General features: G+C 40.0%; 6 protein-coding genes across 11 annotated transcripts; all 6 read left to right on the plus strand.

Moving 5' to 3' along the window:
• The first annotated feature begins 20,692 nt into the window (after window positions 1-20,692).
• LOC114440152 (nuclear GTPase SLIP-GC-like) lies at window positions 20,693-29,925 on the plus strand. Of its 4 annotated transcripts, none has more exons than XM_028412447.1 (20): window positions 20,693-21,110; window positions 21,181-21,317; window positions 21,531-21,747; window positions 21,829-22,113; window positions 22,263-22,475; window positions 22,561-22,736; window positions 22,920-23,007; window positions 23,082-23,169; window positions 23,264-23,388; window positions 23,509-23,682; window positions 23,751-23,905; window positions 24,020-24,143; window positions 24,696-24,804; window positions 24,953-25,086; window positions 26,235-26,316; window positions 26,422-26,502; window positions 27,214-27,527; window positions 27,644-27,725; window positions 28,116-28,225; window positions 28,712-29,925. In XM_028412447.1, exons 2-17 carry the CDS (start codon window positions 21,193-21,195, stop codon window positions 27,255-27,257), a joined length of 2,220 nt encoding a protein of 739 aa, XP_028268248.1. In that variant the 5' UTR covers window positions 20,693-21,110; window positions 21,181-21,192; the 3' UTR covers window positions 27,258-27,527; window positions 27,644-27,725; window positions 28,116-28,225; window positions 28,712-29,925. The 4 variants fall into 4 exon arrangements, with proteins under 4 accessions (XP_028268248.1, XP_028268249.1, XP_028268252.1 ...); XM_028412448.1 differs by having other exon boundaries at window positions 21,829-22,095; XM_028412451.1 differs by lacking the exons at window positions 27,644-27,725; window positions 28,116-28,225; window positions 28,712-29,925 and having other exon boundaries at window positions 27,185-27,229.
• Window positions 29,926-30,356: 431 nt separating this feature from the next.
• LOC114440149 (nuclear GTPase SLIP-GC-like) lies at window positions 30,357-41,303 on the plus strand. The gene is made up of 21 exons (XM_028412444.1): window positions 30,357-30,456; window positions 30,578-30,659; window positions 31,355-31,467; window positions 31,600-31,650; window positions 31,738-31,762; window positions 31,878-31,955; window positions 32,466-32,559; window positions 32,794-33,010; window positions 33,098-33,349; window positions 34,860-35,069; window positions 35,162-35,337; window positions 35,576-35,645; window positions 35,723-35,810; window positions 35,912-36,033; window positions 37,235-37,408; window positions 39,421-39,575; window positions 39,689-39,812; window positions 39,954-40,062; window positions 40,151-40,284; window positions 40,413-40,494; window positions 40,626-41,303. Exons 2-21 carry the CDS (start codon window positions 30,593-30,595, stop codon window positions 40,709-40,711), a joined length of 2,427 nt encoding a protein of 808 aa, XP_028268245.1. The 5' UTR covers window positions 30,357-30,456; window positions 30,578-30,592; the 3' UTR covers window positions 40,712-41,303.
• Window positions 41,304-42,623: 1,320 nt separating this feature from the next.
• On the plus strand, window positions 42,624-92,982 carry LOC114440148 (nuclear GTPase SLIP-GC-like). 2 transcript variants are annotated; one of them, XM_028412443.1, is made up of 21 exons: window positions 42,624-42,731; window positions 86,459-86,540; window positions 86,796-86,911; window positions 87,052-87,084; window positions 87,276-87,300; window positions 87,425-87,517; window positions 87,787-87,883; window positions 88,131-88,347; window positions 88,426-88,671; window positions 89,556-89,759; window positions 89,849-90,024; window positions 90,181-90,274; window positions 90,353-90,440; window positions 90,545-90,666; window positions 90,818-90,991; window positions 91,058-91,212; window positions 91,401-91,524; window positions 91,669-91,777; window positions 91,865-91,998; window positions 92,127-92,208; window positions 92,306-92,982. In XM_028412443.1, exons 2-21 carry the CDS (start codon window positions 86,474-86,476, stop codon window positions 92,377-92,379), a joined length of 2,430 nt encoding a protein of 809 aa, XP_028268244.1. In that variant the 5' UTR covers window positions 42,624-42,731; window positions 86,459-86,473; the 3' UTR covers window positions 92,380-92,982. The 2 variants fall into 2 exon arrangements, with proteins under 2 accessions (XP_028268244.1, XP_028268243.1); XM_028412442.1 differs by lacking the exon at window positions 42,624-42,731 and adding an exon at window positions 86,214-86,338.
• LOC114440151 (nuclear GTPase SLIP-GC-like) lies at window positions 43,331-52,713 on the plus strand. Its single transcript, XM_028412446.1, has 20 exons — window positions 43,331-43,346; window positions 43,574-43,686; window positions 43,819-43,869; window positions 43,957-43,981; window positions 44,097-44,174; window positions 45,416-45,509; window positions 45,749-45,965; window positions 46,053-46,346; window positions 49,154-49,363; window positions 49,484-49,659; window positions 49,829-49,913; window positions 49,989-50,076; window positions 50,181-50,302; window positions 50,465-50,638; window positions 50,709-50,863; window positions 50,996-51,119; window positions 51,361-51,469; window positions 51,543-51,676; window positions 51,817-51,898; window positions 52,026-52,713. The coding sequence occupies exons 4-20, from the start codon at window positions 43,957-43,959 to the stop codon at window positions 52,109-52,111; spliced, it is 2,253 nt and encodes a 750-aa protein (XP_028268247.1). The 5' UTR covers window positions 43,331-43,346; window positions 43,574-43,686; window positions 43,819-43,869; the 3' UTR covers window positions 52,112-52,713.
• LOC114439923 (nuclear GTPase SLIP-GC-like) lies at window positions 73,844-82,601 on the plus strand. Its single transcript, XM_028412122.1, has 8 exons — window positions 73,844-74,095; window positions 79,829-80,032; window positions 80,126-80,301; window positions 81,709-81,832; window positions 81,929-82,037; window positions 82,126-82,259; window positions 82,388-82,469; window positions 82,567-82,601. Exons 1-8 carry the CDS (start codon window positions 73,844-73,846, stop codon window positions 82,599-82,601), a joined length of 1,116 nt encoding a protein of 371 aa, XP_028267923.1.
• A 2,949-nt stretch (window positions 92,983-95,931) lies between the features above and the next one.
• On the plus strand, window positions 95,932-104,726 carry LOC114440147 (nuclear GTPase SLIP-GC-like). 2 transcript variants are annotated; one of them, XM_028412440.1, is made up of 22 exons: window positions 95,932-96,079; window positions 97,359-97,446; window positions 97,563-97,639; window positions 98,528-98,643; window positions 98,848-98,872; window positions 99,000-99,089; window positions 99,335-99,424; window positions 100,085-100,178; window positions 100,334-100,550; window positions 100,626-100,907; window positions 101,035-101,241; window positions 101,349-101,524; window positions 101,706-101,790; window positions 101,873-101,960; window positions 102,038-102,159; window positions 102,324-102,497; window positions 102,567-102,733; window positions 102,825-102,954; window positions 103,201-103,309; window positions 103,488-103,621; window positions 103,765-103,846; window positions 103,934-104,726. In XM_028412440.1, exons 3-22 carry the CDS (start codon window positions 97,573-97,575, stop codon window positions 104,002-104,004), a joined length of 2,526 nt encoding a protein of 841 aa, XP_028268241.1. In that variant the 5' UTR covers window positions 95,932-96,079; window positions 97,359-97,446; window positions 97,563-97,572; the 3' UTR covers window positions 104,005-104,726. The 2 variants fall into 2 exon arrangements, with proteins under 2 accessions (XP_028268241.1, XP_028268242.1); XM_028412441.1 differs by having other exon boundaries at window positions 101,361-101,524.
• Window positions 104,727-105,910: the final 1,184 nt, after the last annotated feature.

Genomic DNA, 105,910 nt, shown 5'->3' on the forward strand with positions numbered 1-105,910 from the left:
AAACAAGTGCAAATGGAGTTTGGCTTGGCATGTATCATTATTGACACACAGTTTACTGAAATATCTTCCTGCGTAGTTTTCCCCTCACCTAAATTTGGCCGTGGTGGATGTCAGCAAAGATGATGGGAGGAGTGAGTGTTATGTGCCCAAACAGGGAGGCTTTAGTCCCGGGCACAGAGACCATCTTCTGCCCCCTTCTCACTCCACCTCCTCTTCCAGCTGATCCAGAAATAAAACCCAAAGAGAGGGGGCAGGAGAACATGTTTCACCTCGGGCCATCTGCTCCATGCAGGCTATTAGATGTTCAATTAACATGGTAAGCTGATAGTTTGCCATGTCAACAGAGCAGTGTATCGCCAAACATCACCTGCATTTGAAACCCCTTCTTTAAACCACAAAGTAGGCCAACTTTTACTGTCAAAGCCAAGTGTTTATTCACAAGCTTTTATTTTCTGCCAAAGTTTATTTGATCATGAGAATGCTGTGTATGTAAGGGTCTAATAATACAGTTTCCAAAAAACTTTAAGTGACTTGGTCATAGATTTGAATGTGGAAGAACAGCTGGCATATTCTCTCTTCATATATTTCCCTTTATTCAGTGGGCATCATCCCTGGTCCTCTAAAAGTCAATCCTGATCTGGCATAAGATGTGTGTGTGACAGCCTGTTTTATTTGTCTGTTTTTCATTTTGTATTATCGGGCACCGAGTCGTATGTGCAGGAGTGTCTGTAAATGTTTGTTGTTAAAGCAAACCAGACACCTCTGCCCTACTAGATTGGAGCTCCAGCATCACACCCACTCCCTGGAATCTGAAACTTGATGCTGGAAGTTGGGCAGCCAGAGTGATTAGGGGGACCCACCACGCTGGTGGTGTTACAGTTTGGCTTAGGTGTCCCATTCGTCACACCACAGAGTAGCCCCAGCCCACACTGCCCTGGTCTGACACAGTGGTCGCAGTACTGTCTTGGGGGCGAAGTCAGGTGGCCAGGGACCTCACTATAGAAGCCTGTATGGCTCCCATGGGTCCAACTTATCTATCCTTCTGCAGAGGCTCCTCTAACTCGTTAAAAAGCACAGACCTGCAGTGCTAAATCATCGGGATGTCACACACATCACACACACCTGGTCCAACTTGTTCCCCTGCAGAACAATAACTGTCACATACTGGATCTTGTGTGAACACTGAGAAGTGGAGTAAACATTTTAGGCTAGTGAACACAGAGAGAGATTAAGTCAGATGTACCACTCAATGCCAGATTCACACATGTACACACACTCCATCTTGGTCTGACAGCTGAGGTAGTTATGGCTTTAAACCACAGTGAGTGGCTCCACATAAAGGCAGCTTTGTCAAAATGCACTATGCTCCAAATACCATCCAGCTCACCCACAAAACTTTAGAGGCGAGAGTATGCCTGGTGAGAAAGGGGCAGGGCTTAAGTGTGATCGCAGCTGCAAAGGTGGGACTGCTACCGCTGTGTACCTGGGAGGGAAGTTTAAATGAATCCAAAGAGCTGCATTTGGACACATTATGCTGACACACAGCAGATTGCAGATAAAATAACTCATACTGTAATTTTTTTTTAATCTAACCAAGTATTTTTGATGCTTACACTAGAACAAAACTTCAAAAAGGTACAATGATCGTATCACATGGGTGACACATTGAATCCTTCAAGGCTGTTTTAGAAACCTTTGTATCTTATTTGTAAATAGTTTGTGTTTTTAATGACTGATCATTCACTTGTAAGTCATTCAGGGTATTTGTCTGGCTGCTGCCGGTAAAATAAATGTATATTTTTATGAGAATGACAGTTAAAACAATAATAATTTATTTTTCTGTGAAACTCTTCTGGGTCAAGAAGTAAACAAATGACTTTGTCTCTACAGAAGGTGACCTTTAACCTGCTCACACCCTCCCGTCACGGTTGTGCCTTGAGGCGACATATTAATGGCTCTGTTCGCTGGTATGCACAAAGCATGAGCAGAGCAGAGAGGATCTTGCCAACACAGCGTGAAAAAAATTCTTGTGTGCATTAGGCCTCACAAACACCAAGGTGGTCCTGCAAAAGATGGGGAGAGATGAAGACAGACAGACACAGGAGTGCATGGGAGGACAGGAGTCATGTGGGAGGGGGCGGTTGTCTGTGTCAACAATAAGGAAATAATTGGCCTCTGTAGCCTGTAGGCCTCATTGTGGCAACCTTAGGGCCTAGTTGGGTTGGGTGGGGCATGGCCCTGGCATTACACACAATTAGGGCAACAAGGGGGTCAACTGGGGAGGCACAGGAGGTCTAGCCTTGTCATTCTTGAAGGGGATGTCTTTGTGCCCCAGGCTAAGCCAAGGCATGGCTGGGGTCACAGAGAAAGGCCCTGAACTAAAGCTCTGTCTGGAGATGAAGGCTTTAAGACCAGCCTGATACTGAAAATTACAGAAGAGAGGTTAGTAGGTGAGTTAATGGTGGTGTGAGGATATGAACAGGTGGGAGTGAAGCGGGGACTGAAAAACACGCTCACTACTGGAAATTTAACAAGCTTCTCGCTTATTTTCTTCATCAGTACTGACCTTGCAGTTTCAGTTCTGATTTTTTTTTGCAAACATTCTCTTTCTATAACTGTGAATTCCACTAAATCCTGCTCAACAGGTTTTTGTGTCTGTTGACAAGCTCTGGACAGTATCATTAGCTAGACTGCAGGGTGGCAGCTCACTAGCCCCTTTTTGACTTGACCTCCTCCTTGACCTCTCCCTAATGTGATAAACATTCCCAATCAATGGAGGAAACAGAGTGGAAGTGGCTGGGGATGTGAACATGACCTCCTAGTTGGCTTCAAACGGCCATGATTCTCTGTTTACACCTAGTCTTTACCTTTATTCTCCCAATTGGCTGAGCTGAGCCATAGGTGGAGGCAGGTCAGCTGGTTCAAATGTGAGAGTGCTGCAAAATGTGCATCTCTCATTAAATCTTTTCCCTTTTTTTCTCTCATAGTTGGAACTTTTAGAAATGTTAAATTCTCATAAAATTCTGGGTTCTAAGTCGGAGCTCAGTTTTTTTTCGAGTGGGCATAATCTTGTTACATGTACGTTACATAATACTGTAATAACTACATAGCCAGACCTGACGTCTCTTCACTGGCTTCCATTCATATCATCAGGTTTGCACATGGAAAGATGAAACTTTACAACTTTGTACATGTCTGCAAACAGTATACATATACCCTGCATCTCACTTTCTCTCAACAGAGAATAGCAGAGGGCTCTTACGTTCCATGTGAATGACTTCATGTAATGAGAGACGAAAGAGAAGGGTAGAGTTAAAGATATGCATTTACAGAAGGGGTCTATGTTACATGTTCTGTTCTCCCAGTTGACTCATTTCTACAAGGGAAGTGTTAGAATGATCTAACCTTACAACAAAGCATCTACTCTTTACTTTTTTAAAAGTCCTGGTTCTCTCACTGAGCCAGCCTTTGAAACAGCCATTTATGAATTTAATTGCCTGTGTTGGTCTAAGGAATTGGTCATCTGTGTAACTCTATATGTGACAGTTCATGCTGCATTACTTTACTTCTGTAATGCCTACAATCTCTAGACCCATCCTATCTCCTCCCAGTAACCCCATGCTCTCCTGTATAGACACACATAGAGTAATAGCACATGCGCCCCTGCAGGAATTCACGGCTAGATGTAACAAAATATATGTCAGAGCTCTCCTTTTACTTGGGCCTTTTGCTGATTACTCTTACAGTTAAGAACATGATCAAACAAGAAGAGCCATGAAAGTGGGGTAGTATTTAGATATATATGTGAGTTGAGGCAGTCAAAGTGTGTATCTCAGGGGATGAAAAGGGGAAGGGGGAATATCTCTGCTCCCTCTCTGGGGAGCAGGCAGAGCTGCTGCTGAGACTGAGTGAGGCTCAGGTTTTGTCAACGGGCATCAATCTGTCTTGTCTGTCAACCCTATAACTCCCAACCTTTGACCTTGCCCCACCCTCTAATGGCCTAGGTTACAAGGCTTCCTGGATGGGGATTGGTTGTCAGGGAGGTCCAGCTGGGAGACAGTGGAGACAGTAATCTGGCCCATGATGCCACTGTGTCTCAACAGGATAGAGCTCATATTGCTGTGGTCTGAGCTTAAGAAATCCACATTTATATTGAGTTGCCTTGTCTCTCATGCTCCTCTAATAGCACATTGTACAATCTCCTATCTCTTAGTATCTCGTCTGCCTCTTACTTAAAGATACAAAGTGTCTTCATCAATCTCTCTTCTAACCACAGAGCAGTCTGTCAGTTACTTACCTTTGGAGTGAAGATGGTGTTATCACTGAACAAAGAGCATTTCTTGTTCCCTACTCATACACCAAGTCTACTCTAAGTGCCCAGATTCCTGGAGCTGAGACTGTGATGTAATGTTATGTGTGTATGATGTGAGATATTGTGGCTATGCTGAAACAAACTGGAGAGAATATGACTAATCACTTGCTGCGTGGTCGTGTCATTGCACGTTGCTGAACAACTAATCCTCAATTGGCTGCTGTCCTCTCTCAGAAGCCTCTCTGTCACTTAACACTCCACGGAGCATCCCCATTTTCCTGCACTGCTGCATTCATCTTTTTCTTTCAGCCAATACATTTTTGGGGTCTTAGTGAGACAGTGACATTTCTTTTCTCGGGGGTGGGGTGTGAGGCCAAACAGAAGGCAAGCAGGGGTTAGTGGGGTGATTGGTGGGAGGCATTGAGGTACTCCAGCTGTAGTGCTGCTCAAGCTTATCCCCTTTGTCTTTGTTACTCTCTGCCCCCCCTCTCACCATCTTCCTCCATCATTCACTTGTCCCTTGTCTATCAGCATCCTGCAGAGTTCTGATTAAGGGGAATATTCCTTTAATGCCCCTCTCATGTTCTCTTCCCTTCTTACTCCATCTTCTTCTGTCTTCTCTTTCATTTCTCCTCCCCTCCCATGTGAGGGGGCCTGGCTCAGTTCCATCAGCTTGTCTTTGGAATCTGTGAACTGAGCCACGGTATGCACTCGGCATGCTCAAACTAAATGCTTTTCCATTCTTCTTTATTTCTCTTCTCTCTTTATCCCTTCTTGGATTTGTGTACTCTTGAACATTGCTTTCTCACGAAACAGGTGGCAGGCTGGGATATTCATGTGAGCCATGACTGAATTGAGTGTTCACTTAATAAAATAAAAAAAATAACATAAGTAAAAGACTATTTTCATTCAGGTTTTTATCTAAAGCTCTTCTGTTCTTCAGTAAAATTTAAACTTAGTCAGCTCTTGTTTGGCATTAAGATCGAGACAATACACCTGGTTAACCCAGCTCTTTGTCACTCCTGGCCAATGATCAGTAAGATGCAGCTGACATCGGCACCACTATAACACTTAACAGAAGACTCAAATCAAAGGCAGAGTGAACCTGTATGATAGTTCTTTTCACTCACAGACTGCCCTGTGAAGCAGGAGGCCCTACCCTTATGCAGGGACCCTCAACCATCATCAAATCATCAGTGGCAGCTTTGATGCTCCATTCAGTTGATGGCCCATTGTCATAGCTCTGTATACACCAGCACCTGGGCAGGTCAACTGAGTTTAAACGTTTCTGCTTTTTTATCAAAGCAAATGTATGACCTTATTCAGAGGGCTGGAGATTATGGGTGAGTTAAATGTGCCAAGGATACAGGTAAAGTGCACAGAGAAGCCTCTTTTCTCTGGAAGATCAGTTCAGAAAGCAGGCCATCTGTGCCATAAAAGCAACTGCAAGAATTCTGTTTCTACGGTGTTCCTTGGTTGTTTGCATGTACTACAAAAGAACTGCAGTTCCTGTGGAACCAGGTTTGAGTCTGAGGCTTGAGGCTGGTTTCAAAAAGAGTCCAAAAGCTAGTGGTGACTTTGGAATATTTTTTATTCCATATATACCAACATGAAGTGACTGATTACATGTTTTTAATACCCAAACTTACAAATCCAAAGAGCAAATGTTTTAACATCAGTCGTTTTCTAAATCTAAACTACACTGTAAACTCTGTTTTCAGTTGATATACTTCCTTCTAAAATAAAGATTTGCATGGCATGCAGCCATTCAATGAAGAGATGAAGATGGGAAGTGCTGACTTGGTTGTACTGTAGTGGAGGAACACTTAACAGCTGAGCAGGGCAGCTGTGGGCAGTAGTGGGTAAGACATGCTGGCACCTTTACCCTGAGACCAGCCAAGCCCGGTCTTGTCAGCTGGGTGAATGTATCCTCAGACGCCAGCCAGCATGTCCCCTGGGTGCCTCCTCACCTCTGTAACCATGGTTGAGGGAGGGGTTGCTGGGGACAGAGTCCTCCTTCATCACCTCAGTGCGGGGATGGGATCAGCGCCCAGAGTGGGCCATGCCCAGCCAAGTCTATCTGTAGCTGAGCCACAGCACTGGGCAGAGCGGCTAGGGGGCTCTGGACCTGCTGGCTACAGTAAAACTGACAGAAAATTACTCTCCATAAGCTAAACCTGCACGGGTAAACAAATGGAGATCTAAGAAAACGTGTGCTTCTTGCCCTCACATGTACTTGCATACACATCATAAAGCAACTAAATTAGTGCCCCCTAGAAAATTGGTGTTTGGAAATGATAACACAATAATGGAGGCTTTTTGCTGTTTGCCCTCATGTTGGTGTTTCTGAAAATAGAGCACCAGTGTGAGAGGAGTGGGGACAAGGTTGGTGGTTCATCCTGATGTCTTTGATGCACCGTTGTTCCGCTAGCCGCCCTCTCTTCTCTGTGCAGCCCTGTGGTTTGGCCTTGGCTCCACGACCCTCTTCACAGTCCTCCGGTCCAACTCTACAACCACAGGTGAACTTCTTTAGCACGTGTCAATATTAGTTTAGGATTATTTCTAGAAGTCTAGAAGGGTAAAATCCCTACAGAGATTACAGCACTGACACAAAATAATGAGGAAGAATCTGAGGAACTGTGGAAGAACCATTAATGAATATTTATTATTTGCATAACAAACACAGATGATTTAACTCAGGCACACTGTGGGCAGCTAATTTTGGGAGTAGCCACACGGTGTCCTGGGAAACCTCAGCCCAGAATAGCTTGCGATGAAGACAGGAGTCACAGTGGTGTGCTAGACTCCTATGCTTACACATGATGATGGGTGTGACAAAAACAGAGTGTATAGAATTAAGGAATTAAGGCCTTTAAAACAAGGATGAGCCTTGGTAAAAGGCATAACATCTGGCTCAGCAGTAATAGCCAAATGTCCTTTCTTAAGACGAATGAGAAACCTTGGTACTGACTAGGTGGTCAGATCATTCACACATGCAAGAAACATTTTACTCATTCTTTTCTTGCCATTTAATGGGAAACAACTTAAATGTTAGATTGTGCTGTGTAGGGATGAGCTGTGTTTCCATGATTCATGAATGGTTCCCAGGTGGGATGTCCTCCGCTTATCTGAGCGTTTCTGATTCCTTTTTTTTTTTATCAGTGAGTGATTAGTCACTTAGATCGTAATATAGTGGATGCATTACAGGCATGTAGTTTTTGGGGATAAGAATTGTGTGTTTTATTTTACTTGAGTAGATGAGGTTATTCACTTTTCTGCCAGTCTGTATTGGATCAGAGTAGGCTAGAAAGCTGCCCAAATAATAAAGGTTAAACGATGTCCTGTTAGCCACAGAATTACTTCAGCTCAAAGATATGTGATCTTCCTTGAGTATTGTTGTTTCTGCAGTTTCAAAAGAAACGCTCTTCCCCTGGAGTGATGGGGACCCCCCCTCCCCCCATTAGTGTATGTGTTCCAGCAATGACTCTAATGTTCATGAATGATACTTCTAGTTGGTTAAAATGCATACTTACACAACACAAAAGAGTTTAATGCTTCTTTGCATGCTGATGGAAAATTGAATAACTTGTCTTGCAAACATAAACTGAGGAATGGACAACTTCACTAACAAAGCCCAACATCAAACAATCTTGTGACAAAGCAGCCCTGTCCCTGACAGTGGAGCCACAAACATGTTACTTACACACACATTTATCTATGTTACTCACTCATTTGCCTTACACACACAGATTCCCTGTTTTCCCGACATCTCCCTCCATTTATGCACGTTTGTATCTAATGCATTCTGAATCACCTTCGTACGTATGTACTCTCACCGAGCAGGTCTGTAAGTCTTTTAATGAGAGGTTTCCAGTCCTAATCAGGTGTCTGACCCACCTGGGGAAAAAAAAACCTCACACTAAGCATGGATTTAAGAAAATGTTCAGCTGATTGCTATGGTTGATGTTGGAGCATATAGCTGTCCAACCTATGGAAAAAAAGAAGAAGGGATTCATTGTTGAGCATGCATATCACAGTTTAAGCATTAAGGTTAGGCTGGGGATATTGAACAGTTAAAGAAGCTGTTCTGTTTGTCAAGCTAGTAGTGAATGATGCAGTATAATAAGCGTTTCTGGACACATTGCAGGTAAGAATCACTATCCAACTGACTGAGTACTTTGGATTTTTCCTCTGAGTCTGATAAGAGGCACTTTTTGTGCATGTGTTAGTTTATGTATGTGTCATTTAAAAAAAAAACGGTGGTTGCCCCCCCTCTCCTTTTACTCCCCTTGTCTGCTGCTCAAGAGAAGAGTGGAAAGTCCATAAGCCAAAGTTGGAAACACACAACTAGCTATTGCACAGGACACTTATTCATAGACTCTCACACACATACACTTTCACACTCACTTGGGGTGGGGAACAAGAACAGCAGCAGTGGCAGTAGCAGTAAATTGGTACAGGCATCCGTCAGAAGCCCCATGACTCACCCTCTGGAAAACGCACAGCTCTCCTAAGCCAGAGTAGATATCCATCAAAAGTGATTGCGGCCAGCGTGAGCTCCTGCAAAAACACTGTTAGATATATACACACACAATTCTGCTCACATACACACAGGCGCATGGCAGCACATACTAAATACATACCCATGCACACATACACAGAACAAAGATTTTTGTGGTGTGGATGGTAAGGCGGTTAGAGGGATAACGAGGGTAGGTTGTCCAAAGGAGAGACGGCAAGGCTGGAAGAGCCATGTGTAACCACGGCAGAGCCTTCACAAGACTTTTAAGTGCAACCACCATTACTTGTGAGGTCACCTGGCAGCATAAACACCGACTTGAGTCAACCTCAAATCAGTCTCCTCTTATTTGATACTTTTTTGTGAGCGCAGAATTGAGAAGCCAGACACCGCCACCTGTAGAAACCACATAAAGAGTAACACAAATAGATACAATCGATCCAACAGATTACCACTGATGTAATCTACTACAAAATACTGCCCCAAAAAGAGACAACTGTCTTGACACACACAGGATATTAAAAGCAACAATTAGACCTGTTGATGGTTTGATTTGAGAGCCAGAAAAGTTTTAATACTTAATAATTAAAAAAAACAAACAATAATTGAATTTAGAACTACATACCAGATGTTGCATATGGCTGCTATGCTAACACATGGACCCAAATAAGCATGTCAGAACACTACCAGAGAACCATGGTGAGTTGTATAATGAAGGATCTAATTAATGAGGTGGAGTGACACTGCTCGCTGTCCATGAATTTGGTAGATTTTTTTTCTCATGCGATAATTTATGCTTCTCCTGCCACCCAGCCTGCTGTGATGAGCTCTGAACCTCCAACCAACTTTATTAGCTTTATATAGCGTACCACAATTGTACATGATCAGCTATAATAGGACTTCCTCAAATCATCTTGTTTTGTTGTCCCCATAGACTCCTGGTCACCCTTTGAGAGCTCAAGTGCTATGTAGAGCTCTGTCTTGTGCTATGCAGTCAGATAAAGATTCCTGAGACGTCAGGCATTCTGGTTAAAGCGGGGCTGAGCTGCTGCCTTCGCCTCACACATGACCTCCTCAAGGTCAGCAGGTCAGATCCTGTGATAATCCTGGCCTCAGCTGCATGTGTTTGTGCACACGTTTTTCCTTCCCTTTATTCCAGAGAGGTTAAAGTGAGGATGTTTTTTGCCCCCTGTGTGCGTGTGTATGTGTGTTTTAAGACTTTTTTCTGTATGGAACGTTGCTTTCTTACTGAACACTGGTGTTTTCAAACCAACATCTCCTCACACAGATGTGGTGGGTGGATGGTGGATTTAACGTTATTCCTAACATTCTGAAAATGTTTGTTTTAGCCATTAGAACTGATGCCACATTAAGCAATATGGTCGATTTTAGAACTCAGCACAGCTGATGCTGCTTTTTTGGATGATATGACTGGCTCAATTATTCTTGGAAGATGACCAAATTGGAATAACTAAAACATAGTTGGTCAATCCAGTACGCATTTTGTGTCTGTCTTAAGTCTGAAGGTAGTGGCACTTGAGTGGCACGGTGATTCCGTTGTACTTGGCTCAGTGAAATGGTGCCATCAGGATTAGGTGTTCTGCCCTGCACATTACCTTAGAGAAGAGTAAATTCGGTTATTAGTGAAGCAGTGGACAAACACTAATATTGCCTTTAAGAATTCAGCCCCCAAGCTCATTACCTGGTTTTGGTACCCACTCCTACATGTAAGCTACAGCTGGTTAAAGGCTTGCAGTTCTTACTGGTACATGGTTTTTCATACTGAGTCTGCCAGTGAATTATTAAAATTGACCAATATTTGGCCCGATTAATGTGCCAACTGATTAATTAATAAACTCCCAGTCACAACAGACCTTTTGATAACATTCAACGTTTTATGTGAGGCAAAGTTGTGACACCTGCAACAAGTTTCTTAATAAGTTTCTTGGCTTTTGTTGTGCCGCAGTCTGCCCAAACACACAGTATATTCATATGACCACAGGAGGGCGCTACATTGCCTTTACTACAGCCGGTATTTGAATATACGTGAGTCTCTGCGTAGATGTACACATATTTAGACTCACATCTTCACGTGTGCGTGTATATGCACATAGGGGTATGTGTGCAGTTTGTTTCGGGGGGGGTCAAAAGGTCCACACCTGCAGGAGATCTGTAGAGAGCATCACTGTCATGTGGAGAAGTGAAGAAGAAAGCAAGAAAGGAGATGAAACGGAGAACAGAGGTCCCACTCCACCCCCAGACATTGTTATTTCAAGCTTTTCTCATCATATTTAGGAAGAAGGGAACAATGCATAACACACATGCTTTTCTGAAGCAACACAGTCAGCTCTTTCAGCAATTTGAAGAAAAGGGAAAATCAAAGCGAAGGGAGGCGCAGAGAAGAAGAGATGTGAAAGATAGAAACGGGAGATTTTAAAAAATTGCCTAATGCCCACTGAGACTTTACACTTCACTCTTCCTCTACTGCTTTTAGACTAGTGAGATGCAAAACATGCATCAACACGATACAAGCTAGAGGCAGCTGTACTTTACTGTCTTTTTTTTCTTTTTTCATTGCTATAAATACACATAGTGTGAAAGGAGTAAAATGAAATGAGGAAAATGGATGGCAACTGAAGGAACTTTGGTTAAAGTAAAAATATATTCTTTTTTTAGGACACACATGCACACACACCACCCCCTTTTCCATTTGTTAGTAAGGAATGCCTCCCGTACCCCTTACAGCATTTGGAATGATTGATCAGGTGGCGAAGAGACTTGACTCATGATAGGGTCTGCATTCTGTGCAAGCTTGTCCACATTTGTGCAGTAAGCATGTCACAGGCATACAGTACATGTGCCGTTGGCATGTGTGTCTGTGTGTGCTATCTAGTTGTGCATGTAAATTCCTCATACGTACATGTGTGTTAGTGTGGCTTTGCAGCAATGGAGACACTGGGACACTTGGCACCACACTGACATGACCCAACACTCGACCCCACATGACGCCAGTGACAGTCTGACATGAAAGATGAAACACAGAAGACATGAACATCCACTGGGAGCAAGAACAGCCCACTTCTGCTTGTTGTAGCAATGGTTTCCTTCAAGCTTTTTTTCTGTACAGTCTCCAAGGTCTATGTTATAAATGTGTTTCCTCTTCAAAAATCTGACCTGTTTGAACTTTAACAACTTTTATAGAGAGGAGTGAAATGATGGAAAAGAACGTGAGGCCTTTGTGTAGGTATCTACAAGAAGAAACATATCTGCGTATGTTTCCCTCTTGGGAAAAATCCAATGCTGAGGCATTTTGATGCTTCTGCTCTTGCTGCAGTACACTCCTGTGTACAGAGTGTTTCTCCATTGGCAAGCCCTTGCTTTCCCTTTTCATCTTTCTCCTTCTTTTCCTACCAGTTTTTTTTCTCAAATATTTGTTGGCAGGGTTGAATTAGAGCTTGAATAAACTTCAGTAGACTTGGGATTTTGGAACAAAGCCAGTGTGCTCATCTAGCTTCGGCATTTAACCCACTCTTAGAGCGCAACACAACCATAGACTTTCATTCTGATGTTATCGGTCCAACATACACATGACAGGATTATGTTTGAGTTACAACAGCTAGAGCACAGTGAGTACTTTACTCAGAAACTATTTTTTCCCTCCTTTTCTACATGGATAGTCAGTCACTAATGTCATATGATGTCCTAAAGACTAAGTAATCATTATGAATAAATAAACCTTGATGCATGACCTGCTGTCACTTTCCCCTTCCTTCTTTCTTTCATTTATAATATTATCATTCAGACTGTTATTTCTCACCGTTGGGTTGGATTGCCAAATGAACAGATGTGACAAACCTAGCTGGCAATGGGCTTGTGTTGAGCATTTTGTTTTTGTTTTTTGGCTGGTTGAGCATGCTGAATCGACGGTAAACCTGTCATCAAGAAAGGTCCTACTCATGGGTTGTTGAGTTTAGCTATCCACAAGAACAGATGCAGGCATGTAACCAGCAAAGAAAGCCCTATTGAAGGGCTGGTGGTCAAAAGCTTTATAATTCAGGTGAATTCCATCTGATGGGAGCCCATGGCGCTTTGGGAGGACCGTTTTTGTGTCAGGAGATCATGACAGACCGGCAGTCAATCCTTACAGCCGGTCATCCCTTCCTCTCTCTGTGTCCTGCCAAGCTTTCCTATCATATACACAAAGATGTCTGGGAAACCTATGCCAATAAGAGAAAGAGTAGGACCTTGGGGAAAGGCAATTTGTGTGAACTAAATAAGTGTGAAATACCGTAGCCAAAGAAAGTAGGATTTATTGGGCAAAAACCCTGATGCAGACACATGGAAACCTTCAAAGCAGTTAAAATGAGGAAATGGCAAAACAAACTTGCCATTTGTTTCTGTCAAAAATTGACATGATGCAGGTCAGTATTCCTGTGTGGCATGCTCACCTGTCTCCATGTGCCTCATGTTAGCCAATATCCATCAAGTTTTTAAGATAAAATGGCTTGGCAAGAAAGTGGAGTACAGGGAGGCAGCTCGCCCACACTGTACAATATGCAGGGAAACCTGCACTGGTACAGCAAATATTGATACTGTCCTTGTGGGCGTTCTGGTGTGTTTTTTTGGGATGTTGATGGTGATCTTAGGGCATTGAGCATTGTAAAAAGCTCACCTTCCTCTGGCGCTATCATGTTTAGTTTTCCATCGTGACTTCCCCAGACTCCCTCTACAGCACGTTGCAGTGTGGAAACTGAATCAATCAGCTCCTCTTCCTCTAGGTTCAACTTATGTTTGTGGAGGAGCCTTGTAGGAGGATCCCACAGCAAAGCCAACCATGCCTTCGCTAACAGTGCTGCTCTGAGTCAAATAGTCAGAGAGGAGCTCCTACAGTCAGATATAGCTTTTATATGTTTACACTGGATAGATAAAAATCCTTTGGCAACCATCAAAGGCTGCATGTATTTTAGAGCAGTTGCTCCAGTTTTCTGTTCTTAACCTTAAATTTAACAAGGCTACAGGTACCAAAATATAGATTTTTAGCATTGTTTGTGCTAAAAAATGCAGTTTCCCACAACATTAATACATACTGTTAGTTTGATCTGTCTTTTCTTAAATTCTTTATATTATATAAAGTCTACGTACATCATGAGTCTGAACATGGTTGTTGAACTGATTCTGATATTGTCATGAAGATGAATAACTTCATGTATACAGAGGGGTATATGTGCCAGAAGAAATATGATTGATGTTTTCTCTCTTTTAGTCAACTTTATAAAGGGATGCTGTAGCCTTAGCAACACACCTCACATATGCATTTTTTAACATATGCTGGAATTTTAATGGATAACTGTTTCTACGTGTCTCTGTGTGTAAATGACATGGTCTTCCCATACTATGTGATTTTATGTGTCAATTTGTCTCTTTTTTTGTGAATCTTCACAATGACAATAATGAGTCTAATGAAATCTGAAATCACACATTCGGTCCTTATCAGATATAAACAGACAGAGAAGAACTACTTCATGACTGGTTATATTACGCCATCTATGGGTTGCGCCTTTTTTCTCCTTTTTTACTTGTTAAAAATGAATTAATTTCCAGTTCGCTGTCTTTTTCTGTGTGTACTGTATGTGTCTCTGTCTGTGTCTGACACTTTTTGTGTCAATATTTTGTGTGAAAAAGAGAGACGGCATTCACAGTTGGTCTTCCTGACCTTTACATCACTACCCCCATCAAATGTTTACCGCAAGATTTAATTTTTTCCTAAAACATTAACTGGGCAGTTCGGAAGGTTTTAAATAAATGAGTACAAACACAGTCTTGCCAATTAAACAAGGATTTCTCTGAGAAGGCTGAAGCCAACACTTTGTCTTTTCTCTGCTCCATTCAGCAGTAAAGTTCCACATGTGTTTAATGTTTTCCTACTTTGAATAACATTGGATATGTTTTCTGTGTTAATGACAGGGAGGAGGAAACGACAAGAGAGGGAGGAGAGATGGTCAGGCCAGGTTTCTTAAATATTTTGCTTTGCTAATATTAAGATATGTTGTTTGTTTTTACAATGATGTATTAGCCTTTTTATTAGCCCATAATAATATATTCACTCTCTCACTCTCTCTGTTGCAAACAAGAAGCCTAAAAAAGCTATCACTCATGAGGACTCACTGAGGCTGCAAGCAGCTTGGCAAATGTTCATTATTGTTGATATAGGCAACATCGCGTGAAGCTGTTTTTTTATTGCAGTTAAAGAAAAAACAAACTGCATTCTTTATGAATAAACCAGGAAAAATCTAGTCTGATCTGGCAGCACTGTCAATCATGTCTGTTGCCAAAGCTGGGAGGAAGGCACTCTACCCCCACTGCACCTGTTTTCCTATCGCACCTCCACACATTTGGCTATATATATATATATATATAATTCTCAGAAAAGTTATCAAACTTCAAGATTGGTTCATTTACCAAACCTGCCAGGGGATCATTTTCATTTCTACCATGGCCCTAATCTTCTCCCATATGAAATAATGAAGGACTATATAAGTGATCTAGCAGGACATTGGAAACCAGTAGAATTAGTAGACCTTTTGTTTGTTAAATGTAAACTCCATTGCCTAAGTTCTCACGGTGTGGTGACACGGCCACAAACCACAAGCCACATTGAAACACAGAATGTATCGTTATTAGGAATACTGTTGATTGGGGGTGAGGGTTGAGGGTTTTGTGCTGGTAGGCGTCTGATTTCCAGTGAGATTACCTTACCTTTTATTTTTATTCTGTTTGCTATTACTTAAATATATAACTAATATAAAATGTCATAAAACATATGGAAAAAAAACTGTCGTTATTCATGATGATATTAAAGCAACCAACTGTGATGGGATGTTAGTTAAAAAGGAAAAAACAACGGATGTAGGAAAAGAGGGAGGGAATGGAAGAAGAGTTTAAAGCAAAGAAGACATTGTTAACTTTCCTAGAATCCCACAGAGTTGTGAGACACCCTCAGCTCCATCAACATTCGTAAGTGTGTGTATGTGGATGGCCTTGTTCTGTGTGTACAGCGCTAGCTTTTCCATTCAGTGAAACAGACGGTGTCAACAGCAGCTCTCACCTCGTGCTGCAGTCAGATTTATTGGACTGAAAAGGTGTTGACGCTGTATAGAATATAAAGGAGGTCCAGGATCGTTATTTTCTGTGTGTATTCAGTTGAAACTTTTGGTCTCTTGTGAAGAATGAGACTGATTTTTAGATCCACCATTAAGTGAGATGGGTCTCCGGGTGCCTTTAGGCTGGTTGTTAAGGAGCAGTTTGTCAAACACCATGAAAATACAGCTATGTTACTAGGTCTGCCAGCGAGGGGAGTGGGGAGGCAGGCAGGATGTGGTGTTTTTGCTCAGTAGGAGTGGGGGGTTTCCCCTCATGCTGTCATCTGTGAATGGGACTGAATAGAGAAACTGCAGGGACTCCGTAGAGTGGCACCACAGCTCCCTGTTCAGTCAGGGGCTCCACTGCCATCCATCACCCAGCATCCTTGCCTTTTATGGTCTGGAGCGGTGAGAGAAGAAAGAAGGAAAGTGCTTTGCAAACATATCCATAGCATGTTACAGGTTATGTTTGGTTACCAGGTGACAGGCCTTTTTACTTTAACAGGCGGAAATGCTTGGAGCCTCCTAAATCAAAACGATCCCCTTTGTGGAAGCATCGTTCCACAGATGCTTCACTCTCTCACACTGGTATCCTCTGTAATATTTATGTAGAAGAAACCCTCTGAGACTGTGCCAGTCCACTTGGCTCTTTTGAACTTATACACACTGAGTTAACCCAACCACTTTACATTGGGCAGATGCTTGTCTTCCCTCTAGTTAACATGCAAAACATCACCACCACCATTGCTTTTCCTGGCCAGAGGCAGTGTTTACACATGCACACACTCAGTCATGTAACCTTTCATTTTTCTGATGACATTCTAATCTTAAGATATTCACATTCAAATGAAATGATTGGCATTATGGAGACGTTCTGCTCCAAAGACACATTCCCAGAATGAATGAATGACATGACAGAGTGACTGTTGTAACAGATGTATGTCACATTCAAGATGAGGAATGCAGCTTCTTGACCAATGAACATACAACATTGTCATGTACCATTTCTTCATCTCTCTTGCATGTATTCTCTCTACCTCCAGTTGTCAAGATAATAAATGTTAAAGGGTATGAAAATAAGACCAAAAGTCACCTCAGTCATCCTAGGATAAGAAGGGCTTTGAGCCCAATGCTAGTGTAAGCATGCTTTCACAAAATATTACAAAATAACAAGCTGTTAAATGGGTTAATATTTGCTATGTTCAGTCATAATGTTTTCTAAGCAGTACAGCTAATGAGGCTTATGGGCACTTCACTGGTTTTGTTTATATTTACTCAAAACCAAAGTACATTATTGGACACATTTTTTTCAGATTTAACCTGGTTCTAGTTAAGTATTGCAGTTGTGTCACCAGATAATACAGCAATTCACATGCATCATTAGACCTATTGAGTATTACATCTTTGTGAAGGTTTGAAGATTATCAATAAAGCCAGGTTTGTTTTCTTGGTGCCCACTGGATTTTTGATATCCATGCATGCAAACATGGGTGCTCTGACCATTTGCATTTTAATGACCGGAATCCACAGGAATATCAACCTTTGTTTATTTGCCCAACTCACCTTTGTGGCACGCCCTTATTCTACTTAGATGTTAGTCTCTAATGACCTCCTCCACAAGGTCAAGATGCCCACTAATGTGTTTTTCAGGTGTTCGAGAATAAATCTGACAACAGAAAGGACCCCTACTGCTCAGCATGACTACAAATATAGACCGGGGAAATGAGGTAAAGTGAGGTAAACAAGCGATAAATAGATGGGTTGTTGAGTCGAGGCGAGCAGGGCACACCTGGGTGGCTGAGGCCGAGTCATGCTGAAAACCTGGTCTGACTGCCTGTTTGTCTTGAGGAACCTTGTCTTGAAGGAACCGTTGTTTGGCTGGTGCTGGTGATGGTGTGCTGTTCCACGGAGACTGGGTGCAGCTGTCACCACTGAGCAAGGTCATGGAAAGGTCTGGTCAGCTGGGCTTGGCACTGAATGCAGGTGAAGAGAGTCACTCAAACATACACTGAACAGTTACCCTGTCGTTACAAACTTATTAGCAAAGTTTAATATTAAGCCCTATACAACATCAGTAAGCTATACAACCTTGCGTTAAAAGAAAGTTGCTGGTCATGCTGAGTGCAATTCAGACTTTGTGATATCTGCTCTCTTCATGCTTGCTTACTTGATGAATTTTATTTCTGCAGCTTAGTATTTTAAATTGAGTTCTCCTAGTACTATACATGCATGCTGTGGGGATAATTTGACACATGGACTACTACTGCCCTCTAGTGCACATGTAAGTGCATGAACTACAACTGACTTGGTGCATAATTTTATTTCTGTCTTCAAAGTAAAATATTGTATGCTTCCTGAACAATTATGTTTGGAAAGGTGCTAATTTTCTTTGCTCAACAGAATGTGAAAAATATCAACATTACATTTGCATGGTTTGCATGCAATTCTAGACAGAAATAAATGTGACATTGCATAAGGTTATATGTGCTGTAGTCATAGTTAAAGGCATTCATTCAAAATATTAGTGTGTTGGCTTGCCACTGTATAATTCAACAATAACAAAACATTTGAACAGAATTCACCATTAAGGCTATTTATTAACGTTTCTTCATCTTGGAAAGGATTTGGCAGTCTGAATTTAAAAATCAACCCTTGAAGGCTGGAGTGTTTTCCTTCATGTAAACCTTTGCCAGGTAGTCCACCAGCATCACCCCCTTTAAAACCCAGAAGAATGATGCCCATCATCACCTTGCCTGCAGACCTCACTGACATGTTGTCATGCTTAGAAATTGGTGGAGAAGTCTTTTCAGATCTACCAGACCTGCCTTTTGATGATGGGCTTTATATTACATGAAAAAGTGAAGTTATTGCCTGAAAACATCTCAATTTAACTTAGGCCACACACTTCTGTATGCCCACCTGTAGAAAGCTGGTTCTCTACTATTTTTGTTGTATTTATAGTTTAAATTCAATATATTAATACAGTTTTTTTTACATTAAATAATTTGTAATTTGTAAATCAGCCACATTGAAGAACATGCATTACACTTTGGAGAATCATATATATGTGATTTAAAGGACCCCAAGTTTGAGCTGGCCAACATACTATGTTGAAGAAGTTGAATGACTTGTCCTTTGATCATGTGAAGACAGAAAAATGTGCGTAGCCATCGATTTCTTCCACAATATTTGATAAAGAATTGTGAAGTTGATAATAGGAGTACATCCTGGAGACACTGGAGAAAACGACGAGGGAGTAAAGTGAACTTTCTCTCAAGGCAGATGACCACTCCCAGGTAACATGAACATGTCAGAGTAAAATCATTCATTCGAGCACTAACAAATCTGAAAATATTGTTCTCATTAATCATTAAATTAACATGTTTCAACAGAGCTTGAGATGATGGAAAATGCAACAATCAACGGTGCAAAAGCCAAGGAGAGCAGTCACTGAGTGGGTAATCCTTGTGTCAGCTGTTGTTGTTCTAAATAATTTTTACAATGTTTTTGTTCAGCGTTTGTGTCCTTGTGTAGGACATAAGGCCTCTGAGGGTTGAACCTGCCTTGCCCTTGCCTTTGTGTCCTATGCCAAGTATACACTGCGATTTTGGTCTGTCCCAGATGAAAGATGACCATCCTGGACAAACGTGGAGATATCTTTGGTCGTGGCTCTAAAACGCTGGTCTTATGTTACATTGTTTGACAGGTTCACTGCTAGCATTCACCACCCAGCATCCACATCCTCCTCTTTGCAAATTGACATATGTCATAACCTGCGATCACCTGCGATTCAGTAAATGGTCATCCTACTATCTGTACGCATCAAACTTGACGTAGCAAAGTTTATTAGATTCATTTTGCATAGTGTTTCATGCAATGATCTTAAAATATTGCTCACACAGTGTATAGAGACCATTAGGGTTAGTTTTCCTTCTGGATAAACAGGGTCGAAGTCTATTTGAATTAATTTTGTACTTTGCCCTTTGATATCTTGGTATAAATAAAACCTTTGCCTTGCGATTTCCTTGTGTGTGTAAATGAGACCTTTAAAAAGCCATGATAAATTATTTGTCAATATCCCAATCCTTGATAAAGTAAATATTATATAAAATGTATTTTTTCCCAGTTTTAAAATAATGAATTCAATGATCAGTGTTGTAGCCTGATCCGATTTAAGACTGTATTTTACATCTTTTGTTACATCCCAAGGCCACAGTGATAACCAAATACCTGCATGTGTATCTCTTTCAGGTGGTTTAATTTACTTCTTAACATCAGCCAACATTTGCTGTTCATAGTACAGACATTAGCCCATATTACTAAAGAACAACTCTAATAACAAATAACAACTGCTAGGAAAATAATTTCCAAGAGTTTAAATCGATTTAAAATCGGTTAAAAATTAAAAAATACAATAATGTCAAGATGTTTATAGAGAAACTATTATGTATGCATTTATTTTTATTTTTTACTCACAGTCTGAAGAGCCTCTTTCCTTAGCTAAACTGAATGCCTCTTCATTCGCTCACATTTATCATTGCTGGCTGTTTTCACCATCTAAAAGGAGACTAAGTCGTTTTCCGTAAAGACAGCATCGTTTCAATAAATGTGTCTGTCCACCGTAGACCCTATGTCCGCACGTATCCACAGAAAACCACCGAAAACGCTGTAGTACAGATTCCAGGCCTTTGAGTGGCGCTGTAATGCTCCAACAGAAACACACCATAAACGGAAAAGAAGACATGATTCATGCACACACCGCGATTTAAACATAATAACATGGATCTAAAAACTTAATAGTTCTTGTGGTAGTAGAGAAGCAAAAGGTTTAGCTGTAAAAGCAACAACGCGTTAAGTAGTTTGTTGTTGTCGGAGTGAGTCCATGGAGTCTAAGGCAGAGGTGGGTCTGGGGGCGTCATCGTTTCGTAGCGTATTGAACGTAAACACGGAAAACGGAATCGGCGTTTTGAAATTTCATCACTCTGGAGCCCGTTTTCAAAAGTTATCGATAATTTGTTTCCGTGTGGACAGGGCCTTAAAAACCTACTACCCTCACTGAGCCACTCCTGTCTGCTGTTCCTGATCCGCTGATTTCCCTTGTGCCATTCTAATTTACCTGCTCTTCGACCTACAATAACAGGTAAACTGTTATGGTTTATAAGTAATTGACATATTGAGCTGTGATGGATTATTTCCAATGTGTTTTTCAGCTGATTTGAGCCATGGAGGAGGATTTTGATCGCTGGCTGACAGAAGCCACCATACTTTCTGATGTGAAAATCATAATGGGAAGAGTTCTTGTAAGATTACGGAGGCATGAACCAACGAAGTTCAAACATTTGCTGAAGTGAGTATTACTGTTCGTTTGCTGGATTGTGTTACTCCACTTCAGACATTGTGCCAGTTTCACAAAGTCCTACATTCAGTTAGAATATATTTGGTGATTAGATACCACAGTGATGTCATTGTGTTTGAGTGGGAGGGGCATCTGTGTGTAGTATATGACCTATACTTTGTGTTTGATTCAAAATTAATTAATGTCAATGTTCTTTTTTAAAAGAACTAAAATTGAGGAAATGAAGGTAGAGAAGAGGGAGCTGGTCGGTGTGTTTGGCAAAACTGGAGCAGGAAAGAGCTCTTTGATAAATGCTGTACTTGGAGAGAAGCATCTTTTACCCTCTGGGAGTATCAGTGCATGTACCTCAGTCATGATTAAAGTGGAAGCTAACATGGACAACTCAAAGTATGAGGCAGACATAGAGTTCATCACCAGAAAGGTAAAATGACTGCTTATAAGTTCATTCTAACTGAAAGTGAAAGTGACTGAGAAGTGATAATGTAGCTGTAATTGTCTTTAGGAGTGGGGTGACGAATTGTGGTCCATGGGGCAGTTTATTTGGAATGCAGATCAGAAAAAGTATGCTGCCGCCGCTGATGGTGATGATGATGATGATGATGATGAGGATGAGGATGAGTATCGTGACATTGAAGAAAAGCTGTCAGCACTGTACGGAGAAGAGTGGAAACAGAAAATACAATCCAATGAAGAGCTGATGGACGACAAATACTTCAGAGAAATCCCAGAATTTCTCCAATCCCAGACAAAGACATTGAAAGCCAAAACGGCAAGTAGAAAAGTACCGGTAGGCTAATTTATAGCTCCAAAACGCTTCTGACTTGGTAGTTTCTGATGCCTCCTGACTTACACAAAAGGGGGCAATTTATAAAGCATTTAAAATGAGCTTAAAATTAAAAAAAGTTCTTGCATTCTCTCTCATTCTGTTTATCGTAGGCCAAAGAGCTATCAGCAAAGATAGTCAAGTACACAAGAAGTGACTTGAACGAGAGACTCAAAAGAAGTAAAGCAGTAAAGAGGTGGTATTGGCCACTAGTGAAGAGTGTGACTGTCAAAGTGCCAAACAATGATCTTCTCCAACATGTCACACTTGTGGACCTTCCTGGAAATGGTGACCGCAACAAGAGCAGAGATGAGATGTGGAAAGAGGTAATATATTCGTATTTAACTGTGTTTTGGTGTGATGATCATTCATTCATTCATTCATTCATTCATAGCCAACATGTTGTTTCAGATTGTTGGAGATTGTTCTGCTGTCTGGATCGTGACTGACATCAATCGAGCAGCATCAGAAAAAGAGCCATGGGAGATCCTGAAAGGTGCCGCTAGCCTGATTAAAAATGGTGGCCAGTGTCAGTACATTCACTTTATCTGCACCAAGTCTGACTGTATTGAGGAGGAAGATGACCAGTAAGTGAGTTAATATATCAAAAGGGGATGTAAAAATAAAATGGTGGGACAACTTCCTAGGAAATCATAGGTAGATTCATATATATTTGGCAGCGTCTCAAGGTACATGACTTAAAAGTACATTCTGACTCTTATATTTCCAGTAAGAAACATTTTCTTAACACTGTATTTATTATTTTATAGTTCAGCGAGTGACATTCGTGCTGAAATACTGAAAAGAAACAGACGTGCCAACGAAGCAGTGAACGCTGAATTCACAAACCACATTAAGGTGAGTTTTAAACAGACAGAAAATCTAACTCAACAATCACATACAAGTAACTGTAATATAACTATAATCCACAGAAACACTTCAGTGATGTCGCTTTTGAAGTGTCCACAGTGAGCTGCAACGAGTTTCTTCAAGGAAAATATCTGCAACCAGAAGACACTGGTGGGTGAAGTTTCACAATTCCTAATGAATAAAGAGTAAATGTGCAGCATCACTGCACGTTTCCTTTAAAATCAGACGTTCTTTCTTTTTGCAGAAATACCCAAACTGCAGGGTTTTTTGCAAAACCTGAATGACAGACACTCTGGGATGTGTGTGGAGTATGTGTCCGGGGCATATGGGATTCTGTCTTTGATTCAAGGCGCCAGCTGCAGAGATGGAGTAAGATAAAGTCATTTAGAATAGTTGTGAAAAATTCTGAAGTCGAATCAGTTTTTTGGTGGTTCTAATCTTCTTCTGTTGTATAAGTAAAATAATGAATGTGTTCCTTTTTTATTTCAGGCCAACAAAAACACAGCAGTGTGTGCAGAGCTTGAACATAACTTGAACCTCCAGATCTGTAAAGTCAAAACCGTGATGGCAGAGACATACAAGGCTTTTCAAAAATGTCTTGATGCAGGGGTAGAAAGATCCAGACGCTCATGTGAAAAAGAACTGAAGTCCTTCTTATACCCTGTATGTACTTACAGACAAGTTCATTCAGGTTTGTGGTGGATATTCTAGTAAAATGTATTTTTTAAAAGTCAGCTGGTGGCAGTGGATTTCATGCGACACTGAAAAGTGTGATAAGGAATGGAGGCACCTTCAGACCTAAAAAGGGGGATCCTATAAACCTCAACATGAAGTTATCTTCTCACCTCACCGAGAGCATTGTTGAGGAATTCAGGAGGACCTTCCCGTAAGACTTCAGTAAAAATCTGTTAGACCATTTTTAAACAATGGAAAAAAAAATAGATTCAGGTTTAACAGTATTATAAATATTACTGTCATCTAACATTTGAATGTGTTTTAGACAAAAAACTGAAGGAAAACGTGGGCCATTCAAAGGAGTCATCAACTCATTTTCACTTGCCACAGAGAGGCTCCTTCAGAGACACAAAGATGTGGAACGACAGCTGATATTTCTCAAGTCAGAGGTACAAAGATAAAAAAAAAGCAACACCCTAAATCCATCCATCCATCCATCATCTGAACCTGCTTCGTCCTACAGTGCAGGGTCACGGGGGGCTGGAGCCTATCCCCTCTAAATATGGGGTATACCCTGGACAGGTCACCGGTCCATCACAGGGCAACATACACAGACAAACAACCATTCACACACACACATACGGACAATTGACCTAACAAGCAGGTCTTTAGAATGTGGGAGGAAGCCGGAGTACCCGGAGAAAACCCACGCAGAACAGAATCCAACCACCCTCTAAATCATTTCTTTATTTCTCTAATTTAGTTTCTGGGTAAATGAAGGGGTGCTTCATTTACCCAGAAACTAAATACCAGAATAGGTAGACTGAAAACAACAAGCTCAGGCCTGAACTGACGGAAGACTTAGAGAAAGTAGTGAATGGGAAAATATATGCATCTGCAGAAAGTAGGTGGTATATGTCTGATAATGTTTAGTAAATATAAATAGTAAATAATGTTAAGTAAATAAGTATGTTTAATAAGTATGCTTTCATATCTCCCAGGAAGAGATGATAAAAATGAAAGTGAACCGAATCATCCAGGACAGAAAGAAAATGATCTACAACAGTCTGACGGAGACAGTTGAGCAAACTATGCAAAGAGGCTATGAGAGTAAGTCATCATATGAAAACACTTGTGTTCACTATAAAATCAGATTAATGCATGCAGTTTAATTACAGCTTACTTCTGCATCAAAAATATAAAAGTGTGTGAGTGAGTGTGTAAATTTCATACAACAATTTTCTGTTATTTGATGCAGGCGCACTGGCATTTAAAGGGAAGGACACACTGAAGAAAATGCGGTGCACATTAGTAAAGCATGTATGTGATTCAAAGAACACCATGTTTGAGCTGGCCAAAAATACTATGTTGTGCAAGTTGGAAAAGATGCAGGTTGGTCCAATGTTCATGCAAAGACACAAAAATACAGTTCTGTGGAGAAGTCTTAGCAAAGTTGTAATGACCCTTCCTATGTATTTTTCGGTCTGTTTAAGATAAAAACATCTTGAACTCCTTTGGGGAGACTGCCGTGAAGTTATATTTGACCAGACTTCTTTCAGCACTTCCCAGAGTTCTTTTTGTTTTAGATCCCATGCTGCCTCTATAATATTCAGGTCTGGACTAAAAGACGGCCAGTCCATGGTTAGCAGTCAGCTTTTTTGCACTGCATGCAAAACGGAGGTGAGACAGGTCACTGTGACAGTGCACAATCAATTATTATTAAGAATCATAAAAGAAGGTCAAATCACAGCTACTTTTTGCAACATTCTCTTGTCCTGCAATTTCATCACAACAAGCATCTAAAAACACTGCAACTTTCATCGCAATCTTTAAAAAAGCTTCTGTAGCATCAGACATGTCAGGCTGCAGAAATCTCTAAACAGGCCTGCGAAATCCTGGAGGAACTGATAAATTAAAACCTCTCAGCATTCATAATTCCATCAATTCTGACCTGGCAAAAATCCAGGCCCGAACCAGTTCCGACCCTTAATCTGAAGGCCACAAGCACTCATTCTTCTATGTCCTCTTCAACTCTTCTTCCCCCAGAGTGCCATGCACCGGACCCAATCAATTCAAACTTGGATTCATCACTTCTTAACACTCTTTCTCTGATCTTCATTCAAATCTTTGTGATCTTTCATCCTGTTTCTTTTTCTGAAAACGTAGTTTCTTGGCTGCTACCCTTCCACAAAGACCATTCCTGGTCAAGCATCCAAGGACTATGGAAGGGTAAACTTCCAATCCATCCATCCATCCAGCTATAGGTGAGAGGCAGGGTACACCCTGGACAGGTCACCAGTTTATCGCAGGGCAACACACAGACAAACAACCTGGTTCACACTCACACCTATGGGCAATTTAGTGTCTGGCATCTAATCCATCTTTTCCAATATCTCAAAGAAGAGACATTATAACCTTGCTACTCAATGCCTAAGACTCCTGCACAGTACTGTATGTAGCTAATTGAGAGCCTCTGGAGACACAATTAAACAGTAAATTTGTGTGGTCTTAAGTAATTTAACTCACTGATGTTGAATTAGGAGGAAATCCTGGAGACACTGGAGAAAACCACAAGGGAATCAATTGAACTTTCCCTCAAGACAGTTGACCACTCATTACCAGGTAACAGGAACACATTGAAGTAAAATCATCATTTAGAGCATTAGGAAATTTGTATATATTTTTTTAAACATAAATCAAAAAATGTAAATTCATTGTTTCTATTAGATGTTTCAAAAGATCTTGAAGAGGTGAAGAATCACTACAATAAACTGTGCTGCAGCCCAGATGAAGAGCAGTCACTAAGTGGTAATGCTTTTTGAATCAACAAAGACCTGATCATGGACTGTTGCTCTAAATAATGTTACCATGTTTTTAATAATGAGAGTTTGTGCTCCTGTGTGATTTGGGGGACAAATGTTAAGCCCCTGAAAGACAGACTTTAAAGACATTGAATGTGATGAGATAAAAAGGACCCTGGTTTTAGGCCCACACGGTTCTTAACATTTTTAGCATGAACAGGAGCACTGTAGAATTGTGGACATTTACATACCGACATACTGTAAGTTTAAGGTGACGCTGCATGTGATGGTGAATGCAGTTTGCCTTTTTTCAGGTTTTTACAATGCACACTTACCTTTGTCTTTGAATAACGTTCTCATTTAAATAAGTAGAATTGAAATTTGCATTAGTTTTGAGGTTTGTACCTTGTACATGCTTTTGTCAGCCTTGTGACTTGTGTGTAAACACGAATTCACTTTAGACAACCAACTGCGAATATTTATTTACTTAACTGAATCAGGCAGGCCTGCCCCCTGCTCTTACTGCTCTTATTGTTTTGTATGTGCACATATGCTGGAACTGGTACACAAACATTTCATTATGCATTGTACTATACACAACTGTGCATGTGACACATAAAGTTGATTTGATTGGAAATATAATGTTATACAAATAACAGCACTGCCTCTTTTTTCTTTAATTCAAAAAGATACATTTTGACACATTTTGTATTTCAAGTGTTCGAAGAGGTGCAGCTTGACGCTATTAAAGTAAGTGTATAGTTTTACATCTTCTGCTACAGCCCTCTGTCCCTGTACTGACTTGGCAGTTTCCATTTCCAATAAGTCTGCTGTCTCTTTTCTGAGCCACTCCCATCTGCAGTAACCAAAGTCCCTTCTTGATCACATGATTCCCTTCACCCAATCACTGCTTAACTGCTCCCTGTTTCCTTACAAAACCGTCACTGTGTTTCCTGTTAGTACCAGCCCGTGTCTCCCTGCTGACTTCGTGTCTCCCTGTACACTTTCCCGGTCTTGTATCTTCAACAACAGGTAAACTGCTTAAACTTTCAATATGAATCTGCTCACCTCTTCATACCCTCCACACACTTAAACAGCAGTTGTTATGTTGAGCTGTGGTCATTGATTATTTCCTGTGTGTTTTTCAGTTTCTGTTCTTGGTCATGGATGATTTTGTTTGTAGCAAACTAACTGAATGGGGTCTGAAGGATTGGATCGACAGATTTAAAGGTAAAGATCAGCATGCATCCTTGTTAGACAGAAGATTTTATTGATCCCTGGAGGGAAATTAAGTCATTAAATAACAAGACCGTGTACAACATGTTACTAGAGTAGAAAAAAGAGGTAAAAGAACACAGCAGGAGTCTTATACAGATACTATACATTCTAACCACGGTTGGGACTAGATGTCACGATTGATGAAAGATACTTTCTATTAATCCAGCATAGAGCGTAAAGAGGAAGTCATTCTTTCTCTTGTGTGTGGTAACATTTTTTAGAAAGCTTCCTTTCTAAAAAATGTTACAACACACAAGGGAAAGAATGACTCACTTGGGTTTCTGTAACAAGTTCAACATGCACATATTCATGCAAAATTTAAATAAATATGTTTCATTACAGAACAATGCATTGACAAGGAAAGTCTTTATTGTCTTGATGACGACAAAGACATTGAAACATTGATCCCAGTGGTTGGACCGAGGTCAAAACTCAAGAAGAGGCTCCAGCAGGTAGTGTACTGATCTGTACATTTTTACATTTGAGTTCTGAAAACTCATTTAACATACAAACTGTAACAAGACACTCCTTTCAAGAGGTTATAACATCACTGACAGTAAAAGCATTAACTAGTCATGGATTTGCATCTGTTCCCTGGTCAATAGGAATAACTCAAAACACTGTAAGGGGGACACAGCCGATGGTTCTGCTGAGATAAATTAAACAGTGTTATGGGGACTGCTTTATCATTTAATGTATATTTCAGGTGGTAATATGTTCAATGAATAATTATCTGAGAAAACTGGAGCTTAGTGAGCCCAATAACTAATAAAAAATATAATACAAAAACCAGAAAGCAGCAGTCAGTGTTTGTCTGGTGCCTCTTTGAATTGAATTCTTCATTCAAGTTGAATGCTGTTACCAAGTTTGTAAAAGTCTAACCGTGGTCTCTGTCCCTTTTCCCTTTGTGTCTAAATGCATCACCTATCAACCACCAGATGAAGCTTCAGAACGAGGTTCTTCACCACCAGCTCCCGACAATCATCATGGCCAATGTTCAGTCTCTTAAGAAGAAGGTTTATAGTTTGAAATCCACATTGTGTTTACAAAATGATTACAAGGATGTTTGCATCTTGGCACTTACAGAGACGTGGCTAAAAGACAATGACACTGGCAACTGTCTTTCCATTGATGGGTTCGGAGTTCCGTTACGCACCGATCGTGATCCCACTGTTACAGGGAAAAAGCAAGGAGGCGGTGTTTGTCTTTACGTAAGGCCTGAATTGTACAACTGTACAAAGACAGAGAGTGTGTGTACTAAAGACATTGAACTGCTCACTGTATGTCTTCGGCCTGTATGCCTGCATCCTTGTGACTACCCACAGCTATTTGTCACTGTTGTTTATATACGTCCAAATGCAGTTAGAAAAAATGCAACAGAGACTCTTGAGAAAACTGTAGACAAACTACAGTCTGATTTCCCAGATGCCCCAAAGCTAATCCTGGGTGACTTCAACACCTGTGACCTCAGACACATACTGCAAGATTTCCATCAGTATGTGTCCGGACCGACTCGTCAAAATAAGACCCTTGATCTTTGTTACGGATCAATCAAAGATGCGTATAAGTCTATTGAGTTGCCTCCTGTGGGCTCATCAGATCACAGTGCTGTTCTCCTGATCCCCGTCAACCAAGAGCAACAAATCAAGACGATTGAATCTAAGGCATCTCGGCAAAAATGCTCTGAGGTTTTCAGCAACTCTGCGTAAGATGAGCTGACAAATGGTTCACTGTAAAACTAAATCTGTTTGTACTGTGTACTCTGTGTACCCTGTGTGTGTGAGTGTGTATGTATGCACACATTAATAGGTAAATGCTCCTGTGCTTGGCTACTTGAAGACCTTTGTCTGCAGGATTGGTCTGTGGGTACTCCAATGGTAGTGCAGCTTCAACCGGACTCCACTTCATGTGTTGGAGGCTGCTTGGTTTACTGGATGTTTTGTGCAGACCTCACCTTGTTTGCTGTGAAAGACTGATCAGACGTGGTCTAGTCATGGTAATATTAATAGTAGCTGGCTCGTTGATGGCCCTGTGTATCTCTGTTTGTTATATACTTATTGTATCGTATACTTATTTTATTGAACAGTTTTTTTACAGGAAAAAAATCACTATGAATAAATTTCTACTTTGCATATAAAATATTTTTAAGTGATCACAGTTGATGTTGATTATCCAGCTATCAATACCTCCTTACTGTGAGACTAAACAATAATTAACTTTATAAGAACAAACAGGAACAAAGGTCGCTCTGCCCTGTTTCTATGCATATACACACGGCCCTCCCACTACAGCGCACACACACACACACAGCGGTTGTAAGGACGTTTTGCTGCTATACCCTTGTGTCTGCTGCTTATACTGTCAGCAGACAGAATGCTCTGATTTGTGCCTGGTTCCTCTGGTTTAAATGCTCAGTTCTCCCCACGCTTGAGGTCTTTCTTGACCTTTCTTTGCAAAGAAATAAAACCTTGCTGCCTGCCGAAGTATCTATTTTATCTTCACCATCTGCAGTAACTGCAGCCCCTTTCTGATCACATGATTTCCTTCCTCCAACCACTGCCTATCTACTCTCTATTTCCTGATCAAACTCAGCCTCACTGTTTCCTGTTAGTACCAGCCCACGTCTCCCTGCTGACTTTGTGTCTCCCTGTACACTTTCCCGCTCTCGTATCTTCCAGAACAGGTAAACTGCTTAAACTTTTAATAATAATTTAATCTGCTCACCTCTTCATACTCTCCATACTCTTAAACAGCAGTTGTTATGTCGAGCTGTGTGATTGATTATTTCCTGTGTGTTTTTTCAGTTTCTGTTCTTGGTCATGGATGATTTTGTTTGTAACAAACTAACTGAATGGGGCCTGGAGGATTGGATCGACAGATTTAAAGGTAAAGATCAGAATGCATCCTTATTAGATAAAATAAGATTTATAGACTTTATTGATCCCTGGAGTCGTTACAGTAGCAGAACAAATAACCGTGCACAGTGTGTTGCTAGAATAGAAAAAGAGCTAAAAGAACACAGCAGGAGTCTTATCTTATGTGGTACTATACAGTCTGACCACTGTTGGGGCTGGATGTCACTAATAATGTAATGTAATATTGATGAAAGCTTACTTTTATTAATCCAGCATAGTCCGTAAGGAGGAAGTCATTCTTCCCCTTGTGACTTATGTCGTAACATCATTTTAAACAAACTGAATGGGGTCTGGAGGATTTGATTGACAGATTTAAAGGTAAAGTATCACCATGCATCCTTGTCAGCACTGATTTTATGATGTAACCTCCTGTGATGCTGCATAGAGCACAAACAGGACATGTTTCCTTGCTGTGTGGCTTATGTTGTAACATCATTATTTAGAATATATATGTCGAACAGTGCAGTATTTTCACCTACTTTATTGCACAATAAGTCAGTATTGTTACTTTCAGAATTATATCTTAACTTTAACAGGACCCAGAGCAGAGAAATGTGTTTTGTGCAGCATGTTGTGAAACATGAAGAAAACATAGTGATAACAGTTGTCTCTGGTTCCTGCATACATATATTCCTGCAAGGTTTAACAAAATATTTTTTATTTTAGAACAAGACATCGACGAGGAAAGTCTTTATTGTCTCGATAGTGAAGAAATTGAGAAGTTGATCTCAAAAGTGGGACCAAGGTCAAAATTCAAGAAGAACCTCAAGCTGTTACAGGTACTGTTCTGAGATCTCTTCTTACACATGTTATTATAAGAGATGTATCTGCAAAGATCATAATATGTCATTGGCATGAAAAGCATTTACTAGAATGAACTTCATAGATTGTATTTATTTTCTTGTCATTAGAAAAAACAAAACGCTGATAAAGCTGATGAAGAATCAGAGGATTTGGCTCAGGTGAGTAAGATACTGAAATTTGCACATGGACAGTGAACCTTTGGTCTTTACAGTTTAGTAATATAATTTTGTGATGTTCATTCTTAGGTGCAGCCATCCACAAGTGATACAGGTTAGTTGAACACGTCTAATACTAATCTGTGTTTGGCCTTTAAAACTATGTTGAGAGTGTGTTTTAATATTAAGGTGAGAGTGCAACAAACCATCTCACTTTTGTTTTTAATAAGCAAAGAGAAAGCTGTCACTTCAAGCTGGGCCACCAGCTGGTAAACGACAATGTGACACCAGCCCAGGATCAAACTCAGGTATTCATGTTTCTAAAAAATATGAGTTGTTGTTATGACTGTGGGACATATTGGATGTGTGTTTTGGAAAAATGTGTTTTTCCTTGTCTCTTGCCGTAGTAGACCAATAATTGTTTGGCAAACAATAAAACAAACACGAACGGGCCATGCTACATTCGTTAAAGGCTGTTCCATACTCCATGAGAACAAAGAGCTTTCTTCAAGAACAAGAAAAAAGTTCGTTTCACCAGAGACTTTTTACACTTCACGAAAAGCGTGTGTGCAGAACTCTATAAAGTGCTGATTGTCATTGTACTTCTTTGACTCAAGTCTGTGTAGGTTGTCTTCTGCACACCTGAAGAATCTCATGTGTTTCTCCACATTCGCCATGCCACCTAAATTCCAACCAATCACACAGTTGTTCACGCACACCACCGAGAAAACTTCTCCGACTTGGACCTTATTCGTTTGGACTCGTTCGTTTACAGGTCTAATTCAGTGCATGAACTTTATTAATTTGTATTTTTCAAGATACCATCGTACTATCTGATGTAAAAAGCATCATGGGACGTGTCCGTGCAAAACTGCAGACTCATCATCCAACAAAGCTCAATGATTTCCTGAAGTGAGTATTAATGTATGTTTATCCTGTAAGCCTGGGTCAAATCCTGACTTAGTACCTGTTGAAGTAAGAATTTTTCAGAGAGCATGATAATCAGACACCAAAGTGATGTCATTGTGTTTGAGTGGGAGGAGGTGTGTTTGAGCTAATCTATGACCTGCAGGATGTTTACTGACAGATGTTTGACATTGATCAATATTGCATCAATTAACCTGCATTTAAACTCCTTGTCAACAGAAATAAAATCAGGAAATTGGAGACAGACAAGAGGGAGCTGGTCGGTGTGTTTGGTAAAACTGGAGCAGGAAAGAGCTATTTGATAAATGCTGTACTTGGAGTGGAGGATCTTTTACCATCTGGAAGTATCAGTGCATGTACCTCAGTCATGATTAAAGTGGAAGCTAATGTGCAGAACTCAAAGTATGTGGCAGAGATCGAGTTCATCACAGTAGAGGTACAATGAGCGCCTAATGTTTGTTCTGAAGTAAAGCTAACAAATGAGTTGCAGTGTAGCCGTAATTGTCTTTGATTGCCTTGTCAGGAGTGGAAAAATGAATTGTGGTCCATGGGCCTGTTTCTACGGAATACAGACCAGGAGAACGATGAAGATGGTGGTGACGATGATGATTATGATGATGATGAGTGTCACGACATTGAAGAAAAGCTGTCAGCACTGTACGGAGAAGAGTGGAAACAGAAAATACAATCCAATGACGAGCTGATGGACCCCAGATATTTCAGAGAAATTCCAGAATTTCTCCTTTCACAGATGAAGACATTGACATGTGAAACGGTAAGAATAAAAAATTCAGAATTCCACATCTTTGCAGTTGGTAGAGTTGGTAGTTTTAAGACCTCCTAGCAAAGATGTTTATTTCCGTTTTGAATGTAGACATTTTAACATGGAAGTAGGTGAAGATTCAGTCACTTTTGAAGCCTGCCTCAAGTGGTCATTTGAGGAACTTAGCTCTTTTGGCACTCTAATTTTCAGCCCCAATATTTAACACTTGATTTTTAAACTACAGTGCATCCGGAAAATATTCAGTGCTTCACTTTTTCCACATTTTGTCATGTTACAGCCTTATTCCAAATTGTATTAAATGAATCTCTTACCTCAAAATTCTACACACAATACCCCATTATGACAATGTGGAAAAAGTCTTTTTTACATTTTTTTTGAATTTATTAAAAATAGAAAACTAGGAAATCACACTTACATAAGTATTCACAGCCTTTGCAATGAAGCTGAAATTGAGCTCAGTTGCATTCTTTTTTCCACTGATCATCCTTGAGATGTTTCTACAGCTTAATTGGAGTCCACCTGTGGTAAATTAAGTTGATGGGACATGATTTGGAAAGGCACACACCTGTCTATATAAGGTCCCACAGTCGACCGTGCATGTCAGAGCACAAGCACCAAGCATGAAGTCAAAGGAACTGTCTGTAGTCCTCTGAGACAGGATTGTCTTGAGGCACAAATCTGGAGAAGGATACAGAAACTTTCTGGTGCTTGAAGGTCCCAATGAGCACAGTGGCCTCCATTATTCATAAATGGAAGACGTTTGAGTGAAGGAAAGGAAATGAAGGAAACTTCGAAGGAAATGAGTTTCCTTCGAAGGGTGGCTGGGCGCTCCCTTAGAGATAGGGTGAGAAGCTCAGTCACCCGAGAGGAGCTCGGAGTAGAGCCGCTGCTCCTCCACATCAAGAGGAGCCAGCTGATCTGGTTCGGATGCCTCCTGGACGCCTCCCTGGGGAGGTGTTCCGGGCATGTCCCACTGGGAGGAGGCGGTGGTGAGACTATGTCTCTCGGCTGGCCTGGGAACGCCTCGGGATTCCCCCAGAGGAGCTGGAGGAAGTGTCTGGTGAGAGGGAAGTCTGGGTGTCCCTGCTTAGACTGCTGCCCCTGCGACCCGGCCCCGGATAAGCGGTGGATGGATGGATGGATGGATGGGCTGTAAAATGACAAAGTGTGGAAAAAGTAAAGCGCTGTGAATACTTTGTGGATGCACTGTATATTATGAAGACCAGTTATTATTTTGATTATTTATTATGTAGTCAATATTCACTAAATATGTCTGACAAAAACAGTACATGAAAACTAAGCTAAGAATGAGGTGGCTGAATGGATCCGTGGTACAATATCACATTTACTCATATCCTACTTTGGTCACAATGCTGGATGTCTGAGAATGAGGATATTATTGTATACTTTATTGCTGCTTTAACACTGCATATAATGCAATTTACAAAACATTTAAAATGAGCATCAAATAAAAACCTTCTGTTCTCGTTGTTTATCGTAGGCCAAAGAGCTATCAGCAAGATTTGTCAAATACACAAGAAGTGAGTCAAAACGGGGAGAAGGAAGAGAAGAAAGCAGGAGGTGGTATTGGCCACTAGTGAAGAGTGTGACTGTCAAAGTGCCAAAGAAAGGTATTCTCCAACATGTCACACTTGTGGACCTTCCTGGAAATGGTGACCGCAACAAAAGCAGAGATGAGATGTGGAAAGAGGTAATATATTGTTATTTTCACTGTTTTGGTGTGATGATCATTCATTCATTCATTCATTCATTCATTCATTCATAGCCAACATGCTGTTTCAGATTGTTGGAGATTGTTCTGCTGTCTGGATTGTGACTGACATCAATCGAGCAGCATCAGAAAAAGAGCCATGGGAGATCCTGAAAGGTGCTGCTAGCCTGATTGGAAATGGTGGACAGTGTCAGTACATTCACTTTATCTGCACCAAGTCTGACTGTATTGGCAAGGCCGATGACGAGTGAGTTAAGACTGTATAAAAAAACTGTATAAAAATTAAAGGTCTGCTTTCATGTTCATTTGTGATGGGAAACTTTCCCACTAAATCAAAGGTGAGGTGCCTTTGAATGTAATTGGCTGTGTCTAGAACTGGGTACAGAGTTTAAAAGACATGAAGACTTTGATGAGGTTTGTTGCTGAAACTGTTCTGGACTTTCAGGTTTCACTGTTTCATACACTGTATTTATCTTTTCTAAAAGTATACTGGAAGGAAACAGACATGCCAAAGGAGCAGTGAACACAGAATTCAGAAAGCAAAAGCACATTAAGGTGAGTTTTATTGAGACAAAAATCAAATTTAAACACTGTTTATAATTAACTGTAATACTATAACTTTTTTCTCTAAGAAACACTTCAGTGATGACACTTTTAAAGTGTTCACAGTGAGCTCTAAAGAGTTTCTTCATCCGAATCGTCTAAAACTAGAAGACACTGGTGGGTGATTTTCAGCCATTCTTAGTGGATAAATGTGCAACTTGAACCAGTTTAATTCAGTCAGACCTGACTCTGTAGTAATGAACTGCTCTGTTTTGCAGAAATACCTGAACTGCAGAAGTTTTTGCAAACTCTGAATGACAGTCACTCTGAGACAGTGAACTATGTGTCCGGAGCACATGGGATTCTGTCTTTGATTCAAGGGGCCAGATGCAGAGATGTGGTAAGTTCTGTAAAGCCTGAGGAACTGAATGACTCAGAGACGACATCATAAAGGCTGAATAGAAGTCCACAACTTAAAAATCTCAGGGCAAACTCCAGAACCATGTGACAGTACACACTGGGGCAATGCAAAAGGTCAAAAGGTCAGACACAAGAGCGCAGTCCAAGTATACAACCAGGGATCAGCCAACCAAAAACACAAAGCAGGTGAAACTGAATAAGACTGAAAAGCTAACAACACTTGGTAACACAAACCCTAAACAAAAGATCAGTAATAAAATACACATGTTGACAAAAGTGTTGGTACTCCTCTTTTAAGGAAAGAAAAACCCACAATGGTCACAAAAATAACTTGAAACTGAAAAAAGTAATAATAAATAAAATGTACTGAAAATTAACCAATGTAAATCAGACATTGCTTTTGAATTGTTCTTCAACATAATCGTTTAAAAAACAAACTACTGAAACAGGCCTGGACAAAAATGATGGTACCCGAGAGAAGATTGAAAATAATTTGACCATAGGGACATGTTAAACTAAGGTGTGTCCTCTAATTAGTATCACAGGTGTCTTCAAACTTGTAATCAGTCAGTCTGCCTATTTAAAGGGTGACAAGTAGTCACTGTGCTGTTTGGTGACATAGTGTGTACCACACTGAACATGGACCACAGAAAGCGAAGAAGAGAGTTGTCTCAGGAGATAAGAAAGAAAATCATAGACAAGCATGTTAAAGGTAAAGGCTATAAGAGCATCTCCAAGCAGCTTGATGTTCCTTTGACTACAGTTGCACATATTATTCAGAAGTTTAAGGTCCATTGGACTGTAGCCAACCTCCCTGGACGTGGCCGAAAGAGGAAAATCGATGACAAATTGAAGAGACGAATAATTCAAATGGTAACTAAAGAGCCCAGAACAGCTTCCAAAGACAGCAATGTCTGATTTACATTGGTTAAATTTTAGTAAATTTTTACCTATTATTACTTTTGTCAGTTTCAAGTTATTTTTGTGACTATTGTGGGTTTTTCTTTCCTTAAAAGAGGGGTACCAACAATTTCGTCCAATAAAATGTATTATGTGTTCAAGAAGCTGACCACTGTGGACAGACTGACTGTATATTCTGAGGAGTCGGTAGTCAGATCAGAAAGAGTTAATCCTGCTCTGTAGTTAGCTATAAATAATGGATGTGTTCCTTTTTATTCCAGGCCAACAGAAACACAGAAGTGTGTGCAGAGCTTGAAAATAACATGAAACATCGACTCAAGGAAGTTGCAAAAGAGATTGAAGAGACTTACAAGGCTTTTAAAAAATGTCTTGATGAGGGGGTTGAAAAGTCCAGAAGTTCATGTGAAGATGATCTGAATTCCTTCTTAAATCCTGTAAGTATGTATAGAAGTGTGTATGGGTCATCCCGTGTGAAATCATCCAGTTGACCGGATGACCCCCTCACCCCCAAATGTTTTTCAAAAAAAATAACCAAATCACTAATGTACATCTGTCAACATTATGGTGAAATCCAGAGTTTTAGGTCTGTAAGTGTAACCATTTGCAAAATGCAGCCATTTGAAATGTTATTTATTTTTCTTAATTTTCCTCTGTTGCGTGTAGGAATCTGGTATGTATATATAAACATATAAACGTCCATCCATTGTCTGGACCTGCTTCAACCTGCAGTGCAGGGTCACAGGGGCTGGAGCCTATCCCAGCTGTATATATAAACATACAGTGGGGAAAAAAAGTATTTAGTCAGCCACCAATTGTGCAAGTTCTCCCACTTAAAAAGATGAGAGAGGCCTGTAATTTTCATCATATGTATACCTGAACTATGAGAGACAAAATAAGAAAAGAAAATGTAAAAAATCACATTGTAGGATTTTTAATGAATTAATTGGTAAATTCCTCAGTAAAAGAAGTATTTGGTCACCTACAAACAAGCAAGATTTCTGGCTCTCACAGACCTGTAACTTTTTCTTTAAGAGGCTCCTCTGTCCTCCACTCGTTACCTGTATTAATGGCATCTGTTTGGAGTCGTTATCAGTATAAAAGACACCTGTCCACAACCTCAAACAGTCACACTCCAAACTCCACTATGGCCAAGACCAAAGAGCTGTCAAAGGACACCAGAAACAAAATTGTAGACCTGCACCAGGCTGGGAAGACTGAATCTGCAATAGGTAAGCAGCTTGGTGTGAAGAAATCAACTGTGGGAGCAATTATTAGAAAATGGAAGACATACAAGACCACTGATAATCTCCCTCGATCTGGGGCTCCACGCAAGATCTCACCCCGTGGGGTCAAAATGATCACCAGAACTGTGAGCAAAAATCCCAGAACCACACGGGGGGACCTAGTGAATGACCTCCGGAGAGCTGGGACCAAAGTAACAAAAGCTACCATCAGTAACACACTCTGCGCCGCCAGGGACTCAAATCCTGCAGTGCCAGACGTGTCCCCCTGCTTAAACCTGTACATATCCAGGCCCGTTTGAAGTTTGCTAGAGAGCATTTGGATGATCCAGAAGAGGATTGGGAGAATGTCATATGGTCAGATGAAACCAAAATAGAACTTTTTGGTAAAAACTCAACTTGTCGTGTTTGGAGGAGAAAGAATGCTGAGTTGCATCCGAAGAACACCATACCTACTGTGAAGCATGGGGGTGGAAACATCATGCTTTGGGGCTGTTTTTCTGCAAAGGGACCTGGACGACTGATCCGTGTAAATGAAAGAATGAATGGGGCCATGTATCGTGAGATTTTGAGTGAAAACCTCCTTCCATCAGCAAGGGCATTGAAGATGAAACGTGGCTGGGTCTTTCAACATGACAATGATCCCAAACACACCGCCCGGGCAACAAAGGAGTGGCTTCGTAAGAAGCATTTCAAGGTCCTGGAGTGGCCTAGCCAGTCTCCAGATCTCAACCCCATAGAAAATCTTTGGAGGGAGTTGAAAGTCCGTGTTACCCAGCGTCAGCCCCAAAACATTACTGCTCTAGAGGAGATCTGCATGGAGGAATGGGCCAAAATACCAGCAAAAGTGTGTGAAAACCTTGTGAAGACTTACAGAAAACGTTTGACCTCTGTCATTGCCAACAAAGGGTATATAACAAAGTATTGAGATGACATTTTGTTATTGACCAAATACTTATTTTCCACCATAATTTGCAAATAAATTCTTTAAAAATCCTACAATGTGATTTTCTGGATTTTTGTTTCTCATTTTGTCTCTCATAGTTGAGGTATACCTGTGATGAAAATTACAGGGCTCTCTCATCTTTTTAAATAGGAGAACTTGCACAATTGGTGGCTGACTAAATACTTTTTTTCCCCACTGTATATATAGATATCAGATTTATTGTAGATATTTTTGTAAAATCTTTTTTTTTGTTTCTCAGAGGAAGAAGGCCCGTAGCCGTGGATTTCACAGCACACTGAAGTGTGTAGTTAAGAATCGAGGCACCCACAAAAAAAAGGCTTCCATCGACCTCAACATGAAGTTATCTTCTTACCTGACTGACAGCATTGATGAGAAATTCAGGAAGACCTTCCCGTGAGTCTTACTGAGCACATTAAACCATTTTCTGAGAATGGAGAATGGATGCATTTACATTTTGCAATAGTATTTGTAGACTGCAAGCCTTCTGAGATCTCAACTTGTTTCAGACAACAAACCAAAGGACAGTGTGGACCATTCAAGGGGGTCATCAATTCATTTTCACTTGGCACAGAGGGGCTCATTGAGAAATACAAGGATGTGGAACTGCAGCTGATATTTCTCAAGACAGAGGTAAAAGACGAGACTATGAACAACCTATGAACTGGTTGATTAGAAGCATTTCTTTCACAGATTAAAAAATATCTGCATCTCCACCCTGCAGGGAGCTCTTGTATATCTTATAATGAAAAAAAAACGTTTTTCATCTCCCAGGAAGACAAGATGAAGACAGACCTGAACCAAATGATCCGGGACAAAAAGAAATTGATCTACAGGAGCCTGACTGAGACAATTCAGACAAACATGCAGACGAGTTATGAGAGTGAGTCTGTCCTGAAACACAACCTGTCAATATAATCCAGTGATACAAAATTTAAATTGTTGTGGTCATCATTTTGTTTTTGTTGTAGAAGCAGCAACATTTTCTGGACCTGGCATACTGGACAACATGCGTTTCACATTGAAGAAGCATGTTCATGATTCAAAGGACACCATGTTTAAGCAGGCTGGAGAGACCATGTTGAAGAAGTTGAAGGACTTGCAGGTTGGTCCAATGTTCATGTGAAAACAGAAAAAAGTTCAATTATTTATGTTTTTATTTCTAGTTTCTTCAATTAATTTGTGTGATTCACTCAACACAATATCTGACTGAAGATCTCCATGTTAAATTAGAAGGAAATCCTGGAGACACTGAAGAAAACCATGATGGAATCAATTGAACTCTCCCTCAAGACAAATGACCACTCAATCCCAGGTGACAGGAACACATCATAATAAAATCATTGTTTTAGGACATTAGGAAGTGCAACTGTAAATATCATTGAAATAAATCAATGAACATTGTTTTTATTTGTGGAGGTTGTAATCTTTGTGTTTTTACATTAGATGTTTCAGCCGAGCTGGTGGAGGTGAAGGGATACTACAGTGAACTGTGCAGCAGCCAGGATGAAGAGGAGTCACTAACTGGGTAATCCTCTTGTCAACCAGCAAGGACTTGATCATGAACTGTTCTTAATCATTCGAACAATATTTTAATAATAACAGTTTGTGTTCCAGTGTGGTTTGGGGGACGAATGCTCTGTAATGTATAATGTGACTGCCATCAGTGTCCATTGTAATCATGCTGTCCTCTCTGGACACAGCACAGGCGTGGACACTGGCTAAAGTGAGGGACACAAGGCCACTGAAGATTTAATGTAGCCTGTTCTGTTTGTTTCATATGTGTTTTTGATCAAGGTTTGAATTTCATCCTGATAAATTTCAGATTTTATCGCAGGACATTTGGGCTTTTTACTGAAAGTTTCATTTAAATGTGGATGTTGAGTATAGTGAATACTGTAAGTTTGGTGTGACATGAAAGTGTCAAAGTGCTTTTTTCATATTCTTGTGTATCAGTAGTTTGTGTTCTGGATAAAGAGGATTTAAGTCCCGACTTTTGTACTTTGCATGTAATGGAAACCCTTTGAGTCCTTGAACCAGGGACCTTTTATATAGTGGTAAAAGAATTTCCAATATCACAATGTAACCTTTGATTAACCATAAACTGAAATATTGTACAAACAACACTGCCTCTTTCCCATTTTTAAATGATGAATTTGTAGTGCATCTTCTGATGTTGACTTCCACTGCAGCTGAATACAAACAAGTCTCATCTCATTTCCAGAGACAAGATAAAAGCACAACCGTCACCTAACCCTAGACAAAAGCTCACTCCTCCCTCCCTTCAGAACAAAACGCCCACAATTTATGTGCTCAGACTGTTCAGGTGCTCAGGTGATCACATTCAACTGGAAATGAAACATGTCTAATCCAGAACTGCTGGTATTTCAAGGAAAAGGTCAAAGTTGGTCAGATTTTGAGTTGTGCTTTGCTGCCACAGCTCGTCAAACATGATCAAAGACACAAGTGATCAAAAACACAAATGGCCTTCACGTAATGCGGCCTATATGATATTAATGTGGGACTACATGCTCAGCTTTCTGTGACTGCTGTCTGTTAAATAGAGGAGCTGGTTGAAGCAGATTTACCTACAAACAAAATGGAAACGGGTAAAAGAATGTTATAACCATATATATAACCAGACAGAGGAGCAATGCTCACTCTGAGCACAGTTAGCTGACTGGAGGAAAAAAAAACTAGCAAAATTAAGTCCAGTTAATGTGGTTTAATCTAAGAGACAAACAGTTCAACGCCTTCCCCTGGTGGAGTGTGGAAGATGATGGTTTGAACAAACTTCACTTGAAACATAACGACATATTCCCTTAAAGCCTAATGGATTGTTTTCAATCTGAATTAAGCATAGGCGGTGTGAAGGAAGGTATCAACACTTCAATGAGTCAGCTGATGGACATCCAAAAGTAGGATACATTGCTTTATCTAAACAGACAGGCACCGTTCTATCATGTTTTTGTTTTTTATTTAATAATGACAGATAGGTCTATGATGCATGTTTTCTGTGTAGGCTTATCATTGATGTTGTGTTATAGACCTATTCTGTAAAATAAATCAACACATTTATGTCTCTTAAAAGTCCTCATCTCTACTTTACAACCTTTTTTCACCTTAAGTTGTTTTGTGACTTTTATCTTTACTAGGTTTTAGTCTTAATTATAAGGGGAAATCCTCAGAAAACGTCATAATTCTATTTTTCAGAATTTCACCACTAAGGGAAACTTAGTGCTAAGAATCTTTGTGAATATGTCCCCAGGACTTCTCAAACTGATCTGAGTCAGAGCTCTATGTGATTTGTCGAGACATGTTTGTGCATTAAAGCTAAGAGCTAAATCTTACAAGGAATTTGTGTATGACTGTTCTTCAGTCATACACTGTCTTTCTTTTCTGGGAGGCTCCCATCCCTCCCTGTTTCCCTTCCCCCAAACCTCTGTATCTGCAAAGAAAGAATGCTGCCCTAACCTCAGCCTCACTGTTTCCTGTTACTGCCAACCCGTGTCTCCCTCTACACTTTTTCTTCTCTTGGATCTTCAACAACAGGTAAACTTAAACCTACAATATGAATTTAATCTGCTCACCTCTTCATACTCTCCATACTCTTAAACAGCAGTTGTTATGTCGAGCTGTGTGATTGATTATTTCCTGTGTGTTTTTTCAGCTTTTGTTCTTGGTCATGGATGATTTTGTTTGTAGCACACTAACTGAATGGGGCCTGGAGGATTTGATTGACAGATTTAAAGGTAAAGATCAGCATGCATCCTTATTAGATAAAATAAGATGTATAGATTTTATTAATCCCTATTGATTGAACACAGATTTATAGACTTTATTGATCCCTGAAGTCGTTACAGTAGCAGAACAAATAACAAGACCGTGCACAGCGTGTTGCTACAGTAGAAAAAAAGAGGTAAAAGAGGAAAAAGAGGTAAAAGAACACAGCAGGAGTCTTATCTTATGTGGTACTATACAGTCTGACCACTGTTGGGACTGGATGTCACTAATAATGTAATGTAATGTAATATTGATGAAAGATAACCTCTATCAATCCAGCATAGTCCGTAAGGCGGAAGTCATTCTTCCCCTTGTGACTTATGTTGTAACATCATTTTAAACAAACTGAATGGGGTCTGGAGGATTTGATTGACAGATTTAAAGGTGAAGTATCACCATGCATCCTTGTCGGCACTGATTTTATGATGTAACCTCCTCTGATGCTGCATAAAGCACAAACAGGACATGTTTCCTTGCTGTGTGGCTTATGTTGTAACATTATTATTTAGAATGTATATGCAGAAACATGAAGAAAACATAGTGATAAGAGTTGTCTCTGGTTCCTGCATACATATATTCCTGCAAGGTTTAACTAATATTTTTCATTGTAGAACAAGGCATTGACAAGGAACGTCTTCATCGTCTTGATGACAAAGACATTGAGAAGTTGATCTCAGAAGCGGAACAAAGGTCAAAATTCAAGAAGAAACTCAAGCTGTTGCAGGTACTGTTCTGAGATCTCTTCTTACACATGTTATTATAAGAGATGTATCTGCAAAGATCATAATATGTCATTGGCATGAAAAGCATTTACTAGAATGAACTTCATAGATTGTATTTATTTTCTCGTCATTAGAAAAAACAAAACGCTGATAAAGCTGATGAAGAATCAGAGGATTTGGCTCAGGTGAGTAAGATACTGAAATTTGCACATGGACAGTGAACCTTTGGTCTTTACAGTTTAGTAATATAATTTTATGATGTTCATTCTTAGATGCAGCCATCCACAAGTGATACAGGTTAGTTGAACACGTCTAATACTAATCTGTGTTTGGCCTTTAAAACTATGTTGAGAGTGTGTTTTAATATTAAGGTGAGAGTGCAACAAACCATCTCACTTTTGTTTTTAATAAGCAAAGAGAAAGCCGTCACTTCAAGCTGGGCCACCAGCTCGTAAACGACAACGTGACACCAGCCCAGGATCAAACTCAGGTATTCATGTGTCTTTCCAAAAAATATGAGTTGTTGTTACAACCATGGGACATATTGTATGTGTGTTTTGGAAAAATGTGTTGTTTTGTGTCTCTTGCCCTTAGAGTGTGAGCTCTCAGTGCCTCTGTTCATAGAATGAGGTGGAAGCTTCTGATTGGTTCATTCAAACCAGTTTAAACGAGGAAGAGGGAGCAGTAGCAGTTGGAGAAGACGTAGGAGGAGTCTGACCTAGTGTGCTAGTGACTCAGTTTATTAGCTATGCTAGCTATAAAAGGAACCTCTGAACAATTCTGCCATTATAATCACATTTCTTCTTTGTATGTCGTAAAGGGGTTTTCTCTGTCCTTTATATAGGCCTACGCCTAGATTTAATCTTAGTTATATTTATATATCTATATATTGTATAAATACACTATAAATATAAGTGTATTAAACTCAGTGGCAGCCATGAATATCACACCTAGGCCTTCAATGACATCCCACATAGTCCTACCTAAATGAATACACCTCATAATAACATCAATATGACACTATGGCTTGAGAATACATACGAAATCACATTTAAACATAAGATCATCTCCAGCGCCTGTTCCCAGGAGCCTGCTCTGTTGATTCCGAAGGTGTACGAGTTCATTTAACCTGGCAACAGAAGCTAGCTGAAATATGATTGGATAGAAACTCTACCATAACGAACAACACTAGAAGCAGCTCAACCCAGTATCCAGATATAATATGACTTAAAGAGAAAAGGCAATAGAGAAAAAGGTGTGTGTGTGTGTGTGTATTTATTCATATATATATATATATATATATATATATATATATATATATAGTTATCTGTATAGTATATATACAGTAGTATAGTAGTTTAAATAATAATAATTATAATAATAATTTAAATGTATATATATATAGTTATGCATGGCCACCAGAGAAGGCCTTGCAGGCCCTGACGGCCAACCACTAATTAATTTCATTGTGCATTAACTTGAATAATTGAATGAATGAATGATTTTATTTTCGGTTTTATACAACACAGTACATAACACAATTATACAATTCCTCTCAAAACAAAAAAAGGGAATAGGCTGAAGCACCTGGGTTATTTTTGCCTAAAATTTACCCAAAGTTTACCCAAAATGTTAGCCAACAAGCTAACAGATTTTACTGAATGATATCACCTACCAGTGCTTTCTTTAATATATGAATCTTGTGCTAAATTTGTATTTTTACACTAACAGAAACCAACACACTATCTGATGTTAAAAGCATCATGGGAAGTGTCCATGAAAAACTGCAACAATGTCAGACAACAAAGCTCAATGATTTCATGAAGTGAGTATTAATGTATGTTTATCCTGTAAGCCTGGGTCAAATCCTGACTTTGTACCTGTTGAAGTAAGATTATTTAGAGAGGATGATAATCAGACACCAAAGTGATGTCATGGTGTTTGAGTGGGAGGAGGTGTGTTTGTGCTAATGTATGACCTGCAGGATGTTAACTGGCAGTTGATGGCAGCTGACATTGATCAGTATTGGATCAATTAACTTGCATTTAAACTCTTTTTTAACAGAAATAAAATTATGGCATTGGAGACAGACAAGAGGGAGCTGGTCGGTGTGTTTGGTAAAACTGGAGCAGGAAAGAGCTCTTTGATAAATGCTGTAATTGGAGTGGAGGATCTTTTACCATCTGGAGATCTCAGTGCATGTACCTCAGTCATGATTAAAGTGGAAGCTAACATGGACAACTCGAAGTATGTGGCAGAGATCGAGTTCATCACAGAAAAGGTAAAATGAGCGCTCACATGTTTATTTTGGCTTAAAGCTAAATCATGATGATGATCAATCATGTGATTATTTTGTTGTTTTTTTCAGGATTGGGAAAATGAATTGTCGTTCATGTGCCGGTGTCTTCAGAACGCAGATCAGGATGCTGATGATGCTGCTGCTGCAGATGAAGATGATGATGATGATGCTGCTGTTGCTGATGAAGATGATGATGACGATGCTGCTGATGATGATGATGAGTTCTCTGACAAGCTGTCAGCACTGTACGGGGAAGAGTGGGAACAAAAATTAACAACCTATAAAGAGCTGTTGGAAAAGAAATATTTCAAAGAAATTCCAGAGTTTTCCTCCTCACAGAAAAAGACGTTGACAGCGAAAACAGTAAGAATAATAAAAACTTTCTTTAACTTTAACATCCTATTATAGCACCATAATTTTTCTAAAAAGAGAGAATGCTGGCTGCTGATGCATCCTTAGTCATATAAAAAGGGTAAAGAGGCAGAGCATTAGAGGAGAGTTGTCTGTAGAGGCAGGAAGGTAGCCATTTGTATTTGAAGTTATTGCCACAAAGTGAACACTTAATATGGAAAATTTAAAGCAAAATATTTAAAAGTGTGAGAGTACAGTTGTCATGGGAATTGTTTTTGATTCTGTTCTGGAACCTGCCACGAGTGGCCACTTGAGTAACTACAACGTTTTATTTTGTCAATTTCATGTTGCCTTCAATTTCCTGTTGTTTAGTGTCGGATGTTATATTATACAATACAATATATTATATTTTACAAATAGTAGCTACAAACAGTAGGTTTTATGTGTATTGTACAGAAGACTGCCTGAAACCATTTCTGTTACTAATGAGCACTTACTAATGAGTAAGTGTCAGGATTGTCGGGTGAGGTAAGTACACAAGTTGGAGACAGGAGCAGTTCACAGTTTGACAAAATCTTTTATTAATACCAAGCAGCAACCTTCGGGGCTCAAACTTGAAGCCCATGCGGAAGTGTCAAAACTTGTATACTAATAACTAATAACTAATAATAACTCCCATGTTAAAATGGCCGACTTACAGCAGACATGTTTACAGCCTGGTACAAAAAAAACACTCTGGTCTCAGATGATAAGTTCTCTTCTAGTGTCAATTGTATGGAGGGTGAATTTTTTTAGAACTCTCTCATTTTAATTGTATTTGAACGTAAAATTATGCATAATTATGGGCTTTGCTGCTTGAGCGTGAGTTTCCTGCTTCCACGATCGCCCTGCCCCCCTAAACTCCCCCTCTGTGCTCCCCCTCTTTGTCCATATTTGGAGTTTTGGCGGACGTGACGCAGCCAACATGGCAGCAGTTGGACCATCCCGGAGCCTCCCACCAAGCCTCAAAACAGAAACATCACATAAGCTCTGTTCATTAGGGGTGGGCGATACTGAAGATTTCAGTATCGATCCGATACCAAGTAAATCCAGGGCCAGTATCGCCGATACCGATACCGATACTTTTACTTTGAAATTTCATGATCATAAATAATTATTTTTTTGCCTTCTTTTTTTGCCTTTAAATAGATTATCGTGATTAGCAGAATAATAATACGCAAGAAACATTTGTTAAGTAAATCAAGCTGCAAACAAAAGTGCAGAACTGTATAAGTTTGAAATTTTAACTTCACAATCATGTCAGCAATGCTCCTTGTGACAGCCATGGCTCTTGGTGAATCATGCAGGTGTAACAGCACGACTAAGATACTTTTATAAAAGTTTAACACCTACCTGCATGTAGTCTAAATATGAAGAATAAAGATCCTTCAACAGTTATCACCAAAGCATAATTATATTAATCATACTGAAATACATATCATTATATAAACTTATATAATTACATTATTAGATATATTTTGGAATTTGAGAAAAACAAGATTTATTTCAGCTGGTGATATGATGACTGTTCAGTCATTCTGCTAAAATTGCATGTCTTATCACAGCACTCAGAAAGACACCATTAATTCATGCTGCAGATTACTCGATCTAAACCTTCACTTTTTAAAATCATCTACCTGTGTTTTGCAGTAAAGCCTTTGTCAGTGACCACTGTCTCTGGTTCATGTTTGGGTATCTGCCTCTTCCTCCTCCCTCTGTTTACTCTGCAGCTCGAGGTCTTTGGGCTCTGCTGCTTTACGTTTGTGTAAATGAGTTGTGTTTCCACAGTGGCAGGTCGCTTTCCTGCACACCTCACAAGTAGCAGTTTCTTCTTCTCGTCTGTCGCTGTGAAATAACTCCAAACAGCGCTCCTCTTCCTCTCTGCCATCTCCATGATACTAGCTGCACTTTACAGCCAATCAGGAGCTCCATCTGCTCCAGCAGAGTGGAGAAGGACGGGGAGGTGTGGTTGTGCCTGCGCACTGAGCAGACTGAGAGAGGAGCGCTGTTTGCACCGCGAGTAAATACGAGTAAAGTTGCTGAAGGTACAGAAGAGAAACTTCCACAGAAATATCGATCTCATCACGCTAGTATCAAGTAATTACTGATCCTAACGTTAATATCGATACTATCGATATTTAGATCGATTCGCCCACCCCTACTGTTCATAGTTTTTACTGTCAATGATTACTACTAACAAGGTCAGGGATCAAAAACAAAGAATCTCCCACAGTTAGGGGTAGTGACAAAAACACAAAAATCTTCATGGCGTAGCTTGGCAAGGTTTCATGGCAAAAACGAGGCAAGGCAAGGTTACCAGACGTGGAGCTCTAAGCTGAAGCAAAGGCGTAGACACAGGACCACATGAATCCAAAACACACTGCTACCGAGTGAGGGGTTGATGCACAAGATATACAGAGGAGCAGGGAAGACAACGAGGCACAGGTGAGACACATTAGGGAGGAGCAGGTAATCCCCGGGAGGAGGAGGGAGCACATGAGGGAGGGGAAGTCAAGACACCTGAAACGAGAGCAGGTTCAGTGATTTCAAAATAAACACAGGAGGCAAATACAAAAGCAGGAAATAAAACATGAACTAAGGTAAAACATCAAAATACCAAAATAAAAGCCCTGGCTCAGCCCTGACTTCTGACAGTAAGGGCAGTTCTTAATGTATACTGCAATGCTACTCTAATTACATTACATTACATATAATGAAAATTATTAAGGAATTTGAAATGAGCTTTAAGACATTTTCTTTGATTCTCTTGTTTATTGCAGGCTAAAGCGCTATCTGAAGAATTAATCAAATACACAAGAGCTAAGTCAAAGCACGGAGAAGGAAGAAAAGAAATTAAGAGGTGGTATTGGCCACTAGTGAAGTGTGTGACTGTCAAAGTGCCAAAAAATCATCTTCTCCAACATGTCACACTTGTGGACCTTCCTGGAAATGGTGACGACAACAGGAGTAGAGATAAAATGTGGAAAAAGGTAATATATTCTTATTTCACTGTGTTTTGGTGTGATGATCATTCATTCATTTATAACTAACATGCTGTTTCAGACTGTTGGACATTAATTCATAATCAACATGATGTTATGCTCTTTCAGATTATTGGAGATTGTTCTACTGTCTGGATTGTGACTGAAATCAATCGAGCAGCATCAGAAAAAGAAGCATGGGAGATCCTGGATGGTGTCACTAGCCTTATTGGAAACGGAGGCCAGTGTCAGAAAATGCACTTTATCTGCACCAAGTCTGACTGTATTACAAAAGTACAAGACAAGTAAGTGCAAGGACATATCAAATTTATATTTAATGTGTTGCGGAACTTCATGGATAATCCATTCTTTCCTTCCTTGTTAAAAAAAATATTCTATTGATGATAGTTGTATAAAAATATCTTTGAATTTCAGGTTTCACTGCTCTTAACACTGTATTTATTTCTTTTATAGTGACATTCGTACTGCATTACTGAACAGAAACAAGCGTGCCAAGATGGAAGTGACCACCAAATTCAAACAGAAAAAACACACTAAGGTGACAGACGGAAGATGTAATTCAAAAACTGTATATTTGTAACTGTTATATATCTACAATCCATTGTATCCACAGACACACTTCAGTGATGTCACTTTTGAAGTGTTCACAGTGAGCTCTACAGAATTTCTTCAAAAAAAAAATCTGGAACCAGAAGATACTGGTGGGTGAAGTATAAGTCTTAGTAGATAAACAGAAAATCTGTAGTTGAACTAAATGTTTGCTTCAAATTGTTTTCAGTCAGGCACTGATTTCCTTTTTTTACAGAAATACCCAAACTTCAAGGTTTTCTAAAAAACCTGAATGACCATCACTCATTGATGTCAAACTATGTGTCCGGGGCATATGGGATTCTGTCTTTGATTCAAGGGGCCAACCGCGGAGATGGAGTACGATAAAGCAGCTTAGTAAAATAATTCAGAAAGCTTACTGCTTACTTACTACAGCCTCTGACTTTGTATTCTGAGGAGTTAGAAGTTTTTTTTTTACATTGGCTAATTCTCTGTAGATTGGCTGTATGTAATCAATGTGTCAATTTTTTTTTATTCCAGGCCATCAAAAAAACAGAAGTGTACACAGAGCTTGAAAATACCATGAGGTCTCAGCTCTGTAAAGTCAGAAAGGCAATAGAAGACGCTTACAAGGCTTTTGAAAAATGTCTTGATGTGGGGGTTAAAAAATCCAAATGTTCATGTGAAAAAGAACTGAAGTCCTTCTTATATTCTGTATGTATTTACAAACAAGTTTCTTCAGATTTATAGTGGAGCATTTTGTAAGTTCTCTGTTTTTCCTCAGAAGAAGGATGGCCGTGGTTTTCACAGGACACTGAGGTGTGTAGTTGAGAACGGAGGCACTCACAAACCTAAATCAGGGGCTCCCATAAACCTCAACATGAAGTTATCGTCTCACCTGACTGGAAGCATTGATGTGAAATTCAGGAAGACTTTCCCGTGAGTCTTACTGAGCGCATTATATTTTGTCAGCCAATTTTCCAACAATAAGGGAGGATAGATTTATATTTTGCAATTATATTGTATAAATACCTGTGTTTAAGTTACCCTTTAAATTTCAACATTTTCCAGACAAAAAACTGAAGGAAAATGTGGACCGTTCAATGGGGTCATCAATTCATTTTCACTTGGCACAGAGAGGCTCCTCAAGAAACACAAAGATGTGGAACTGCAGCTGACATTTCTCAAGACAGAGGTAAAGATAAAACATACGACATTGACATTAATTGTTGTTTAGATAATTAATAACCACTGGCCGTGGTTTTGGAAATGATAACCCTCCAATTACCCAAAACACAGATACAAGAACAGTTGTAGACAGAGCAGATGTAAAACTCATCTCCTCTTTAGCCTGACTGATTTGGAGGATGTGTAAACCTCCACCTTGCAGTAAGAAGGTCTTATAGTATATCTGATAATGTTGTTTTTTCACCCAGGAAAACCAGATGAAAAGAAAACTGAACCTTGTGATCCGAGACAAAAAGAAAGAAATCTACAACAGTTTGACTGAGAATGTTCAGCGAACCATGCAAACAGCTTATGACGGTAAGTCTGTCCTGACATACAACCTGTCACTATAATTCAGTGATATAAAATCTGCATTTTGTTTTTGTTGTAGAAGCAAAAAACATTACTGGAAAAGACTCACTGAAACGCATGCGCAACATATTGGAGAATCATATGAAGGAGTCAAAGGACACCATGTTTAAGCAGGCCAGAGATACCATGTTGGAGAAGTTGAAGGACTTGCAGGTTGGTCCAATGTTCATGTGAAAACAGAAAAAGTTGATTTTTGTTTGTAGTCTGAGCAGCCTCTGAGCACACACCTAAACAATTCATTTGTGTGATTCACTCAACACAATATCTGACTGAAGGTCTCCATGTTAAATTAGGAGGAAATCCTGGAGACACTGAAGAAAACCATGATGGAATCAATTGAACTCTCCCTCAAGACAGATGACCACTCAATCCCAGGTAACAGGAACACATCACAATAAAATCATTGTTTTTAGGACATTAGGAAGTGCAACTGTAAATATCAATAAATCAATGAACATAGTTTTTATTTGTGGAGGTTGTAATCTTTGTGTTTTTACATTAGATGTTTCAGCCGAGCTGGTGGTGGTGAAGAAATACTACAGTGAACTGTGCAGCAGCACAGATGAAGAGGAGTCACTAACTGGGTAATCCTCTTGTCAACCAGCAAGGACTTGATCATGAGCTGTTGTTCTTAATCATTCGAACAATATTTTAATAATAACAGTTTGTGTTCCAGTGTGGTTTGGGGGACGAATGCTCTGTAATGTATAATGTGACTGCCATCAGTGTCCATTGTCATCATGCTGTCCTCTCTGGACACAGCACAGGCGTGGACACTGGCTAAAGTGAGGGACACAAGGCCACTGAAGATTTAATGTAGCCTGTTCTGTTTGATTCATATGTGTTTTTGATCAAGGTTTGAATTTCATCCTGATTAATTTCAGATTTTATCGCAGGACATTTGGGCTTTTTACTGAAAGTTTCATTTAAATGTGGATGTTGAATATAGTGAATACTGTAAGTTTGGTGTGACATGAAAGTGTCAAAGTGCTTTTTTCATATTCTTGTGTAGCAGTAGTTTGTGTTCTGGATAAAGAGGATTTAAGTCCCGACTTTTGTACTTTGCATGTAATGGAAACCCTTTGAGTCTTTGAACCAGGGACCTTTTATATAGTGGTAAAAGAATTTACAATATCACATGTGTGTATGTAACCTTTGATTAACCATAAACTGAAATATTGTACAAACAACACTGCCTCTTTCCCATTTTTAAATGATGAATTTGTAGTGCATCTTCTGATGTTGACTTCCACTGCAGCTGAATAACATCATTCTCAGAAACAAGTCTCCTGTTCTCCCCACTTACTCTTTTAAGCCCCTGCAGGGAGCCACATTGATCAGCACGTTAGATCTGAGGAATGATTGGTTCACATCAAAGAGGGCAGAAAAATAAATCTCAACATTCAAAACTCCATCCAAGTTCAATTTTCCATCATCTTTTCTCTGCTGAACACAATCATAATGTGGGGAATAGGGAGCACCTAGCATTCAAATGTTTGGATTTGGAGGAGTGGGACAGTGTGAGAATGACCTTTTATATGTTGGACAGAAACCTCTCACACAGTCAGACTTACAGAAGTCGAACTCCTCTCAAACTTGCTAAGTGCATTCTTCAAACGATTCAACTTGACCCTCACTGACTTCCCAGTTCCAGCATCAAACCTGACGCTCTCTCCCATCAGTCTGTAGCCTGTGAGTCTCCTTCAGACCTGGACTGTTAAACATGCTTCCTGTTTATATTGCCTCTGACATCAAAAGCATTTACTAGACATGATGTCATGGAATTGCATTCTTTTCTGTGTCTTTTTTAAAAACAAAACACAAACAAAAAAAAAAAACATCAGCCAATCCTCCGGGTGGACCCTGCGCGGAGTATTGGCTGGTTGTCACTCTTCCTTCTCTGTGTGCACCAGAGAGGTACGAGCATGATGGCCGAAGTCACAAACCGTCTTCAGGTAATCGCGTCCATGTGATTGGGAGATAAGATCAAATGAACTAAATACCCTTTTTAGATATTTCACTGTATATTTCGCTACTCTGACAAACACAATAATACAATCCTGATGCACCGTATTATGCTGTATAACCTCATTTTAATGTTAACCAACATTTCTTTATTTTAATACAGACAGATAAACATAAGAACATACTATGTGTAAAAAAAAGAATTGGTATCCATGTCCATGCAAGGCTACAAACACAACAACCAACAAAGCTCAATGATTTTCTGAAGTGAATATTATTTTCAGTACGTTTGTCCAAAGACTCTCCTGACTTAGGTCAGGAGAGATTTATGGTGACTGAGGAGGATAAAAATATGTGTGGTTTTTAGACACCCTGTAACATCATTGTGGTTTACTGGGAGGAAGTGCTTATTTGTTAACAATTGAATTACAAGGTAGTTATTTCTGGTTGTTTTTTAGGAGTGGAGCACTGATTTGTGGGACATGTTGCCAGTTTGTTTGGAATGCAGATCAGAAAAAAGATGCTGCTGCTGTGGATGATGATGATGATGATGATGATGGTGATGATGATGATGAGTATCATGACATTGAAGAAAAGCTGTCAGCACTGTACAGAGAAGAGTGGAAACACAAAATACAATTCCATGAATCCATGGATCTGATGGACAACAGATATTTCAGAGAAATTCCAGAATTTCTCTGTCCCCAGAAAAAGTCATTGACAGCCGAAACAGTAAGAATGAAGCCTCCTAACTACATAATACAAAAAGTAGCAAGGATGTTTATTTCTGTTTTGAATCTAAACATTTTGGAGGTTAATGAAGATTCACTCACTTTTGAAGCCTGCCTCAAGTGGTCATTTGAGGAACGTAGCTCTTTTGGCACTTTAATTTTCATCCCCAATATATAATATTTGATTTTTAAACTATATTATAGACAACTTTTTTTGGCCTATTTGTTGTAGGTGTATGCGCTAAATATGACTGACAAAAACAGTATATAAGAAATAAGCAAAGAAGATGACTGAATGGATCGGTGGTACAGTTTAAAATCAAATTTACTCATATTCTTCTTGAGTAATCATATTCCCATGAAAACCTGAGGCACCCCAAATGCTTTAAGGAAATTCCAGAATTTCACCAATGATAGATGAGGACTTTGACAGCTGAGTCAGTAAGAAAAAAATGGTTAATCCAATCAAAGCTCTATAACTTTTCAGAAAAGTGCCAACTTGGCTTACAACAGCTATGTGGGCCTTATGCGGACAGGTGTCCACAAAGACAAGAAGCTATCCATCTATAGCCATTTGTATGATGACACCCACCTGTCACAGAAAGTGGAGGCCTTAAATGTGGACGTTTTGAGAGGAAATTTGATGAAGTGTGAGCATACAGTTGTTCTTAAACTGTTGTATCAGACTGTTAACACTTTAAAAGCTTACTATTTTTACAGAATAATGGACATTGACTCACTTTTGGAGACACAACAGATTTTTAGACCATATCATATTACAGGGACACATTTTTGTACCATCTGGTAGAGTGAAATGTGCATAAAATATAGGTTAAATAACAAAAGCAGGACTGTACGTAAGGTATGGTACTGTAGATTTTATGTGTTTGGCACATTCACATCATCACTGGAAGCTACACAGCACTGGGTGCCTGTAAACTAGACCCACTTCAGTTGTTCTTCTGATTATGGAGGATGGTTCTTTATGTATACTGTTTTGCTGCTGTAATTTTACATGTAATTATATTTATAAAGCATTTAAAATAAGCTTTAAAATACAAATTTATTCCATTCTCTCATTGTTTACTGCAGGCCAAAGAGCTATTAGAACAACTACAGAACAAATACACAAGAACTTGTTCAAAACATAGGGGAGGCAGATAAGAGAGGTGGTATTGGCCACTAGTGAAGAGTGTGACTGTCAAAGTGCCAAACAAGGATCTTCTCTAACATGTCACATGTCATGTGGAAAGAGGTAATATATTCTTATTTTACTGTGGTTTGGTTTGATGATCATTCATTCATTCATTCATTCATAACATGCTGTTTCAGACAAAGTGTTCTGCTGCCTGGATTGTGACTGACATCAATCGAGCCATGGGAGATCCTGAAAGGTGCTGCTAGTCTCATTGGACACAGTTGCCAGTGTCAGTACATTCACTTTATCTGCACCAAGTCTGACTGTATTGAGGAGGCAGATGAAAGGTGAGTTAAAATACAAAACATGTACACATACAGAATGTCCAATTTATATCTAACTGGAATGGGGAGACTTCATATGAAAACATGGATAAAGTCTCACCCTCATTTATTTATTTTTTCTTATAGTTCAGCAGATAAAGTTTATGGTGAAATACTGAAAAGAAACAGACGTGCCAAGGAAGCAGTGAACACTGATTTCACAAGGCAAAACCACATTAAGGTGAGTTTTAAACAGACAAAAAAATCTAATTTAACAATTGCATACAAGTAACTGTAATATGTGTAAAAATCCACAGAAACACTTCAGTGAAGTGTTCACAGTGAGCTGCAAAGAGTTTCTTCAAAGAAAATATCTGCAACCAGACGACACTGGTGGGTGAAGTTTCACAATTCCTAATGAAAAAAGAGGAAATGTGCAGCATTATATTATTATTATTATTATGTAGATGCAGATGTTTTACCACTCGGTGGTCTCCAGCGTCATCTTCTAAGCTGTAGTGTGCTGGGGCAGCAGGATGAAGACGGCCGACACCAACAGACTCAACAAGCTCATTAGGAAGGCTGGCTCGGTATTGGGAGTGGAGCTGGAGTCTGTGGTGGAGGTGATGGAGAGGAGGATACTGAGTAAACTCCTCAGTATTCGTAACAACACGTCTCACCCCCTGCACGACACACTGCTGTCCTACAGGAGCACATTCAGCGGTAGACTGAGACTACCGAGGAGCAGCACAGAACGCCACAGGAGGTCCTTTCTGTAGGGAGAAGAGCTAGATAATCATGTCAGGCATCACTGTCATTCCCTCCACTTGTCTATATTTATGCTTACTTAGCACCTTACATCTCCATATTGTATCCATGTAGCATATATTGTGCTCATACTGCGTACTGTACTCTTATTTTTGGATTATAGTGACACTTATACTCTTATACTCTGTACTTAACTGCATGTAATGCAACTTGATACCTCTGGCACAAGAATTTCCTTCGGGATTAATAAAGTTTTATCTTATCTTATCTTATCTTATCTTATCTTATCTTATCTTATCTTATCTTATCTTATTATATATTATGACCTCCCTACTATGCAACTGATTCACAATCAGTTGCTTCCTAACTGGATAGGCTGATTTCACAGAAGAGTGATTGAGTTGGAGTTACATTGTGTAACCTATCCAGCCTATCCAGTTAGGAAGCAACTGATTGTGAATCAGTTTCAGCTGACAACAGGTGGAAATGAGAGGCAATTATCATCAGGAACATGCCCAGGCATTGTAGGGAGGTCATACAGGCACGTGGAGGCCACACACACAACTGAGCCTCATTTTGACTTGTCTCGAGGAATTTCCACTCGAGTTGGATCTGCCTCTAATGTGATTTTCCACTTTCCTTTCATGAGTTTGTCCTCAACATATTCCACTATGTAATGAATGAAGATTTTCAACTGGAATATTTCATTCAATGAGATCTAGGAGGTGTTAATTTTTTGAGCCGTGTATACATATGTGTGTGTGTGTGTCTGTGTGGCACATATATACATATATACATGAAACTTGTATCACTCTCAACATGAGGTTATCTTCTCACCTGACTGACAGCATTGATGAGGAATTCAGGAGGACCTTCCTGTGAGTCTTACTGAGCACATTAAACCATTTCCAACAGGGCCGTGTAGAGACCTTTGGAGGGGCGGGTGCTCAAAGTGAAAAAGGGGCACATAGAGCATGAATTTGGAACACCCCACAGAAACACACATTACGATATAACTGGTTGAACCATAGCAACCCATATTCATAAAGGGGATACGGAGGGGTGGAGGAACAGCCTATATCCACAAAGCCATAATTCAAGTTGTACATTCATTTAGGATGTATGAAGATAATGTGTTAAATTGAAATTAGATCACCATTAGACACTGGACGGTTTAACTGTGTGTTACAACCCTCCGCTAGGGGGGAGAGGGTTGGGAACAATGACCAATCTGGACAAAAGGGAGATTGGGTTAAAGTTATTTTACTGATTGATAAGATAAGATAAGATAAGATAAGATAAGATAAGATAAGATAAGATAAGATAAGATAAGATAAGATAAGATAAGATAAGACTTTATTAATCCCAAAGGAAATTCTTGTGCCAGAGGTATCAAGTTACATTAAATGCAGTTAAGTACAGAGTATAAGAGTATAAGTGTCACTATAATCCAAATAAGAGTACAGTACGCAGTGTGAGCACAATATATGATACATGGATACAAATATGGAGATGTAAGGTGCTAAGTAAGCATAAATATAGACAAGTGAAGGGAATGACAGTGATAGTCTCAGTCTACCACTGAATGTGCTCCTGTAGGACAGCAGTGTGTCGTGCAGGGGGTGAGACGTGTTGTTACGAATACTGAGGAGTTTCCTAAGTATCCTCCTCTCTGTCACCTCCACCACAGACTCCAGCTCCACTCCCAGTACCGAGCCAGCCTTCCTAATGAGCTTGTTGAGTCTGTTGGTGTCGGCCGTCTTCATCCTGCTGCCCCAGCACACTACAGCGTAGAAGATGACGCTGGAGACCACCGAGTGGTAAAACATCTGCAGCATGGTCTGGCAGACATTAAAGGATTTGAGTCTCCTCAGTAGATACAGGCGACTCTGTCCCTTCCTGTATATTGCCTCTGCATTTGTGGACCAGTCCAGTTTGTGGTCAATGTGGACACCCAGGTATTTGTAGCTGTCCACAATGTCCACGTTGGTACCCTTGATGCTGACCGGGTTTGGGAGTGTTTGGTGCTTCCTGAAGTCCACCACCAGCTCTCTTGTCTTTGTGACATTCAGCTGCAGGTGGTTCTGTCACACTCATATACTCCACCTCCCGACCTCTGCTGGTACAGCCCACAATGGCAGAGTCATCCGAGAACTTCTGCAGGTGGCAGGACTGTGAGCAGTGTCTGAAGTCCGATGTATAGAGTGTGAACAGGAATGGAGACAGATCAGCAGGTGATTACAACAACCAAAAACCAAAGCTTTACAACAATTTAAACGAAAAAAGGAAACGAAAAGTTGTGACACTGTAAATGTGTCAAGCATACCAGCAAATGCATAGTCGAGGTGACATTAGCGTTTGTAAGTTATGCTATGTAGATTGTCCATTGTATGTGTAAAAGATACCTGGGTCTGTTTAATTGAGTTTATTTAAGGATAAGGTGCCGCCTAGTCACGCCCTCCATGGGTTTAAAAGACTCATGGGAAAGCGGGCCCAGGAGGCCAGAAAGAGAGGAGAGAGGAGAGAGGAGAGGCGGAAGCGACAGGAGGAGAAAATAGTGATCGACGACCGAAGCAGTGATTATTGGAGGCGCCAGCAAGAGAACGGCTGTGGCCTACCTGAGGGGAAGCTCCACGTATCTACGGACTGGACTGATTATCCATCGGATTAATCCTGCCGTAACCTGGGAGTTTATCCATTCATTTTTCTTTTCTCATTTTTTACTCTCCCAGAGACGCTGGAGATCGCTATTGTTTGGAATTCTCGTTTGGAGTTGGTGGAATACCCATTTTTGATTTCTTTATATAAACAGAGCAGAAACGGACTGCATCTGTGCAAAAGACAATGAACACTGACTGAGTGTGGGGATTTGGTGGGGTTGCATTGGTGTGGTGTATGACCATATGTTAATACATATTTGAAAAGTGTTCTTGTGTTTGGTGGTTTTGTGTTTTTCCTTAAAACATTGCAATAGCACGACCCCTTGGTAGTAGCTAATGATAATAACCTTATCAAATTGTTACAGATGGTGGCCCGTACGGGGATTGAACCCGCGACCTTGGCGTTATCAGCACCAGTAGTCCTGGTCCCCAAGCCTGACGGATCTCTAAGGTTTTGTGTGGACTATCGTCGGCTCAACGCTAAGACACCCCTTGATGCTTACCCCATGCCTCTCATCCACGACCTTTTGGAACCTATGCACGGAGCTGCTGTCTTTAGCACCCTGGACTTGAAGTCTGGATAATGGCAGGTGGCCATGGAGGAAGATAGTAAGGTCAAAACAGCCGTCATCACTCCTGATGGCCTATTTCAGTTCACCGCCATGCCATTTGGACTAAAGAACGCCAGAGCCCCGTTTCAGAGGCTTATGGAAAAAGTTCTGGGAGAGCTGAGAGGGAAAATATGCTGCGTTTACATTGATGACGTCATCGTGTTCTCCCCGACTCCGGAGCAGCACCAAAAGGATTTAAATGATATATTCGAAAAGATCCACCTGGCCAACCTGTCCCTCAACCTGAAGAAATGTCACTTTTTCCAAACAGAACTGAAATTCCTCGGACATGTTGTGTCAGCAAAAGGTGTACAGGTTGATCCTGAAAAGACACTGGCAGTTACTGCCTATCCGCCACCCACCAATGTCAAGTCCCTGCAATGCTTTCTGGGGATGGTTGGGTGGTACCACAAGTTTATTGACCATTTCGCAGACCTGGCAGCTCCACTGAACCGTCTGACTCAAAAAGGAGTAGAGTGGGTGTGGTCAAAAGAATGCCAAGATAGTTTCGAGCATTTGAAGGAGGCCCTGATGAAGGCTCCTATCCTGACACAACCTGATTATACCATACCTTTCGAGGTACACACTGATGCTAGTGATGTGGGACTGGGGGCTGTACTCGTACAGACTACTGGAGGAAGTGAGCGGGTGATTGCTTTCGCTTCCAGAGTCCTGAGAGGAGCAGAATGCCATTATTCCACCTCAGAGAAAGAATGCCTTGCAGTGGTTTGGGCTGTGGAAATATGGAGGCACTATTTGGAAGGAGTAGACTTCACAGTATACACTGACCATGCGGCTTTGACATGGGCCTTTAACTGCCCCAAAAGCTCTTCCAGGCTCACTCGGTGGATTTTACGGTTACAACAATTCCACTTCAAAGTACAGTACCGGAAAGGACTACACAACATTGTGCCTGACGCTCTGTCCAGATCAGCTGCATTGTCTCCCTCCTGTCTGGCCTGTGTGGCAGTGAAAGCTGCAGCTCCACAGACCTACCTACCTCCCTCTCTGAAATAAGAGAGGCACAGGAAAAAGAGCCTGAGATAGTCAGCCTGGTTAGAGGAGATACATCCCTCAGTAGACCGGATAGAGTGAGTTTCATTAATATACAAGGACTAGTGTATCGGAGGTCCCCTACGAAGGATGGAGGAGATAAGTACCAGTTGGTGGTACCAAAGACGCTGATTAAGTCATTTCTGGGATATTTCCATGATCATCCACTCAGTGGGCACCTAGGGAGGCTGAAAACCATAGTAAGAGTCCTCGAGGTGGCCTGGTGGCCCACAATGAGGAAGGACATCTGGGATTACATCAGACATTGCTGTACCTGTCAGGCCTATAAAGCCGAAAATAAAAAACCTGCTGGGTTCATGCAGCCTACTCCGGTGGAAGAGCCATGGGAAAAGTTGGGTTTGGATCTCATGGGCCCATTTCCTCGAAGCAAAAAAGGAAACGTAGAGAAGATTGAAGCAAGGCGTCTGGACTTGTAGAGTTTTCTAGAAGACGTTTCGCTGCTCATCCAAGCAGCTTCATCAGTTCTAACTGTTTGGTGGGGAAACATGGTTTATATGTGGTTACAGACCTCAGTGGGTGGGTCTGGGTAAAACTTTAAAAAACTTACAAACAATAGCACTAAATGTTTCCATACTTACCTGTGATGTTCTGGCTGACTGGGCCAGGTGAGTCTAACGACTGGCTAACGACTATGAAACTGCCGGAGGGGGACTGATTGACAGCCCTTTGTTCTTACTGTGAGTATGTGTAAACTTCCTGGGAATGGATGGAATCACTATGTGGTAGAAAGATGATGTCTGAGGCCACCACCTCTGTTAAGGGAAGGTTTTTCCAGCTTAACATAGATGGCTTCCTTAACTCCTCTTTCATACCACCTTTCCTCCCTGTCTAAAATGTGAACGTTGTTGTCCTCAAAGGAGTGTCCTTTGTCTTTGAGGTGGAGGTGAACAGCTGAGTCTTGTCCTGAGGAGGTGACTCTCCTGTGCTGAGCCATTCTTCTGTGGAGTGGTTGTTTAGTTTCTCCAATGTACAGATCAGAGCATTCCTCACTGCACTGGACTGCATATATCACATTGCTGTGTTTCTCCCTGGGAATCTTATCCTTCGGGTGAACCAGTCTCTGTCTCAGTGTTGTCATAGGTTTGAAATGGACCGGGATGTCATGGTTGTTGAAGATCCTGCGGAGTTTCTCTGATACTCCTGACACATATGGAATGGAGATGTTCTTTCTTCGCCTGGTGTTGTCCTTCTTGTTGTTGGGGGGTCTTGTTTTTGTGGCTTTGATGAGTGCCCACTTCGGGTAGCCACATGTTTGCAGGGCCTTCCTGATGTGGTGTTGCTCCTTCTTCTTCCCCTCTGAGCTGGTGGGTACAGTTTGTGCTCTGTGCTGCAGGGTCCTGATGACTCCCAGTTTGTGTTCCAGTGGGTGGTGTGAATCAAACAACAGGTACTGGTCCGTGTGTGTGGGTTTCCTGTACACTTCCACATTGAGGCTCCTGTCCTCCTCAATATGTACTGTGCAGTCCAAGAAGGCCAGATTGTTGTCCTTGGTGTCCTCGCGAGTGAACTTGATGTTATTATCCACTGCGTTGATGTGTTCTGTGAACCGTTCCACTTCGTTAGTCTTGATTTTGACCCAGGTGTCATCCACATATCTAAACCAGTGGGTGGGGGTGGTTCCAGGATAGGAACTCAGGGCTCTTCTCTCCACTTCTTCCATGTAGAGGTTGGCCACAATAGGAGACACAGGTGATCCCATCGCACAGCCGTGCTTCTGTCTGTAAAAGTTCCCATTGTACTGGAAATAAGTGGTGGTCAGGCAGAGGTCCAGCAGGTCACAGATGTGGTCTGGCGTTAGGTTGGTTCTCTCCTTGAGTGTGCTGTCTTGTGTGAGGCAAGTCCTTACCATCTCTGTGGCTTCTGATGTAGGGATGCAGGTGAACAAGGAGGTCAATCTTCTCTACGTATGATGACCTGGATGACTGAGAATCTTCATCAAAAAAGGAAACATTTTTCTGTTGGTCATTGTAGACTATTTCACCAAGTGGGTGGAATTATTTCCTTTGAAGGATGGCAAGGCGCATTGCATTGTAACAGTCTTAAAGGAGGAAATCTTCACTCGTTTTGGAGTTCCCCGGGAGCTGGTTTCGGACAGAGGGCCACAGTTCACTGGTCATGATATGGCTAACCTCTGTAAGAGCTGGGGAGTGACCCATAAACTCACCACCAGCTACCATCCACAAGCCAACCTCACTGAGAGGGCCAATAGAAATATCAAAACGATGATCGCCTCCTACGTGGGAAACCAACACAAAAACTGGGATCAGTGGATCAAAGAATTCCGGTTTGCCAGTAACGCAGCTTACCATGAAACAACTGGAAGGTCACCTGCTGAGTTGACTCTGGGGAAAAAATTAAAGGGACCCCTGGAGCGGCTCATCAACCCACCACCTTCACCTCAGCAGCCAACCTACTACATTTTTGAAAGACAGCAGAAAATGAATGAAGAAGTAAAACAGAGAGTTGGACGGTGTCAGACCAGACAAGCTAAGTTTTATAATGCCCGCAGAAGAGGTGCACATTTCCTGACGGGAGACTTGGTCTGGGTGCGCACCCATCCTCTCTCCAGTGCATCAGAACATTTCTCATCTAAGCTAGCGCCCAAATGGTCAGGACCAGCAACTGTGATGAAGAAATTAGGGCGAGGTGACATTAGCGTTTGTAAGTTATGCTATGTAGATTGTCCATTGTATGTGTAAAAGATACCTGGGTCTGTTTAATTGAGTTTTTTTAAGGATAAGGTGCCGCCTAGTAACGCCCTCCATGGGTTTAAAAGACTCATGGGAAAGCGGGCCCAGGAGGCCAGAAAGAGAGGAGAGAGGAGAGGCGGAAGCGACAGGAGGAGAAAATAGTGATCGACGACCGAAGCAGTGATTATTGGAGGCGCCAGCAAGAGAACGGCTGTGGCCTACCTGAGGGGAAGCTCCATGTATCTACAGACTGGACCGATTATCCATCGGATTAATCCTGCCGTAACCTGGGAGTTTATCCATTCATTCGGTTAGGATATTGGTACGCTCTGCAGAAGTTTGGCGAGCGACTCTGGACCACAAAACGGGTCGGCTGGATAGCTCAGTTGATAACTTCCCGGGTTCGAATCCCGGATGTGGGTGAGATCGAACTTATTTTTCTTTTCTCATTTTTTACTCTCCCAGAGACGCTGGAGATCGCTATTGTTTGGAATTCTCGTTTGGAGTTGGTGGAATACCCATTTTTGATTTCTTTATATAAACAGAGCAGAAAACGGACTGCATCTGTGCAAAAGACAATGAACACTGACTGAGTGTGGGGATTTGGTGGGGTTGCATTGGTGTGGTGTATGACCATATGTTAATACATATTTGAAAAGTGTTCTTGTGTTTGGTGGTTTTGTGTTTTTCCTTAAAACATTGCAATAGCACGACCCCTTGGTAGTAGCTAATGATAATAACCTTATCAAATTGTTACAAAGTGAACAGGAACCCTGCCAAAGCCGTATGCGGAAAACAAACAAAGGACACGCTTGACTCAGCGTCACTAGAAGTATTATTACGGCAACAGGTGTAACTCAAAACAGGCCACTAATGATCGGCCGAGCAAAGGATAACTTAAATGCAGTCCAACAAGTCACCGCGGAGATAAATTAACACAAATAGTACAAACGTACTCCAAAGAAAATAAAAAGGGAACTAAGGATCACAATCACGAGGTTGGAGTCTAATTTCTATGGTTTTCACTAACGAACACAAAAGACTGCTTACCAAAGATTCACACTGAGCGGTTCTCACAATACAGGTTTCAATTGAGCATTCAATTGAACATTCAATTTACACACGAGGCAAACCACAAACAAGTTCCTTCACAAGCCAGAGAGAGAGGGGGAGAGAGTTCACGCCACACGGCTACAAGTCTTTCCCGTCTGGTTGTTGTTGGCCTTCGCCTTTTCAATGGGCTTCCTGCGGTGCGTCTTGGTGATTGGCTGAGGAGGGAACCAATCACGCAGCGTCTGGTCTTCGGTCCGCCAATAGCTGCAGCTCTGGCTCAGCCTGATCAGTGTCCATTCATAATTTCAGGGGGCGTAACACTGTGGCTACTCTTCCTGGAGTTTTAATCATATTGGAGGACAGACATTTAACTATTCTGACACCTCTTTTATTTTAATTTCACAGCTTAATTTTCTGTTTTCTAACCTCAGTAAAACCAAATGCAACCAAAGTTTTGACACAAACATGACTTCAACATTAACTGAAATGTGTTAACAGACATGCATTCATGTAACTAACTGTAACTGTAACTGAACATTAACATTAATAATGGGAGAAAGAGATTAGAGGTGTGTGTGTGTGTGTGCTTTTTACACATCACATGATTTTGTTTTTCATTTTTTCACAAATTATAGGTTGAGAAAATCGCAATTGAAGCTCTTCTATTGTTACTGTTGTGGTATTTATACTGTGATTGTCCAAATATATGTGAATATGAATATCGCATAGTTTTAGTGAGGCATATGCCTTGTTGCCTCTAGACTAGAGACATAAGGAAAACACAGATTGACAGTTAAATGATAACTGAAATCTCTTTAATACACTTTGCCCATGACAAGAGAAGCTTACAGAAACAAAAAGAAGCCTGACATACATTTGCAAGCTGTGTGTGGTTAACGAGCGGCTATAACTTGTTAGAGGTGTATGGAGTCAGACGACACATGCTCATGGCTCACTTCACTTCACACAGCCAGGAATGAATACCGCTGCAGAACCTGCTCACCGGACCATTCATTTTCACTTGACACAAAGGGGCTCATTAAAAAATGCAAGGATGTGGAACTGCAGCTTATATTTTTCAAGATAGGCCAAAGATACCATGTTGAAGACGTTGATGGACTTGCAAGTTGGTCCAATGTTGTGAAACAATAGGGTCTATTGAGCAACAGGATGCATCTGGCGGAGGATTGCGCCAAATGGGGAACCGAAACTTAGGTTACCATGGTGTATGTGACCAACATAATGGTTAATGAAATAAGGGGTAAGAATGATCTAAGAAATGAATAATTCAAAAGTGTGTGATATCATTGTAATGTCTATTGGTCAAAATACATCTGCAGTGGAACGGAATGTTGTTCGATTGGTTAGGTTTGTTTGGAAAATAGGTTGGATTTGCACTAAGGACTATAAAAGGTTGAGTACAAGGGCTCAATCCAGGATTTGTACACTGGACAAGGAATGTAGCTCTCAGCGTAAGTTCAGTCATGAAGACTCTATTCCACATCATCCACCTCTTATCTCTATCCCCTTCCCTCTTCACCATCCTAGCACTCTCCTTCACTGCACTGCACTCCGTCTAGTGACCTCCCACATAGTCAGGTGTTTAATAGATGGCACCTCCCTCACCAATCAGCTGTCGATCTGTCCCTCTCCTGCCCAATCATAATGTAGCAAGAGATTTAAAAGTCTCTGTCTCTTCTCCAGCTGTCTCCCGATCGAATCCGGCAACCCTCCTCCACCCCAAGCACCTCCCGATCCATGCAGTTCAAGGTCTCCCCTCTCCTGCTCTCCTGCTTCTACACCACCACCAGGTCTAGACCCCGGGGGGTCTTCGGATCAGCGGCCTCTCCGCTCGAGCTTTCCCCCCTTTCGGACGTGGTCCTCACGACGGGGTCTAGGACGCCAATGCACATTCACAATTATTGTATTAATAAATTCTTTCTCATTCAGTTCGCTGAGTCTCTCATGATTGAACTGCGTGCGGACCAAGCCAACCCCTCGGCAGTGCTATTTTGGCTTGAAAAGTTACCGCTCTGGGATTTTACCAATTTTATGAATCACTCATTTGATTTTATGAGCTGTTGCTTTGCTTAAAAAGCTGAACCTGCATACAAAATACACATTTCAAAAGTTAGAATTTCTCCTGTTTTCCCTAGTGGTAGTACACCTTAGTCTCATAGAAGTAAAACTCTAAGTAATGATTTTCGAAAGTGTTACAACATCTAGCTCTTGCGGTTGCAAGGGTTTTTAGTACACTACCATTTATGTCCTTAGGGCTTATTTTCCTATTTTCCTCAACCTGGCACGTACACAGTGTACAGATCCATTAGGGGTAAGCCACCACAACTGATGGGGCCCTCCACCGGACCCGGCTGCGGGTAAAGCCTCCCTACATGGTAGCATCGGTGCGAGGGAGGAAGCAAGGCAGACGTCAGGATTAACGGTGGATAGAAACCAGGCGAGTTACCTCAGCTTAAGTAGTGTGTCTTAGAATTCATGCTAGGGTAAGACCCCTTCTGACTAGGACACCAGGACCCCCAAAGTACAATGAGATTAAAGCCAGTGTAATCCTTGAGTTACAATCAAATAAAACAACACTGCCTCTTTTACTTAATTCAAAAAGATGAATTTCCACATTTTCTATTTTGATTGTTTTTGACTGTCTGAACACATCCGCCATGTGCATCAACAAATACGAAGTCAGTGTAAATTTTACACAGAATCTTTCTAGATTATATCATTAAAGCAACACTATGGAGGAATTGCCTGTGGGGTTCCACCTACAGCCTGATGAACACTATTGTCTGCTACATCGTAAAATTCCTTCAAACTCTAAAAGCTGGAGCTGTGTGCTCAAACATGTCATCAAAACTATCGTCAATTACCTAGCACGTTAGCCTCCAGCTAGCGATCAACTTTACTTACTGGTCCAACAGCGCTGGCTCACCATCAGTCCCTCATCCTATTTCAGCTCTTGTCAGGGAGTGAAAGCCAGGCCAATATTGCTCACTTGTGCCACCTGTCTCCTCAGACATCAGCAGTGGTGGAACTATTTGTACTTTGTTACTGTACTTAAGTACGTTTTTATGCATTTATAATTTACTTACTTTTTTTTACTAAGTAAAAATAATACTTTATACTTTTACTCCATTACATTTTGCAGCTATTACCTGTACTTTCTACTCTACTACATTTCTACAATGTCTGTAGTTACAAGTACGTTCATGAATACAGTTGTGTTCATACAGCTGTGCTGGACTGATGTGAGGCCAGGCATGAAGATGGTGTCATGCTGCGAGCTGTGTTTCTATAATGAGCCTCAATCATGATGCCGGTGCTCTGGCTGCTAACACAGGTCCATCTATTAATGTCTGATTAACATTAATCTACAGCAGGAATACTTACACAGTAAAAATGGTAACTGCCTGTTCTTTTATTACCAGCCTCTCTGTTCACTTGATGCCCACAGCCTGCCTCATGACACACAGACTTGTCCATAGCATAGCATAGATTTCTGTACTGGAAATGTAAACACATTGTCCATTTTAATTTTAGGATAATTTCTTTGATTATTTTAGCCTGTTCAGATACCCTTTGCAATGGAAATCAAATATATTCAGTGCGTGAGTACTTCTAATACTTTAAGTACATTTAAAAGTAAGTACTTTTAAATGTACTAAATTAAGTAGGATTGTTGATGTAGCACTTCTACTTTTACATAAGTATATAATTTGCTGGTTATTTGAACTTTTACTTAAGTACCAAGCTTCAGTACTTCCTCCACCACTGGACATCATCTTCACGTTCTCATTCCAGTGAATAATTGTGTTTGCGCTCTGTGTGGACACCCACCATATCTATAGAATGTGTGCATGCTCAGTTGTCTGTCGGTCTGTTGTGTATGCCTGTGTAAGGGTTCCTACCTGAACCCTAAAGTTTCCTATAGTGCCAGTGCAGGTGATATAGATGCTCTCAAGCAAAGATGGAGGTGTCATTCAACCTGTTCTGAGTTAACGTACCATCAGAGTGATCTTGGAAATACAGTCTGGAGGCTGAAAAACTCTTAGTGTTGCTTTTAGAGGGGACAGATCAAACCAGACCCTGAGACCATTAAGACTGTAGCTCAGTGTACAAGCCTTAATCACTGTTTAGAGCTGCAAAAATTTTGCTGGTTTTTATAGCTGCTATGTCTGTGATTGATAAGACAGCTCAGCCTCTGATCATTTCCACCTCCATCCATTCACCTGGTCACCTGAACAGGCCTTACTGGGTTTAAAAGCTCCCTTAACTTCAGCCCTTATTCTTACTTAGTCAGATTCCTCCTGCCAGCTCATAGTCGAGGTTGATGCCTTCAATTTTTGGGGTGGGAGCTGTCCTCTTTCAGAGTTAGTCCAAAACCTCTGGTTGTTTTTCCCCGCTGGGGGGATTGTGATCATGTATGCAATGTCAGTATTGTATTGTAATGTTAGTAAAACTAAAACTAATACAAACAGAAAATGAACTACAAAATAAAAGACCTGGCTGAAACCATGACATGCAAAGTTTATCATTCTTTGGTTTGTTAAAGATGCACGTGTCTTTGTGGTTTTCCTTTTGAATAAACATCATTTAGGTCTGTCTGCATGGATTTTGCATGTGACAGAGTCATGGTGCCCTTTGATTTCTCAGAGCAGGAAATTATAAATGATTTGTACATGTGATACAAGATTCAGTATCTAAATTCACCTTCAGCTGTGATCTTATGAGAACTAAACTTATATTTATTATAAAATCAGGCTAATGCATGCATGTCTTTTTTCTATGCATTCCTATAGTGTTTTACATTGTGTGCAATTACTGTGTGCATAAAACCACCAAAGTTCTTAGATGTTGCAAAAGAGCTTGTGAGGGTGGAGAAATACTACAATGACCTGCAGCAGATGAAGAGCAGTCACTAGGTCGGTAATACTTTTGACTGTTGTTCTGAATAATGTAAACATTGTTTTTAATGTCATGTACAGTATATTGTGACAAACACAGCACAGACTGGCTGCTTGAACCTGTTCTCTTTGAGCAGTGATTTTATGTTGAATTTCATTCACATAGATTTATTTTGGTTTCACTGTACTGGTGTGAGCAACAAGGCCAAGAGTGTGTTCCTGTATGTAAAGTTGGCTCTTTATCATGCTTTGGTTTGTAAAACATTCACTTGCCTTTGGGTCTTAAGGTTACTTTGCTTTTTGAATACACTGGATTTGCAACAAAACCAAATTAAGGATGGTAAGAAGGGAAATTTAACTTGTGGCACAGGAATGATTTGTCATTTCTTAAAGTAGAAAAGTTTCATTTTGTAGATGTAATTGGTTGATAGAAAAACAAGAGAACACATTCCTAATAATATAAACAGCATAGAATGGACAGTGGCATGAAGTTTTGTGGTCTCAAATAATGATGTGATCATCAACACAAATGGCTTGGATGTAATTAAACCTATATGATATTACGTGGGACCACTTGCTCAGCTGTCATCACCTTTCCGTGACTGCTGTCTGTTACATAGACGCCCTGTTTGGAGCAGATTTACCTGAAGGCAAAATGGAAATAAATAAAAGTACATGAAAACCAAACGGGACAGAGGAGTAAAGCTCACTCTGAGCATAGTTAGCTGACGAGAGAAAAAAAACGAGTAAAATTCAGCCCAGTTATTAAGTTATATTCTAAGAGACAGCAGATCAACGCTTTGTTCCTCCTGGTTTGGGAGTGTGGAAAGCGATGGTAGCCTATGTATTGCAATCTAAGATGAAGTCAGAGATCGCTGCGCATAAACAGGAATCTGCTCAAACAGTTGATGGCTGTATGCACGTACTTTGAACAAAGTTTACTTGAAGCATAACGACATATTCCCTTAAAGCCTAATGGATTGTTTTCAGGAGGTGGAACACCCCCTAAACAGCTGTCCCAAGTGCAGAGACAGTTTTTAATGTCCTTGAGCAATCTAAATTAAGCATAGGCTGATGGACATCCAATAGTAACAATGATACATTGCTTTATCTAAACAGGCAGGCACCATTTTATCATGTTTTTGTTTATTTAATAATGACAGATAGGTCTATGATACATGTTTTCTCTGTAGGCTTATTATTGATGTTGTGTTATAGACCTATTCTTGTTCCTATGCCCAAGACCAAACATCCAAGCACACACAGCGACTACAGACCAGTTGCCTTGACTTCACAGGTGATGAAGTCTCTCAAGAGGCTGATCCTGAAACACCTGCATGCTGTGCAGTTTGCTTACCAGCCTTGTATTGAAGTGGAGGATGCCATCATCTACCTGCTGCACAGACACACCTACTTGGAGGAGGCAGGCAACACTGTTAGAATCATGTTCTTTGATTTTTCCAGTGTGTTTAACACCGTGCAGCCTGCCCTTCTGAAGAGGAAGCTCCTGGACATGTAGGTGGAGACCCCACTGGTCACCTGGATCACCAACTATCTCACAGGTCGACCACAATTTTTGAGGCTGAGTAACACCGTCTCGGACACTATAGTGAGAAGCACGGGGGCACCCCAGGGCCCAGTACTGTCTCCATTCCTGTTCACACTCTATACATCGGACTTCACCTTGACCGCAAACTGGACAGGTCCACAAACACAGAGGCAATATAAAATATACATATACAATATACAATACATCTTATTCTGTAAAATAAATTAAAAATAAAACACCTTTGTGCATCTGTAGTATTTTAATAGCTGACTGTCATTCATAGCTTGAAGAACATTTCTCCTCTATGTTCTCTTTGTTTTAGGAAATCTTAAGCTTTTTAAAGGTCCTCCTCTATTTTTAACATTTTTCACCTTAACCTCTTTTAAGGGCTAGTTATGTTTTGTGAATCACTTTTATCTTTACTAGATTTTAGTTTTCATTAAATTCTCAGAAAATGTCGTAATTCTAATAATTTTCTCAGAATTTCACCACTAAGGGAAACTTAGTGCTAAGAATCTTTGTGAATATGTCCCCAGGACTTCTCACGCTGATCTGAGTCAGAGCTCTATGTGATTTACTATCGAGATGTTTGAGCTAAAGGCCACAGGAATTTAATATCTCCTAAACAGTGAGTTAAACTGGGTTTTATGAATGTATTTTTTATCCACAATGTCTGAGGAGCTTCAGTTTCTTTTCTGGATTAACTGAATGTTATGTGAATGTTGTTCTTTCAGTCATACACTTATTGTTGCTGTCTGTCCTCACCATGTACAACGAAGTTGCTGTCTTTTCTGAGCCACTCCCATATGCAGTATATAACCACACCCAAAACATCTTTTTGATCACACCTTTACCCAACCACTGCATAACTGCTTTCTGTGTCCTTCCTCAGCCTCACTGTTTCCTGTTGCTACCAGCCCGTGTCTCCCTGTACATTGTCCCACTCTTGTATCTTCAACAACAGGTAAACTGCTTAAACAGCAGTTGTTATGTCGAGCTGTGTGACTGATTATTTCCTGTGTGTTTTTCAGCTTCTGTTCTTGGTCATGGATGATTTTGTTTGTAGCAAACTAACTGACTGGGGTCTGGAGGATTGGATCGACAGATAGATTTAAAGGTAAAGTGCATCGTTGTTGGCACTGATTTTATATAATCTTGTTGAAAAATAAAATCTACTAATGCTACAGGAAGTTTTTATGTCATATCTAATTTAGTGTAATAACATTTTAAGTTATATTGTCAACTGTACAGTATTTTCATATTGTTTTATTCATTGGTGTATATATAGGCTGTATATCCATTTAATGCATATTTCTAGTAGGACCCAGACCTTTGTTCCTGCAAGATCTTGGTAAATATCTTTCATTTCAGAACAACGCATTGACAAGGAAAGTCTTTACTTACTCAAAGACAAAGAAGATGTTGAGAAGTTGTTCTCAAAAGTGGGACCAAAATTAAAATTCAAGAAGAGACTCCAGCGGTTACAGGTACTGTTCTGCACTGTGAAGATCTTGTGAAATTATCACAATTCAGCCTGAGAAACTCATTTAACATATTGCATTTATATTAAAACCATTTACCAGGAATTATTTATGTCATTAGACAAAAATAAAATAATAAAATTTCTGCTCTGTAGAATCAACAGAAACATGAAGAAGATGATGCCCAGGTAAGGATGTACAGACTTGTGAGCATTAATTGTAAATGCACTCATCTTCAGAGGGTTCTGCTGAGCTGATAGTGGTTAAGAAACATAAATGCAGATTGTAAAGATGTGAGTTCAAACCTGAGAGCTAATCTAGCACGATTAAGTCATATTTCTTCATCAAATCCTAATTAAAATCAAATGTTCATCCTTAGGTGAGGCCTTCCACAAGTGGGACGGGTGAGTTGAACATGCCTGATAGTAATCTTCAAAATGTGTCAAGAATAAACTTTTATATTCGGAGTGACCCATACAACAAAAAAACTCTTCAAGGTGAGTCCAGTAAAGGGCAATCACCAACTAGTAAACGACAACGTGAATCTACTTCAGGACCAAGCTCAGGTATTTACAGATCTTTCTAAAATATATAAACTGTGAAGTGTAATTTCTATATCATGCAATTTTTCTTGTGTAGCAAATTAAGAGTAAACTGCATACATTTCAGATATTCCATGAATGTATATTTTACTCCTTTATACAGTAATACAATCCTGATGCACTCTATTATATGACCTCATTTTATTCATTGTTTAAATACTTGTAAGTTCACAGTGCTTTCATGAACTGGATACATAAGATTGTGAATGTTTATATTTCTTTATTTTTATGCTGACAGACGAACATTTGAACATGCAGCATGTAAAAAAAATCATGGGAAGGGTCAATGACAGGCTACAAACACAACAACCAACAAAGCTCAATAAGTTCCTGAAGTGAGTATCACTGTGTTTCTTACATGTGCTCGGATCAGCACCTGATTCCACCATTTGTACAAAGGCTCCTTAGGTCAGGAGTGATTTATGACGACTGAAGAGGGTAAAAATATGTGTAGTTTTTAGACACCATGGTGACATGATTACGGTTTACTGGGAGGAAGTGCTTGTTTGTTCTTTAACATTTAACTGACAGATGTGTTTCACGTTGCATAAGTCAAACTCTAAAATGTTCAAATTGTTTTGTAACAGAACTAAAATTGCGGAATTGAAGGAAGACAAGAGGGAGCTGGTTGGAGTGTTTGGAAAAACTGGAGCAGGAAAGAGTTCTTTGATAAATGCTGTACTTGGAGAGAAGAATCTTTTACCTTCTGGAAGTCTCAGAGCATTTACCTCAGTCATGATTAAAGTGGACGCTAACATGGACAACTCGAAGTATGTGAAAAAAGTGTGTGCCCCAGCAGCTCAGAAAAGAGCTCAGAAAAGAGCTGCTGGGGCTGCTGCTGCTGAGGATAAAAATGAATATCGTGACATTAAAGAAAAGCTGTCAGCTCTGTACAGAGAAGAGTGGAAACAAAAAATACAAATACATGAAAACCTGATGAACCCCAGATACTTCAGGGAAATGCCAGAATTTATCAATTCAAAGACGAAGACTTTGTCAGCTGATACAGTAAGAAAAAAAAAAGAATAGGGTAATTCTGTCAGAGCTCTATAACTTTTCAGAAAGGTGCCATCCTGGCCTAATCACAAGTTTGTTGTATTACCCAGGAGGCTAATGAGGCTATTTTGAGATGAAATTTGATTTGTGTGTAAACATACAGTTGTTATTAATGGGAAAATCAGTAGGGCCCAAAGTTGTTGTTTTACCAAGCTGTTAACACTGGTAGAAGTTTACTATTTCTACAAAATAATGGACACAGGCGGCAATTTTAGGTGCAGCAACATTTTTACTTACTTTTTCGGTTCAGATGTTTACTGACTTTTAGTACATATCACATTACAGGCACACATTTTAGTCCGATCTGGTAGAGTGAAATGTGCAATAAATATATGCTAAACAACAAAAACAGTACTGTACAAAGGTATGTTAAAAAGTTACAAGAAGACACAAATATGAGCAATGTCAGGGTTTAAGTTCAACAGACTAATAAGAAAACCGAAATCAGTCCAAACGAAAGGAGAACTTTAAGCCACCAACATCCCTAAGCACAAAAGAACAAAAATGAATAACAAAGAGTCCAAAAAACAGCAGAAACAAACCAAACCAAGGCACAGAACATCCAAAGGGGAACCGGAAATCTGGAACACGCAGGAACTCAGGACACAGAGAGAAAGAGAGAGAGAGAGAGAGAGAGAGAGAGAGAGCATAGGGAAGAGAATATCTGTGGATGCTCTCATTCATCCAGGTCATAGTCATTTCCAAGAGTTTAAATTGAGGCAACTGGACTCAATGATTGTTTTTTGAAGACGTTTGGCCACTCCCTCAAGTGGCTTCTTCAGTTCTGCTACTGTTCTGGTAGGGAATCTGAGTTTTATGTGTTCAGGACCTCTGTGGGTGGATCTTGCAGGAGCTCACACGACTAAAGCTGGATCCATACTCTGTTCTCTGTTGGTCGGAATTTATTGTGGGCGTGATGAATGTGGAGAAGCGCAAGAGCTTCTTCAGGTGCAGAACACACAGACAGAAGGAGGAAGCACAACGACGATGGACAGTTTAGATGAGCAGCTGGCAAACAGCTCCTGGAAGCAGAAACACGGCGTACAGAGGAGAGAGTCTGTCCATAAGGTGGCGATATATAAACTAATCCCAGTATTGATCACGGCGTTACAGCGGCTCGCGCACATTAAACACCGGGAGACGGATGTATTCTTGCAGACAGTCATCCACATGTTCACAGAATTAAACTCACACAGACCAGAGGTCTGCTACAGTCAGCTACACTGATCTTCTATCTATTGTCATGCTGTGCGCCCTTTTCCCTGAACGGAGTATGGTACCTCCGTGCCGAAACGAACTTTTTTTTTACTCTTACCGCCCGTGGAGCGAGTTCTCTGTTCTTGTGGAGTATGGAACAGCCTTAAGATCCCTATAGTTGGTTAATGGCCAGTTAACGACCAGAAACTGTGGGATGAAGGGACAGGGTTGTGAACAGGTGAGAGCTGATGCCTCAGCCCTCCCCCTCTGTTTAAAGAAGGGTTTTTTTCAATTTCACATAGATGGCTTCTTTGACTACTCTTTCATACCATCTGTCCTCCCTGTCTAGGATTTGGACATTATTATCCTCAAAGGAATGACCACTGTCTTGTCCTGAGGAGGTGGCTCTCCTGTGCTGTGCCATCCTTCTGTGTAGTGGTTGTTTGGTTTCACCAATATCATAGCATAGAGATCAGAGCATTCCTCACTGCACTGAACTGCATAGATTGTTGATGAAGATTCTCAGTCATCCAGGTCATCATACGTAGAGAAGATTGAAGCAAGGCGTCTGGACTTGTAGAGTTTTCTTGAAGACGTTTCGCTGCTCATCCAAGCAGCTTCATCAGTTCTAACTGTTTGGTGGGGAAACATGGTTTATATGTGGTTGCAGACCTCAGTGAGGTAAACTTAAATAAACAGTAGCACTAAATGTTTCCATACTTACCTGTGATGTTCTGGCTGACTGGGCCAGGTGTGTCTAACGACTGGCTAACGACTATGAAACTGCCGGAGGGGGACTGGTTGACAGCCCTTTGTTCTTACTGTGAGTATGTGCAAACTTCCTGGGAATGGATGGAATCACTGCATTGTATGTGGTAGAAAGATGATGTCTGAGGCCCCCACCTCTGTTAAGGGAAGGTTCTTCCAGCTTAACATAGATGGCTTCCTTGACTCCTCTTTCAAACCACATTTCCTCCCTGTCTAAAATGTGAACATTGTGGTCCTCAAAGGAGTGTCCTTTGTCTTTGAGGTGGAGGTGAACAGCTGAGTCTTGTCCTGAGGAGGTGGCTCTCCTGTGCTGAGCCATTCTTCTGTGGAGTGGTTGTTTAGTTTCTCCAATGTACAGATCAGAGCATAGAGCACCCACACACACGGACCAGTACCTGTTGTTTGATTCACACCATCCACTGGAACACAAACTGGGAGTCATCAGGACCCTGCAGCACAGAGCACAAACTGTACCCACCAGCTCAGAGGGGAAGAAGAAGGAGCAACACCACATCATGAAGGCCCTGCAAACCTGTGGCTACCCAAAGTGGGCACTCACCAAAGCCACAAAAACAAGACCCCCCAACAACAAGAAGAAGGACAACAACCGGCGGAGAAAGAACATCCCCGTTCCATATGTGTCAGGAGTATCAGAGAAACTCCGCAGGATCTTCAACAACCATGACATCCCGATCCATTTCAAACCGATGACACCACTGAGACAGAGACTGGTTCACTCGAAGGATAAGATTCCCAGGGAGAAACACAGCAATGTGATATATGCAGTCCAGTGCAGTGAGGAATGCTCTGATCTGTACATTGGAGAAACTAAACAACCACTCCACAGAAGAATGGCTCAGCACAGGAGAGCCACCTCCTCAGGACAAGACTCAGCTGTTCACCTCCACCTCAAAGACAAAGCACACTCCTTTGAGGACAACAATGTTCACATTTTAGACATAGAGGAAAGGTGGTATGAAAGAGGAGTCAAGGAAGCCATCTATGTTAAGCTGGAAAAACCTTCCCTTAACAGAGGTGGTGGCCTCAGACATCATCTTTCTACCACATACAATGCAGTGGTCTGTAACCACATATAAACCATGTTTCCCCACCAAACAGTTAAAACTGATGAAGCTGCTTGGATGAGCAGCGAAACGTCTTCAAGAAAACTCTACAAGTCCAGACGCCTTGCTTCAATCTTCTCAACTGCATAGATTACATTGCTCTGTCTGTCCCTGGGAGTTTTGTCCTAGGGGTGGACCAGTTTTTGTCTCAGTGTAGAGCTGGGCTTAAGGTGTACTGGGATCTGATGTGCATTGAAAATCCTTCTGAGTTTCTCAGAAACACCTGATATATATGGGATGACAATGTGTTTTCAGTGTGACTGGTCCTGTTCTGGTTGGGCTCACTACTGCTCTTTCCTTTTGCCAGCTTTCACCAGGGCCCAGTTTGGGTAGCCACAAGTTCTGAGTGCTGTGTTTACTTGTTTTTGCTCCTTAGTTCTACTTTCTGTCTTAGTGGGTTTTGTTTGTGCCCGGTGTTGTAGGAAACAGACACTGTGGTAAACAAGAGACAAGGGAGCAGGACTTAAATACATAAGTGTAACAAGACATAGGTGAATTACATTAGGGTGGGCGAGCAATCCTAATGGAGGAAAAACTCTAGGACAGGGGTCTCAAACTCAACTTACCTGGGGGGCCACTGAGGGTAGAGTCTGGGTGAGGATGGGCCGCATTAAGGCCGCATTAAAAAAAGGGTTTCAAATATTCCAAAAAAGTACCACTGGTCCAATCATCTCAATCTTTATTAATAACAGGTCAGAATAGGGATGCAAATTATTGATTAATTCAATAATCATTAGTTTAATGACCTTATCGATCGATTAATGATTAATTGATAAGCGTAGATTTTCCTGGGCCTAAATTTCCCTTTTCTACTAAGACTAAAATCTAAACATTGTTTACTAAATAAACAGCATGTCATATTCCTTAATGAGTGATTTGCTGTACCTTTGGAGATACAGTACAGACAATGACATTTATGTAGGCTAGTATAACAAAATCTATTGTGAATAGAAATTAAATAAAATATGTCAAACTGCTTTAACATGAAAATAAGTTGTTCACTGGCTCCTCACACAGTCATATGTCCAGGAGTCAGGCCTGTGCGCAGCAGGGCCGGTAGACAGGCATGTATGAGGGGGCAGTCAGAATGTGAAGGGGGCATCATGTGTACACTTCATGTTAAAACATTTTTTTCCTCTGGTCTTATAGTGACAGTATTTTCTTTGCTGAATTGGGTTGTTAGCTGTGTCCAAAGCCAGCCTGGAGAAGTGGATTGCACTTTGTCAGGCTTTTATCTTCAGACCTGTCCAACTTGTGAGTCCCACCTGAAGACTAAGCTTCTGCTTGTATAGCACTGAGGCACGCAATCCCCCCGACCACTATAAGGTGGCAATCCCTCAAGGGAAAACTGAAACATAAAAATTGAATAAATAAAATATCCTTAATCCAGATTTTATTAATCAACAGCATTTATCTGGACGGTCTCATTCTCAATGTCTCATGCTCCCGAGGTGGCAAGAACAAGAACAAAGTTTGTTTCGGCACGGAGTATTCACACTCCCCGAGATGCGTGTGTGCAGCTTCTTCAATGTCTTCCCTCTCCGTAACCACACTGAAACCTGTCACTACACCGTTAGACTACGTGTTGACCCATTTGCATACGGATGCTGATTGGATGTTTACTCAGGGCTCAGGGTGTGTGTGCGAGCTGCAGCCTGTGAATACACACAGCAACGGACAGACACGAGGGAACGCTACCGATTATAATTTTGTCAATACGTAATATATATTAATTTTGTGAGTATATTAACATGTGCTTTCTCAACTTCTAAAAATTTGATTTGAGGGGGCAAGACATTTATTTGAGGGGGCACTGCCCCCTCTTGCCCCTGCCTAGAACCGGCTTCAACTAGCATCCAGATAGATGAAAGAAAGAAATTCCAAGTACTTCATGTGACCTGAGTATTCACAGCGAGCACAAATGGAAATGCTGATTAACACGCGGCAACCTCCTACTTTGATCCATTTTGGGACTATATTCTGACGGAGCACTGCTACATGCGCACAGAGATCACGCCGCACCTGAAAACAAACACTGTCAACATACCAGCATGGCTAGGCTGCTGAGAACTGTCCAACAGACAGTGCGTCGCTTGACAAAGTTTTCAATGCGCGCTCTCAGTCTGGTGCAGTACGTGTGTGCGCATACCTGTGTGTGTGTGTCGGGGGGGGGGGGAGAGAGAACTGGAAGATATGAAATACAATTATACCAAAATAACCAGGGATTTAGTAGAAAATAATAACAAAGCAAGGAAACAATAACAACAGAACTGGCAAGCAATGCAGACCGATATCTCTTTTACCCTTCATCTTTTGGCTGTGACAGAATTGATACAGTAGATTTTATGTGTTTGGCACATTCACATCATTGCTGGAAGCTACACAGCACTGGCTGCCTGTAAACTAGGACCACTTCAGTTGTTTCTGATTATGAAGGATGGTTCTTAACATATATTGTATTGGCTGGAGTAATTTTTACATGTAATGATATTTATGAAGCAAGATAAATTATTATATAATAATTAAAATAATTATATAATAATTGAAAAATGCATTAAATGTAAAATTTCTTCCATTCTCTTGTTGTTTACTGCAGGCCAAAGAGCTATCAGAACAATTTGCCAAATACACAAGAACTCACTCAAAACAGGGCGGAAATAAAGAAGAGAGCTGGTATTGGCCACTGGTGAAGAGTGTGACTGTCAAAGTGCCAAATAATGATCTTCTCCAACATGTCACACTTGTGGACCTTCCTGTAAATGGTGACCGCAACAAGAGCAGAGATGAGATGTGGAAAGAGGTAATATATTCTTATTTCACTGTGGTTTGGTGTGATGATCATTCATTCATTCATTCATTCATTCATTCATTCATAACCAACATGCTGTTTCAGATTGTTGGAGATTGTTCTGCTGTCTGGATTGTGACTGACATCAATCGAGCAGCATCAGAAACAGAAGCATGGAAGATCCTGAAAGGTGCTGCTAGCCTGATTGGAAATGGTGGACAGTGTCAGTACATTCACTTTATCTGCACCAAGTCTGACTGTATTGAGGAGGCAGATGACAAGTGAGTGAGTTCAAAGGTGTAAATAAAATGTTTAATTTATCTTTAAATGTGGTGGGAAAACTTCCAAAGAAATCTATCTATCTATCTATCCAAAGATAAACTAGAGCTAAAATGAAGACATTTGGGCTTTTGTTATTCCAGTTAAAAAATGTTGCAGATAATATTCTTGAACTTTTAAACACTGTATTTATCTGTTCTTATAGTTCAACAGACACCATTCATGCTATAATACAAAAAGGGAACATTGATGCTAAGGAAGCAGTGAACAGTGAATTCAGAAAGCAAAACCACATTAAGGTGAGTTGAATACAGACAGAAAATCTCGTTTGAAAACTGTACACAAGTAACTATAGTATAACTATTATCCCTCAGACACACTTCAGTGATGCCACTTTTGAAGTGTTAACAGTGAGCGCTAAAGAGTTTTTTCAAAGAAAATATCTGGAACCAGAAGACACAGGTGGGTGAAGTTTTGTTAGCAGATGAACAGAAAATGTTTGCATGTGTTTCAATCAGTGACAGCTTTCCTTTTGCAGAAATACCTAAACTTCAGGAATTTCTGAAAAACCTGAACGACAGTCACTCTGAGATGGTGAACTAAGTGTCTGGAGCACATGGGATTCTGTCTTTGATTCAAGGGGCCAGATGCAGAGATGGAGTAAGATCATGTAGTAAAGCTGCATGTCAGAGGCTCACCACTGTTCACAACAGTCTCTGACTTTAGACTCTAATTAGTCAGAAGTCAAATCTGTCTTTACAATGGTGCTAATGTCCCTCTGTAGTTTGGCTTTAAATATTGAATGTGTATCTTTTATTTCAGACCAACACAAACACAGAAGTGTGTGCAGAGCTTGAAAATAACATGAAACATCGACTACAGGAAGTTGAAAAAGAGATTGAAGAGACTTACAAGGCTTTTAAAGAATGTCTTGATGAGGGGGTTAAAACGTCCAGAAGTTCATGTGAAAAAGAACTGAGGTCCTTCTTATATCCTGTAAGTATATATAGACAAGTTCATTCAGGTTTGTGGTGGATATTCTTGTAAATTGTATTTTTATTTTAAGTCAGGTGGTGGCAGTGCATTTCATAGGACACTGACATGTGTAGTAAGGAATGGAGGCACCTTCAAACCCAAAAAGGGGGCTCTCATCGACCTCAACATGAAGTTATCATCTCACCTGACTGGCAGCATTGATAAGGAATTCAGAAACACCTTCCTGTGAGTCTTACTGAGCATATTAAACCAGTTGCTACCTTATTTTCTGATTGTAGAGAATGGATATGTTTACATGAAACTGATTACCAGCCAATTTTCCAACAATTGAGAACACACATTTCGCCCTTGTATAATCAAAATACAGATGCACTGAGACTACAATACCTTCTGACATTTCACTTTTTTTTCAGACAACAAACCAAAGGACAGTGTGGACCATTCAATGGGGTCATCAATTCATTTTCACTTGGCACAGAGGGGCTCATTGAGAAATACAAGGATGTGGAACTGCAGCTGACATTTCTCAAGACAGAGGTAAAAGACAAGACTAGCAAAAATATCTGCATCTCCACCCTGCAGGGAGCTCTTGTATATCTTATAATGGAAAAATGTACTTTTTTCATCTCCCAGGAAGACAAGATGAAGACAAGACTGAACCGAATGATCCGGGACAAAAACAAATTGATCTACAGGAGTCTGACCGAGACAATTAAGACAAACATGCAGACGAGCTATGAGAGTGAGTCTGTCCTGAAACACAACCTGTCAATATGATCCAGTGATATAAAATTTACATTTCTTGTGGTCATCATCCTGTTATGTTGTAGAAGCAGCAACATTTTCTGGACCTGGCTCACTGGACAACATGCGTTTCACATTGCAGAAGCATGTTCATGATTCAAAGGACACCATGTTTAAGCAGGCTGGAGAGACCATGTTGAAGAAGTTGAAGGACTTGAAGGTTGGTCCAATGTTCATGTGAAAACAGAAAAAAGTTGATTTATTTATGTTTTTATTTCTAGTTTCTTCAATTCATTTGTGTGATTTACTCAACACAATATCTGACTAAAGATCTCCATGTTAAATTAGGAGGAGATCCTAGGGACACTGGAGGAAACCATGATGGAATCAATTGACCTCTCCCTCAAGACAGATGACCACTCAATCCCAGGTAACAGGAACACATCATAATAAAATCATTGTTTTGTAAATATTTGTACGTATCATTAATGTAAATCAACACATCCACATTCATTGTTTTTTATTAGATGTTTCAGCAGAGCTGGTGGAGGTGAAGTCTTAAGTACTTGTGTACTTAAGACTTTTACTTAAGTAAGATTGTTGATGTAGCACTTCTACTTTTACTTAAGTATATATTTTGCTGGGTATTTGTACTTTTACTTAAGTACCAAGCTTCAGTACTTCCTCCAACACTGGTCATTCTTTCCCTTGTGTGTTGTAACATTTTTTAGAAAGGAAGTGACAACAATTGTCTTGGGCTTCTGTAATCAGAATCAGAATCAGAAATTACTTTATTTATCCCTGAGGGGAAATTCTTGTTTGTTACAGACACATAGAAGAAAAAAGAAGAAAGAAAGGATAATTGAAATGAAATAGAAATATATAATAAATATCTAAATACCTAGACAGCATTTAAATCCCTGAGTTGTTACCTAAAGAACATACTACTGTATAAACCTTTACACAGTAAAGAGCATGACATGAATGTACCAGTATGAATGTACAGTGTCTGAGTGACTGTTACAGTTCAGAGTTCAGTAGTTTGATTGAGACAGGCAGGGATGATTTCCTGTGTCTCTCAGTGGTGCATCGTGGGAGTCGGAGTCTGTTGCTGAACAAGCTCCTGTAGCTGGTCAGTACAGTGTGGAGCGGGTGGGAGGGACAGTCCAGTATAGTCTTTATTTTGGACAACATCCTCCTCTGACACACCTCTGTCAGAGAGTCCAGTTCCTCTCCCACAACATGGCCGGCCTTCCTGATGATTCTGTTGAGTCTGTTTATGTCCCTCACCCTCAGACTGCTGCCCCAGCAGACAACAGCATACATGATGGCACTGGCCACCACAGACTCATAAAACATCCTCATCATCGTCCTGCAGATGTTGAAGGACCTCAGCTGCCTCAGAAAGTAGAGGCGAGTGTCCACGTTCTTACTCCGGTCCAGTTTGTGGTCCAAGTACATTCCCAGGTATTTGTACTCCTCCACCACCTCCACACTGACCCCTTTGATGCTGGTAGGGGTCACTGGAGCCTTTGTCCTCCTCAGACCCACCACTAGTTCCTTTGTCTTTGTCACATTGAGCAGTAGGTGGTTGCTCTCGCTCCAGGTGACAAAGTTATCCACCACGGACCTGTACTCCCTCTCATCACCACCAGTGATACATCCAACCACTGCAGAGTCATCAGAGAATTTCTGGAGGTGGCAGGTCTCTGTGCAGTAGTTGAAGTCTGTGGTGTAGAGAGTGAAGAGGAAGGGAGAGAGGACGGTCCCCTGTGGAGCCCCGGTGTGGCTGATCACAAGTTCAACATGCATATATACATGCAAGATTTAAACAAATATGTTTCACTACAGAACAATGCATTGACAAGGAAAGTCTTTATTGTCTTGATGACGACAAAGACATTGAAACATTGATCCCAGTGGTTGGACCAAGGTCAAAACTCAAGAACAGACTCCAGCAGGTAGCGTACATTGTACATTTTTACATTTGAGTTTGAAAACTCATTTAACATACAAACTGTAACAAGACACTCACACTTTACTAGTTATGGATTTGCATCTGTTCCCCGGTCAATAAGGGGGACACAGCCGGTGGTTCTGCTGAGATAAATTAATCAGTGTTATGGGGACTGCTTTATCATTTAATGCATATTTCAGGTGGTAATATGTTCAATGAATAATTATCTGAGAAAACTGGAGCTTAGTGAGTCCAATAACTAATAAAAAAATACAATACAAAAACCAGAAAGCAGCAGTCAGTGTTTGTCTGGTGCCTCTTTGAATTAAATTCTTCATTCAAGTTGAATGCTGTTACCAAGTTTGTAAAAGTCTAACCGTGGTCTCTGTCCCTTTTCCCTTTGTGTCTAAATGCATCACCTATCAACCACCAGATGAAGCTTCAGAACGAGGTTCTTCACCACCAGCTCCCGACAATCGTCATGGCCAATGTTCAGTCTCTTAAGAAGAAGGTTTATAGTTTGAAATCCACATTGTGTTTACAAAATGATTACAAGGATGTTTGCATCTTGGCACTTACAGAGACGTGGCTAAAAGACAATGACACTGGCAACTGTCTTTCCATTGATGGGTTCGGAGTTCCGTTACGCACCGATCGTGATCCCACTGTTACAGGGAAAAAGCAAGGAGGCGGTGTTTGTCTTTACGTGAGGCCTGAATTGTACAACTGTACAAAGACAGAGAGTGTGTGTACTAAAGACATTGAACTGCTCACTGTATGTCTTCGGCCTGTATGCCTGCATCCTTGTGACTACCCACAGCTATTTGTCACTGTTGTTTATATACGTCCAAATGCAGTTAGAAAAAATGCAACAGAGACTCTTGAGAAAACTGTAGACAAACTACAGTCTGATTTCCCAGATGCCCCAAAGCTAATCCTGGGTGACTTCAACACCTGTGACCTCAGACACATACTGCAAGATTTCCATCAGTATGTGTCCGGACCGACTCGTCAAAATAAGACCCTTGATCTTTGTTACGGATCAATCAAAGATGCGTATAAGTCTATTGAGTTGCGTCCTGTGGGCTCATCAGATCACAGCGCTGTTCTCCTGATCCCCGTGAACCAAGAACAACAAATCAAGACGATTGAATCTAAGGCATCTCGGCAAAAATGCTCTGAGGTTTTCAGCAACTCTGCGTGAGATGAGCTGACAAATGGTTCACTGTAAAACTAAATCTGTTTGTACTGTGTACTCTGTGTACCCTGTGTGTGTGGGTGTGTATGTATGCACACATTAATAGGTAAATGCTCCTGTGCTTGGCTACTTGAAGACCTCTGTCTGCAGGATTGGTCTGTGGGTACTCCAATGGTAGTGCAGCTTCAACCGGACTCCACTTCATGTGTTGGAGGCTGCTTGGTTTACTAGATGTTTTGTGCAGACCTCACCTTGTTTGCTGTGAAAGACTGTGACCTGGTCTAGTCATGGTAATATTAATAGTAGCTGGCTCGTTGATGGCCCTGTGTATCTCTGTTTGTTATATACTTATAACATTGAACAGTTTTTTTACAGGAAAAAAATCACTATGAATAAATTTCTACTTTGCATATAAAATATTTTTAAGTGATCACAGTTGATGTTGATTATCCAGCTATCAATACCTCCTTACTGTGAGACTAAGCAATAATTAACTTTATAAGATAAAAAAAAAACTTTTGTCTGTTGGTAAAAAAGCAAAAAAAATAATGTCCTCCTTCAATGTCTGCATCAGATGTAAGGACTTTGTGCAAACTTTACAGATGACCGCTGTTTGCCCCGTCGTTTAGAGAAAAATCTAAAGCTCCACGTGAACAGAGAAAACTGTTCATCTTCCCAAAGTGGCAGGAACAGGGACAAAGGTCGCTCTGCCGTGTTTCTATACATATACACACGGCCCTCCCACTACAGCGCGCGCACACACACACACAGCGGTTGTGAAGACGTTTTGCTGCTATACCCTTGTGTCTGCTGCTTATACTGTCAGCAGACAGAATGCTCTGATTTGTGCCTGGTTCCTCAGGCTTAAATGCTCAGTTCTCCCCATGCTTGAGGTCTTTCTTGACCTTTCTTTGCAAAGAAATAAAACCTTGCTGCCTGCCGAAGTATCTATTTTATCTTCACCATCTGCAGTAACTGCAGCCCCTTTCTGATCACATGATTTCCTTCCTCCAACCACTGCCTATCTACTCTCTATTTCCTGATCAAACTCAGCCTCACTGTTTCCTGTTAGTACCACCCCACGTCTCCCTGCTGACTTTGTGTCTCCCTGTACACTTTCCCGCTCTCGTATCTTCCAGAACAGGTAAACTGCTTAAACTTTTAATAATAATTTAGTCTGCTCACCTCTTCATACTCTCCATGCACTTAAACAGCAGTTGTTATTTTGAGCTGTGTGATTGATTATTTCCTGTGTGTTTTTCAGTTTCTGTTCTTGGTCATGGATGATTTTGTTTGTAGCAAACTAACTGAATGGGGCCTGGAGGATTGGATCGACAGATTTAAAGGTAAAGTGCATCGTTGTTGGCACTGATTTTATATAATCTTGTTGAAAAAAAAAATTCTACTAATGCTCCAGGAAGTTTTTATTTCATATATAATTTAGTGTAATAACATTTTAAGTTATATTGTCAACTGTACAGTATTTTCATATTGTTTTATTCATTGGTGTATATATAGGCTGTATATCCATTTAATGCATATTTCTAGTAGGACCCAGACCTTTGTTCCTGCAAGATCTTGGTAAATATCTTTCATTTCAGAACAACGCATTGACAAGGAAAGTCTTTACTTACTCAAAGACAAAGAAGATGTTGAGAAGTTGTTCTCAAAAGTGGGACCAAAATTAAAATTCAAGAAGAGACTCCAGCGGTTACAGGTACTGTTCTGCACTGTGAAGATCTTGTGCAATAAATAATTAACAAACTCATTTAACATAATGCATTTATATTAAAACCATTCACCAGGAATTATTTTCTGTCATTAGAAAAAAAAAATAATAAAATTTCTGCTCTGTAGAATGAACAGAAACATGCAGAAGATGATGCCCAGGTAAGGATGTACAGACTTGTGAGCGTTAACTGTAAATGCACTCATCTTCAGAGGGTTCTTCTGAGCTGATAGTGGTTAAGAAACATAAATGCAGATTGTAAAGATGTGAGTTCAAACCTGAGAGCTAATCTAGCACGATTAAGTCATATTTCTTCATCAAATCCTAATTAAAATCAAATGTTCATCCTTAGGTGAGGCCTTCCACAAGTGGGACGGGTGAGTTGAACATGCCTGATAGTAATCTTCAAAATGTGTCAAGAATAAACTTTTATATTCAGAATGACCCATACAACAAAAAAACTCTTTTTTGTTTTTTGATATATGGATAATATCTGTCAAGCAAAGAGAAAGCTGGACCTTCAAGGTGAGTCCAGTAAAGGGCAATCACCAACTAGTAAACGACAACGTGAATCTACTTCAGGACCAAGCTCAGGTATTTACAGATCTTTCTAAAATATATAAACTGTGGAATTTCTATATGATGCCATTTTTCTTGTGTAGCAAATTAAGAGTAAACTGCATACATTTAAGATATTCCATGAATGTATATTTTACTCCTTTATACAGTAATACAATCCTGATGCACTCTATTATATGACCTCATTTTATTCATTGTTTAAATACTTGTAAGTTCACAGTGCTTGCATGAACTGGATACATAAGATTGTGAATGTTTATATTTCTTTATTTTTATGCTGACAGACGAACATTTGAACATGCAGCATGTAAAAAAAATCATGGGAAGGGTCAATGACAGGCTACAAACACAACAACCAACAAATCTCAATAAGTTCCTGAAGTGAGTATCACTGTGTTTCTTACATGTGCTCGGATCACCACCTGATTCCACCATTTGTACAAAGGCTCCTTAGGTCAGGAGAGATTTATGACGACTGAAGAGGGTAAAAATATGTGTAGTTTTTAGACACCATGGTGACATGATTACGGTTTACTGGGAGGAAGTGCTTGTTTGTTCTTCTTTAACATTTAACCGACAGATGTGTTTCACGTTGCATAAGTCAAACTCTAAAATTGTTTTGTAACAGAACTAAAATTGAGGAATTGAAGGAAGACAAGAGGGAGCTGGTTGGAGTGTTTGGAAAAACTGGAGCAGGAAAGAGTTCTTTGATTAATGCTGTACTTGGAGAGAAGAATCTTTTACCTTCTGGAAGTCTCAGAGCATGTACCTCAGTCATGATTAAAGTGGAAGCTAACATGGACAACTCAGAGTATGTGGCAGAGATCGAGTTCATCACCAAAGAGGTAAAATGAGCACTAAGTCTGACCTAACATTTACAATTTAGTTACAATGTAGTAATTCTTTTTGTTTTTGCTTTTTAGGAGTGGATCACTGAAGTGTGGGACATGAGCCAGTTTGTTTGGAATGCAGATCATAAAAGAGCTGCTGGGGCTGCTGCTGCTGAGGATAAAAATGAATATAGTGTCATTGAAGAAAAGCTGTCAGCTCTGTACGGAGAAGAGTGGAAACAAAAAATTCAAGTCCATGAAAACCTGATGAACCCCAGATACTTCAGGGAAATCCCAGAATTTCTCAATTTAAAGATGAAGACTTTGTCAGCTGATACAGTAAGAAAAAAAAGAATAGGGTAATTCTATCAGAGCTCTATCACTTTTCAGAAAGGTGCCATCCTGGCCTAATCACACGTTTGTTGTATTACCCAGGAGGCTAATGAGGCTAATGCCTCATCAAAGGGTAGAGAGGTAGACCATGTGTGGTCCTTATGTAGATGGGTGTCCACAGAAACAGAAAGCTATCCATCTGTATATATTTGTATGATGATACCCACCTGTCACAGAAAGTGGACGCCTTAAATGTGGACATTTTGAGAGGAAATTTGATTTGTGTGTAAACATACAGTTGTTATTAATGGGGAAATCAGTAGGGCCCAAAGTTGTTGTTTTACCAAGCTGTTAACACTGGTAGAAGTTTACTATTTCTACAAAATAATGGACCCAAGGTGCAATTTTAGGAACAGCAACATTTTACTTTTCCTTTATTTTTCAGTTCAGATGTTTACTGATTTTTAGTACATATCACATTAGAGGCACACATTTTAGCCCCACCTGGTAGAGTGAAATGTGCAATAAATATATGCTAAATAACAAAAACAGTACTGTACAAAGGTATGTTAAAAAGTTACACAGTGACACATATGAGCAATGTCAGGGTTTAAGTTTGACAGACCGAACACAGTCCAAACAAAAGGAGAACTTTAATTAAGCCACCAAAATCCCTAAACACAAAAGAACAAAAAAGAATAACAAAAAAATTAACTAAGGCACAGAACATCAAAAGGGGACCGAAAAACTGGAACTGTATTGAATTGGCTGGAGTAATTTTTACGTGTATGTATTTAAATTATATTTATGACGCAATATACATTATTATATAATAATTGAAAAATGCATTAAATGTAAAATTTCTTCCATTCCCTTGTTGTTTACTGCAGGCCAAAGAGCTATCAGAACAATTTGCCAAATACACAAGAACTAATTCGAAACAGGGCGGAAATAAAGAAGAGAGGTGGTATTGGCCACTAGTGAAGAGTGTGACTGTCAAAGTGCCAAATAATGATCTTCTCCAACATGTCACACTTGTGGACCTTCCTGGAAATGGTGACCGCAACAAGAGCAGAGATGAGATGTGGAAAGAGGTAATATATTCTTATTTCACTGTGGTTTGGTGTGATGATCATTCATTCATTCATTCATTCATTCATTCATAATCAACCTGCTGTTTCAGATTGTTGGAGATTGTTCTGCGGTCTGGATTGTGACTGAAATCAATCGAGCAGCATCAGAAACAGAAGCATGGGAGATCCTGGATGGTGTCACTAGCCTGATTGGAAACGGTGGCCAGTGTCAGAACATTCACTTTATCTGCACCAAGTCTGACTGTATTGAGGAGGCAGATGACAAGTGAGTGAGTTAAAATATCAAAGGTGTAAATAAAATGTTTCATTTATCTTTAAATGTGGTGGGAAAACCAAGGAAATCATGGATAAAGCTAAAATTAAGACAAAACAGTGCGTAATACTATTAATTTTTAAACACTGTATTTATCTGTTCTTCAAGTTCAACAGACACAGTTCATGCTGGAATAAAAAAAAGGAACACTGATGCTAAGGAAGAAGTGAACAGTGAATTCAGAAAGCAAAACCACATTAGGGTGAGTTGAATACAGACAGAAAATTGAAATTAACTTAACTACACAAGTAACTATAGTATAACTATTATCCCTTCACAGACACACTTCAGTGAGGACACTTTTGAAGTGTTCACAGTGAGCTCTAAAGAGTTTCTTCAAAGAAAATATCTAGAAAAAGAAGACACAGGTGGGTGAAGTTTTAAGAATTGTTAGTAGATAAACAGAAAATGTTTGCATGTGTACTTTAAATAGTTTCACTATTTTCAATCAGACACGGCTTTCTTTTTGCAGAAATACCTAAACTTCAGGAATTTCTGAAAAACCTGAACGACAGTCACTCTGAGACGGTGAACTATGTGTCTGGAGCACATGGGATTCTGTCTTTGATTCAAGGGGCCAGATGCAGAGATGGAGTAAGATCATGTAGTAAAACTGCATGTAGGAGGTTCACCACTGTTCACAACAGTCTCTGACTCTGATTAGTCGGAAGTCAGATCTTTACAATGGTGCTAATGTCCCTCTGTAGTTTGGCTTTAAATACTTAATGTGTATCTTTTATTTCAGACCAACACAAACACAGAAGTGTGTGCAGAGCTTGAAAATAACATGAAACATCGACTACAGGAAGTTGAAAAAGTGATTGAAGAGACTTACAAGGCTTTTAAAGAATGTCTTGATGAGGGGGTTAAAAAGTCCAGAAGTTCGTGTGAAAAAGAACTGAAGTTCTTCTTAAATCCTGTAAGTATGTATAGACAAGTTCATTCAGGTTTGTGGTGGATATTCTTGTAAATTGTATTTTTTAAGTCAGGTGGTGGCAGTGCATTTCATGGGACACTGACATGTGTAGTAAGGAATGGAGGCATCCACAAACCCAAAAAGGGGGCTCTCATCGACCTCAACATGAAGTTATCATCTCACCTGACTGGCAGCATTGATAAGGAATTCAGAAACACCTTCCCGTGAGTCTTACTGAGCATATTAAACCAGTTGCTACCTTATTTTCTGATTGCAGAGAATGGATATGTTTACATGAAACTGATTACCAGCCAATTTTCCAACAATTGAAAACACACATTTCGCCCTTGTATAATCAAAATACAGATGCACTGAGACTACAATACCTTCTGACATTTCACTTTTTTTTCAGACAACAAACCAAAGGACAGTGTGGACCATTCAATGGGGTCATCAATTCATTTTCACTTGGCACAGAGGGGCTCATTGAGAAATACAAGGATGTGGAACTGCAGCTGATATTTCTCAAGACAGAGGTAAAAGACGAGACTATGAACAACCTATGAACTGGTTGATTAGAAGTATTTCTTTCACAGATAAAAAAAAATATCTGCATCTCCACCCTGCAGGGAGCTCTTGTATATCTTATAATGGAAAAAAAAATGTTTTTCATCTCCCAGGAAGACAAGATGAAGACAACACTGAATCAAATGATCCGGGACAAAAAGAAATTGATCTACAGGAGTGTGACTGAGACAATTAAGACAAACATGCAGACGAGCTATGAGAGTGAGTCTGTCCTGAAACACAACCTGTCAATATGATCCAGTGATATAAAATTTACATTTCTTTCTTTTTCATCCTGTTATGTTGTAGAGGCAGCAACATTTTCTGGACAAGGCATACTGGACAACATGCGTTTCACATTGCAGAAGCATGTTCATGATTCAAAGGACACCATGTTTAAGCAGGCTGGAGAGACCATGTTGAAGAAGTTGAAGGACTTGAAGGTTGGTCCAATGTTCATTTGAAAACAGAAAAAAGTTGATTTATTTATGTGTTTATTTCTAGTTTCTTGAATTCATTTGTGTGATTCACTCAACACAATATCTGACTGAAGATCTCCATGTTAAATTAGAAGGAAATCCTGGACACACTGAAGAAAACCATGATGGAATCAATTGAACTCTCCCTCAAGACAGATGACCACTCAATCCCAGGTGACAGGAACACATCACAATAAAATCATTGTTTTGTAAATATTTGTAAGTATCATTAATGTAAATCAACACATCCACATTCATTGTTTTTTATTAGATGTTTCAGCCGAGCTGGTGGAGGTGAAGAAATACTACAATGAACTGTGCAGCAGCCAGGATGAAGAACATTAGAAAGATAATCCTTTTGTCAACCAGCAAGGACCTGATCATGAACAGTTGTTGTTCATTAATATTAATAATGATTTAATAATAGAGAGTTTGTGCTCTGGTGTGGTTTGGGGACAAATGTTAAGTAATGTATGTTGTGACTTCCAGCACAGCACAGGCCTGAACACCGTCATGAGGCCATAAAGCCTCTGATAATTTAACCTGTTCTCTTTGAGTGTTGTTTGAGGTGTGCTGTGATTTTAGTTTTTAATTTCATTCAGATAGATTTGAGATTTTATTATAGGACATTTTGGCTTTTTATTAAGACAGACAGAAGTCATTAAGGATGGTGAGATAAAAGGTCTTTGGTTTTAATATACTGGTGAAAACAAGGCCCAGAAGGTTTTTGAATGTGTTCTTTTCAATGTATTTTCATGTTTTCAGTTTGCAGTTGCACAGACTTAGCGTGAGTTTAATTAGAGGAGACAGTAGGGCTGTAATTGTGAACATTGAGACTAAGTTTAAGGTGACATTGAGAGTGAGATGAAGTTTGATTTGTTGTGTTTTTGTTTCTGAAATATTTACTTTGTGTCAGTTTCTGTTCTGGATAAACAAGGGTTAAGTCTATATGCATGAAGTTTGGATTTTTGTGCACTGCATGTGATCTCATTCACAGGTGAAAAACACGTAACATCATCATAACAAATATAAACAACAAATGTGGCAGTTATTGCAAGCTAGATCTGCCAAGCGAAAATGTTAGTGTATGTAAACAGTGCGTAATTCTATTTATATAATAATGAGTGCGGTGTTGCAGGCTAACTAGCCACAGCAGTCATGTAAAGCTAGTCACCATGTTAGCCATGATGCTACATCGTCTTTGCTTTGAATGCTCAGCACAGTGTGTTCCTACGCAGTCAGTTTATGTTATGGATGAACTCCTGTAAAGCTAATCAACAAGGGCAGCAATGCTACACAGCCAGTTAGCATTAGCACAGCCAGTTAGCATTAGCACAGCCAGTTAGCATTGGGTGTATGAATCTTCAGTGCATTTCCTGGTGTTTATGTTGTTTACAGAGCAGTCTGCTCCCTACAGATATTCAGCTAGCTCACATCACCAGACACCTACCTGCTCTAGTCTGAACACCAATCATATGCAAGACGAGCTGTTTATTGACAATATATACATTTTATTTAGAATATCAGAGAGAATATCACAATTACACAGTGTACAGTAATTACAGCAAGACATAAAGAGAGCAGCAGTAAACTGAACAATGACAACAGCAGCAGGTCTATGACAGAAGACGCTGCTCTGCTCTCCCTCAGCAGAGCTGAGGACGCAGCTGCAACAACACAGAGACAACGTAGCATGATTAGCAGCCCTGACTTGACCATGATAATGACCATCGACAAGAACAAAGTCTTTGTATCCACATCAACTTTGTCTGATCATCAGAGAGAAGCTCAGAAAAACCGGTAAATGGAATAAAACCTGCTTTGAAATGCAGAAATCTGCCGATCAGAGCCTGTTAGCATGATGTTAGCATCAGGTTAGCAAACGTAGCCTGGTGAAAGCTGCCTACCTGTACGGAAGAACCGTGCCCACCACAGCAACCGCTGCTCTCTCAGTCGTAGCCAGCGCTGCAAAGTCGTGTCGATAACCACTCTTGTCTCACATCTTTCTGCATCAAGCCTTTTTCTGGTGGTGGCGTTTCCAAAAACAGTGTTTCTTTTCCCACTCGCTGGTAGCAGCTCTGCCATCCGCCATCATGCACCGATCCGGTGTTTAACTTCACATCGAGTTCACGTACATCTCTGGTGCGCGCAGAGCAGGAAGAGAGTGACAACCAGCCAATACAACACGCAGGGGCGCCTCGTAGGATTGGCTGATGTTTTTAGCATTTTATAGCTTCCACAGACATATATATTCTTTGTTTTAATGCGAAAGTGCCAAACTAATGGGTTGCTATCAGACTGTAAAGAAAAGTTACACTAATTTAAAAAAAGTGCATCAGAATGAAATCTCCTACCCTACCTTTAAAGCAACACTGTGGAGGAATCACCTGTGAAGTTTGTGCTCAAACATGTCATCAAAACTATCGTCAATTACCTAGCACATTTGTTTCCAGCTTTAATTACTGGTCCAACAGCACCAGCTCACCATCAGTCCCTCCTCGTATTTCAGCTCTTGTCAGGGAGTGAAAGCCGGGCCAATACTGCTCACTTGTGCCACCTGTCTCCTGACATCAGCTTCACGATCTCATTCAAGTGAATGATTGTGTTTGTGCTCAGTGTGGACACCGTATAGAATGTGCACATGCTCAGTTGTCTGTCGTTCTGTTGTGTATGCCTGTGTAAGGGTTCCTACCTGAACCCTAAAGTTTCCTAGTGCCAGTGCAGGTGATATAGATGCTCTCAAGCAAAGATGGAGGTGTCATTCAACCTTAACGTACCATCAGAGTGATCTTGGAAATACAGTCTGGAGGCTGAAAAACTCTTCGTGTTGCTTTTAGAAGGGACAGATCAAAACAGACCCTGAGACCATTAAGACTGTAGCTCAGTGTACAACCCTTAATCACTGTTTAGAGCTGCAAAGATTTTGCTGGTTTTTATAGCTGCTATGTCTGTGATTGATAAGACAGCTCAGCCTCTGATCATTTCCACCTCCATCCATTCACCTGGTCACCTGAACAGGCCTCACTGGGTTTAAAAGCTCCCTTAACTTCAGCCCTTATTCTTACTTAGCCAGATTCCTCCTGCCAGCTCATAGTCGAGGTTGCTCCTCCTGCCAGAGTTAGTCCAAAACCTCTGGTTGTTTTTCCCCGCTGGGGGGACTGTGATTATGTATGCAAAGTTTATCATACTTTGGTTTGTAAAACATGCAAAGTCATGAGTCATGGTGCCCATTGATTTCTCAGAGCAGGAAATTATAAATGATTTGTACATGTGATACAAGATTCAGTATCTAAATTCACATTCAGCTGTGATCTTATGAGAACTAAACTTATAATTATTATAAAATCAGGCTAATGCATGCATGTCTTTTTTCTATGCATTCCTATAGTGTTTTGCATTGTGTGCAATTACCGTGTGCATAAAACCACCAAAGTTCCGTTTTTAATTAGATGTTTCAAGGGTGAGGGTGGAGAAATACTACAATGACCTGCAGCAGATGAAGAGCAGTCACTAGGTGGGTAATACTTTTGACTGTTGTTCTGAATAATGTAAACATTGTTTTTAATGTCATGTGCAGTATATTGTAACTGCCATCAGCACAAACACAGCACAGACTGGCTGCTTGAACCTGTTCTCTTTGAGCAGTGACTTTATGTTGAATTTCATTTACATAATTTATTTTGGTAAAACTGGTTTCACTGTACTGGTGTGAGCCACAAGGCCAAGAGTGTGCTCATGTATGCAAAGTTAGCTCTTTATCCTACTTTGGTTTGTAAAACATTCACTCGCCTTTGGGTCTTAAGGTTACTTTCACTTTTGAATAACGCTTTGTTCCTCCTGGTTTAAAAGAGTGTGGAAAGCGATGGTGTGTATTGCAATCTAAGATGAGGTCAGAGATTGCTGCGCATAAACAGGAATCTGCTCTAACAGTTGATGGCTGTATGCACGTACTTTGAACAAAGTTTACTTGAAGCATAACGACATATTCCCTTAAAGCCAATGGATTGTTTTCAGGAGGTGGAACACCCCTAAACAGCGGTTACAGGTACTGTTCTGTGCAAAGATCTTGTGCAATAAATTATCACAATTCAGCCTGAGAACCTCATTTAATGTAACATGTTTATATTAAAACCAGGAATTATTTTCTGTCATTAGAAAAAAATTAAATAATGATATTTACAGTAAAATTATAAACAGTATTTAGGTCTGTTTGCATGGATTTTGTACTTTGCACAACACAGTCATGGTGCCCTTTGATTTCTCAGAGCAGGAAATTATAAATGATTTGTACATGTGACACCAGATTCAGTATCTAAATTCACCTTCAGCTGCGAACTTATGAGTAACATTGTTTTTAATGTCATGTACAGTATATTGTGACTGCCATCAGCACAAACACAGCACAGACTGGCTGCTTGAACCTGTTCTCTTTGAGCAGTGATTTTATGTTGAATTTCATTCACATAGATTTATTTTGGTAAATCTGGTTTCACTGTACTGGTGTGAGCAACAAGGCCAAGAGTGTGATCATGTATGTAGAGTTGGCTCTTTATCCTACTTTTGACCAGTAATGTCAATATAACTCATAAACTGGCAAATATGAATACTAGTTTTACCTACTCTACTTATATGTTTTATAATAATGATTAACTATTAATAATTAATTATACTAGACTTACTTATGCAATTAAAAATTGTAATAATCTTCACTTTTAAACTCTGCTGTGTTTGTTCAGTGGTGCATACAGGCTGATTTGATTCCTTAGACCAGGAAGTTGTGAAATATATCGCACATATAATTTCAATGTGTACGTAAATGGTTCTACTAAATACAAGACAACTGAAGGTGTGGTCATGTGATTTGCAATTATTTCAATGTAAATATCACATGCACAAATAATTTCTCATGTCCTGGTTCAAGGAATCAAACATATACGACCTGTTGTTAGGTTGGCATCGAAACTCATTATACAGCTAAACCTCATCATCATATATATATATATGTGTGTGTGTGTGTGTGTGGATGTCACATTAATAATTCACTAAATTAGACTGTTTTTCATTGTGTGTCTCTTTGAAGACTGAATATTTGGCTCTCATTTACTTTGCTGTTTCTTCTTTTATTCATTGCAATTTATTGATTTATTGTTTTTCCTGGCTGAACTTTCACACTTGCATCCAGTCTTACACTTATTCCTAATATACCTGTCCTCACCATTTCTACTAAATCTGCTGTCTTTTTTAAAGCCACCCCCACCTGCCCCTGATTTCCATACACACAGCCACCTGTATTTATACTCATCCAATTCCACTTGTCTTACCAGGTACCTGAACATCTCCCAGGCTGTACCTCTCTGCTGACTTTGTGCTTCCCTGACGACTACTTACCTGCTCTTGTACCACCAATAACAGGTAAACCTTTAATCTGAATTTAATCTGCTTGGATGTTCGTTCTCTCTATGCACCTAATTTGCATCTGTCAACCATGTTGAGCTGTGATGATTGATCATTCCCAATGTGTGTTTCAGTTTTCTGGTCATGGATGACTTTGTTTGTAACAAACTAACTGAATGGGGTCTGAGTGAGTGGATCGGCAGTTTTAAAGGTCAAGTATCAGCATTCAAAGGAAACTTTACAAATCCCACAGGAAGTCTCTTTCCCTTCTGATTCATCTTAGTGTCATACCCCCATCACTTATTTGGAATTTATATTTTAAACTGTGCAGTATTTGTACATATACCACGTTTCTCTACATTTCTTTATGTGAATACTGACTTTCCATTGTAATTGTGACCTTTTTTGTCTACTTCTAACTGGATATATATTTATGTATATATATTTATATATATATATATATATATATATATATTATACTATATCTTCATGAATCCTCCATAACTACAGCAAAACACTTCAGTGACAACTTAGAAACAGGTCACATGCTGTAAAACCATCAGCAGCGGTGTCTTCATTTATAGATTTTGTCACGTGTATCTTTGAACGGAAGTTAAGATGACTCGTCTGCAAATGTCGCTTCAGGTTTATTGTTTTTACCGCTGATAGTCGCTCCGCACGGTTTGTAAACCGTCCTGTTTGTCTTGACATCAAACGTGTCCGTGTGTCTGTTCTTCTCCTGTGTTGTGTTACCATGCATGAGGACGCCTTCTTCCAGCATCGCGGGGTAACGTCCTTACGCAGAGAGATCACTTCTGATTGGCTCTCTGCCGCCGTCTCCTGATTCGTCCCTCCCTTCCACAAACAAAATTTGCTCTGATTGGATCTCGTCTCCATCAATAATTTCGTCTCGTTTTTATTCGTTGACGAAAGTGTCAATACATTTCGTCTTCGTTTTTGGCACCGTGCGTTAGTTTTTATTTATATATATATATATATATATATATATATATATATATATATATATATATATATATATATATATATATATACATAGATATATACACAGTATATTGCTAGAAAATATCTTCCATTTCAGAACATGGCATTGGCAAAGAAAGTCTTTACTGTCTCACTCGCAATGAGGACATTGATAAGTTGATTCCAAAAATGGGACCAAAGTTAATATTCATGAAGAGACTCAAGCTGTTACAGGTACTGTATAACATTTATTTATATTTTCAATTTCTAATATAGGTTTTTTCACATAGATACTAAATGGACTCACCGTCACAGGGTTTTTGATCTGATATTGATACTAAAGAACATAAATGCAAATTCTAATGTGTGGATTAAATTCTGTATAATTTATCAATATTATACAATACTTAATAAAATGCTTTTTTTAATATTCTTTAGGTGAGGCCATCGACAAGTGCTGCAGGTGAGTTGAACATGTCTTTATTTAGTTACTTTATTTACTTTGTTTTAAAGGCAGATCTCTTTCAAGTTTCACTATTAAGAATGACCCATGCAACAACTGTTTGGTCTTTAAATAAATATCCATTAAGCAAAAAGAAATCTGGATCCTGAAGGTGAGTCCAGTGTAGGACAATCACCAACTAAACACCAACATAAAGCCATTCCAGGACCAAGCCCAGGTATTTACAGATCTTTCTAAAATATATAAACTCTGGAGTATAATTTCTGTGATGCTGTTTGTCTTCTGTAGCAAATGTCTGATGTATGTGAATACCGTAATATAATAAAGTGAACAGCATGTATTTTTATGTACACACCTGTTTTCAAAGCATGTTTAGCTTTAAAAAAGCTACAGGGTGTAGAAAAATTAATTAATTATATTAAAAATAAATACAAACATTTTAAAAAATAAATATCCATTCAGCAAAAAGAAAGCTGGATCCTGAAGGTGAGTCCAGTGAAGGACAATCACCAACTAAACACCAACATAAAGCCATTCCAGGACCAAGCCCAGGTATTTACAGATCTTTTTAAAATATATAAACTGTAAAGGTCTTTACACTGTTGTCCACACATGCATATTTAACTTCTTTGAGATAAACAACAGCCTGGTGCACTCAGCCTGGAGCACATCACGCCAGTGCTTTCCTCACATAACTGGCTACCGGTGAAGCACAGAATTGATTTTAAGATTCTTTTATTCGTTTTTAAGTGCTTGCATGGGCTGGCCCCAGACTATTTATCAGACCTCCTGGTATTCCATCGGCCCTCCAGAGCTCTTAGCTCTGCTAACCAAATGGCTCTGGAGGTCCCCCGATCTCTTTTAAAAACTAGAGGTGACCGGGCCTTCTCAGTCATGGCTCCCACTCTGTGGAACGCTCTGCCTCTAGCTGTGCGTTCGGCAAATGGCCTCACCACTTTTAAATCTCTACTTAAGACTCACTTGTTCACCTTGGCCTTTGCCTGAGTATTGGCAGCTCTTGGGGATTTTATGTTTTATGATTGTATCTTTGTTTTATTGTATTTTACTGCAGTTTATTTCTTTTATGTATTTTATCAATTTGAGTTTATTTTATGTATTTTAATGTTAAGCACTTTGGTGGGCGACGCCCTTATAAATGTGCTATATAAATAAAGATGACATTGACAATGAAATTTATTTTTATGATGACAGAAGCCACAATACTGTTTGATGTGAAAACAATAATGGGACATGTTCATGAGAGACTACGGAAACAACAACCAACAAAGCTCAATAATTTCCTGAAGTGAGTATTACTGTATGCTGGACCTGGATATGACTATAGACCACTGTACCAGTTCAGATAGAGGGGAGGGGGCGTGTGTGTGCATACTGTATGACCTGTACTTCCAGGATGTGTTTGACATGAAAAAATATAGAACCCATTGACTTTGTCAACAGAAACAAAATCAGGGAATTGAAAATAGACAAGAAGGAACTGGTCGGCGTGTTTGGAAAAACTGGAGCAGGAAAGAGTTCTTTGATAAATGCTGTACTTAGAGAGAAGCATCTTTTACCTTCTGGAAGTGTCAGTGCATGTACCTCAGTCATGATTAAAGTGGAAGCTAACATGGACAACTCAAAGTATGAGGCAGACATCGAGTTCATCACAGTAGAGGTAAAATGAGTGCTCATATGTTTATTCTGACCTAAATCTCACAGATAAGTTACTGTAGCTGTTCTGTTGTTTTAGGAATGGAGAAATGAGCTGTGGTCCATGTGCCAGTTTCTTTGGAATGCAGATCAGAAAAAACATGCTGCTGCTGATGGTGGTGATGATGACGATGGTAGTGATGGTGATGATGATGATTTTGATGATGTTGAGCATCGTGACATTGAAGAAAAGCTGTCGGCATTGTACGGAGAAGAGTGGAAGCAAAAAAAAACATCCCACGAAGACCTGATGGACAACAAATACTTCAGAGAAATTCCAGAATTTTTCTTCTCAAGGAAAAAAACTTTGACAGCACAAACGGTGAGAAAACAACAGGCTAGCTCATAACTCGTCTGAAAAGTTGCCATTTGTTTGTTTGTTTGGCAATTAATAGTGTTTGAAATGAGCTTGAAGAGGTTTTTGTCCATTCTTTTGCTGTTTACTGCAGGCCAAGGAGCTATCCGCACAATTCATCAAATACACAAGAAGTGACTCAAAACAGGAAGAAGGAAGAAAAGAAATTAAGAGGTGGTATTGGCCACTGGTGAAGAGTGTGACTGTCAAAGTGCCAAACAATGATCTCCAACATGTCACACTTGTGGACCTTCCTGGAAATGGTGACCGCAACAAGAGCAGAGATGAGATGTGGAAAGAGGTAATATATTCGTATTTCACTGGTTTGGTGTGATGATCATTCATTCATTCATTCATTCACTCATCCATCCATTCATTCATTCATTCATAACCAACATGCTCTTTCAGATTGTTACAAAGTGTTCTACTGTCTGGATCGTGACTGACATCAATCGAGCAGCATCAGAAAAAGAGCCATGGGAGATCCTGAAAGGTGCTGCTAGCTTCATTGGAAACGGTGGCCAGTGTCAGTACATTCACTTTATCTGCACCAAGTCTGACTGTATTGAGGAGGCAGATGACAAGTGAGTGAATTAAAAGGCCAGAGGTAACATAAAATGACAAATTTATTGTCTGGTATTTATTTTATATAAAAGATGGTTTCTATAAAAAAAGACATGTCACTTGTATTGTTCCAGAGAAGAAAGTTGTATGAATTAAAGGTTTCACTGCTTTTAAACTCTGCATTTATTGTTTTTCAACAAGTGACATTTATGCCCAAATACTGAAAAGAAACAGACGTGCCAAGGAAGCAGTGAACGCTGAATTCAACAAGCAAAAACACATTAAGGTGAGTTTTATACAACCAGAAAATCTGATTCAAAAACTGAACTCAAGTAAATATAATACAAGTGTGAACCCCGTTTCCACAGAAACACTTCAGTGAGGACACTTTCGAAGTGTTCACAGTGAGCTCTAAAAGGTTTCTTCAAAGAAAATGTTTACAACCAGAAGACACTGGTGGGTTAATTTTCAAGTATTACTGTAACTACTTCAGCTCAGTTCATGTGTAATAACACACTGCTCTCTCAATGCAGAAATACCCAAACTTCAAAGATTTTTGAAAAACCTGAACGACAGTCACTCTGAGACGGTGAACTATGTGTCTGGAGCACATGGGATTCTGTCTTTGATTCAAGGGGCCAGCTGCAGAGATGGAGTAAGATCATGTAGTAAAACTGCATTCAGTGCACTACAGGCTGACATGTGCACAAGGTTTTTAATGTTCTGACTTTGAATTCTAGTCAAACGTGTCTTTACAGTGGTTCTAATCTTCTTCTGTTGTATAAGTAAAATAATGAATGTGTTCCCTTTTTATTTCAGGCCAACAAAAACACAGCAGTGTGTGCAGAGCTTGAACATAACTTGAACCACCAGATCTGTAAAGTCAAAACGGTCATGGCAGAGACATACAAGGCTTTTCAAATATGTCTTGATGCAGGGGTAGAAAGATCCAGAAGTTCATGTGAAAAAGAACTGAGCTCCTTCTTATACCCTGTATGTACTTACAGACAAGTTCCTTTAGAGTTCTAGAATATGTTTGTAAAATGTCTTTTCTTATCTCAGCGGAAGAAAGGAGGAAAGAAAAGGTGTGGTTTTCATGGGACATTGAAGTGTGTAGTTAAGTATGGTGGTATCCACAAGCCTAAAAAAGGGGCTGCCATCAACCTGAACATGAAGTTATCTTCTCACCTGACTGACAGCATTGATGAGGAATTCAGGAGGACCTTCCCGTGAGTGACCACATACAACCACTTGTTAGCCTGTTATTGTTATTATACAGATGTGTTGATGCTACCTTCTAACTTTTGAACTGTTTTTCAGACAAACTAAAGAAAAATGTGGAGCATTCAAAGGGGTCATCAACTCATTTTCACTTAACACGGAGCGGCTCATTGACAAATATAAGACACACAAGGATGTGAAACTGCAGCTTGTATTTCTCAAGACAGAGGTAAACCTAGAAACACCCTGTTAAACTGGATGAATAAAAAATGATGTCCACATAGAACGGGGTAATTCATGTACAGATGTCTCCTTGACAGTAAAATAAACACTGTTTGTGGACAATGTTGTTGTTCACTAATGATCCACCAGCATTCCTTTTTTTTAGCAGAATACTGTAAGTCGTCTATTACATTAGAAGTGACAGAAGATTTGGAGGTAGTATGTAAATATCTATATTTTTCATCCCTCCCAGGAAGACATGATGAAGATTAAACTGAACCAAATGATCCGGGAGTGTAAGAAATTAATCTACAGCTCTTTGACAGAGACAGTTGAGAAAACCATGCAAACGAGCTATGAGAGTAAGTTAGACTTCTCATTTCATTTATTTATGTCCTATTATGACATAAAAACACTTGCGGCCAATTCATATGATATCAGATAAATGCATGTATGTATTTTGTAATCAGGGCTCACTTTGCATTCAAATGAAATATAGTCATTATGATGTCACTCATCAATGTTCTGTTTTTGTTGCAGGAGCAGCAGTGTTCAAAGGGAAGGACACACTGAAGAACATGCGTAACACCCTGGAGCAACATGTTCATGATTCAAAGGACACCATGTTTAAGCAGGCCAAAAACAATATGTTGAAGAATTTGAATGATTTGCAGGTTGGTCCAGTGTTCATGTGAAGACAGAAAAATGTGTGCAATGGTCCTGTTCAACAGTCAGGACAGCCTCCGAGGACACACTAAATACATTCATGTGATTCATTTAACACAATAATTGACTGAAGATTTTGGTTTTAAATTAGAAGTTCATCCTCTTGGCACTAAAGAACACCATGATGGAATCAATTGAACTCTCCCTCAAGACAGATGAGCACTCAATCCCAGGTAACAGGAACACATCACAATAAAATCATTGTTTTAGGGCACTAAGAAATTGACATTGACATAAATAACCAAAGTATTTTTTATTAGATGTTTCAGAAGAGCTTGTCAGGGTGGAGAAATACTACTATGACCTACAGCAGATGAAGAGCAGTCACTGAGTGGGTAATCCTTCTGAATAATGTTAACATTGTTTTTAAGGATGAGAGTTTGTGCTCCTGTGTGGTTGTCAGGATAAATATAAATGTATGTAATCATCATATAAGTCATACAGGTGTGTGTCATCATGCTGTTCACCTCTGTGGTGGATGTTTGATGTGTGCTTTGATTTCATTCAGACAGATTTTAGGTTTTATTGCAGGATTATTTATTGAAGCACAGGCAGTAAACTTTGAGGATGATGATGAGAAGGTCCCTGGTTTTACTGTACAGGTGTAAACAACAGGTGTGTGGCCAGGAGCATGATCGCATATGTAAAGTTGGCTTTTTATCACACTTTGATTTGTAAAACATTCACTTGCCTTTGTGTCTTAAGGTTAGTTTCCTTTTTGAATAACCAGGATTTAGGTCTGTTTGCATGGATTTTGTACTTTGCATGTCACAGACTCATGGTGCCCTTTGATTTCTCAGAGCAGGAAACTATTTGTACATGTGACCAGATTCAGTATCTAAATTCACCTTCAGCTGCGATCTTCTGAGTACTAAACTTAAGTTCATTATAAAATCTGGGTAATGCATGCACGTCTTTCATCTATACAGTCATATTTTAAAATAACTATTTTGTGTATAAGATGTGTAGCCTGATGCAGTTTAAGAGTGTATTTGTCACAGCCTAAGTTTATAACACTGTGATATTTAATATTTTTCTATTTTATGTTTATGGTGCCACACTGATATAATTGATAAAGTGGCAAATAATAAAATATGAATATTAATTTTAAATCAATAAAGTCTCACTGCTGTTTGTTCAGTGGCACATACATTGACATTGATTCCTTAGACCAGGAAGTTGTGCACAAACAATTTCACCATGTAAATGGTTCTACTAAACACAACACAACTGAAGCTGTGGTCATGTGATTTCCAAATGTTTTAATGTAAACGTGCGCAAATATTTGTAATTTCCTGGTCCAAGGAATCAAACAGAATCTTTACTCTCAAGAACTAAAGTCAAATATTACTTTGTTTGTCCAGAAGAGAAGCTAAACCTGAGATGTGAAAGTGAAAAAACAAACTTTTTCACACTCAGTTTCAGCTCAAACTTACAGTATGTAGAAACCTCGGTGTTCTTAATTACAATACTAATCTAAACTCACACTAAACACACACAATTGCAAAAAAAAACAAAAAGGAGTTGTAGTTAAGTATGGTGGTATCCACAAGCCTAAAAAAGGGGCTGCCATCAACCTGAACATGAAGTTATCTTCTCACCTGACTGACAGCATTGATGAGGAATTCAGGAGGACCTTCCCGTGAGTGACCACATACAACCACTTGTTAGCCTGTTTTACACCAATGGAGGATGATCATTTACATTTTACAATATTGTTATTATACAGATGTGTTGATGCTACCTTCTAACTTTTGAACTGTTTGTCAGACAAACTAAAGAAAAATGTGGAGCATTCAAAGGGGTCATCAACTCATTTTCACTTGACACGGAGCGGCTCATTGACAAATATGAGACATACAAGGATGTGAAACTGCAACTTGTATTTCTCAAGACAGAGGTAAACCTAGAAACACCCTGTTAAACTGGATGAATAAAAAATGATGTTGACATAGAACGGGGTAATTCATGTACAGATGTCTCCTTGACAGTAAAATAAACACTGTTTGTGGACAATGTTGTTGTTCAGTACAACAACAGGGTCCTCAGTAAAAGGAAAAAAGTCCAATAACTCATCAATTCTAAAATCTGCCATCTTCAAACAACACTCACAACAGCCAATGAGCAGGCTCACAATCCTCACGGTGGTTCTTAAAACATGCATTCATTCATCATGAATTACAGGTCCAGAAAGTCAAATAATTTCAGAATTTATTCTGGTCATAGAAAACATGACG

This window comes from Parambassis ranga, chromosome 8 (assembly GCF_900634625.1).
Source record: "Parambassis ranga chromosome 8, fParRan2.1, whole genome shotgun sequence".
In the NCBI taxonomy this organism is placed as follows: Eukaryota; Metazoa; Chordata; class Actinopteri; family Ambassidae; genus Parambassis; species Parambassis ranga.

Coding starts and splice junctions, on each gene's coding strand:
- LOC114440152 (XM_028412447.1), top strand. CDS start 21,193: ATGGAGGAGGATTTTGATCGCTGGCTGACAGAAGCCACCATACTTTCT. Junction 24,805..24,952: donor TATGCAAAGAGGCTATGAGA/GTAAGTCATCAT, acceptor TATTTGATGCAG/GCGCACTGGCATTTAAAGGG. Junction 25,087..26,234: donor GCAAGTTGGAAAAGATGCAG/GTTGGTCCAATG, acceptor ATGTTGAATTAG/GAGGAAATCCTGGAGACACT.
- LOC114440149 (XM_028412444.1), top strand. CDS start 30,593: ATGGATGATTTTGTTTGTAACAAACTAACTGAATGGGGCCTGGAGGAT. Junction 30,660..31,354: donor TTGGATCGACAGATTTAAAG/GTAAAGATCAGA, acceptor TTTTTATTTTAG/AACAAGACATCGACGAGGAA. Junction 31,763..31,877: donor GCCATCCACAAGTGATACAG/GTTAGTTGAACA, acceptor GTTTTTAATAAG/CAAAGAGAAAGCTGTCACTT.
- LOC114440151 (XM_028412446.1), top strand. CDS start 43,957: ATGCAGCCATCCACAAGTGATACAG. Junction 49,660..49,828: donor ATTACAAAAGTACAAGACAA/GTAAGTGCAAGG, acceptor TTTCTTTTATAG/TGACATTCGTACTGCATTAC. Junction 49,914..49,988: donor AACAGAAAAAACACACTAAG/GTGACAGACGGA, acceptor TTGTATCCACAG/ACACACTTCAGTGATGTCAC.
- LOC114439923 (XM_028412122.1), top strand. CDS start 73,844: ATGGACAACTCGAAGTATGTGAAAAAAGTGTGTGCCCCAGCAGCTCAG. Junction 74,096..79,828: donor AGACTTTGTCAGCTGATACA/GTAAGAAAAAAA, acceptor TGTTTACTGCAG/GCCAAAGAGCTATCAGAACA. Junction 80,033..80,125: donor GAGATGAGATGTGGAAAGAG/GTAATATATTCT, acceptor ATGCTGTTTCAG/ATTGTTGGAGATTGTTCTGC.
- LOC114440148 (XM_028412443.1), top strand. CDS start 86,474: ATGGATGATTTTGTTTGTAGCAAACTAACTGAATGGGGCCTGGAGGAT. Junction 87,085..87,275: donor ATGCAGAAGATGATGCCCAG/GTAAGGATGTAC, acceptor GTTCATCCTTAG/GTGAGGCCTTCCACAAGTGG. Junction 87,301..87,424: donor GCCTTCCACAAGTGGGACGG/GTGAGTTGAACA, acceptor ATATCTGTCAAG/CAAAGAGAAAGCTGGACCTT.
- LOC114440147 (XM_028412440.1), top strand. CDS start 97,573: ATGGATGACTTTGTTTGTAACAAACTAACTGAATGGGGTCTGAGTGAG. Junction 101,242..101,348: donor GAGATGAGATGTGGAAAGAG/GTAATATATTCG, acceptor ATGCTCTTTCAG/ATTGTTACAAAGTGTTCTAC. Junction 103,622..103,764: donor AGAATTTGAATGATTTGCAG/GTTGGTCCAGTG, acceptor GTTTTAAATTAG/AAGTTCATCCTCTTGGCACT.